At 40.7% G+C, this 144,179-nt stretch overlaps 7 protein-coding genes across 9 annotated transcripts; 1 reads left to right on the top strand and 6 right to left on the bottom strand.

Moving 5' to 3' along the window:
- Positions 1-70,283: 70,283 nt before the first annotated feature.
- Positions 70,284-90,092, bottom strand: hoxd3a (homeobox D3a). Of its 3 annotated transcripts, none has more exons than XM_084361707.1 (4): positions 89,993-90,092; positions 74,618-74,677; positions 72,188-72,740; positions 70,284-72,022 (listed from the first exon to the last, which is right to left on the bottom strand). In XM_084361707.1, exons 3-4 carry the CDS (start codon positions 72,636-72,638, stop codon positions 71,274-71,276), a joined length of 1,200 nt encoding a protein of 399 aa, XP_084217833.1. In that variant the 5' UTR covers positions 72,639-72,740; positions 74,618-74,677; positions 89,993-90,092; the 3' UTR covers positions 70,284-71,273. The 3 variants fall into 3 exon arrangements, with proteins under 3 accessions (XP_084217833.1, XP_084217834.1, XP_084217835.1); XM_084361708.1 differs by lacking the exon at positions 89,993-90,092 and adding an exon at positions 78,399-78,442; XM_084361709.1 differs by lacking the exon at positions 89,993-90,092 and adding an exon at positions 76,463-76,548.
- hoxd4a (homeobox D4a) lies at positions 80,186-84,042 on the bottom strand. Its single transcript, XM_084362534.1, has 2 exons — positions 82,646-84,042; positions 80,186-82,203 (listed from the first exon to the last, which is right to left on the bottom strand). The coding sequence occupies exons 1-2, from the start codon at positions 83,115-83,117 to the stop codon at positions 81,905-81,907; spliced, it is 771 nt and encodes a 256-aa protein (XP_084218660.1). The 5' UTR covers positions 83,118-84,042; the 3' UTR covers positions 80,186-81,904.
- Positions 90,093-96,665: 6,573 nt separating the features above from the next.
- On the bottom strand, positions 96,666-98,604 carry hoxd9a (homeobox D9a). The gene is made up of 2 exons (XM_084361690.1): positions 97,955-98,604; positions 96,666-97,470 (listed from the first exon to the last, which is right to left on the bottom strand). Exons 1-2 carry the CDS (start codon positions 98,529-98,531, stop codon positions 97,226-97,228), a joined length of 822 nt encoding a protein of 273 aa, XP_084217816.1. The 5' UTR covers positions 98,532-98,604; the 3' UTR covers positions 96,666-97,225.
- Positions 98,605-100,260: 1,656 nt separating this feature from the next.
- Positions 100,261-103,296, bottom strand: hoxd10a (homeobox D10a). Its single transcript, XM_084361858.1, has 2 exons — positions 101,827-103,296; positions 100,261-101,007 (listed from the first exon to the last, which is right to left on the bottom strand). Exons 1-2 carry the CDS (start codon positions 102,614-102,616, stop codon positions 100,733-100,735), a joined length of 1,065 nt encoding a protein of 354 aa, XP_084217984.1. The 5' UTR covers positions 102,617-103,296; the 3' UTR covers positions 100,261-100,732.
- Positions 103,297-106,940: 3,644 nt separating this feature from the next.
- On the bottom strand, positions 106,941-108,565 carry hoxd11a (homeobox D11a). Its single transcript, XM_084361835.1, has 2 exons — positions 107,915-108,565; positions 106,941-107,241 (listed from the first exon to the last, which is right to left on the bottom strand). The coding sequence occupies exons 1-2, from the start codon at positions 108,540-108,542 to the stop codon at positions 107,006-107,008; spliced, it is 864 nt and encodes a 287-aa protein (XP_084217961.1). The 5' UTR covers positions 108,543-108,565; the 3' UTR covers positions 106,941-107,005.
- A 4,650-nt stretch (positions 108,566-113,215) lies between these two features.
- On the bottom strand, positions 113,216-115,622 carry hoxd12a (homeobox D12a; the record flags this gene model as incomplete). The annotated part of the gene is made up of 2 exons (XM_084362897.1): positions 113,216-114,483; positions 115,058-115,622. The coding sequence occupies 2 exons, from the start codon at positions 115,620-115,622 to the stop codon at positions 114,245-114,247; spliced, it is 804 nt and encodes a 267-aa protein (XP_084219023.1). The 3' UTR covers positions 113,216-114,244.
- Positions 115,623-132,318: 16,696 nt separating this feature from the next.
- Positions 132,319-136,218, top strand: evx2 (even-skipped homeobox 2; the record flags this gene model as incomplete). Its single annotated transcript, XM_084361537.1, has 3 exons — positions 132,319-132,712; positions 133,139-133,374; positions 133,842-136,218. 3 exons carry the CDS (start codon positions 132,319-132,321, stop codon positions 134,454-134,456), a joined length of 1,245 nt encoding a protein of 414 aa, XP_084217663.1. The 3' UTR covers positions 134,457-136,218.
- Positions 136,219-144,179: the final 7,961 nt, after the last annotated feature.

The following is a 144,179-nucleotide window of genomic DNA, read 5'->3' as shown; positions in this document are numbered from 1 at the left end:
AAAAAAGTTCATATTTTTAAAGTCTGTCTTGAAACAATACTTACATGCCAATATGTACATTAAAAGAGGTTTTTCTTTGTTCATACTGGCTGTTAAAAGGTCCCTTCCTGATGCACTTGTGATGAACAGTCCTCAGTTTGTGCAAAAAACAAAACAGTATCTGAATCAGTTACACAGATCACATGGATATGTTTAAATGTCCCGTTTGTGTCCCTGGACTGCTGTTCCTTGGCGAGCAGAGTGATAGTAACACAAAGAGGGAAAATTCAGTACCAAAATAGTTTGAAATATAAACAATTGAGTTCGAACTCAGAGTGCAGAAGCCTAAGAATATAGTTTTGCACAGGACGAAGACATTGATCTTGTTCTGCATCCCTTACATTGGAAATGCTTAAGAACGAGTGACAGCATTCAAAAACAGTTTCTTATATATTCATATGGGCACCTGACTGTTCTGTCAACACAACACAACAGAAACTATAAACCTATTCTTTAAGAAAACGTATGCATAAATAACTGGGCAATGTGAAGTGAATGAGTTGTATTTATGTTGTCTGTCATTGGCTGTATATGTTGATATTAATTTGCAAATGTATCAGCAGTCTAACTCAGGACCTCTTTCCAAATATATCCAAAGATAAGACAGTAACAGAGGAACGAGGAGCATGGTGAATGGCAACTGTAAAATACAATCTAAATTTGGATCAGCTTTCTCCAGAACATCCTAAAATCAACTTATTACAGATACAAAATCTTTTACAACAAAGGTTAAGCGCTGGATAAAAGCAAATCAGAGCGGTGCCCATTTCAGCTTATTGTACTATGATGGGTTATATCTGCTTTGATGTGCTGTGATGTGTGTGCTGATACAGTGTGGTACAGTATGTGTGTTGTGGTATGTGTATTTTATTGTATTTCCATATATATTGTGTATTGTGGTTTTATGATATTGACCATCAAAAGCTGTATGTTCTGATTAAACTGTATATGTAAAAGCCCAACTAGGGACAAGAGTCGAACATTAGAATAGCTATAAACTCTGTGCAGCACATCAGTTGCATTCTCCCTATGCATCATTGCTATTAGATAAACATTTTCAAAAAATGTGTGTGTTTGGTGCTAGCCGCATACATTGACTGATATAAACTTAACTCAGATATATTGGTATCTGTTAAATTTGTTAAACTAGTTTCAAGGTATTTTAGCAACAGTGTCACCATCACATAGTTTCAGTATTTATCTTGATCAAATAAAAACAAATCTGCAGTATCTGCATCATGACTGTTTGTATTACTTATTTATACTTAAAATAATTATCCTCCACTTTCTGCCACTGCAGCCTATATCCTCAGGCTATAATGTACATGTCTCATTAAAGGCTGTTGAAAGTATTGGCAGATCATCTATGGTCGACCATTTACTGTTTGTTACTTACTCTCAGAAGGAAGCAGTAATGCACGATGTCTCTTCTCCCTGCTCCTTTATCAAATGTGTAATATGTTGTTATAGATTGTGGCTTATATTTTTCTATCAAATTCTGTGAATAAATGAATGAATAAGCGTGTTGCACCAATAAAAAATGAGGTAAATGTGCCCTGATTATCCTCAGAGGTGTCTTACTGTAACGTACGGTGGATGAACACTGATTTAGCGCGGACATCGATGGCTGCTGTGGAAACGACTTGATTATCACCTCGTTTTGACAGGATGAATGTATTATCAAAGGCAATTAAGGTGTCACCAGTGTTTGCACGGCGAGATGGATGACGCTTTGATGATCATGAGGAAAAGCAATATATTGACCCGGAATTAACTGTCATCCCTGTTATCTGACAAATATTCCCTCTAGCTCTTTTATTGTTAAAGGATGATCGTTTTTTCGTTGGTTTTCAGGGAGGAGTAGAAGCAAACAACATACGAGACAGATGTTTATTTGATCTGTAAGAGTCAAGTATGGTTGAGTCATAATTTTTAAATATTCAGTGACATGATGCACACACAAGAATGCTAAAAGAGCAATGAGGCCTTCGTGAGGGGGGGAAAAAGGCATTTTCTTCTTGCATCCTGATTGGCTGCAGACGTACACACCCATACGTTCTTTCAAGGGGGAAGCCATTTCCTCAAGGCTTTCCCCATGTAAGTACAGCATGTCTCCCATGACTTTATTTACAGTCAAAAACTCCTAAGCGTGTGCATTAGTGCCGGAGATTTATCACTCAAGCCTGTTTCATTTGAGAGGCGCTGTAACTCTCTCTCTCCGTGCTCTGTAATAAGAGTGCAGAAAAATGTACGCTAATGTAGCCGTTGGAGGAGTTTCTATGAAATCGGCTCTAATCTGGACGTCTGGTGATGGCTGATGTGGAAGAGAAGTGCAGAGTAATGGCGCTGGTAATTGGGGAAAATAGGTCACATGGGATATGAGGTGTTTGCAGGTGGAGTTAATGGGGGGATTGCGTTGGTTAAGGGCTAATATGAATCACCGATAATGTGTTCGAAATACAGACGGCCATGCTGTCATTTCGGTTCAAACAGCCCGGACTGATAGGTTTACACAACTGACAGATTGAGGTCACGGCTTTAAACTAATACCCCTCATATCCTAATGGAAGTTTGCTTCACATCTAAATCTCATGTAGGAAATGAGATGAATCCAGTTACCTGCTCAATATTTAGTGAGAGGGCCGAGCATTTATCGCCGGCCCTGTGTGCATGTTGTGGTTAATTATTATTTCCACAGGAAATCCCTGAATCTAGCCGAGACCCCCACCTGACACACACCCACACCCACACACACACACACACTGCAGAGACACACATACACGATATTGAATGCAGCTGCATCTCCCAGAGGGGAAAGGGTAATTTGTCCAGCTCAGAAATAAGGGTCTCTCCATTTCTCTCAGCAGGATGATGAAAAACATGAAACCGTGCTGCTAATGAAAAGAACACTCAGGATGTGTATTATTATTCCATCAGTCTCACCTAGTGAGCCCTGGCCCGGGTCCACGCCAGAGGAAGGGCCGCAGCTTTTCCACCCTCTCCTTTCAGAGCGATCTCGTGGTAGAGGCTGCCACTCGCAGATTTCCTCTTCATTCATTCCACAGGAATTTGGCTGCCATTTCCTGAGCAGAGGAGAAGGTTTGACTGGCTTCGTGCAGGGCCAAGCTGGTATTTATCTAACCACACACTGGGCTTGATTCATGTGAAACAAGCACGCCCTGTAAACAGTCTCATTACTGAACTCCAACACTTCATTACTCAACGGCCAAGTCACTGGCTGGAGAGGGAGCCTAAAATGGTGTAAAGCGTGGTTTGAACACATTCGCCTCGATACGTCCGCGAGGGGACTGATGGATTTATCTCTGAGGTAATATGATCCTAACTTGCGACTGATGTGGTTCACTCTGGCTGAATAACCTCTCAGAGAGCAAAGTTAAAAGTGGCTGCTGCATGACTCAGCCACCATGCTGACACCAGGATTTCACTGTGAAGCATTTAACAACTATACTGACCGAAAAGTTAGGATTTAAAGGGACAGTTCACCCCAAATTAAAAATACATATTTGTCATCTAACCTGTAGTGCTATTTATCCATCTACATTGTTTGGGTACGATTTGCTGAGTTTGGGAGATATCATGATATCAGATGTCTGCTTTCTCTTCTCTTCTCTATAATGGAACTCATCTTGTGGTGCTTGAAAAACTCAACAGCAACTCTAGAAATCATGACCTGGTTACCTCAGATAATCCACAGACCTTGCTGGGAGCATGTAGGGACTATTTGCTATCCACAGAAGAGAGCGTATATCTTCTCATGGACAAGAGGCTAGCTAACTAAGCTAGCTAATGTGACAGCTCAGCCGTTTACATCCTGTGCTGACACAACACAGGCCTCTTGTCCACGAGACGATGCACGCATCCTCCTGTGTGGTGATACAGTTAGCAGGTGTAATTCAAAAGAAATAAACTAGCTTCTACATAAAACTGCTCACAACAAGTTATGTGGATTATCTTGAACAATTGGGCCATGAATCTGGAAAAAGACATTAGCTGTGGTTACACAGACAATATTTTCAATTAGAGATTCAAACTTAACTGCGTACATAGACACTAAATAAAGATGTGCAATGCCCAGAGCATTTGATCGGAACAAACTTAATAACTGATCATGAAAATTTATGAAAACGGATTTTTTATTGTTAAAGTGATTCCGTCTGTGGGATTAACACTGAACTGAAGTTTAACTTGATTAGTAAAAGGTTTTACACTGGTATTGTTACATTATACATTACACAAAGAAAGGATCAGATTAAAAGTTTACATGGTTTTTCCTATTTGAAGGTTTACACCATCCCTCCTACTAGCTGTGTTTATATGGAGCCTAATATTCCCATTATAATCGATTTTAAAGCCCAATCAGAAAACCGTTTTAGATCGATAAATATGACTACAGGTCAGAGGATCTATGTATTTTGATTTGGGGTAAAATGTCCCTTTAACCCTCCTTGGCCATCCAGTGTGTCTATGAAGGTGTTCAGACCTGGAGCACTCACACCAGCACAACGCATCCGCCCCTGCAGCAATGCTAACCTTATATCCTCATTTGCCGTCTGCCGGCATCGTCAACATGACAATTTGCAATACAACAAATCAACGTAATGTAATCCAATACTTAATTTGATTTAATTGTGACGAAAACAGACATATTCATTGCCTCCTAACTGCATTACATTCATCACAGTGGGAATCACAAATTATTTCCTAATATCCTCTGTCATTTAATCTCTCGCATTTTGCACAACAGGAATCTGGGAGGGAAATCATTGCCCCTCTAAATCTATTTGTCGCACCTTTCAAACTCACAGCTCTCCTCACTGTGGGTCACCTGTAATTTGTAATGTTAAATAAAGGGCAATTCATTTCCTGCGGGGCTGAGCAGTAACCCAGACTAATACTGAATCAGCCACAGATTCAAATTCATTACACTCAAGGTGCCGGGCTGTTTCTGTTCACACCCATGAATATTACAGCAGTGTGACAGTGGACACAAGAGTTACAGCAAAACTCCTTGTATGAAGGCGGCACACAGTCAATGAGCAGCAGAGAAGAGATAACATCGCTGTCAACAGCTTTAGTGTTATTTACAGCTGTTTTTATTTATTACTGTGATATTTTTGTCTCTGAAACACACAGATGTTCTTGGTGATTGTAACATTTTTCATTATAACAGTAGAACCTTTTATATTGAGGTGAAAACCACAGAAAGACGTGTCTGTAAAGACTGTTTCTGTACTGGTGTTTACATGCAGCAATGGTTTCCACAAGTTGTACTTGTTCCAGTATAATAACTCCAATTAAACTGCACATTTTGAGGTACTTGTACAGTACTTACAGTACATTTGCACTTTAAGCTACTTTATATACTTCTAAAGAACATTTCAGAGGTAAATACTGTATTTGTATCTAAAATACAATCACTTATAAATGATGCATTGTGTAGAGATTATTAAGATCCAACTACAACATTAAAGTGTTGTCTTCACATGACAATGCACTGATATAAATTATCCAATATTACTGTATGACAATATAACAGTGACAGACACCATCCTGCTGCATATTGAATGCTTTTACTTTTGATATTCAAGTGCATTTTTCATATTATTTATACTTTTACCAGTATAGAAACAGACATACAGACAACAACAAATGGTAACAATTGAACAGACAACAACAACAAAAGGTAAAAAAAGGTAAATCTTTATATTTGGAAGCTTTCATAACAATCTCACAAAGGTCTGTTCAGTATTAGTCTGCAGTAAATGCGAATACATAATGCTGAAACACATTTCCAACTCGGATCCCAGTTCGTTCCAGAATTGTGTTTTGGATTGCTGATCATACATTATCAGCTGTTTGTTCCAGACCGAGAAGAACAAAACATTGAAGTAACTGTGTTTCTCCTGAGAAACATTGGACATTTTTGACCTTGGCTGTGCAGCCCTATATCTTTGCAAACAAACCAAAGGACAAGAACAGAGTTTTGTATTTATTTCAAACTGAAATGAACCACATCTGTCCAAAAGGACTTAACAGCAGGGCAGGGCTGCAGCATGTGAGTCAAATTTCCCACTTGTATTCAACCACGGCAGCAGAGATCAGAGGAGCTTCGGTCTATTTTATTGACTCTGGAGGTTTGCTGATGTACTTTTTGAATGCAGAACTTTCACTTTTCATGGCGTATTTTTACATTGTGTAGGTGCTACTCTGTAAGTTAAGAACTTGAAGACGTTTTCTATCACTGGATTTCACGATGCCTATATTACCACATAAATAATCTCCCCCGGCAAACTTTTTATTAGTGGAATTAAGAAATTAAATGTATATCCAATTTAGAAAATCATCCAGTTTGTACAAAATCCTCAGCTTCATTTTTTACGCAAAATGTCTCAACGCCAGACTTCTTTCGATTCCAGTGCATAAGAAACTTTGTGATCTTGCAACACTTTCTTGTAAACTTCAACCAAGAAGACAATTCGGGCACTCCAAAAATGAGAACATGTAATAAACAAGGAAGGAAACAGTGAAAACCCAACAAGTTTTGACCTCTTCAGGTCATTATCAGGGCTTTGAAAACATATAACATGGGTATGGCCTTGCCTATATAGAAGTAGCAACCATGGGGTGCAATCACATGACCCAGATAATAACATGACAGGTGAAGCAAGTTGAAAATAATGAAAAAATGAAATATGAGAGCTGAGAATATGAAGAAATTGTGCATGTACCTATTTGTAGTATAAAATAGATGCCCACCATTCAAAACTCTCTGCTAAACTTAACTATAACTATAAAATATAACCTGCAAATAGAAAAGCCCAGCTGCGTCTTGTTACATATACTACAGTAGCAGTGTATCTGAGCGTCTTTGAGCAATGAGTGTCCAGTAAGATCTGGCCATAGTGCAAGCCCCGCTGCAGAGCAGGGACTGTGTTGCTGTCTGGCTGTATTCACCTGAGCCAAACAAATGGCTGTGTCAAGCTATCTCTGTTCATATACCCCTCTACTCCAGAAAGCTCCATTTTTCAGTTGGAAGCGGCTGGCAAACGACTACGGAGGGAGGTGTGTGACCCTGATGACTTCAGTGGCACTGCAACCAACTGTGAGACAGAAATTGATTTTGAAAATACAGACCATGTGTCTGGAGAGCGTGGGGTGTTTCCCAGGAGCTTTCTGATCGGAACATATAGACTCCAATTAATAGCCTTAGATTTTGATAGACTTGCATGCAATTATATCTACATGTGACTGGACATTACAACGATGTATGAATAATTCCTTTATCCACTGAACAAAAACAGAGAGAGAGAGAGAGAGAGAGAGAGAGAGTCAAAAAGCAGCTCCAAGTGCTCCTGATGTGAAACTTCTCAAACTCAGACAGACATCGACCCTTCACTTCAGCAGGAGTGGAGGTTGGAGTTTGTAAATGCTTGAGGCTGTGCAACAACACGAGCCTGCGCCAAGGCAAACTACAGTGTCGCCTCTGTTAATGTAGCATAGAAATGATTATGACAGGCTTCATCAGTCCTTCTGATCTCAGAGAAAAAGGCTGCATTTAGTGCGGAGCGTACGGCGGTTTTCAGAAGAAAAAAAAAAATGCTCCTGTGTCTCCGGCTTTCTATTTGCAGCTGGGATCACAGAGGCGTTTTCTGAGACGATGTTTACAGTTCTGGTGCCGCCAAGAGGAGACAGACAAGCAGGAGGATTGATAGGTGGAGGTGGTTATCAGATGACCTGGGAATAAATATGTTTGTTTGTGGGGAAACACAGGACATCATTTATGAAGACATCAAGCTTAAAGGTGCACTATGTAGTTTCAGAAGAGAAAGATTGACTGAATTTTATGCCGTGACAAACAAAATAAACAAACTATCTTCGTTTTCATGACTGAATAAACAAGCTGAATAAACAAACTGACCTTAAAGGACAACACAGTTTCATACTGTTTTACTTTGTTTATATTTGGCGGACCCTGCCACCTTTCTAGCTTCAAACAGTGTTCTGGGGACCTTATTTTCCTCTGAGAACAGTTTGTTTATTCAGTTATGGACAAAATAAATATTTCTGAGTTTGCTCATTAATACTGTAAATATTAAAATTGAGTTTGAATTTCTTCCCCAAAATGACATATTGCCCCTTTAATGTGTAAAATGTGACAACTGACCCAGAATTGCAAAAAAGAAAAGAAAAGAAAAGAAAGACAATGTTAAAGGAAACACTTTTTTGCAACATTTTACATCCCTTTCCTCTTTTTTCTCTTTTTCTGAGACTTACCTCATAATGTTAATGCAACAGATGGATGAAACTAGAGTTTCAGTGCTCACATCCCTTCCCCTGGTTATCTTCTTGTGTTTTCAGATCCCCCCTGTGCCCGGCCAGCAGGGGGAGCAATTTCTGCAGGACTTCAGCTTCATTGTCATGTCCAGCCTCCTGTCTGGGCCCTGCTGCCTGCCTGGATTTCCTTGACAGCCTTAAATCACATAAATAGACTGAGAGAGAAGCATGTGCATTCCACAAAAGTTGTACGCTCCCGCTGCGGTCATGTTGAACGCTTCATGGCACGCACAAGAGAAGGGAAATCATTTATGAAACAGAGTCAAGTGAGCAGCTTTTGCACAGTTTAACGGACACAATTTGTGGCAGCAGCGTTATTTAAAAAGTAGGTTGGGATTGAGAATCTTTAGATACAAAGACATTCATTAATTGATCACATTTTATATTATGTTTGTTTGGAAAATACATTTTAAAATGACATCTTTATCAGTATTTATCATATAAGCGAGGTAAAAATGTGAAATGTGTGTATTTTGAATGAATTGCAGTCTCTTTCTGGTGATATATGACACTGCAGCAGTCACTGCTTTCAAAGATGTGCTGAAGGCAGCACAGTCCAGCCACAAGGTGGTGCTGTAAGAGGAGATTTGGATCATCATCCTTGAATTTTCTTTATGTATTTATTATGTTCTCTACACAGTGTAATTCATGCTGCATGCAACCTGATATGTGTCTGATTGGACCCATATGACGCCTGTGTGAAACTTTATAACCACGCTATTTATTTGCCTTTTAGCACAACCTTCTTCCTGCCAACAAGAGTCTTCATGGTAGGAACAAAGGCACGAGATCAGCCTGCAGGATTCGTGTTTGTCTGATGATCAACAACAACATTTATTGCCTCTTAAGGACAGGATACACAGAGCACAGGCAGGGAGAAAACAGTGAAACTGGGCTGGAATGGTGGCGGTGAACAATGCAGGAGGGCGGCTGCCTGCCAGGTTTTATGGTCTGGGGATCCTGCTCCCAACCCCCACCACCACCACCAGGTCCCTCTTCCTTCCTGCGATGTACTGTAGTTTACACTTGAGCCACTATGAAGCACGTTTGCTGAAAGAAGCGAGGCAGAACAATGAAACAATGAGGCCGTGTACTGTAGGGAGAGGTGCCAGTGTGAAGCAGCTGACATGTGGTTTGTAACACCTTCATGATGTTTTTCAATAAAAATCTCTCTCACATTCAGCTTGAGTTAATTCAAACCTTACATCCCTCTGTGTGAGGCATTCGGGTAATGTCATTTTTCTTGAGGATAGATGAGTTTAGAAATGAAGCAGAAAAATTGAATTCAAACCTGCTATCATTTTCTACAACTTATTTAAAAAGTGGCTCTACTAGTATAGTATAATGACACTAGTGGTGAAAAGACTACTGTCTGTACTCGAGTAGGAGTACAGTTACATTACAGAAATATTACTCACTTACAAGTAAATCTACAGGTTTTTAAAAAATACGCAAGTAAAAGTACAAAGTTTCTTCTCAAACTTAACGTATTAGTTACTTTTTAACCACTGATGTTTAATGCATTTATTCAAATCGTACAAGTACATTACATGATTTAATAAATACTTAAGTACGAGTTATATTACAGACTTGAAAGATACTCAAAAATGACAGAAAATGACTTAATAGTACAGTACAGTACAGTAATTTGAGTAGATGTAATTAGTTACTTCCACCCCTGGATGACACATATTGATTTTTCTGCATCATACTCTGCCAGAAACATGGATATACTGAGAATTAACTAAATAAAACAAACAAGCAATAGAGTTTTGTTTAATCTACACATTTCCAGCTGGGATTTGTAGTTTTGACTCTCTTGTCCAGCAAACAGCTCGACCTCAGTTTTTTACTGTCTAAATCCACAGTATGTAATTTTCTGTCACTAGATTTCTTTCAATTAAAACAATTGAATAACAAAGGATGTAGTCCGATTATGTCATGAAGTAGAGTGGAATCATGGGAGTTGTTGTCTTCGTTGTTAAACAACCACCATTCATAATGAAAGTCTATCATATGTGACGTAGGCAGAAATGTTCACACACAGGTTATGTATTAAAGTTTTATTCGTGTTATGTTTAATCGCTGAACTTCTTTCCTCATTGACATATCAACCTGGTCTTTCCCCGGAAGTTATCATGACAGCTGATCAAATAATTGATAACACTTGGTTTGAACATTGGATCAATATTTAACAAAGGTCTAGTCATTTTTATACATTTTAATGCAGAGATACATACTGCAGGCCTATGATACCTTTAAAAGAAACAAAGGAAAATAATGTTTATATAAATGTTTATAAAAACACATATTTGATTTGACTTTTCGGTTTAAAGCCACAGAAAACTGCCTGAGAAAACATGATTGTTACAGATTTGTGCTGTGTGACAGCAGCAGCTCTTGTGGTCACAAACTGAGAAAATCAAGGTTGACCATGGCTTTACATCCCAAGTATAACACACACACACACACACACACACACACACACACACACACACACACACACACACACACACACACACACACACTCACAAACACACAGTGACAGGCTATGGAGGAACCTGTTTGTGACGGTGCCTTAACAGCTGGACCTGTGGTCATCCATCAGCACTGGGTTTGATATTAGGGCCGGCTCCCTGGTGGGTCATTGACACAGATGACAAACCTGTCTGAGGGAGTTATAGAGCTGCCAATCCCTCCACTACGTGCCACTTACTCACCTGACCCTCAACCAATCACAGCCCAGGGGCTAAATTGAACAACTAAAGTCCAAACACTGTCACTGCAAAAAAAAAAGTCTAATGAAGCTATAATTCAAAAATGACACTGCTGTTTGGTTTAAAAAGCACTTCTACCCCAAAACCTTGTTAAGAGGGTTGCATGGGACGTGCATCTGTGACTTGTGCACATTAACGCTTCACGTCGCTGGTGAGAATACTGCATGCTCCCCACAACAGAGGACAATACACAGCCACACAGTCATTTACAACTCCAACTATATGACTGCAATAAAAAGCAAGGCAAATGAGCCATTCTGGGAGCCCCGAGCCAGATGTGAAGTGAGTGGTGTGCGTAATAAGGCTTAATGAAGGGTTGGAGTTACCAAAGTGTCCAGGGAATGAGAGGGAATAAACACAACATAAACAAGTCCTAAAAATTAAACTTGCCAATCTGAAACATGTTGCTTGAAACCGTTCCAGACGAGAAAGAGTTTTACATGAACTTTGTGATCAGTTTATATCACAACCCAGTGGCCAGAATAAATACTAGAAATGTATGTTTCTGCCAATCATGGATATGTTGAAACTTTACATTTCTTTATGTCAAATTCAGGCACAAAAACCAGTTAGTTAGGATTAGTTGTTGCCACAAACATGGCTTGAAACTGTCCCAATGCCTCATTACAAATATCCAGTTGTTTCTTGCTTACAGATGATGAAAGGCTGTCTGAAACAGTGGACTCTAGCTTGGCACTAACACGGCTGGAAAATGTCCCGACATGTCACTAGAAATATCCAATGGTTTCAGGCTTACAAACGTTGAAACGCTATATCTAACAGAGGTCTGACTTGACACTAACATTAACAGAAATTGTCCCAACGTCTCGTCAAAAATATCCAGTGGTTTCATGCTTACAATGTTGAAATGCCGTCTTGAACAGTTGAAGACCGCACACCACCACCACCACCCTGTCCACCGCCTGATATGAAAGCCAGCTCATAAATATGCAATCTGAAAGTGATATGAGACATATTGCGCACATTTTGATTTGACATTTATGACTTGTTTGATTCTGGCAAATGGGCAGGATATCATTATCAATAATCAGTTTTTATAAGCTACAGAGTATCCTGCATGGCATTGTTCTTCGTCTTATACGCGGTGTGTAGGGTCTGTTAAGGACCACCCTGTTTTCAAGGTGACTTTATCCACAATGAAAGGTGGCTTCCTGCACTGGGAGCCTCTCTGGTTTACAACTTCCTTCTTGTGGCGACAATCCCACCAAAATATGTGTCAGGCTGTTGAGCAAGAGTGATGATGTCCTGTACAAGTGGAAAGAGCTGCACTCCTGCGAGAAAAGCACTTGTTTTATAATACTGAGACGAAACCAAATCATGTTCTGTGAATCTGCTCTCAGCACTGGCTCGATTAAAACCACGCAGCAGCGCTCACCATATGCTTATTTTCACCACGAACTCTATGTAACTGTAGTAAATGAGCGACTCCGTGTTTTACTTGGCTCTCAGTGGATGCTGGACAATGCCTGCAAGATATTTTCATGCAACCTCTTACAAGCCAGAGGGGAGGTCACTGCCTCCTTCACACTGAGATAACATTTCCTTATCAGCTCCCTGTTGAAATGAAGTGTTTGATGTTTGTGTGCTGCAGAAAGGTGGTGGCAGTAAATCAAGCAGTGCAGTGAAAGTTGCAGTAACTTTTTCTTTATTAACCTCTCATTTGAGCTAGCTAACGATGGCGCTCTGACAACAGGAAGCAGCGCGCAGGCCAGAGTGTCGGATTCATGCGCCGATGCAGTATTTCTGTGCCTCTTCAAAGACCAAAATGAGAGAGGAAACAGATGCATGGACTCTAGCATGGAGCCATACAACAAACTCTGAGTTTGACCTCGCCTTCGACTCACATTTTTACTCTCTAACATTGACCCGAGCCGTGGTGTGGTCAGCTCTGTGCAGCACTCACAACTATAGTTGTTCCTGAGAGCTCATAACAAGACAAGACAAATTAAGGAAAGGTTAAGAGACACTGGTAGCGGCACAGAGGTCCACTCACTTAAAGTGATGCATTGCAAAATTGCTTTCCTATTGGGCGGAACATTTATTTTGTGTGACGGGTGTAGGCTTACTGTGTCAGCAAACAGGACTGGGCTCTGTGTGTAGGTGTTACCTGAACTTCAAGATATTTGGCTTGCTGGAAGTTGAAATAGTTGCTTGTAGACTTGTGAAATGGCTTGAGCGTAATCACGTATACTTTGTGTTCAGCAGGTAACGTGTTTTCTTGGTTAATCTAAATTTTTGTCACATGAATTAATGCAAACATGAAGATGAAGAAGTTTATGTTTGCTTATCAGTGAGCTGCTGCTGCATGTTGCAATGGCCAAAAGACAAAAAATGTTACTTTTGAATACTCTACTGACACAATTGTGTTTAGTAAGTGGAAGTGATTGAGCAGTTAGCTTATGTGAAGGTGGTACAATGTGTTTATACACATAGAATATAATAGGCTACATCAACAGTTAGGGCATTTTTGGGGGAATCGATGGAAATCATTGTTTTACACCTGATCTATCTATTTTAAGCAATGCAACATTTCACTTTTCACCAACTCATGAACATGCAACTGTTTGCACCTTCATACTTATTACTCGTCTTTGCCACTTTTACTATTTGTGTTTGTAACAATATTTGTATTAATATTTATGTATAGTGTGTTCTTATGTATATATTAGCAGTGTGTATACTTTGTGTATAGTATAATGTGTATACTTTTATAAATAATAATAATAATAATAATGATAATAATAATAACAATAACAATAATTTATCTTTATATTTCATCTCTATATCTTATTACCATTTTCTTTTTTGTATTTCCTTTGTCTCTTTTTCTCTCACCAGCTAAAAGCTTATCTTTGGAGGCATTAAAGTGCATTTCACTGCACATTGTATTATATGATCTATTTATTTGTCAAATAAAGAACCTTGAACCCTGAGCCTTGACGTACTGTTTAATGAGTAGTTTTATCTGTGCTAAAGCAACATTACGTAGAAATTGGCATTTTGATTGATTTGGCGCCCCCTACAGTTTCTGAGTGCAACACCGCTGTCAGACGTAATGTAGGTGCTACTACAAACAAAGCTAATTTCATCATCACAATGTTATGTGTTGAAAACTTGTATGTTGAAGTAAACATGTATGTAATGCTGTGATCCTACCCTCTCACTGAAGTTACATAGTGCAGAAACAAGTGATAGAGACAGAGACACCATTCACCCTATTACAAGACAGACCCAATGCTAGTGATGTAAATGCCAACACTCCCCTGGTTCTGCCAATCAGGACTGCTAGCTGCACGGCTAACTGGGCTAGCTAACAACAGCTAGTTAGCAACTGTTAGTCCTGTTCGACTAATTCTTACATATTGCACCTTTAAAACATTGAAAAACAACCAGACCTTTGTTATATATTTTTTTCAGTTGTGTACTCACATTATCCCAAATGTTCCCACCGATGTTCAAGGTAACAGTGCGTCTCATTTGTTCGCCTGTTGCTATAACTTTTGGGAAAACACCAGATGATATGTCCGATGATCCCACATTACTTCATGATGTCATCAAACTACATCTTTTGTTTTGAATTAGAGACCCCAAGGAGCAGAAATTACATACTGTGCCTTTAGGGGTAATAATACATTAAGCTGGTAATTAAGCATGAATATTTGTAATTGAGTTCATTTGAAAATAGTTCTGTTGAGTGCTGCAAAAATGAACAGAAGTATTTTAACCATATTGACTTTTTTCAAAGGCTCACATACTAATTTATTTATTTAATTTGTAGGGGACCATTTAAAATGTTTAACATAATTGTTACCATTTTAGCTTAAAGCTAAGTCTAAGCTGTCTCGTTGCAGGTCACATGCACAGTGACCTGTGAGATCTTTAAAAACAGGACATACACGAGGACACATAATACAATGTTTCACACAAGTACATCACACACATCCACCATGTCAGCAACAAATGGCAAAATCAATAAAATGCAGTGTCAGTGGTTAACTTCTAGCAGAATTTGGCTTAAAATGCAGATCAGTAGTTTAGGTTCATGTTCCTCTGCGACACCCACGCCCTCTGTCTCAGTCAACCCATGTAAAATGTGGCTGATCAAGCGGCTGGGTGTGAAGTGACCAATGCTGTGCCAGAGAGAAAAGCCAGAGCTGGAAGTCAGGCCTGTCCAGTTGGCCAGGTCAAGACATCTGAGTCAGACATACAGCAAATGGCACGCTGTCTGTCTCGCGTTACCACTGTCAGCGAGGGGGCCGAGGAGCTTTTCACCAACACCAACGCCAATTTCAATGGGGCTCCACACACACACTTACACGCACACACACAGGAAGAGCATGCAGGAAGTACCTCATCACCACACTGTTTCTATTTCCCAGAGCTGCAGCCCAGAGCTGAAACGACCGCAACGTTTTCCCCCTGTGAATGAACTCATCTTTGATAGTGAATAAAATATCTCTCCCTGTCGTCTCTCACACACCCACACACACAGAAAGAAACAAATTAATCGCTGTTCAAACACCACCAAATAGGGGCTGTCTGATTGTGTTTACACTTGTCAGACACCCTGGAGTCCTGTCTGCAGTGAGGCTTCTTCTTCACTCACACATGTACTGTATATCCAAGTTACATAACAAACCATAAAACTGATAAATCAAAGAGCTGCACAGCCAGTTTCTGTAAGCCGCCTCTTTCCCCAACATAAACCACAGTGTGTCACTAATGCGTAGGTCAGAGCCGCAAAGGCCTGCCAGGGTTTTTAGTGGCCTTGTAAATATTAAAGTCGGCTTGTAAAGTTTCATAAAGTGCTGAAATCTCTAACAGCTAATTTCTTTTTACTGTCAGTCTGCGAAAAATTACAAAGCTGTTGATGTGAAATCCCGTGTAGATTGACAAGTCATCTTATTACACGTTCAAAGAGTTTCAGCAGTAGGCTGTGGTTCATGCTCTGGCCTGCCTGGTGGTGGTGTGTTCGGGGGAGGGAGACGGGGGCTACATGATGTCTGTGTGGACTATGACACAGGCAGTTACCACTAGAGGGCAAAGCAGCTCCAAAAATCTCTCCAGACTCACACCACCCTCGATTGTTTGTGACTGCTGAGATATTGGAGATGAAAAAAGGCTATGTTTGGCAGATCATTCATTCAGCAGGGTGTAAATTACTAATTACAACATGTAATATATAACACATAAATCCTCAGTAAAATGAATGTTTGTCACAGGAACGAGTCAATGCATTTTCCTCAATGAGACCTTTACATCAAACTAGCCTGATGGCTCATTTTTTAGGAGGAAGAATCTCTTTTTATCTAAAATTACAAATGACTGCCTGTTTGTAACACATCCTGCTGTTGCATAGTTCACAGGTCAGTGCACCCTCTTGCTTTTAAGCTTGCCGTCTTTGTTGTGGCACGGTTAAAGTTGAATGAAAACAGGACTGCAGACCTATAAATAAGACAAATACTGTATATGCTTCATAGACACAGAAGATGCTGAGATGTATTGTATTAAGTGCTTCCTGTCGTGCGGGGATGTGCCATGGCTGTGGTGTGAAGCTGGATCCACTGGTCTGCAGCTGCTCCCCTTGGCTGTGCTGTGCTCCACAGAGAGCCTCGCTCTGCTCCTGTGAGTCTGGGCCTCAGGCCCCACAGCCACCTGGGCCACAGGGAGAAGGAATGCGCTGACTTAATGATGCACCGTAAATCAGACGAGCCACACAGAGATCCCGGCGCTGCCATTGGACGGCACTGTGCCTCTGAAAGCCCGGCCCACTCTGAACTCGAGCCCCTGTACAAAAGGCATGTGGAAACATAGTATGTGGGTCCACTCACAGTCGCTTTGAACGGGGACGTGTTCTGCACTGCTACGCTCTCTCGGTTGTTCCACTTCTCCAGTCACCTCTGCAGAGGTCGAGGAGGTCTCAGCGAGGCAAGACAGAGAGCAGGAGGGTTGAAACTGAGTGCGAGGAGGAGATCTTACCCCCTCAAGGCTGATGGGAAACTAGTTGGGGGCACGGAGGGGCTGAGCACTGAGGCAGACTGCCATAAGTGATTGCAGCTGCTGCTGAGGCCTTGAAGTTGGCTACAATAACATCCAGCCAAGTCAGGCAGATGACAAGGTGTGAGGGAGCCTGTTTGTTTTAATCCTGCTGTAGGTGCCAACTCTGAAGTGAGACGCCAGGGGTAAATACAACAACAGAGGTGCATCCAGAGTGCATCTTGTTCCGCTTAATAGTGGGTCATCAATGTGTATCAATAGTCTATTGACAAGTTCATGTTCTTATAGGAGGCTCTCAGGAGCCTTCGTTGTTATTCTGGTAGAATTCAGGCAAAATGAGCATGTTTCATGCTTCGCACTGTTAATGATCTGCAGCCGCTGTAAACAGTGTTGTAAAAAGTACCCAAAAGTCTTTCTTGAGTAAAAGTAAAGATATAAACTTAAAATATTACTTTGGTAAAAGTAAAAGTCACCGATACAAATAGTTCTTGAGTAAAAGTCTTGAAGTTTCTGATATTAAATGTACTTAAATATGAAGAGTACAAGTAAAAATAAATCATACTTACAGTATATTTACATGTATGTATATTCTGTACTAACTGTACTGCTGTATTATCATATCCGATACTCAGCATTTTCCTGATCATGGGAATCTTTTTTTTCCCCATCTAGTCGTAGATAAAATAAATGTATTTAATAATGTTTAACTTTAGCTCTGTTACAGCAATCTGCAAAGTAACTAGTCACTAAAGTTATCAAATAAATGTAGCGGAGTCAAAAGTAAAATATTTTCTCCAAAGTTGCACGAAATGGAAATACTCTAGAAGAGTACAAGTGCCTCCTTAAGCAACAATACTTGAGCAAATGTACTTATTTCCCCTCCATCCCTTGTCTCAAAGTCTCATTAAAAACATCCAGTGGTTTCACACTTACAAACATCAAATTGCAGGCAGCCTTCTCGCTTGTAACTCCACCACCATCCAGTCCACCTCCCGATATGACAGTCAGGTCATACATATGTACAGTTAGTGTGATGATACGTTTTGTTGCACATGCATTAAATGTTATATTCAGTAAACTTTGTGTGAAGAATAGCATCCTAATAAACTAAACTAAACTAAGCATCTCTCCAGTTACAGTATATTTCACTGTATTATTATTTATTTTTCAGGCTACTCAGATGGCCTAAACTGCACAGATGATGCATCTCACAAGGAGGTATTTCAATTCACTGTGCAGAGCTCCTGTTTCTTCCTCTCAGGCAGCCTATTCTGCATCGAGTCTGACTTAAAGGAAGCGTTCACAGCGCAGTAGTTGCAGCAGCAGCAGCAGCAGCAGCAGCAGCAGAGATGTTTGTTGGTGGTGAAAGATGCTTCATTTTTCTCCCCAGGACTAACTTCTCCATGCAGTGTGGGACAGGACTAATGACAGTCATGTTAATGATGTTGACACTCCCACCAGCGCCAGCCAGCGTACAGTAATGAGGGGAAGTAAATAGCAGGTAGCTGACAACACGGCTGCTTCCGCTGCCACACAACTAATGATCCTTTTCACACCGCCTGAACATACTTTGTAAAGATGACAGCACACAGTTTAGGAGGGTAAATCCTGCCTTTCTTGCACCTTCACTCCACCTGTCAGCGGAGAACACCTCTGTTAAAACATGATCACGTCTACATCTGTATTGTCCTCCAGAGATCCAACAGGGGGAACAAATGATATTACAAACTGATCTGCAGCTATGTGGAGGCCCGATCTTTCATTGAGGATTAACTGTACTTATCCTGTAAAGCCCAGCGGGCAGAGCATGGCATTAACACTCAAGGGTTACAGATTGTGTTACCACTATATCACCCGTGGTTACAGCAACATCTCTATCGCGAGGGGCTTTTGTGTCGAACAGTGCCAGAACGCTGAACCAGCTGACAATTTTTATGCATATTATATCAAAACACGCCACATCTGCTGCCCAGCATGTCGTTGAACTCTGTCGTACATCTGCATCTGGATCAGAAACACCCCTCCAGATCATGTACAGATATCAGAGAACTGAGGGGGAGAATTAAACAAAGTAATCTGATACAGTGGAGAAAAGAGAGAGAAGAAAAGAAAAATGAGCAGAGTAAGTCTTTTGGTTTACCTGCTGTGCTCCTCTCATATGTGAGGGTATGTGCCTGCGTGACCCCACTCTGAACTCCAAAGTGAAAAATTCATTCACCTCGGGAGCGTCTGTACAGCATGTGAAGATTGATGCGTGTGGCAGAACACATGAGTAATGATGTCAACAGTCATCTCGGCAGTGGCGGCCATTATTATCATCTCTAGCATGAAATGACACGGGGCCTAATCTGATCCCTAAACAACCTATCACAGCAAACCCAGAGTACTCTGCCTCTGCCATGCTCTGGGCTCACACAAAATAATTTACATACTGGAATCAGTGGGACTGTGAGATCCCCGGTATTAATGGCTTTCGCGAACGAAAATGATCTCCATGTTGCAGCGGCATATCTCACATACAGGACATGGTAGATGTTCTGCCTAGCAGCATGTGATATCTCATGTGATGAGCATCAACCCCATTTGCCAGTGGCCGTGCCTGAAGCCACAGAGCATAGGAAAATGCATGAATCTGCCCCAGCAGCTGAGGCCCTGAATACCACACCGTGACACTCGCTATAAGCAGACATCATTGATCATTGTGGAAAAACACAATGGGCCTCATTTTTTACAATGTATAAAGATAATTCACATTCTATTAATTTGACGACATCTAAGATAAATCATCTAATCTGATCATCTCTTTCAGCTGTTGAATACACGATCCCAAATACTGTCAGACCTGAAATATTTCCTCAACCTCATGCTTGCGTCGTGACCAGGTTTTGTTTGTTGGTGTGTGTGTGTGTGTGTGTGTGTGTGTGTGTGTGTCTGACTGAAACAGACAGACAGACATACTGAAGCGGTTGGATGAGATGGGGGGTTGGAGTTTCCATCAACACTGTGTCTATGGAGGCACAAGGACTCTCTGACCCTCCTGTGAACTTTCAGGGGGGTTGCAGAGGCCACCGGAGGGGCCAGAGGTCAGCATTCATGCACATCACAAACAATGCGCTGCTTTTGCCCACAGCACAGAGAGAAGACAGTCACCACAGGCTGCTCATATGAGCCGGCATGTAATTACGCTTTTATCTGTTGAGTATTCATGGCTTCTCATTCAGTTTTTGCTTTTTCCGCAAAAAGAATCATTTAGAGTCCATTTTACATGCATCATACAGGAGTTGTTACAGAAAAGATATGTATAGTACACATCAAGTGAATATTTATATAATGTATATACGATAATAAATAATAACTAGACTCACTATTTCTGCACATTTTTATTTGTTCAGCTATTTGCACAATGCAAAAGTGATGTATATTAGATTAGAAAACAACAAACAAAACAACTATACCACTACCACTATACATATGTGTGTGCATGATGTGGCCTGAGGTATTGTACTGTGTATCATATATATGTTTATTTTACAGTACTTATGTCATTTTTAATACATTTTGTATCATTTTCCATCTACATTAGACGGTGCTGCTGGTACAGTGGTCCTGAAGGTCAAAACACAACGACATTTCAGGAAACAACAGGAAATGGGAAATTGTGTTTACTGCAATGTTGTGTATTGTGAAATGTTGTGTTTTGACCTTCTGGGCCACCATATCAGAGAGAAAAACGCAACATTTCACAAAACACAGCAATATATCAGAGAGCAACAGGAAATAGAAGGTCCTGTTTACCAGATTTTTTTTAAATTTCATAAATCTTTTATGTTTATGTTTTATAAAACATAGTTGTCTTTTGACTCTGAGGGCCACCATACTCTGGAGATCAATAAAATCTTAAAAATGGCACAGTGATTAAACCTGGATGGACTTGACCATCAGATGTGTTAAATGCTTATTGAATTGCTTGAGCACATGTTGAACTACTAAGAATCCTCTGAATTATTCAGTTAAATCAGCTCATGTTTATTGGTGTATGATACAACATGAACAATTCTTTTATAGCAACTTCTTTATCAAATTTATATGAAACAAACCTTATATCTGGATTGTGTGCACATGCATAATTGTAAAATAAAAAACAAAAAGAAAACATATTTGTGCGACACAATGCTAATTCTTCAATAACAAAAAGAAATCTCAAATGTCATTATAGGTCTTCTCCATCTTTTACCAGTTAGAGCAAACATCTTGCATCCCTGTACAAAGAATTCACACGTCACAGCACCAATAAATCACGGCATGGTCATGTAAATGTTAAAGATCCAAACATAGTATGTGCTGGTGGGTGGTAAATTGTTATGTCAGCACAGAGCTTTGCTGAGAAAGGAGTGCAGAAATGTCCATTTTGCCCTTGTGGCAACATGTGCACCTGCTCTGCAGTCTCCGGCTCTGTAATGTGGTGGATCTGAAGCCTGCTAACTAACCGGGAGAGGGAACATCCGGCTCGTCGCCATGTCTGCTGCCGTGCTGAGGAGTGGGCTGACAATGAAGAGACAGAAGGACGCCAAAGGGATGTGTCTGTTGCGGAACGATAGGAGTGACTAGCTCAGCTTTGCATGGCCCAGTCATATGTCCCCCCTGCGTCCCCCCGAGGCCCTGCGAAATGCTGAGCAGCAGGAAACCAGCACACCAGAACAGACAGGCCCAGCGGTGCACCCACTCCACAACAACACAACAACATATCCCACAACCGCAGCCGCTCCTGACACACGCACATAAGAACATCTGCACATACAAGCACATTAGGAAAACTGCAGTACAAACCTCACGATTCATATTGTTTTGCTGATAGTGAACTCAACTCTATGACTCAGAAAGAAACTTAAACTCAGTAAGATGCTGCCAGTTATTTGTGGGTGGGTGTGTGTGGACTCTATTGCAGCAATTAAACACATTTTCCATAATGTGCATTTAAAGCAGCTCTGACTTGTATTCCTCCTCTAAACCACTAGGGGGTAAAGCTCCCCACACTAGATGTCTGCTGATGTATGCAGCAGGTCTAACTGCAACTAACCCTGATCCCCCGGACCAGACCTCCCTCTGCTCTGTTATCCAGCGGTCTAAATGAACCAGTCCACCTCCGCCAGATTATCATGATGTAAGGCTCTCCTAATTGGATTCTCCGCAGAGTAAGGACTTGTTATTGTAATGCGTTATCTATTCTCTAGATTTCTCCTGCAGCATCTGGGAGATGTTGTCATTCCAATGATAAACACCATTTTCACTTGAGCCTTTATTACTAGACACCGTGTGCGAGAAATGGAGATAAATGAGCGCGAATCCCCGAGCTCTGATATGCTACTATAAGCCTTCACCTCCTGTACACCCCAACACTCTGCCAGCGGGCCTCGCCTCCACATGGGAGATGCACCGGCTAACAAATGACCAGCAGGATTACACACTTTGAGCAGGAGGGAAAATTGTTTTGTAACCACACATTGAGGAAACACTCCTTAAGAAAAATACATTCACTGTTTGACTGTCTGGCCTCCCTAATCCTTATCTAAACGGTGGAGAGATTGCTCACTGAAATATTTCTTTACTCATATATTATAATCAGGTTGTGCACTCACTGGTTTGGCTCCATGACATGAAAGAGGATATTCATCTTAAAGTCCAGTAATATGATGAACTGATGCTCCCCCTGCCTTTTTAGGAGCCACGTTTTTGAGCGGACATTGATGCAGTGCGGGAGATATGAGGAAACACAAAGGGACCCTATGTGACCTTCAGTGAGAGTGATTGCATTTGAATAAGCTTCACATCTGTTTTAGTCAGCCCAGTCGCCAGAATAAAATCATGACATTTTATGTTTCTGCAAATCACGGCTGCGTTAGAATTGGTACGCAATTTGCGATTTGACATTTCTTCAATACATGTCACATCAGGATCACATTGTTCACATGTATATGAACTGACTTTCATGTTTTGAGGTAGAGGGGACCGTAATGATGTTGTAAGCAAGAAACCACTCGATATTTTTAACAAGACATTGGGACAATTTCCGGCCGTGTCAGTGGCAACATAACTTGATATTTTTGATCAGACAACTGCGAGGTGTGTCAGTTGCCAAATGAGAGACCGCGGTTTGAGACAGCATTTCACCATTTGTACACATAAGCGTGAAACCACTGGATATTTTTAACAGGATGTTGGGACAATTTTCAGCCATAATAATATTGGTCAGCTGCCTAGCGAGAGACCACTGGTCAAGATGGCGTTCTAACATTTGTAAGTGGGAAACCACTGGACATTTTTAACGAGACGTGGGGTAAATGGCTGCCAAGCAAGAGACCACTGTTCGAGATTGCGTTTCAATATCTGTAAGCGTGAAACCAATGGATATTTTTAACAAGACATTGTCAGGTTTGAGGCAAAACCAGGTATTTTAAGCCAAAACATGATCTTTTCCTAACTGTAACCAATTGGGTTTTTTGGTCTAAACCCAACCAAAACATGAATTGAAACATAGAGGGAGATTCATGTAGGCGTCACTGTTCAAGATGACTTTTCGACAGTGTGTTATATCACTGGGTATTTTTAACAAGACGTCGGGACATTTTTCAGTTGTGTTTGTGACAACAAAACTTGTGACAAGATGTAGTGATGTTTACAGCCATGCATGTGGCAACAAAACTGGGCCTTTAAATGAGAAGTCAGGACAATTTACAGCCATATTTGAGGCTTTAAAACCAGGTATTTTAAGCCAAAAAAAGATCTTTTCCTAACCCTAAGCATGTAGTTTTTGTGCCTAAATTTAACCAGACCACGGTTGTCACAACATAAAATTGACAATTAACCGTAAAGAAATATAAAGTTTCAACATATCTGTGGTTTGCAAAAAAGTACACCGCCAGCATTTATTCTGGCGATGGGGTTGGTTTTTGTAGGCTGGAAAGTCAGAATAACACTTGCTGATGTCCTGGTGTGACTCCTGACCCAGTGCCCTCATGACTCAAACTCTCGTGTTGATGTTTGACAGCAACACAGTGTAGGACACCACCTTGCTGCATGCAAAACGACTGTCCACTGCCACAATGAAAATAATCTTTTTACATCGCAAGTCATCTCGGAATCTAATAAGAGCAGCAATTTTTGGCCCACCTTAACCTGGTGGTGAACTCTATAGTTAATACGCAGCGGTTATTATTTTACCATCAATCAACAGTGAGGCAGGCAGGGCGCTCTCTCACCTCACAGCGCTGCCTTGCAATCTAATTGTGCCCGAGCTTCATCAGTTTCCAGAACAATCAATTCCTCCTCTAGCTGGATGCAGGCAGCCGTGCGCTGGTCCACTACGCAGCCTTTAATATGAGCTCCATCGTCCAGGCCTCCTAACCAGAGAGCCAGGAGGCAAGCTTCGCCGGCCTGACGGGCCCTGGCTGCAAACCTGTGTTCCATCATGGTTTTTTCTGTGGTTATCTCTCCTGACAGGTCGAGTCTCTCCGTGTAAGCTTTGAAAATCAAGATGTGGCGAGAATGTGATGAGACCCTTGAGGAAGTGGCTGAACTTTTGAACCGGCGTGCGGGGACAGTCGGGGCTCCACAGACAATATTAAGTGGCCTACTGCCTCGGAGCTGTCACTAATGGGGTAAACATTGACATACGAGCGCAGTCTCAAACAGCCATTCATCTGAGCAACTTCGCTAACCTTGAGAGGAAGCAACAGCCTCCTGTCTGTGACAATCCAAAACAAATAGAGAATAGATGATTTTCATAAACACATTTTCCAAGAGGAATCACGCTTGACTAAGATGCATGAGCCCCGAAACCACACACTGTGTATCTCTCTCTCTCTCTCACTCTCTGCACTGTAAAAGTTATAAGTGTATTATGATATTGTATTTATCACAGTACAATAAGTGCACACCTGTCTAATAAGACACTCATTTGTATTTCAATAACAAACTTTTCCCTCCTGTTTTTTTTTTTATGGATGTGCTTGTCAGGAAAAAGGTTTATATTCATTTATTTTGCTAATTCATGCGAGAATCTCACTATAATGACACGAGATGTAATGAAGTAACCCTGTGATGTGTATCAGAACCCTAAAATGTCCCCTTTGGGTTTTCGGCTCACACAGTGTGGTAAACTTATTTGTTATACGTGTGTCATTGCAGCAGATGAAGACATATGGCTCTTTTAAAGCTGCTAACAATACCAATCAATAATCATGAATGTCTCAGTATTGTCATATTTCATAAATCAGCTCCATTGTTTCGGGATGACAGTGATCATTCTCTACAGACTCGCAGCGTGAACGCATGCAAATAATCCTCATCTTGATCATGTGAACTGACCACACTGACATCTAATATTTTATGAGGTCTAATAGTCCTGTAAATCTGTGTGTGAGATTTAGGGACCGGCAGACTTTACGTGTGGAATAATCCTTCACTTCATGTGACAGCAGGAGTAAAGAGGCTCACACTGAGTTTGAGACAGATCTCAGATTTACATGCATGTTAGAAACATTTTCAACCTGCTTTGCTCATCTATCTGCTCCCTTATGGTTAACCCAACACCAATCCAACATCCCATAAGTGTTTTTTTTTTATTCAGCCTACTTAGACCAACTTGTCTGCATGTCGAGGAGTTACTATTTAACAGTAGATTTATGTTTAAGAGCACAGCGGGATAACCTGCTTGGCAAACTGTGCTGGTTCCCAGCCAAAGCTATCTGTAACACACACTTTGAATCAGGCTGAGCGGGGAAAACAAGTGATATTGTCACCAAGCGTGTACTTTTTTGTACTAAATGAAGGAAATGCTCACACGGACACAAACTGCGCCCCTGTGCGGAATGAGAGCTTCCTCTCGAATACAGTAGGCGATGATGGACGAAAGCGAAATGAATACACACAACACCTCACGGACACATTCACACCCCAAAAATAACAGAGAGGCTCTTCCTCGTGCTGCTACACAAAGCACAATTGAGAGTGATGTGTGCTGCAGTCAGGCAAAGGTTGAAGTACGTGGGAAAAAGCACAGGCACATAACCGCCGAGAGGCGTTCAGCAGGAGAACTATCAGTCACTGGAGTTTTCGCAGGGCCGTGACAGAGCAGCTAAAAATGACAATCTAATAGCAGGGATGACATTTTGTTTAAAAACGTGATGACAGAATGATCCCATGTCTCTGTAACTGTAGCTGCTGCCTGGCCAGGAGTCAGCCATTATTCTCTACTTAGCCACTGTCTGTCTTGGTGGTCACCGTGAGTGCTGCTTGTAATGGGCTATGATGAGTTTGTATGACTTATGATAGGATCTCCCATGTCAGCCCATGTCATGCAAATATTTATGTCAAGTAGGAGCACTTGAGTATGCGAGCACATGCTCTGATAGATGTGAATTCCCTGTTGGCGCTGGAATGATAGAACGTTTCTGAGGCTGTGGCCTACTTCCTCCAGGCCTGGCCACCAGCGCCGTGCCAGGGCACTGCCCCCCTCTTCCTCTGAGAGATCCTGTGATTGAGAGCGCTGAACATGGTGTTTACTTTGGCCGCACCTCAGAGAGAAGCAGATGGAGGGAGAGAGAGAGAGAGAGACAGATAGAAGACAGAGGAAGAGAGGAGCAGGCACCAATCTCAACATCTCATTTCTCAACAGGCAACAATCACTGTCTTCCCTGGGCTTATTTATGCCTCCGTGTTGCTGCAAAACCCACATTCAAACTGCAGGCAAGTGGCCAAAAACATTTACAGACATAATATGATCTAATGGCATCGAACACAGTGTTGGTTTGTGGTATTGTGAGAGTCAGCTTTATTTATTCACTGTTGTAAGCAGCATTTAAAGGGAGTAATTTGAAGTGTGGGAGCTGATAAATACTAGTTGTGTCCCCCCATTGTGAGGGAGCGGTCTAAGTGGTGAACTCTCTCTTTCATCCTCTTCCATTGCCTGTGGCTTTCTCAAGCGTCAACATTCTTCCACTTATCTTTATAGCCATTAGCGCTGTCAGCCTCCCCGCGTCTCTGCTCAGGCTCACTGCGAAGCCCTCCACGAAAAATTCCATGAATATCTGTTGACAAGCGGGGATGCCTTAAAACGTAAGTCGCAAACAAATTGAGTTATTTGTGTTTCCTGAGGAGGAAACAATGACGGACACGGTCTGGAGAAGGAGCGTGATGGCCTTTGGTTGCCCCTCTGGTCTGGTAGCAAACTCGCAAACAAACAACAGCACAGACTGAGAGTGTGAAGTAAAGTGGCCTCTCAGTGACTCGTCGAGGGCAAGTTGGAGGTGGGAGGATTCTTCGGTGTGATGATACATGTGATAACAAACTGACAATCAGTGTCATCTAAATATAGACCGAGTTGAATGAACGCATTCAACAAAAATGTCACCAGCTGAATTTTTCCTTTTTCAAGATTTTAACATGAAAACAAAATAATGCTACACGTGAACAGGAAATGTTCATTTGGCTTTATTCACAATGAATGAAAATTTCCACATGTGAAAATGAAAATTTCACATGGATGGAAATTTACATTCTTGTAATTTGAATTACGTACATTTTCATGTTTTTGTTTTCACATGTGGGGACAAAATATGGCACATTAAATTATGTGAAATTTTCTCCTTCTATCTTCACATGTGAACAAAAATTTTAACACGTGAATATATAATATTGTCACATGTGAACTGGATATTTTCATAATAGTAATTGGCTTTTTCACATATGATTGAACCCACTATAGATCATATTAATATGTAGCTTTTGATCTATGTATTGTCTTTTTAAGTCATATCCATCATGGCATACTATAAATATACATATTTTGTTTGTTGTAGTTTTCTTTATATGGTCAAGTAAATTGTTAAATTAAGTGCATCTAAACACTGTCACACATTATTATTAAAATGTAATGTATACTATTTATTAGGCACACTGAGATAAAACTAATGCAGTCTAATACAACAGTCCTTTGTAAGAGTTCTAATGTTAAGTTTAAGAGGTGTTGATCAACTGTATGATTAATTTAGAGGCTTCAGTTTGTGGTGGTGTTGAACAGTATCGTGTTACACTGAGAAGTGTTCCTAATATTGTGTCCACTGCATTTATATCAATCAAGGTAGACTGACTGTTATAAATACCTCTCATATTGCACTTAGAGCAACATTTGCACAGATGCCATAGAGGCAACTTGTTTTTGTTATTTTCCCCAGAAGTCTTGATTAGTGGAGCCGTTTCATAATTTATTATATTTGTCTGTCGTCAGCGTTGTTTATAAAATGTATGTCAAGACAGATGCCTTGTCTTCTGTAAACTCAATCCACCTTCGGGCACAAATAAAGTAACCTGAAGTGAGCCTATGCCTACCTTCATCAACACGAACAATGTGGACATAATATTAGAAACACCTCTCAGTGTAATGCAACAAATTGAACAGCACCAGATATAGCCTCCTGAATAATCATGATTGAACACCTCTAAATAAATAACATTATAACTTTCATGAGGGCAGGATTTATTACTTCAAAGTCAAAGTGTTTCAAAGCGTTTACTGTCATATGCACAAACACGTTTCCCTTTACAATGAAACTCTTCCGTTGCCTTCCACTATGAATATGGGGTATTTTAGTTTTAGTTCGGTGTACCTAATAAACTGGCTGCTGAATGTCTGTCCCATGTTACAGTATGCTGCAAAATGTAATCTGAGTGAAACACCAAGAAACTATTTGCTTGACAATGTAATCAATACTGCACCAAAACAACATATAATATCTTCAATATGCCAAAAAAATTGGACAACTAAACAAGACCAAAAGACGATGATAACACAAGCAAATAAATACATAAATAAAAATCAGCAAATTCATGATATTTTCCTTGTTGATATGCTTCATCACTGAGGAGGATGATGGTCTCCACCCCTCACTGACTACTGAAGTACTGGAGGAGTCCTATAGGGGGAGTCTGACATCATCTCTGTTTGTGAGGAGGAGACACACACACACACACACATACATATACACACACACAAACACACAACGGACCACACACTGATGGAATGTGCAATCCTGTCATCAGCTTGTAATTACAGACTTCAGCCAGCAAAATCCAACCTTCAGAGTTAAAAAAGGAAAGAGGAAAAAAACGTTCTTCGCTTTCTGCTGCTGCTGTGACATCATTCACACCTCTGCAGCAGCGCTCTGAGTGGAAAGAGGCAAACAAACCTCTAATTTTACACTCTGTTGTGAATCTTACAAGCCATTTAGGCCCAATTAGAACAAAGGAGAGCCACGCGACTTTTTAAGCATCCTCCTCTTAACCCAGCTGCCTTCAGCTATTGCTGATAGTCTAATCCTTGGGTGTAATAGAATTTCGGGCAGACAACACGAGGATTTGACTAATCCCCTATTAAGGACCTCTGTAATCCTCTTGAAAATCCTTTGTATACACACCGGGTTAAATACTGTAGCAGCAGCAGAGGTCAAAAGGATTAACCTCACAGAAAGTGATCTGATGGTGTTAAAGTAGAGCAAGTTCAAAGGTGATTTTTGGCTCGAGTACATGTGAAACGCTAGATTTCATAACAATTATTAATGTTGTCAATTTAATAACACCAACTGCACACTACAAGTTTGTACACGTGTCATGTAAATATTTCTTAGAGATATAATTGTACTATTTCAACGCAAGTTTTGAACATGAAAACTGAACATAATATAAACAGTGATACAGTTTATTTAAGCACAATTTGCATAATTACATTTTAATGTCTCCTTTTTTTTGTCTAATGTGCACATTTTTCTCCCATAATCTGCTATCATTGAGTAATCATATTATTACGGGTATTATTATTATTTAATTCCCGTGATATAACTCCCTGTGCGATGCTTAAAGTCCCTGAGAATTCCTCTGCGGATGGAAAACGTATATGCTCCATATGCTCGCTGGCTACTGATGTCAAGGCAGAGTGATTAGGTGGAAGTGGAGTTCATGTAAGCAATGGTGAGCGCAAATCGGCCCCAGATCTCCCCACAAGATGCTCGCACTCACTGAGCTCGCAGCACTTTACACGGAGCATTGAGATATGTGATATTAAGTAGACGGCCATAAAGCCTTGTCTGGACCCATGTGGTCGGCTACAAGTAATAGGGAACAGTCAAATATATATTCAAGTTTTCAATGAAAGCCTGTTGAAAGTGTAATGATGTTAAAGTGCTGTCAGGGGAGTCCTGGCCTGATGTTTTATTGGCTGTTTATTTTATTGGAGGACTAGTCATGAATCTAGGTAGCCTTCAGTGATATTGCCACAGTGTGGTTGAGCCCCTCAGCCTGCATGAGAGATTTTATTAGCCAAACATTTGTTTCTCCATACTCAGAGCACCGAGGACTATGTCTTTCCAGTTCAATGGTGAAAATAGCAAACAGATGTGTGTTCGGTCTTTAGCCTCCTCTACACATCAGTGTGTTGCTGTGTCCTTTATGGTGTTTTATTTACAATAAAATGCTACATTTTACAGCCATAACAACAATATATAGGTCTCTATTTTGCTCCAAAGCTGTTTATGATGGAGAAATGGGTAAAATAAAATGTGCAGTTATGGTTAATGCACTGTATGTACTCTGTGTAATTAATTCTGCACTGAAGTCCAACAGAACCTGAGTTAATATCACAGACAACATGAGTTTCTGCTTGCATGGAAAGCCGTGTGATTGTTTATGAGTGTTTCAAAACCCCGGGGATAAAATAATCATTTTCACCACAACGCAGAATGCTCAGTTCCATAAACGTGGATGGGCAATTTCTGTTTCATTTTCTCAGCTGACTAACTGTTGGCTACACTGCAATATGTGATAACTACAGCAGTAATATTTGGTCTACGGGACTAAATCCATTACAATGAGCATTTGCATAATACGGCGGTGTCGTTGAACAAATGAGGAATATGTAATGAACCAATCTGTGTGTGGGACAGAATGAACACTGCAACCAAATATGTAATGATTTCCACATGGCTGCACATCTGACGAGAGCAACAAAAGCCCTCACTGTGCCTTATGAATGACCCTGATCATACAGTTGTCCGTCTGGACAGCACTAAAATGCATCAGTGACCTCACTGGCAGGAAGTGCTGTAAATTTGGTGAGCATCAGGTGTGCGTCTTTAAAGCCAAGTCAGTGCAGAACACGTAATCAGTCCAATAAATACTTACTAGCTGTTTGCACAAACTGACAGGTCGGTGACTGATGTGGTTGCAAGAGAGTGGGCTGAATGGATGGCACAGATCAGCCCGATGAGGTCAGAAAGCAAAGCTCTCGCTGCATTTGGCCCAGCTGATCTCCAATTAAACAGGGCATTGACATAACACAACGGAGCAGACCATGTGAGCCACCTCTGGATCACCAGCCAAGACATGTCACACACACCTTCTCAGCTTTCACCGCAAGCCCACGAAGGGAACAAAAACACATGCAAGCAGCGCAGGAGAAATGCTTGCACCTAATTTTGTCTTTAAATCCAGACAAAGCCACTGGAAGCACAGTGGAGGTTCATCCCAGGAGGACTAAGCTCTGATGTTGGGTACATGATCTAGTTTCTGTGCAGGTCTGTACCGCTCAGGCAGGCCCCCGTGGGGAGGGAACAGCGAAACTCTTTAAAGGCTTCCTTGGCTATCACATTTCTAGCTTCAAAATACGGAGCCCCCGGTCAATATATCTATGACTATTATCTATCAATTAATACATCTGTCTCCATTGTAGGGGTCCGCTGCCCTGCTAGCGGCCTGACCAGGCAGTGAACTCTTGCATTCCTAAAAAACACGGTCATCCAGCCTCTGTAATTTGTCATGTTAGAAGTTGACAGTAAAAGGTCATCCACTCCCATCGCTGGAGGCAAGAAAAAGCACCAGGATGAAAGTGCACGTTCAGACGAAGGCTATTGCTGGGCTCTCCCTATTTGTATAAGACCGGGAAGACACACACACAGCTTTATCTAATCTAGACCACCTATCTGTCTTATACTTCCCAGACTATCTGAAAGCAGAAGCAAGAGCAGGTCCATTAAAAAGCACTCCAGCGACTAATAATCCACCTATTACATACCTTAAACTGAGCTGTGTTAATGTTTGTGAAGCATCAGGTTTGTGACAGCAGTTATAATGTGTGGAAAACGAGGCTTCTCTGTGCTACAAGTTTCGATTGAATTCAATATCTGCAGATTTTAGACACTTTTCCATGACATAAAATTAAGGGTAGTTTGAATTGACGAAGTCTTACCGCAGATATCGTGACATATCAGCAACCCTTCACCCAGCTGTATATTTTTTACGTTTTAGTATAGTTGCACACTTAGTTTCGAAGCCGACAAGCTATCCATTAAATCGGGCCACCTCTGACTCCGCTCCAAAGAGAGGGCAGCTCTGCCAACAGCTCATCCATCATGCACAATATCAATTGATTTCCAAACATAAACAGTGCATCTTTGATATAAGGGACAGCTGGATCAGAGGGGGCACGGCGGAGGAAATGCACTTATAGGGCATCACGGTCCAGCTCCTGTCTGCTGCCCTCTCTCCCCCAGACTGGCATGATTTAGCCGGGTCGCTCGCTTCCTGCAATTATTTTACTTCCGAAGCACAACAGCAACAGAGACGAGAGCGGCGTGACGCTGTGGGGTGGACCCTAATGACTCCTCCAGTTCACCTATAGCTGAGCCTGAACCACCATTAACCCATTACCTTCACTATAATGCAGTAATGTAACTTAAAACTTTTACTCAAGTATACTTAAAGTTATGATATGTAACATTTCTGCTTTAAAATGTCCAAATACTTTGACATTTGTTGTATATTTTGTTGAGTTGTGTTTCCAACAATGTTCAAACACAGAGAAATCCAACATTTTATTTATGGTAACGATGCATTTACCATGCGTCACTATAACTCGGATAGAGTCAAAGACTGAGGAAGGAAGTCTGCAAACTTAATATGAATAAAACTTTTAAAGCTTTATCTCGTCCGTAAACATTTCTGCCTGAGTAACGTAGGTAGATTTTCATCAGCAATCGTGGTTGTTTAACAATTAAGACAAGAACTCCCAAGATTCCATGCTACTTATGTCTTTTGTTTTGTTTTGATTGAGAGACCGGCAGAAATTACATCCTGTGCGTTTAAGTACAAATTTGAGGAAAGTGAACTTTCTTTTCTTTCATGCGACTTTAAACATCTACTCCCCTACAATACAGAGGGAAAAATGGCACAAGTCTTTTTGCACGAAACATAAGAAGAGCTAATAAAATGTGATGTTTTTTTTAATTAGCATTTGAATCAGTGTGTGACTGGTATGTGCTCTTCATGATGAACTTGAACTATGATGAATTTTACGCTGTAACAAAAAAATACAGGCCTCTACTTTTGCTCCAAAGCTGTTTATGATGAAAATAATGAGTAAAATAAAATGTGCAGCTATGGTTAATGCACGGTATGTACTAAGTGTAATTAATTCTTCTGTTGGAGTCCAACAGAATCGGACAGCTTTAGTTACTTGTAACTAAATAAATTTAAATATTTAATGTTTAAATATTTAAATGAAAATATTTCATGGCTCCTGCTTCATAGATTTGATTATTTATTTTAATCATTTAAATTTATTTTTTGACATTTTTGTACAAATATATCAACCGTGAAAATAATTGGCAGATTATTCCATGAAACTAATTATTAAAAGCAGTCCTATTAATACAAAATAGCTGCAAATTAGCTCTACCTCAAACAGGAACAACAGTAAGTCGGGTTTTGTACTAATAATATTCATCTAATGATGTAATATATACATATATAGTATAATATATATAGTATTACAGTCACATGGGTGATTTTCTGCATTGAGTACATTTGCTATAATACTTAAATACTTAAGTACATTTCTTCTGATTATACTTACATACTTAAATACTGCAGGACACTGTATCTTCTTTTGTATCTTTACAGTGGTATCAACACTTCAAGTTTCAAGTACTTTCATTTATATAGCACTTTAAAAGCGAACAGGTTTTTGCTTCACAAAAATAGACGTATGTATACACATACAGGCAAAAAGACACGTGTGTGGTAAGGCATGATTCAAATAGAAGCAGGCAAACATAAAACCACGTAGGTGCACAGCAAATGTTAACGACTTCTAGTTTAAATGCCACGTCTAGTAAATATTTCTTCCACACTGCTATAGTGCACCTATAAAACAGCAAACCTACACACAACTATGCTGCTAATAGCATGGAGGTCAAAAAGGGTGTATGTCTCAGTCACCATGAAAGACACATAGCAGGATATTATATACGTATGAGATACTCAGTTTGTGCTACTGTGAGCACTTAGTGACTGTCGATGAACACGTTAACAAGATGAGAGTCTTCTCACCACAAGCCATTGTAATAATAAGGAAGATGTGGACAAACAGACAGGTTTGGGCAGCTTTTGACATCAGAACTCATTCATAACACTGATACCTATTACTCAAAAAAGCAGCAAATAAAACAAACACATTCTGCCAATGCAGGAGAATAAAACGTGAGTACGTCCTGCTAAAACTGCATATAATTGGAGTATTACTTTTATGGTCAGCATTTGTATTTTTTGTTTTTTATTCAGTCCTTTTGCCGTTACGTCCACACTCTGTGTCCACTACTCGTCTCTTTCAATTATGAAATACGTGTATGTTTTATTAAGTAGCCATTGATAATCCTCTTGAACATGATATGGAGCCATTCCGTTAAGCTACACTGAAATATTATCAATTATCGTGTTTTAATTTTTACCCAAGTGGCTCCCCTATCTCCACTTACATTACCCTCCTCTGCTCTTCCATGCAGCATTAGAGAGGCGTCATTAGTGAGGACCAGTGGGAAGGCTGCCCGCAGTAGAGCAAATGGAAGTCGTAAAGCAGCACTACTCATCGCATGGACATTACACATTGACCCTCCCAATCCCTCAGCCTCTGCAATTGGCTGACAGTGTGCACCAATGACACGGTAAACCACAGGCTTTTCAAACTCAATTTAGACCAACATTAATTATTCCTCTAAGTATTCTATGCCCCCGTTAATATTAGGATTCACAAACGTATAAGGGTTAGGGGCGAGCATGTTGTGGTACACTTACCAATGTGATGATACGATTCCCATTTGATGGTAGCTACCTAATTAAGACTAGCGAGCTGTGTACTGCAAGACTCATATATCTTTGTTATACCAGACAAATGCTCCCTTTGGTTCACGACCAGAGCAAGATCAGAGTTTTGTGATGACTGAAACTTCCAATAACTTTCATATAAAATTCACTCGCTGCTGTATGCGGAACTACCATACCTCCATGTCCATCTACATCTCGTATACCGGACAAAAATGAATTACCCGCAGTGCTAAATTGAATTTGTTGCAGCACAGCCTCAAATCCTCAGAATGTTTGGTGCCATAAGTGGATTAAAATCTCTACGTGATGTAAAAATATTCAATACAACTAGTGGGCGGCTCAGTTACAGGGAAATACTGCACTGCTGATGCACTTTAGGTTTGTCGTCTAAGGTGAGAAGGGTTCAGATTTTCTGCCCGAGGGCTCTGTTGTCCATTTGAACCCTTGGCCTTTGGTCCGGAGTTCAGAGGTGCAGACTCTGCTCCATCTCAGACATCCAATGCATTGCTCTGCAGGACTTGAGACTAATGGCGTCCCGTCTTTTAATGGACGATAGAAAATGTATTTTGCACGAACAGAGATGTTTCTCGTGACGCCTCCAGGAGGAAAAGGAATTTCTCGTATGTCTGTACAGTATATACAGTATGTAACTGCAGGCTTGGGGAGTAACAGAATACATGTAAAGGGATTACGTAATTAGGATACCAAAAATATGCAGCTGTGTTCTGTTTAAGTTACAGGAAAAAAAAGTAATTAGCTTACAGATGCATTTAGTAAAAAAGAGGATTACTAACAGAACTACAATTTTAAAATAAAGAATGATATACCAGTCTGTAACCATGTGCATATGCACACATGGCATCACCTGTTGAGTCTCACACAACATCACTCTGGTCGTGAACAGAATACACACTTGTGTGTTAAGATTAAACAAAAGTCAATTAATTGATTTTATTTTCTCTCGTCTTTATTTGCACACGTTTGGTATTGTGGTAATCCAAAAGTAACAGAAAGTAATCAAGTTATTTTACTTGAATATCATGATACTTGGATTTCGTTACTGATGACATTTTTTAACAGGTAATTAACTGTATTGGATACAATTTTCAAAGTAACTCTCCCATCCCTGTGAAACTATCACTTAGCAAATGACAAAAAACTGAACCGAGCACTGACCACAACAAAGTCTTCTCATGCTGTTACTATAGTTCTTAACATATAAGTAGCTGGCCAGTCAGTGTGAGACCTACACAAAATATGATGCGTCAAAACCCAAAAGACGCAGTAAACACACTACTGATGGCCGATGCACCCTATTTTTCCCCTGATAATGTTACACTGCTAACACTAAATCTGTGTTGAATTTGGCAGGAGGAGAGCTTGTTAGCTGTTAGCTGTAACACGGCAGTGGGCAGCAGAGTCCTGTGGTGTGTTCGGCTAACATAGCTAATAGCTTACATCTGATGGAGCTAACAGCTAATGGAGCTAAGTCACACACAGCAGGACTGAGAGTTTGTGTTCAGAGGAACATGACAGTTGATGAGCAACAGTTTGATGTGACAACACAACAAGTTTACAGTAAATAAATGCACTGAGGTCCTTCAGCTGTGTACAATGTGAAGGTAAAAGTACTTCCGATGCTGATAGTTTTTACTAACAACTACAAATGATAATAAACAACAAATAAGTAAAGTAAAAAGAAAACAACAGTGTGATTTTCAGACAGGTTACATTTACTTTTGGATGTTTACAACATTTTTTCCTGATGGTGGTGAATAAAGTTTGAGTGAAGCTCCATTGCTCAGTAAGCAAAAGCACTGATCACAGCTGTCTGCCTCACTGACACAATAATTAGAATGGATGGCAGGTCACAAGTTTATCGTCCAGGTCCAAATTAAATCTTAAAGTATTTAATGGTTTAAAGCACTATTTTCATTTTGGAAAAAGCTACTGTGGAGAAAACCTAGTCAGCATGTGGTTTGGAAGGAGCCTTGGCCTGTCCCGAACACAGAGCCGTCTCTGCAAAGCTGCTGTTATTTATAGCATAATACAGCTGGTTCTTTTTACATGACCTTTTTCTTTTTTTTAAGGAGGGGTTGAACTTCATGGCCTGTGCCGACTCTGACTTGAGTTCAGAGAGCTTCCACCCATGTCTGTGTACACAACGTGTTTCAGTCTCTCAAACAAGACGACTGTAACATCTGAAATAGCCTATAATTTTCCTTGATTCCTGACCAGATTACACAAATCCTTCACTCTTGAGTCCGTCAATTTGTCAATTCAAAGAGAAGGTCCTCGGTAGGCCAGGGGTGATATTACATGAGGGACTGATGTAATGCATCCTGTTGACATGTTTAGTATCTATGTAGGTCAAACACTGAACGTGAAAGCAGGTTCCAAGCGAGTCCACTGAAGCGATGTGTTTGTAATAATGTTGGAAAATAGTATGTTGGCCACTGTGTTTGCTTTAAAATGTATTGTTTCTACTTTATTTAAAACAGTTCAGAAAATCATAGCTTGCTTGTTAATTCAACTTAACTGAATACTGCCTACTACAAACACAGAACCTGCAAAAACTGCAGAAACTGTGTTGTTTGTACTCTTTGTGTTGTGTTTATGTTTCTATGCTGCACTCTTGTCCAGGTCTTTGCTGTGGTTGAATACAGAAAATGAAAAAAAGATGAATGTTTGACTGTGGAACAAAAGTTTGTTGATGTTTAATTTGTAGGAATGTTTTTCATTTTTTCAAACCTGACATTAAAGTGAACGTCACAGAATCGCAAGGCGTCAGTATGCTCCAGCCAAAGTGCTTGTCGGAAAGTCAAACACTGTCTGAAATCCCCTCCGCCATAACACCTTCCTGACATCGATATTGTGAGGGCCGTATCTGACTATTTCTGTAACTTTCTGAGACTGACAATCCGATCATGACGGAGGTGTACTTCTGCAAACTATGAATGCCTTCCTGGAGAGAATTTAAATGCTTGTTGCAGCTCTCCCATCTCTCGACGACAGGCTTTTCACTTCGCCTTCAAGTTTGGTTGTTGTGAGCAGCTATAAACACTTTTGCCTTCTGATGCAGTCAGACAACCCTTCATACAAACAAGTTCGTGTTTAGCATACCTCTGCTATCCTGAACCAATGTGTTTCACCCATTTTTTGTCCTTAATATGCAGATAGTTTGGGTTATTTCAAGATTCAACTGTAGATGTATCTATAGCATTAAAATCCTGCTCCTGCATTGAATCTTTTTTACTTCCAGTATATGGAGGAATAAGGTGTAACAGTGGTGTTGAATCCCTTTCTCTCCACACAGTCTGTGGGGATCCTATTCTGCAATAATGGTGTAGGGCTGGTGACATTCACTGCTGATAGAGGACATCATTTCACAGGAGACCTCACAGAGCAGCTAGACCAGGAAGAATGTGGCCAGATGGAACTGGGCTGAATTGTCAACATTTCCCTGTTGACTAGCCAGCTAAGCAGGTTCTACGATGCAGGCAGATTTTTACATTCGGGAGGCAACAGACACTACGGACACACACATACACACACCTCCCAAAAAAAGGCACTAAAACCCAAACTAAAGTGAGTACACAGAGCCTCCTGAGTGCCTCGTCTGAGAGAGAGAGGACAAAGGTGAGGACTGGCTGTAATAAAGCCGTATGCCCGCTGTTAAGAAATGAAATGTAAAGCCATCACCGTGATCCATCTTCATTAAACAATTTCCCCTCTCCCTTGCTTGCGAGGATATCAGTTTCAAGGGGTCAGGTGCTATTTCTCCTCCTCTTGGGTGTCGGCATGTGTTTAAATATACTGTAGAGTGCAGCACCAGTGCAGTGCAGCGAAGCAGAGGAATGGGAGGCCATTGGTCCCGTGCCGATTGGCTGCCATTCAAGGTTACTCTTGGAGGGTTTCCCATCACCCCCCTCTAAGTGATACATTGCAATCTGACAAATGCAAACTGTGACATTTAGGAAAGCACTGGGAGAATAACTACTGTTGTGTTGTTAATACGGGCTCCTCACTGCCAAACTAGATTGTTGGGCAGGCGGCTTTACAAGCCTGATGTCCATTACACAGCCGGATCATTTCATAATTATACTGCACGCACTTCCCTTTTTTCAGGCCACTGCCCTCAAATATTTTAATCGTTTATGACTGAGGAATTACTGATTGGAGAAATGTATGTCGGACTAGATAAAAACGTCCCTTTTCACATGTGAAAAAAAACTAAAGTTTGAACAATCTGAAAATAATGTCACATGTGGACTGTGCATTGGGAAATTTACATATGGGAAACAAAACATGTCAGAAGAAATCAGGTGAAATTTGCGTCCTCTTATCTCAATTCCACATTTTCACAAGTCTTTACATGTGATTGGCTATTTTCACATTCAAAATGTCACATGTTAAAATCGAACTGTACATTTGCACATTTGGATTACAAACTATGTTCATGTGGCTTTTGACCACGTGACTGGAAACAAAAAATGACTTCACAATGAATTCATGTGAAATTTGCTACTTTTCATGTGAAAAGAAAGTTTTGTCACACATGATTGGCTTTTATCCACATATGAATGAAAATTTGTTGATTTGAAAATCACATTTTCACATGAGAATTACATATATTCATATATGATTGGCTATTTTTTCACATGTGGATCAGAATTTCCACATATGGGAAACAAAACATTGCACATTGAATCACATGAAATTTGCTTCTTCACATGTGAATTCTACATTTTCAAACATTTTCACCCGTGAACCAAAATGTCAACATGTGAAAATAGAACGATGTCACATATGAACTGTACATTTTCACAAATGATTAGCATTTTTTCACATTTTTTTATTTTATTTTTAACATAAGAAAGTACATTTTTAAACGTGAATTACATATATTCATATGCTTTTAAACACACAAGTAGAATCTCCACATGTGAAAAAACAAAATCGTGGCCCATGAAGTCACATGAAATTAGCTTTTTCACAGCGAATTCCACATTTTCACGTGCAATAGTTTATTTTTACATGCAAACATTTTTTTTTTATGTGAAAATAAAATAATATCACAATTGAATGGGATAAAGTGAATCATCAGGTTTCACACAAACTTGTGGAGTCCATGCTAGCTCGAGTGTATGATGTCATAAAAGCAAAAGGGAGACATACCAAATAAATCTTTTCAACAAAATTCAGCTTTTCACTCAAATTGTTACGCTTATATTATCATTTGTAAAGTGTAAACAGTGCTACATTCAAAACAAATGAAAAAATAAAAGTAGTTTTGACTGGTGGTCTCTCGGACTGAATGTGAATATGTGGCTGGAGCATGTGGATAAGAATTTCCACATTTGGAAATGCTGTGCAAATATCTGGTATTACTGTCATTCATCATCACATCCCATTAAAAACTGTCTGTCACAGCATCAGATTATTTGTTTTGGATGCAAAGTTCATGCTCCGCTTGTTATTCAGGGAGCGAGTGGTGAGTGTGGAAACTGGATTAATTAGGAACATCTAAGCAGAGCATAAAGATGAAAGTTCTGTTTTATAGGTAAACAAAAGTCTGTGTGCAAAGATCAGATGTTGTTTTGACAACGTAATTACATGATTTATGCTCTTTTTTCTAATCTAAGTCAGGGATGGCCTCTCTGTTTTTGCTGATTCATAGGGAAAATACACCAGGACAGATCAGATGAATTGCCTTTTTCTCAAAGTCGAGTTTGTCTAAATAAGACCGCTGTGATCAATCTTCAGTCTTTCAGTTAAGTTTATTGTCGTGACTGGCTCCTCGTTGTCTGAGTAATCGCTTGGCAGTTTTCGAGGAGCTGATTACCTCATCACGCTGGGGCAAATCTGTTATAATTTGAGTGAGCAGGTATACATCTCACTGCCTCATGCAGCCAAAATAAACACAGAAGATAAGACGCGTAAATTCTCAGTGTAATTCTGTATGCAGAAATATGTCAAAACCTAAAAAAACACGGCAGCAAAATCAGATTGTCGTATGCTGGGGAAATCACAGAAAGCAGGAGAGAAGTGGAGGACTCATGGGAGAAATTTCTCTCTTTTGGCTCCCAAATGCACTGAGCTGTTCCCCGTGTATGGTTGCAAGGCATACATTAATTATACCGCTTACAGGAATTGCTCCACTGCCATTGTCACCGAATTACCGCCTTTCGCTACAGATCGGCTTTCTCTTCTTTAATGTGCCATTTAATGCAGTTTCTCCTAATCCAGTTCATAGATAGAGGTGAATGGAAATGGTGCTGTGTGTGTTTTATGCAAATTGCCAGACGAGGTGATTAATTTATAATGGGTTTCAGTGCAATTGAAGGCAGCGGGAACTGATCAAGGGCAAGGACATTATAGAATGGTACAGGCTGCATAGGGGTGGCTCTGCTTGTTCTGCACTGTACCACAGCATGACAGTATCTCATTACATCTAGACAAAACACCTCCCCCATTGATAATGAGCATTTTTCATGAGGAGGGACCGTTTTCGTCTCTTGTTGTATTTTCCTGTACTGAGCTGCACATCATTCTTCATCTAGCTAAATCATGTATTGATCCGGCACTATGTCTCATATCCATGCACCGTAATGTGTTGTGTACTGTGCACGCAAAGGCGCCTGAGCCTTTTTGAAATCAAGCCACTTGGAGATGTTCTTGTTTACTGTGGGTGAGACATTTGAACTGCAATGCATCACCATCCGCAGTTTAATAACAATAGTCTTTACATGAGCTAAATAAAATGTATTTCATACTGATGTTGGCAAGCTCTTAAAAAACACTCATGCACAAAAACTAACATTATTTTCTCTTATAGACTCTCTCTCTCTCTCTCTCTCTCTTGCATGCACGCTGTTAATGGAACTGTATAGACTGCTTAATATAATTTCCTTGCCTGGGGAGATACGCCTGGGAAACTCTGTTCGTATATTTGATGCCATTCATTGCTGATTGCGAACTGTTGAGCAGGCCAGGACAGATTCAGTCGAGATTTCAGCTTCTGTCTGATGGTTTCCAACATGTTCTCTGGCATTACTATTGTCAAATCTTTTGATTAATATTCCACAATTATTCAAATATACAGAATCTGACGCAGCTCCAACCAGCTGCGATGATCTGTCTCACAGTTAGTTGATCATAACACACAGTATGTTAGTATTTAAAACCCTCTGGAGACCGTCTATTCATCTGGGAAGTCACTGAGCATGCTTTATTTATAGTAGCAGAACTTCATGTAGGGACAAACTACTGAACTACTTCGCAGTGTCTCATTTATATCTGTGGACAAAGAAATGCTTAAAAATGATTGTTTATAGTGATTTATCAGCATATATTGGCTTTGAATGAAAAAGGCACAAAAACGAGTTTGGATGAGTCACTTTACATGCGTATTAACTGCATTAAGTGCTGTCCACACCAAAAATTATCAAAACAAACTATAACGATAACTATAAATAGTTATTTTTCCACAGTCCACAGCACAACTACGTATAACGACAGTGACAGTAGGGGACAATATCGTTGAGATCACTTCAGGATCAGTTTGATGAACAACAGGAACACTGACAGTCAATCAGAATACACACAAAAGTACAAGGCCATCTATCAGCTTGATTGTGGGGACATTTTCCTACAAAATAATGTTGCAGGAGTGCTTATAATATTGGTTTCTAGCTGTACAACCTCTTATATGTTAGCTAGTTGATGCCATTTAGGAGACATTTTTAGATGGTCTACTCTAATTACTCTTGGACATTTATCCAACTTATTAAATGCTTATATAACGTATATGAGGCTGGAAAAATAACAGATGAAAAACATCATTTATAGAGAGAGACATATTCGTTCATGGGGTCTCTGAAGTTTGCTTTGATGTCCTTTAAAACAATCGTCAGGAGAACTGATGTTGACACTTCCAAAAGAATGAATAAAGTTTGTCTTCAGGAGATCACAACTCTCCGAACAGAGTGCTGGATCCTCCCAACTTCACATCTTTGAAGAATTTGTAAAACCATATTCTTCTGAAGGTTTTTTTTTTCCGTTTCTCTGTACAACATGCAGCAGTAACAGGTCATTAATATCCATTTTCAAAGCTGCCAACACAGCTGGAGCGCACAGCGCATGCTCAGCACCGCTGTTTACAGAACGGACGCTCACATTATTATTGTTCTAGTTATAGTTCTAGTGATCGATCTTGGTGTGGACAGCTCTTTATAGTTCAGCCTAGTATCAAGGCAGTTCATGTAATAGTGAAGTGTCTATGGTCGATTTTGTCACTATTTCTAGAACTGATTTAAACACATTAACAAAATCACAATATTTCCCGACCTTAACCAAAGTGAATCCTACAGATTAAATGTTGTGACTGTTTCAAAAATTTAAAATATCCTTTACTAACCTCAACCAAAGTGCCTTTGTTGCCTAAACCTAACAACAGACTGGATGCTAATCCTGGATTCCAGTGTCACAATCCTGAACTTGGTACATCCACTGACTTTCTCCTCCCTGTGACACCAGCACAGTTCATAAATGTCGTGTTTCATTCAGTCAAAGAAACATAGAAATATAGTCATGCCGACAGTTACGGCAGTGAACATGAACAGAGATCCTGTAGTGATATTGTGTTGTTTTGTTTAATGTCTTAAATTTTTCTGCAGTATTTGTAGGAATAAATAGTGAAACTATGTTTCTTACAACCTTGAACTGTTCTATAATGATATTTTGAGAAATTCTGCTATCACTATCACAGTTATTTTCATGTATTCTGGACACAGCTTAAAAGTGAGAAGTCACATTAAAGCTGAGTTTGTGCTTAAAAAAATATACCATACATGTGGTGAAAGACAGTTTAAAAGGTGCCAAACAAAGACAAGAATGAATACATAGGAACCAAATGAACCTGGACCTTAGAGGGTTCAAATTGCATTTTATGACTGAAAAACATAATAACTTAACTGGAGGAAAAGACGAGTCCTTGCCCTCCAAAGTGCCATTAAAAGAGTATTATTTTAATATCACCTAAGGCCTGCTGGCTCTCCGTCCCTGCTGCTTCTCATGAGTTCATGGTATTAAATATTTACCACTGCTTTAACAACAGGGAGATGTTGCCATTTCCTAAGCATTCTTCAAAGCAGTGTGACTTGGCTGCTGGTGAGCAAAGTGTGCGCCAGTATAGTTACTATTACTGTTTAATTACACGACTGGACTTGTGATTTTTGCACATATGCAAATGCAAATGCAGAGGCCCGACAATTTAAAACCATGATTGTGATTCATTCCTCCTTGCTTCTTGGAGAAACGTTGCGTCATATACTTTTTAGCAAAGAGAGCAGGAGCCCTGAACAGCCCGCGAGGTTTAGCAGAGAGACACAAAGCAGCAGTGGCACCGCTCATACCTTCAGGTGACAGAGTGCTGATGATTATAGCAAGGACAATGCCCTGCATGTGTCAAACAATTGGCAAATAATTTATGTCATCTTTTCCACTGTTATTTCCGTGGAGGGCACTAACTGTGTTGCCAATATCAAACCTCCTGCAGAGGAGAGGCAAAAAAAACAGGACGTGCTACAAAAGACTGATGGAGGGAGAGAGGAAGAGGGAGCAAGAGGAGTGGATTGGGGGAGGGGAAGAAGTGCCAGGCTCAGCTTTTTCCTGACTGAAGATGCACAGCCATCTGTGAGGAGACTAACACACGTATGGCCATCATTTGTCCAACATCTTACGTGATGTGAAGGCTTTTCACTCGCCATGCCAACCTGTGTGGCAGATGATGTATGTGTTTCTTCAGTCCCGTGATTACTAGCATGGAGCTGCAGAGCAATGCTCTTCACCTCATCAGTTCCACAGGCTGCGCTCCAAGGTGGGTGAGGGATTCGCTGCAAGATGGCTTCTGACACACAGCACAACCAAGGCGTACCAGCATGAATATTATACAGTGCATTTCACCACAGCCACCCACTGTGAACAGATCAATCGAGGTGGATGAGGTGAATTAGAATTTTAATAGAGTGCCTAGGTGCAGTAATTAAAAAGAATGATTATATTTTCCCTAAATGTATGAAAAAGTGGATTGTCCATTGGGGTGGTGCTGGCTGCTTTGAGCTTATATATAGTGTACGCTGCCTATTTGTTTCTAATGTGCTCATTGATGGAAACTTTTAAGTATTATAATAACGTGTATCTGTATTAATTCCTTTTTTCTCCGTCTTTTTTTTTTTGTTCATGGTTAATGTTTGTATTTATATCCAGTATTATTTAAAAAATGCTTTGTTTATCTACCATTAAAAGCAGTTGACCTGTACATACAGAACATTTTTGCCTGGTCTCCTCACAGCCATTAATCACTGCCAGCGTTTAGGCGAGAATTATTAAGTTTCACTTAATTTGGAAAATTAAGCCCATTGCTCCTTTTGGTCTATAATTGTCTTTCATGGCCGGTGGGTGATGCATAACAGGTTTATATATAACTAATACAGCAGGAAGGAAGAAAGGTAAATACAAAGACGAAGGGGATGAGAAACAGAAGCAGAGGCAACAACACGGTGTCGACAGACTGAGCTGAGAGACAAGCAGGTGATAATTGTTGTGGGAGCCATGGGAGCAATAGGCTCTTTGAGAGAAAGGTAACAAACCAGCGAAACAATAGAGATGAATCACACTGGAGGATCTGCTGCTGCAGTCTACCCTCCACTGAGGCCCTATTAGAGTCGGCTCACAAGCTCTGTGTTTCAGCCACAGACTTCTGATTACAACTCTGAAGCCCAAGACTTCAACTAAACCTATTTTTTGAAAGTTTTTGTTGATATTCTGTCTATGTTTTTCAGGGGCAGAGGGGAAAAATGTATTCTTCGATGCATCGCAGTTCTGTCTCGATGCAGAAAAGGCAATAATTAGAAATTTAAAACATAATTCTCAACATAATGGTCACCTGTCAGAATTGTGTAAGACCAGGATGTAGGTTGCTAAGCTGACATGCCAGATGTTTTGTTACACAGAACAATCTGGGAAAAAGCAGAGCCCTTGAGTAGAGAGAGTCGCGCCATCTCTGTTTACACCAATGGACCATTGTTTTTACTGCAATGGCGAACCAAAAAGCCTCTCAAAAGTTTCTGGAACGCAAATACTAGCAGCCCAGTAGAGTTGCTGCAGAGCAAACAGTTTAGTTTGCTTATTTAACCAGAAGAGAATCAAGTTTATTATTACATCTGAATCACATTAATGAACGTCGGGGAACTATCAGAAGTCTCGTGGATCACCTGACAACCAAGCATTTTGAATTTCTGTTGTCGTGACTCTTCTCTACTCGAGTGCTCTGTGGAAAAAAGGCAGGCACTTTCAGAGACTACTTGGCCCGTGATCAAATGAACCATCTGTCTATCACTGTCATCCACAGGCTAACTTCAATCAATCAGATCAACAGTGGAAGCATGATACCACCAGCAGAGCCAGTTGGTAAATCAGACTCTTACCAAAGCCAGTCGGGAAAAGAGCAAATACCATAAAATCTTCAGTGGCATCCATTTTTCAATGAAACATACTCTCTATAGCAACTATGCTAACCACCTGAGGGGCCACCATTGTTGACTTTCAAACGAACAGTCGACTCTCTCGTTCATCATCAAATCCAAACAATGCCAGTAGCGGCCAGTAGTTCCTTAAAGGACGCTGATCTTCTGAACCACTGTGGTTTAGCCACAGGCACATATTTTGAAGCTTGGCAAGATGTATTCTCGAGTTCATGCGATCACGGCAAGGTAAGTATGTTCCTTACGGCCGAACCAACTGGATGGTCAAAGGTAATGGACGTAGACGTGTTGCGTTGGCGTTCTAAGCTAGGCTAGTTCTTCAGTTTTGGTGACAATAGCTGTGTGTGTGCAAAGAAGTTGGAAGTAAATTCTAACCTGTTTATTTTCATTATGGATCATTACAAATGCACTATGTTTTAAGATCAAAACATTTAAGCATCAAAATGAATTGATAATCATTTAATAATCCCATCGTAGCCCTTTGAATCAGAATCGTGAGGCGCCTAGAGCTTCACACCCCGACAATTTCCTATCAAATAGAATAACTGAGCTCTAGAGATGAGACAATGTGTCTCTTGCTAAGTTGAACAGCAGGACAGGGAGGATGTTATTACTTTAAAGTTCACCACCACATCTTCCCCTGTGATGCAAGTGAGCTTAGTCTCAATAAGAGCACCATGGGCTGTCTGTCAACCAAAATATCTCTATTGTTTGGTTGCTTCATCCAGAGAGAGAGGCATGTTTTTGTAGGGTGACCTGGGCAACTATGCTGTGTCAACTGGTGTCAGGCTACAAGTGCAATATACCAGCTTGCCCGCAGGCTAAACCCTGAACGAGGCCCCTTGTGTCCCAAACAACACGACAAAAGATACGGTTCCAAGCCTCCTCCTTGACAAATATCTCTGGTTGAAGAGGTGACACAGCCACGGTGACTAGACAGGAAACCGGTCAGCCAACCTCTGTTTGGTATGTCAGCAGATCGCCATTGAACTGGAGAGCGTGCATGAACATGGGTGCAGAAAAGACACTCGAACAGGTCTCCTTTTTAGGCGGCGGGACTATATCCACAAAAATGATCATCTTCTAATGACGCTTAAGATTTGTTCCTTTGTTCCTCCAGGGCAGAAGTCGAGGGTTCTCCTCTAATGGGACCCTGCACCACAGAGGAAGCTTTGTCTCTCATCAAAGAAGAGGAAGTCCTCTGCTGCTGCTGCTGCTGTAACTACGCCGTGCCTCTCAAGAGTGCACGTTACAGACGACGCAACATCTTTCATGTTCCAGTTAAGGGGAAGAGGAACAAGTGAACAACCCAACCTTTAACCCTCACTTGACTTTTTCAGAGCATGTGGTGATTTGTCTAAAGTTTGAGCCCTCGGAAACAATGACCAATCATTCACTGACCATAATGAATCCTTTTATTTGAATCTGGGATCGGGTTTGATTTTCTGAGGGTCTAATTAATTTCCCATGAAGTTCTTTATTTTTTTTATGCCTCTTGGATACAAACCAGGCCATCCAGTTCAGTGGTTCCCAAAATGGGACGCAGGAAAAACTCATTAGGTTTCCCCTCACCTCCCTCAGCTGTGGTTGAGCTACAGCAGGTTAAGTGTCACTCAGAAATTAGCGTTCTCCTGGTAGAGCAGTGGACGCCACATCAGCTGCTACCATTTTTGTAACTACATTAAACAAACCCTCTGAAGGCCTCAATGATGCATGCAATCTTAATTTTTATTACAGCAATTTATTATACACTCCCCGAGCTTATGACAGCCCCGACTGTCATTAACAGATTAATTATAATTTCCCCCTGCGCTCAGAGTTAAAGAGAAACGTGAACACATACAGGCGCCCCCTAAAAACAATGAGAGTTGGGTAACCGTGTTTCATCATTCCGGTGGCTTTACCCTTCACCCTGCCTGAAAGTAAATGAAATGAGGGAGCCAGGGGTCTGCTCCTGGGGTCCTTCCTGCAGCTACTGTGCATAACAAAGTGCTCAGACACAAACTGATGCAGTTCAAAGAGGAGAATCTCCTCCCAGTTCATCTGGTGCCAGGAAACTCAAACAGGACCAACGTGAAAGCTGCCTTTTGGTGCCACCTCTTTTGTGTCATTGTCCAAAGAATAAGGTGGCGATCATGTACAGTGACAGTAAGGGATGTTCATCAAGACTAATTTCTCCGCTGTTTGAACAGAACTTAAAGCTAAGACTAGTTTACTAGTCTAAGGAAACACTCAGAAAACAGTCAAAATTGACCACATTTTAATTGTAAGACATGAAATTTCATTGAAAATTAAGTAAATATGTGATTTAAACTGACACTTGCTGTACAAACACATTTGTACATGACACCATCCATGTATAGATCTGTTTTCTATTAGCCTTTTACTATGTCTTCTCGTTTTCCCCGGTCACTATCCCCAGGTAACAGTGGAAACCCTATTACAACCAGGTGTTTTACACTGCCCTTTCACAGCACTGACATTGAGGTCTCTTGGTGAAATTGTTTTATGCTTCGGACAGTAGCCAGGCTGCTGATCGTGCACATCCCTGGGGCTAGTTAGATTTCCATCAAAGAAAGTTACGATTGCCTCTAGAGAAGGTGACAGCACACATGCTCATAAACCTACAGCTGCTATACATTCCCAACGCAAACTTCTCAGCAGCCACAGTGACTTGAGATGCTTCTTATTTACACATACAAAGATTACTGCACTTAAAAAACTCTCTTGTCATAGTACCAAATTAATGGTAAAAGAATGCACAGCTCTTTAACAGGTTAGAAAAACTCAGTGGTGGACCGAGTTTTGTTAGATTGGGGCAGGGAATCGAAATTTTAAGCATCATTTCCTGTCATTGTAGGCCTCTGCTGTGGTATGGCAACACCACTTGGACAAACTACACACAGAACAGCAGTACACCGAAATATGGTAGTAGTAATAATAATGGCTATTTGGGATGGTGATGCATGATTACACGTCGTAGCGTAGCATTTTATTTGTTTGCCTTTTATTTAAACTAATATATCAACACATCTGAAACATATTTTAATGTTAGGGAGACATTAGGATTTTGGCCCTGCATGTGAGAAGCACATAAAGGTGCTGCAACCAGCAGCTAGCCATTCATCGAAGGTCTGTCCCCTGCAAATTAAAGCAAGCACAGCGAGATATTGAGGTCAGGGTAAGTTTAGCTAATTTGTGTTAAAGGCTGTAAGGCAAGACCATTAAAAAGCTAGTTGGGAGGAAGGTAATAGCCCAATATTAGACAAAGGTGGGGATTAAACTCATTAGATCACCCTTAATCATCTCTAATGACCCTCACCTGTAATTTGCACCTCATAAAAGTTCCTCCATCTCAGAATTCATCATCCTGCGTTAGACTGATGAATTTTAAAACACAGTAAGAATGAGAGAGAGTAAGTGTTGGTCTATGACATATACAACATGTAACATGTAATTAAGCTTAAATGGTTCTTGGAAACATTAAATTGTTATGTGGCGATCATGAAAAATAGTGTCTGATACACCTCAAAGACAGGTCTGCTCACAGTTTAGCCCTAAATCAACAGGAAGGCTACATAGACGAACATCAGTAGGTATATAGACAAAACAAACAATCAAGGATGGAAAACAAATTGTCACAATGTCATGATAGTTAATATATGGACAAGATTTTAGAGGTGAATTTGTATGTTGCACGCCATTGATAGACATCTGCCGTCTCTCGCTAACATTGCAAGTGCAGTTTCAGTGATAAATGGCAACTATAATAGCAGCAGCTATCACACTTACTGAGACTAGACAGAGTGGGCTCGATGGGCAGTGAGAAATAGTCTGTGTAAGTCCCAGACCATCAATAGGCAGCACAGAAAGGACTGAAGCACACACGAGTACCGTTAGCACAAAAAGGTAACATTAGCATGTGGAGAGTCCTGTTGTTTACAATCAAAATATACCAGACATTAGAGAGCTCTTATGGATATGTCTTACTTTAGTTCAAGACCTGCTGCTGCCTGTGTGTGTGTGTGTGTGTGTGTGTGTGTGTGTGTGTGTGTGTGTTAAACAACAAAAAACACAGAACAGTTTAAGCTGTCTTACACTAAAAGTAAGGAGTTTCTTCATCATTGCATGTGCCACACGTAACATGTAACAAAGATGGGGGGTTGGTCGTGTATTTGACACGCTGGGAGGGAGAACACGCTGGTATTCATGTATGTTGCTAGCTAGCTACAGCGAATGTTACAGTTGGTAAATTGATTGGTCGCAATTAACTCGTCTGTACCCAAAAACGAAGGATCCCGCTTTGGAGCATAGCTTTACTCAACAGCATGTTGTGTGGTTCATCGATACGCTTATAGGGCTAGTAAATGTTTTGAAAAACAATCATTGTTTCTCACATTTACCTTTGCAGAAAAAATTAATTCTCAAAGGGAGTTTTCATTGAGCCACGGAGGCTGGTCGAGCATTGGCTCGGCTGGAGGTCAGGACTTTGGCACAGTGTTGAATGAATTGAGTTAGTCTGTTCTGGTCTGTTTCAGGCTCCTTCTACACGAATTATATCAATTGGTCTTTAAACATCAGCTGCACATTTGAGGCAACAAGAATAGCTCTTAAAGTCACATACAGTATTTTCAAAATTCATTACATCTATAATGCAACAACTTTTCCCTACTTCAACAACTTCATTACATGCGTCAGCAGTAGTTTCAGGTACTCATATAACCCTTACACTACTTTACTATTTATGGCACCAGGCTTATATAAACAATGTATGGAGCTCTTTTTTGACTAATGCTCCAAAGTACAATGTTTCATTTATGAGCTGCAAGACACAATAGTAAAGAGAGCCACATTTCATTAAATTTTAATTAAGACAAATGATCTGAGAAGGAACACCATCTCTTCGGTGGCTCTCCCACATCATGTGACAACCAGCTGGACACGACCGCTGGAGAGGAGCAGAGGGAGGCGCTGAGAAGAGGAAACCATGGCGGCCAGCTAATGGATGACGATAAATTTGTTATGAGTTACACATACATACACCTCAAACCAAAACGGCAAAACAAGGGTGGTTGTAGTAGTTTTGTGTGATGCAACATCCCACTGGCAGCTGGGGTGATTTACGATGGGATGACTGTAATGAGAAAAGGTTAGCAACATGTCATTAATGAGATTTCAGAGTGCCACAGTAGAAAGGCATGCTGTGTTTCTGTTGTGTAGCTACTGTAGTTATGTCTTTATATCGATCATCAAATGGCTTGAATTATAACTATGACAGGTTTACGGTTGTCTCACTTTTTAAATGTATACTGTAATGTCATAGGTTGTTGTTTGTCAGGTTGCCAAACTTCAACAGGTGTTATCTAATACCAACCTCTCTGAGGACTATCTGTGACGATATTCAAAGTTGTTAGCAAATGCTGTTTTTTACACGGTCAGCTGGTACAGAGCAAAAGTATCATTCATTTGCAGTCGTGTTTCTGGCCACGTTTTACGTAAAGTCCAATATTCACTCTCTTAAGAACTCTACTTTGGTCTCCACCACCTCCATAGGGAAATATTTGGGCATGAGCAGCTAAATGTTTCACTATATTCAGCAGCTAGTTGCTGACTGTGGCTGCATTCACATATACACTACTACCCTGAACTTGTCGACAAAATCCCGGACAAGATGTGTAAACGCAAATGTCTGAATCAGTTGTACCAGACATTATCTGGACTTTACTCTGCCAGCTGTCTAGTACAAAGTGCATGTAATGTCCGACTGAATGTGTGAATAGAGCTGGTCATTGTCTGGAGAATTCACTGCAAGCGAGATTGAGAAATTTTGCAGTGTAGCTGCTTTGCATTCTGCTTGCCTGTATATTGCTTTCCACACTTTTCTTGATATTACAATACGTCCAAATTCATGTGGTATTGATATCAGTGCAAAAATAGACATAAGTCATCCTTCTTATTCTGCATGTTCTACCCAGGTGCAGGAGGAGTATTTCAAGTAGGAGTCTGACATGGACAATATCCTGTTTTGTGCTACCTCAAGCTTCAAACTATGACGTTCTACCTATGGGTCAATTTTGCACCTGAAGCGCTCCGAGGTCAAGTTAGCAAGGATACATAATATGCAACATCTGGTAAGACATTAACGGATTAACGGATTGCAAAGTATGACACATTACGACTTTAGGAATGTGGAATTCAATCTCATAACTAAAGTTACGTAAGTAACTTTATACATGTCACGTAACGTAAGTGACGTTACTTATGTTAACTTATTTACGCTACATAAACGTAAAACAAATCACTCCTGACTCTTTGTCACAAACTGGACACAAAGTCCTTCTATGACCCATCCAACACCCCCTGCTTTCGTCTTGTTTGTTTGTCATTAAGAACAACAACGGTCACATTACAGGCATGACTGTAGCTACTAATGATGACACTGAGGTCATGTCCTCAGAAATTCTTTCTAGGAATTTGAGTGTTTTAGAAACCCGGAGGCAGTTCACATTATACACTGATATACTGATAGGTATTTTCTAAGGTGATTATGGCATTTTCTTTTTTAGACAAATTCTAAAAAAAAAATCTCCTATGTCCTTGTCTGAATAATAAGGATAGTGGACTTGCAGTCCAGACCTCAGTATTTCAAAAATCCTGGCTACAGCCTTGATCACAAGTAGTCTTTTGATCCTCTGTTCACATAAAAATTACATCAGCTTTAAGTAAGAGACACTAATGAAGTTACTGATAATATTTTTGCATCACTTTTTGCTGATTTGGCTTTTTCCCTGGTATATAAGAAGCAGAAAGACACTCAGTTGGCCTCTCTGGGAGTTTAGGCAGGTCAGATTCTGAGTACATGGAGCGTGATATAGTTATGCTCAATGAGACAAAATATTATGCAGCGTCGCTCTGTGCACAGATTCAGTATGAAGAGACAGCTCCGAATGTGAGACACATTAGTAGAAAATCACATCCTTCCAACCCTTTACTAAAGAAGTCTAATGTCAGCACTTCCCAAGAAGAAAATCATGTCATTTATTTTCCTGTCAGTCAGACCTGACTCGAGCGCTGTCAGTCACCATAAGAGGAAGAGCCATGAACACACTGCTCTGCTACATACCATTAGGGTTGGAAACAGTCACATTTTCAAGAGTTACTTCACGCAGGTTGTCAGCAACACATTTTTCACGAAGGAGCTTTACTCGCAGCCTTTTGGACGTAATCCAGTCGTGCTGCTTCAGGAGGAGAGGTCTGTAGCACAGCGTGGGATGATTCAGAAAACGCAGCTGGAACAATAAAGAGTTAGAAGGTTGATTTACTTATTTCTGTAAATGCAACCTAGAGTTTAAAAGGATATCCGCATTTTTTTTAAAGAAACGGCACATTTCATTTCAGCAAAATGAAAAAAGGATGGTTATGTTATGTATGCAGTCATTAGAGGCACTGCAGACCAGAAGGAGATTGATGGATTTTTGCAGCCCTGTGCGGTCTGTGCTGCCTGGTCATACTAAGGCGAGCTCCTTACAGTGCTTTCCCCTGGGCGAGCGAGACTATTGGTCGAAGTTCAGATATAACTTCATTTTCCATGTGGATGAAATGCACCTTAAGGGCAGAGGCAGCGGGTGGAGGGGGGGAAGGGGCCGGCAGACGCTGTGTTTCCCGCTCACACAGATGCTCGGTGAGAGTCAGAGGCTAGGGCATAAAAGAAATCCATTGTGGCTGTGGAGCCTGACTGCTGACAGAAATTAAATTGCGTCCACGGACTTTTCATATAACAACCCAGGGTCTATGTCAATAGTGCCAGAGTCTCAGTACCGTTACCGAGCAGGCTAAAAGCCTTTTGGTTTGTACTCTGAATGTCAACCTTTTACTTTCTTTTATCTCTCTCTCACAATAAAGCAAGAGCGTCATAATGTCTGAAGATAAATATCACTTCGACGATCAACATTGTGTTTACATCAGGTTATTATTTCAAAAACCTGCCTGTGTATGATTTTTGTTTTCTGCTGTTTGAACAGCATAGCATGCTAATTAAATCGACAAAAATAATGATGTATGATGATGAATGCTGAAAATATGTCATGCATTTTCATCCTGATGATAAGATGCCAATGATAAATGTAATATTAAGTAAGAAAGTAAAAATCAAATCTGTTGTTATATTATCATTGCTAAAAAAAACAGCGTTTACAGTTGTGTCTCATTCTGTCTCTAGAATGAGGTCTACTTACATTTAAGTTCACACTTCTCGTGAATTTCCATTAAAAAATATAATATGTAACATTTCCACAAAAACATGTTTAAAATTGACTAGACATTTGTTATATATTTTGTTGAGTTGTGTACTTACATTATCCCAGATGTTTCCAACAATGTTCAAACACAGAGACATGCATAATTTTATTTGGTGCGTTTAGAGTGTGTCAGAGGGTGAGGAAGGAAGGAAGGAAGGAAGTTGGTGGACATGACTAAATGTAGCGTGAATTACAATTTCATACATTACATCATCCGGGAGCCACGTTGGCAGACTTTCATCAGCAACGGTGGTTGCTTATCAATGAAGGCAACAACTCCCATGATCCCACGTTACGTCACAACATCATCAAAGTACTTATTTTGTTTGTATTGTTTTGATTGAGACGGCCACAATTCCTGATTAAAAATGAAAAAACAGCTTGTCATTAAAGCTAACTTTCAAAGGTGGTGCTGTACCTGTTTCTGTACATGTATCAGAATCCTACAACAATATAACATGTTAGCGTATTAAGTGGTAGCTAGGTCTCGATATCTAACCTAGCTAACTCACTACTCATGTAAACTACCATAAAACATGCTAGTCTTACTTTGAGGGCAAATAACACAATAACAATAAAGACTTGAATCTTGAAATGATGGTCCTTTTTTTGTCTTCATAAAAATAAGATGCATTCCAATCCTCCCAGATCACAGTTCATTTGGGTGAACCCTGATGAGACACATAAGCTTCTCCTTTTTTGTTGCATTTTTGACAGTGTAGCGGCTCAATGTTTATTAGCCCTAACAGTAACGTGTCTTTCATAACAGTTTTTTAAAAGGCACTAGTTACCAGCAGTAATGAAATCAACCAGGAGAAACCTTGGAGGTTTGGAGTCATCTAATGAGGTTGTGGTTGGTGTACAAACTGACATCTCTGTCTCTTCTGTCAAAGATTTCCCATTTACGCAGATAGTGAGACACCAAAGCCATGCATTCAGAGAAATAGTTGTAGTATGTTAGTAATATACGCAAAATGTTTTCTTTTAATTTTTCTTGCTGAATGTTAGATAAGAAGATCAATACCACTCTCATCTCTGTCTCGTACCCTCTAAGCCATTAAGTGTCTTAGCTTAGCACAAAGACTGGAAACCGCTAACTTGGCCCTATTGTAAGGTAACAGCAAATTATATCTTGTTTGTTTATCTGAATAAACGTATTTATTAATAAGCTGTAAGGGTATTGGTAAGTGGGAGTGCCTACTGCCTACCATTGTACTGCTACTACTATTCTCCTATTCTACTAGTATTAATCATAATTAATTAGTATTAATTTAAAATGTAAATGTAAGATTGGTCCCAAAAGATGTCAGTACAGCTGCACTAGAAACAGTGTTGTTAAATGCAACTATCAGAAAAATAAACCACTGGAAACCCCCCTTTTTTGTCAATATGCTTTATGACCATGTAGAACAACAGCAAATCACCTCAAGTGCAAAAACAAAACTTTATTTTCATTCAGAACTGACTATGATTGAATGGCCGATGATCCTGTTTGACTATGTTTGAGTCTATTCCTGAAAAAAAGTGTGGCTTCGGATTGATATATAAACGTAACACATGGCTTTCTTTTACATCATACCTTTATCCCTGTACCCACTGTGTTACCATTGTATGTAAATCTCTTGAATATATCTTTTTTACGGACTGCGCAGTAAAATCTTGATCCAAGAAGACAAGCTATCACAAAATTCCCAGCTCTTTCTTAGTCTTGAGACCCGATTGAATCTTTGGAGACAGATACAGTGCTCAGACGAATATCAGATTGACAGATTGATACATGAGGATGCTCGACGTGTTGATAGTAGCAATCTGTATGAAACACAGGCCAGAGCAGCGAGGAGAAATTATTTTTTTGATGCATGGGTCCTGCTGTTGAGCCTAGTTCATGGAAAGTTCAGTTGAGCAGCAGGCTCTGCGGTGATCCTTTTGAATGGATTCACTCTCCGCTATCTCTCTGGCAGGCCGAGGGTAATGGATGAGGTGCAAGGTTCTAACAAAAAGCACATCTGCATCCACACGATAAAGTGTTTCACAAAGGAGAGGCAGGCTTCTTTGAACGAGGACCCTCTTGGAGTTTCCCACACATGGTCCTCATAACCAGTCGAAGTCCAGAAGAAACCAAAATGTTCCTCTGATAAGGTAAACTGTTGAAAATAAAGGCAACCACAATGTTAAAAAAAACTAGTTTATCTTGGTGTTAAAACGTGATATAAAATCTCACACTTCTCCCAAACCTGTCTCCTAGAAATTGTTTTTCATATACAAAATCATTTTTCTTTTTTTGGGATTATGTTCACAAGAAATGTGTAGTTTTTTGAGTGAATGACACCCTCAGTCATGGGTGGGATGGTGGGCTGCCTGACTACAGGGGCTGCCGCTTGAGTCTTAGGTTAAGGAAACAAAAGCACTGAAATGTTATCATATCATGTTATGTCTAAAAACAGCAATTGTGGCACAGCCCCTTAGAATTACGATGAACAACGATCACCACCGGTTTGTTCTCTCCTGCTTGTCCGAAACTCATAAAATGCAGACGGTATTAAATGACACGCGAAAGGCTTTAAAATGCATGACACGACACGCTTAAAAGTGCCGGGCTATTTATACGCCATCCAGTGAGATTGCATTGTACTTAACAACAATTCCTCATTGTATTAAAGCTTGTGTTGGTAAGACAGTTCATTTTTTAATCTCAATTCCAACTCATCAAATACCAACGCTTTCGGAAGGTGGACGACCTGACCTACAATCCCCACACGTCAGTATTACTATCTTGCCAACAGGAGCTTTAATATAAAACTTCATCCAGGCAGCATTTTGTTTCCTTTACAACGTCTATGCTGTTGCAAAGTGGTTGTATATAATCATTACTCCGGGAGACAGGATTACTACTGCAACCACAGACACATTCATTCATTTTCACAACTGACTACAGCACCTTATGACACAATGATGATATCCGAGCAAAACTATTCTAATAATGGCGTGGCCACTGTTATAAACTGTTCTGAAATGTGTTTCCTCTTTGCCTTTGGTCCATTATTGAGCACATGTCATTGTTCAGGGTAGACAGTATTGTGTAATTGACTGGCTGGCCCTGAGGCAACTGGAGATGTTAGGCATCTCTGTGGTCACACCTCAGTGCCTCACAGTTGGCAAGGCTGGGCTTGCAACAAATCACACTCCACTGACAGCCGCGCTCGTCTTTCGCTGCTCGCATCCTGTGGAACTGCAGCAACAGCAACAAAAAGGCCTGGAAGCCAAGGACAGCAAATTTAAATATTACTCAGCATCAAAAATCTAGCCCAAGTCTATCTGCAAATAAGGACCAACGAGTTCCGATCAGATCAGAGAACTGTGAGCACATGGTGGAGGCATTTACCCCGCTTGTAACCTTAGAAATGGCTTGGAAACCTCTGCTCCGGCAAATGGGGAGGTCTGGCGGGGGAAATGTATTGTCTGGGCACTCTGGAGAGAGGGAACAGATGGGGACGTGCTCCTGTTGTTGGGCCAACAGGACACTCGAACAGACAGATTGCACATTTACATTTACGCCTCGGAACTGGAGACATTACGAGCCGTTGCTTTATATCGAGTAACATGGATCGTTTCATCCAACATAAAGCGGGCGCAGCAGATATACACAGCTGTCAGTGCGTGAATGTACAGGTTTACAAATTCAATGCAGACGTTAAATAAAAAGTATCTATATGTAATCAGTTTTATCTGGAGGCTGGTAGGAAACAAGCAGAAACAATTGCCAGCGTTGTTCCTGGGGACACAAATGTATTCAGATTATGCCTGGTGGTCAGAGTGCATCCCAAAATCCTCTAGTTTGATTTTATCCCATCTATCATTATTCTCTTTGGCAAACACAATGCCATTTATTCCCAGAAGAATTATAGGGCAGCACTGCAGAAGACAAACAATTTACTGGCACTTTGCCTCACTGAACAGCACTGTCAGCCTGCCAGGAGCCATCCATTTTAAACAATACATGTTTTGCTGCTGCACATTTCTTGGACACAATAACTCACAGCATCCATGGAAGCATTCAGGTTAAGCCAGCTACTTATAATAATAGAAGCGATTTAGACGCTGGGAATCCGAGCGCTCATTACACAGATTCCATTTTATGCTTAATGAAGTTAGATAAACAAACGTAGATCTGATGAGCAGACAGGATGTGCTGGAAATATACCATCACCTCTATTCGATATATGGCGCTCTAAACTAGCTCACCTTTAAAGAGGGAGAGCAGATAAGATCCTTCTTGGCAGGCTCCTCTGCATTAACTCCCTCTCCTACCGGAGTGTAAATTAAGAGGGGAGCCAATGCAGTGTGCCGAGGCAGGAATGTGGGCCTGAGGCAGAGTGGAGCGGAGCAGCGGGATGCTCCACGGGAGCTGGAGGCCACATTATGCTGCAGCAGGGCTGGGGAGCTCGGTGTCTGACAGCAGCGCGCCCTCAGTGGACACACCAGGACCACTGCCACCGTATTCTCAGGACATTTACATTATTCAAAGATAAATGCATTGTCAATTTTGTGTCTCCCAACACTAGATATGTGTGCCGCTTCACTCCTCCCACAGCCAAAGGTGGGCTCACCTCCGCCCGCCGCAAGACACAGTACAAATGAAATCAAATGTCTTTCTCAGTGGTGCAGAATTACTTAACCCTGCACGCTGCCACTGTGCTCTTGGATTTTAGATTGTTATGCAGAGGCCTGTAGGTAAGGTGAACAATGGAGGGAAGAAATATGTCTTTGCATTTGGGTAGTTTGAAAATGTGCGATTCACATTGTGGCTGAGATTTAACACAGAATGAGGATTGTAGCAACAATAATAGATATAATACGTTAACATTTCTGCAATAGAACGTCTAAAACCAATTAGACCTTTGATATATATTAGGTTTTGAGTTGTGTAGTTACCAGATATTTCCAACAAGGTACGTTTGGTCGCCTGTCTCTGTGACTTCTGGGTAAATACCAGATGATACATCAGAGAAGGGAAGTCAATGACCGTGACACAACGTAATGTGAACAAAACTTGAATAATTACCTTGTCTATGAACATTTCTCCCGGAGAAGTCCAATAGATTTTCACCGGTAATGGTATTTCTTTTAACAATAAAGACAACAACTCCTATGATCCCACAGTACTTCACAACATCATAAAACTACGTTTTAGTATTCATTGTTTTGACTGAGAGACCCCTAGCAGTTAATCAGATTACCAAAAGGTTTGTCTGTTAAAGCTTGTCATTGTTTTACGTTACTTCAGATCCATTTTGCAGTTAGCAATCCATCCCTCCTCTCTACATTACCACACTTGCACAACACCTTTCCTTTTTTCGAGGCAGCTGTCTTAGCCTTACTCTTTTCTTAAAGCGTTTTTCGTTGTTTGGCCTTTTTGGTAATATAAGCGCTCACTGGGATCGCTGATATTAGTAGCTCTCCCTGTTCCACCATTGCCAGTAAACAGGAGGGTCCTACTCTCTATAGCCCCATTCACACTGCCCTTTCAGTGTGGGAATCATGCGGCGATTCTCCACATCGGCGTCTGTGTGAAGGTTTCAGATGCAGAGAGGGTGGGCAGTTTTGCTGCGGCTCTGATGCGGAGGTAGTATCAGAGCCACAGCAGAGGCGAGACGGCGTCTGTGTGAATGGAAAAGCCGGAGGCGCAGATCAGGGTTGTGTCGGTCTGATGGTGTTCACAGTCTGACAACTAAACAGATCCTTCACTCATCAAATAAAAGAGAAATGTCCCACACTTCAACTCACAAAGCAACGTTACAGGACCAAACAACAGTAATGTGGTAACTGGTCGTGTCTTTGGCAACTTATTTGAGGAAAGAAATACCACATCCATACATGAAAAAGCCTCTGTCGTCCTGCCTGTCCTACTGACTCTTTGTCACATTTCTGCCCAAAAAACAGCGTCTGTCCCGGCAGAGAGCCAGGTGGCTCCCGCAGTGGACTGGCGGTGAATATGAACTAACCATGTGTTTACCTCCTTCCACTATTGTGTTGTTGTAGTTACTGTCTCTGGCAACTTGTATTGAAAAAATCACTGTGGTGGTCAGCCCTCCCAACGGAAACTTCAGTGAACATTCCCCCAGAAAAAAGCATCCATCCCTGGATGAGAGAGTCAGACAGCGTCTGCTGCTTACTGATGGTGATTATGTAATTATGTAATTTAGGGCGAAAAACTTCTCTTTGACACTTTCCACGATGCATGGTGGGTCAGGATCTCAATCACAACACATAATAACTGCATCCATATGATTATAAATAGTCAGCCAATACATGTTTAGATTAACAGGAGGACAACAGGGAAAAAAACATGGATCTCAACGTCATGATGTGTACTGTCACGCCTCTTTTGGATCCACAGCACCGGCGTGCTGTATGAATTGACACACTGGTGCAGCTTTACGCTGGAGCTGCTTGGTTCAGTGTGAACGAACAAAGGTGGAGAAAGAGTCTTTGTGTGAAAAGGGCTAATGTGTTCATGAGCAGACAGGAGCGCATCTTGATGACATTCTCTGTACTGATTGGATAAAATGGACAGGGATACCAGAAAAGCAGGTTGAGAAATACTTGGGTTACTGATCAAAAACTACAACAATGATTACTTTTGGAATATAGAGCTATTAAACATTCATTTTAAGATAAACTAATGCTTACAGCAGCTTTAAGTCACATCAGCTTTGGTAAAAGTTCACTTCATAAATAATACAATATAAATTAAAATATTGTGGCTAAATAGTAAAGTACCAATTCTTACCAAGATATATACATTAAAGAAATATTCTCTTTCTTATCTGTACTGAACTGTCTATTACTTGAAATGTGAAACTCAGGGAAGACTTTTTTATAAAGACTGAATTGTTTCAGGGAAAGTAAAATATTTGTAGCAAGTTGTACATTACGTTAAAGCTGTCAAACTTGGTCTAGATGTCAAAAAGTAAATGATAAAATGCAGTACAACTTTACATTTTAAGATTGTGATAAATACAGCATCACACTTTGTAGGGTACTGTAATACACAGAATATTTATAATGTGTGACCCAAAACATAGTCCTTCCCATTTAGTTCTGTGGAAAACAGATGCATCCAAATACCACACGTAAAAAATGTCAGTCGACATGGTATAAAGAGCTAGAAAGTTCAAGCAGGGTGATGGTTGGGGTTGATGTAAGGGTCAAAAAAACACAGGAACCCAGAGTTTGTGCCAGATGTAAAACCAAAAGTCAATGTTGAACTGTTTTAACTTGTATCTGTAAGTAAACAGATGTAACGTATGCAACTTGCATCATTTGTAATATCCTATCTTCTTGAACTTAACCACGTAGTTTAGTCATCTATTTCAACTTGTTAAACATGCAAACATTAAAACAATTGTTTTTCTTATCACATCAAATCTATATTCAATTATATTTAGATTTTATTATTTAGATTTATTGTGAAGATTGTAGTTACTGCACTTTGCTGCTGCACTACCTATATATCTTTTCAGGTAATACAACGACAGAGTGAGGAATTTGTATTTTTAGTGTCATAGGTCAAATAACTGGTTATGATTTTTAAGACATTAAAATTACTTGAAGAATATGTATTTATAAAGAAGATAATTGCTGTTCTACCTGTAATGCATTTGGCTAGATAGTCAAAAAACTCAAACGCCATTTTTCTCAGTTTCCTGGTTAGCATAGCTGCGGTTAGTCTTCATAGGGCCGTGTGGATGACGATAAAGGCCACCTGACTATAGATCTGCTTTCCACATATGTTAACCGTAAAGATTGCCGTACTCACTGCATGCAGTTTGAAAATGTAAAGTCTGGTCATTTGTCCACAGATTAATGACACCAGCTGTCCTATATATCTTATTCCTCTGTGTCATAAACTTCCATTATTGTCCTGAACTATTAACGAAACACATCAGTGAGCCACACCGTTACACTGCATCATAGGTTTCTTCATGGCCATGACCATGAACACTGTAGTTTATTTTAAGTCAACCACATACACTTTCTGCTGCTATGAATACTTGCTAGAGCATCAAACGTGTATTAATCCACCCCTGAAAATAGTCCCTAACAAATTTGCTGTTTACTCCTGTTTGAATAACATTTGTTAAAAACGACAGTGGCCAGGTGTTTGAGGAAATCGTCTAGCCTTTTATAAAAAACGAAATTGTGTATTTGTCATAGGTATAGACATTTACATCTTCAGTTGGAAGAAATGCAGTGGGTGCTGCGTGCCCAGGCTTTGAGAGAGAGACTAAGTCATTGTAGATTTGATCTTTTCAGGAGATTTGTCAAGAGGTAGAAAAATAGCCTCCTATAAATGTGCATTTCTATTGATTTTAATGCCACACACTCCAAGTCAGTCTTTATATTTCAGATATTGTTTCTCTACAGTAAATTTTCCATCACTGTGATATTGTTTCTGCCCTGTGAGGATCCTGCGTGTCAGACTGATAGAGATCTACCTCACATCCCCAGCAGACCTCCGACGAAGCAGGATCCAGTTTCCACGCTGCCGTCGGCTGTGAAGGGAAAAGTTACGCGGGGCAGACTGAGGGATCAATGTTGAAACTTCCTTCCATGGATGAATTGTTAACTTTAATACTGAAACTTATGAATATAGTTATTCATTCAACAATCCATCTCTCATATCTAAAAGTCACAGACTATTTTACTGAAATAATGTGTCTGGGATTACAAATGAAAACCACACAGGATCATTCTTTATCCAGCAGACAGATTAAATTCCAAACCCTGTTACTGTAATAGGCACACTTGTAGCTTGCCATGAATTAGAGCTCTAATTATATTAGGTACTATTTTAAACAAAATAACACATTTCTTATGATCCATAGGTGTAATTTATAGCAAAGCCAGGTTCATTTTCCTGGGCAATCAATTTCGTGGCGTAGCAGAAGACTAATATAATTATGTAAAGCGCTGAGAGCTGAGTATCGCAGTCAGCACAGAAGGGCTTTTCGAAGATAAATGAAGATGCAATTTATTCACTCATAATTTCATACAGAAAATGCCGTGAAAGAAATCCATATGAGCATCAGAAAAGGGTAGAGGCACTAATACTTTTTGATATAGTCTACCAGAGCATTGTAGTCAAGGCTTGGGTAATGTATGAGTTACTTCAGGTTTCCTCACATCAGTGAGCTATCTTTCACACGACGAAGGAGGAGAAGAGCCTTTTGGCCAAGCCCTCTAAATCATACCCGCAGGAGGGAGTCATTTATTATAGTTACAATTATATCAATATCACTAACACATAAGAGCTGCCATAAATCCACGCACATCAGTTTCTGCGACAACATGCATGATCAATGTAGGGGGAGGTCTTCAGCTGCTGTTACTCTGAGCAGTTTGGTTGCAGTTTTGTCACAGTTTTATGAATCAGCAAGCCTCCACACACATCAGAGAAAGTGTGTGTTAAAGGTTAAGATCTGTAATTTAAGTCTTTATTCATTTGTCATCTTTCTTCACGGCTCCTCTGTATATCTGCATGATCTTCATGGAAACACTAACCCATAACCCTGCTGTTGTGGCATACTGTGTGCGCAAAACAAAGGACCACCTACACGTCACTGGAAGTCCATTTTAGTCAGCTGCAGGGGCCAGTTGGAGGAGAGGAGGAGCTGAAGAAGGGGCTTGAAATGTAAATGGGGAGAAAATCTACATCAGTCGGTTGTTTCTCAGTTGTTTGCATCCAGCACTGCAGTCTTATTTCAGGCTCTCCGCCTTAAACAGTTTACATCAAACGCTAAATAACAGTATTTTATTGTAATAAATAAAGCAGTGTATACTTTTGTTTATACAGCAGCACTGTCATTTAAATTACAGCCAGGCTCGGGGAGTAATGGAATACATGTAACGTGATTATGTATTTAGGATACAAAAAAGATAACTTTATTCCATTATACAGAAAAAAAAATTAATTGGATAACAGATACATTTACTAAAAAGGGGATTACTAACAGGATTACAATTTTAAAATAAGGCATGATATACTAGTAAAATGTGATTTACTTATTGATATTTCTTTTCACTTATCTTAATTTGCATGTTGATTTTGAAGTTATCCAAAAGTGATGGAAAGTGATCAAATTACTTAAATTACTTTAATATTGTGATACTTGGATTAGGTTACTGACTACATTTTAACTAGTAGCTGTATCTGAATGCATGTTTTAATTAACCCTCCTTACCCTGAACCACATGTCCATGACAGTGTAATACTTCGTTATACGGTATGCCAGTAAACGGTATAATACTGTACATAGGCATTGTAAAACATTACACTGTAATAGTGTACTTCATTATACAATATGCCAAAAACTACTGTAGTTAGTTTTACTGTATTTTACGCTGGTATGAAATACAGCAACTACTCAATAACTGTAGCCATTAAAGGTGCAATATGTAAGAATTGACCACCTGTCAAATTCAAAACAGAAAGGGGCAGCATATCGCTAGAGTAACTGCTAACTGTTGCTAACAAGCTGCTTATTAGCTCATTTAGCCGTGCATCTAGCAGTCCAGACAGAGATTTCAGAAAGCCGTGGGAGTGTTGGCGTATACACCACTAGCACACGAGCTAGCTGGTTAGCATGCTAACTTCAGTATATATCTTTGCAACACAATAGACGTCACATGATTTGCATTCTGTTGATGATTTTAATTTTTTGTCATATTGCACCTTTAAGTTACTGTTATTTTGACAAGCATTTTTTAAGATTAAACTGTTTATTTGGTCATTAAATGATGATTTTTCCTTTGGTAAGTGTGTATGTGGACATTTATTTCCCATGCAATATCCCCTCTCTAATAATATACCATGAACAAAACAGATGGAGACCTCTGCACCCTATAAAACAAGTAATGATTACTCACATGGCTGTGATGTAACCCTGCAGTGGTTGTTTAGTCTGTTTCCTTTCAGAAGGAACAGGCTTTATGAGTTGCCAAACAACACAGATGCCCCCTCCACTCCAGCAGAGCTTCTGCCTCCTCTGCTCATACACCTCCACACTGTGTGGGGAATCCTTAATGACAGCCGAGGCCAGAGAACAGGAAGGACTTGTGACAATGGCGTCCTCTAACATTCACATCCTCTGTCAGTATTTACAGACGGTCAGGGTGTGTGAGACAGATCAGTTTTCCAGACTGCTTGTGGTGTCTGATAGCACAGAATTACTGAACATCGACACAAATGAGGCTCTGTGTGGAGACAGAAATGAAATGCTGACTGTCAGTTTAATGCACTGGAACAGAAATGAGGATATAAAACCACCTGCCCTCTAGGTAATATCTGCACTGTGCAGGTGAGAGTATGAATAGTTTATATGAGAAAACTGATGAGTAAATGAGCATCAGATGGGGGAAAAAAACACAATTTTGAGGCAAATTGATTCCTTTATTTGACAAAATATGACTCTTTCATATATTAACACATTCTCTTTGTATCAATAAACATTAAAAATTCAACAACGTAATTTTATTTAGCAACTATTACATCACATAATGGCATAATAACAGCAGCCAGTACATTTATAATAGCATCGTGTTATCTCTGGAAACATCTATACACACACAATTAGTATTAAACTTCATATTTAAATGGTTTTGTTGTTCAGACAGAAAGAGACATAAAAGTATGTAAATTAACAAGTAAAAATCAATCTAATCTAGAACCTTTACCTTGATTTAAAGGACATTTCCATCAGCATACACATTAGGCTAAGTTAAAGCATATTACTCTGAAACTGTATCCTGCAATATGAGACATATGAGCCATTTGTTGTGCATTAGCTGCCCTGATTTGATTTAACTTTTGCAAACATTAAAGTCACAAATCAACAACAATAACAGAGCATGCACTTTACAGGAAGAAAAGAAACAACAGCTATTGCTCGATTAGAGGAAATGAATGAGTCGAGGGCTGCTGTGATACAAACCAAAGCAGACCTCCAGGCCCCCTTTTCATTTCACGTCTCCTGCTCCTCGCCACATCAAACTGCGGCTTTATGTCAGCTTCTGCTGAGCTGAAAATCCTCTCTGGTTGTGAAATTCAGTCCTGATCCGATCATAATCCACAGTGTCTTCATTCGGTGCCAATGAAAGCCCTGATGCGAAAATGCGAAAATCAGAGACATGTTCTCACTCGTCTTAATTTCTTCTGCAACGTTTTCACAACTCGTGCTCTCCTCCTCTTGTCTCTCGAGCCAGCGCGTGTAAAAAAAAATAAATAAATAAATAACAGCCCTCTTGGGATGGAGATGAATGCTGCTCACTTGCACACAGAGGAATCATCGCGATATGTTCTGCCAGAGCCGACGCAACTTTCTCAGAGGCTGATTAAAGGATTGTGTTGTGCAGTGGAAAGAGATATTTCTGTGGTCATAAATAAATCTAAGACGCTTCTCTGACTCTCCCTCTTTTTTTCCCTCTCTACTTCACTTTGAATGAAAGGCTGGCTCTCTCCCGGTGGTCCAACATCTAGGCTCTCTGTCCATCACCTCAACAACAACAAACAAACAAACAAAAAAATAACCAAATGTTTTAATTGAATAAACCGGTCTTCTTCTGCTCTTCTGTTGTTGGGATGTCCTGAGAAGAGGTGGCTGTTAGCACCTCTTGTTCTCATTAATAGTTAGCCTACAGTAGGGCTACAGCTACTTCCCCATATGTAAATATTAGCCTCCACTGAGCAGGCGTGGTCTGCTCTGCTTTTATCCAATCAGGAGGACAAAATGAGCTCCCAGCTGCACTGACTGCTCCAACAAAGCTCCTCTAGGTCTACACAGGCATGGGTAACATTTATTTGTTATTTATGCAGTTGAATGGATGATCTAAAGTCCAAATCCTAATTCAAGAAGAACATAAAACAAGTGCATACAGTCATTTTTTGTTTTGTCCATGGCAGCTCATTAACAGCAGTGATAAGACTGAAGTAAAGTGAGAGGTGTCTGATAGTTTTCTAACCAGAATGTCTTTGTTTTGCAAATTAAAGGAACTGTGCTGCTGCTATTTCCAATTGGGTTGAAACTTCCTGTTCGCATGCAAGATTGTTGAATTTGATCCCAGCTACACCCATGTTCAATTACAGAGTCAGATGGTGAGGATAAAAATCTGAAACTCCATTTGCTCCATTTGGTGCTGCAGCAGCGAGAGTCTGACTTTTATTTATCCCCATTTGATCACATCAAAATTAAGAGTTTATCATGATGATCGAATGAATGAACTATTTATGTGAAAGGTCCGCTGTGTAGTTTTATGCCCAAACAAACTGAATAAACAAACTATCTTTGTTTTGTTGACTGAATAAACAAACTGACTTTTACTTTGTTTATGTGGCGGACCCTGCCACCTTTTCAGCTTCAAACAGTGTTCTGGGGACCTTATTTTCCTCTGAGAACAGCTTGTTTATTCACTTATGGAAAAAAATATATATTTGTTTGTATTATTACCTCATTAATATTATAAATATTACAATTCTGGGTTTGAATTTCTTCTCCAAAAACTACATAGTGCCCCTTTAGAATTACAAATGTGATCCTCTCAAAGCATGAAGATGTTTTATTCTACACTGAATAATTGAACTCTTCAATGCATTTTCATTCAAATCAGCTCATTTTCATACAGAATTATGCAGATCACATAAAATATTTATATGATTTTATTAAAAGTCAGCATGTTTTAGGGAGGGAAACACTTTTTGTTCATATTTTCCAAATGTTATTTCATGAAAACTATTTTAAAGGCTTGGTACATGAATGGGCTGTGCGGTGCAGGGAGCTGCAGTGGGGGAGATGAAAGAAAGAAAGAGCTCACCCAGGGTTAAAATGGCCGCCATCCACTGACTACTGAGGTGATTTGTAGCCCATTGTAGTAGCTCATAGCCAAAATCCATGAATGAAACAGGATGAAATCAACTTAAAAGCGGCGCTATTGGAGGATTTAGGGTAATACTCGCGTGCTGAGTCACATTCAGTTAATTGTCTGAAACTTTTCTGTGTGACCGAGAGACCTGCACGGGTTTAAAGTCACTGATGATTTCTGATGCGCTCTCAAATCCGAGGATGTATCATCTCAGAAAATGTGAACACAGGAGGGTTTTTTTTTCTTTCTTTCTTTTTCTTTAAACTCTCCCCCACCATTACAGATTGGGGCTGCTCGGTTTGAAATGTGTTACTTGGATTTGGAATGCAAATGCTTTGTTCACAAGGAGGAGGGATCAGCGAGGAGCCTGAAAGCGACGAGTTTTTGATTAATGAGCTTTGAAATGGCTCTCCAGGAGCAATAAAGGATGAACTGCTCTCTCTCTCTCTCTCTCTCTCTCTCTCTCTCTCTCTCTCTCTCTCTCACACACACACACACACACACACACACACACACACACACACACACACACACATATATATATACACACGCACATCCATCGTTGCATCATTCCCAAAGTCAAAGCATTTATTTTCTTTCTTTCTTTTTGTTTTGTTTTTTTGTTTGTTTTATTGTCACCACTCTGCTCTGCCATCAGTGATTGGACACATTTCTCCACTTCCAATTTATAAAAAAATGATTTTTGAAGATGAGTCTCAGTGTGCACCAATCAATTAGACAGCCAGTGATTAGGTTTATAGGAAAATGGAGCTTATATTCTCTTGTCCCGGCTCATGGGGAGGTAATCATGTGGCCGAGACTAAAAAAAAAAAAAAGATAAGTGACATGTGAAGATGCAAAAGGCCCTCATCCCAACTGAACATCAATAACCTGCAGAGGCTTTCCTACCGCTGAAATGCACTTTGCATTGGAAGCATAGAGCCGTCTGATGAGTTTTAGATATCCTGGTGTCTAATTATTGATCGGCTCTCCCTGTTTGGACCGTACAGTACAGCTGTGCAGTCAATAAGAGTCCTCTGTATTGTTGCCTGACAGTTTCAAAAGGAATGAAAACAATCAGAAACAAACAGACAAAAAAAGAAAAGATCAATAAAATGCAATAAAAAATACAAGTTTGAGCACTTTATTTACAAAATGTTAAACACAATAAAATATAACATTTCAATATCATTAGGGTTTCATAAATTTATGGATATCCAACTGAATGGAATAACAATGGAAGACGAAATAAAGGATAGCAATGGACTACACGAAATGACATGCTGGTGTGTATAATATTTCATACTTCGATAGTCTACGTTTTGTTTAAGGTTTGACACAAGATTAACCATGGACATATAGTGGTGTTTATACACTATAAAATGCCCCATTTATCCCAGATTTACAATTAGAAATGCTCTTTATCAACAATACACTGCGAGTCATAGCATTTTCCAAACCCTGTTTTGCCAACACTTTCCAAGTGCACTGATCTGTCCAATCTTACAAAAAACTCCACACTTATAAATACTCGCAATAGAAACGATAAATAATGTGCAATACAAAAGTTATTAAATAATAAATATGCTATATGCTAGTACGAAAAGATTATGCCAAGAAATAATAATAATAATACAAAATAAATAAATAGGAGGATGCCCGTGAGGAGAGTGAGATCCTGACAAACAGACGAGAACATTTCCCCTAAAAGTCCTTCTTCTCTAAAGATGAGCTTCTACTTTTCGCGATCTACAAGACTTACCTTCAAGTAACGGCATGAAATATTCAGTCAAAACAAAAAATTGCGCATTGCACTTAAGAAAAACCAACAAAAAAAAAGTAACACCAGGCTAGTCTGCCTCTGCGCATCCTCAAATATTCAAGAGAAATGGACAAAGCTGTATTATTTAGAAAATAATTACACAATAGCATTAATAGTAATATCAATAATACTGTAATAATACACACGACTCGCTTGGAGTGTAGTTATTAGACTAGTGAGGTAATAAAAAGAGCGCAACATAATTTTGGCACACATACACACGCGCGCGCGCACCCACACGCACACACATACACACACACACACACACACACACACACACACACACCGGAACCACATATTACAAATGCGTGAGTTTAGGCGCTTCCTGAATCCTTCCCTGAGACGCTTGGTGAGAGGTGAGGTCTGTGTATGTGGGATGGGGATCACAGGGTCCATGATGGTGGTTTCCTGGGATCTGAGCGGCACAGCTGTAGTCCACGCTGGTGGATGAGGGGTGGGGAAGATGGCCGAGGTTGAACATGGGGCCCGAGGCTGGCATGGAATCAACAAAATTCCCACCCACGTAAACGGGGCTGCCTTGCAAATTGGCGTTGGCAAAGCCGCCGTTGCTCTGCATGCCGTGGTGTTCGTACTCGGCGCCCGGGTACCTCTTCTGTTGCGGGATGCAGCCACCCAAGGGCGCCGTGTACGCGGCCAAGCCGTACATGTTCTGCTGGGGTTTGGCGAAGGACGGGGGCGAGGGCGCGTCATAGCTGAGGCCGTTCTGGAGCTGGCCCGAGTATCCAATGTGATTCGGGCCACTCAGCGGCGGGCTCCTGTCCGGGGAGTGTCCCAGGGGAGAGTGCGCGAGTCCTTTAGACTTCTGGTCCTTTTTGTATTTCATCCTCCTGTTTTGAAACCAGATCTTTATTTGGCGCTCGGTGAGGTTCAACAGATTCGCCATCTCCACTCTCCGAGGGCGACAAAGGTAGCGGTTAAAGTGAAACTCCTTCTCCAGCTCCACAAGTTGCGCGCTCGTGTAGGCAGTTCTGACCCGCTTGGAGGCTGGTCCCGGCGGGCTCTTCTCATCACTCACCTCTCCACCACCTGTGAAGGAACACACAGAGCCATTTTATTACCAAAGCAATCATAAACTGTAAGCACAACAAGGCCCAGTCCACCCCCACCCTCCTCCTCCTCCCTCTCATATCCACACACACACACACACACACACACACACACACGCACACACGTCTCCATCCTGATCTCTACCTGAGGTGGTGCAGTTGTTGCCCTTCTGCTTGGCGTTCTGCCGGGTCTCCTTCATCCAGGGGAAGATCTGCTTGGTGAGGGCAGGTGTGGCGCTGTTGGAGGCGCCGCCGGATGGAGATTTCTTCTTCTGGGTTGCAGAGCTGTTGGAGCTGGGAGAGGATGCGGACAGCGGAGGAGCCTGCTGCTCCACGATGCTCGTTGCCTGGCTGCTGCTGCTGCTGCTGCTCTGGCTGCTGCTCTGCCGCATGCAGTCCCCGTTCAGGTCACTGTCTTTGAGGGTCGGTGGCCGGACAGAGGAGGTCTGGATGGGACACACCGAGCCCTGGTAGTCACTGTCGATGTTAGCAGTAGGGTAGGACTGGTGAGCGGGGCCATAGTTGTAGGAGTCAGGTTTGGGGTAGGTGTAGCCTCCAAAAAGTCCAGAGTTATCGTAGTATGTTGCTTTCTGCATTTTGTGGATTCAAAGCCAATAAGGAAGTGCAACTCTGTCCAATGGCATGGATGTTGTTTATTCACGTGATTGGTGTTTCCCACCGTTGCTCCAGTCTGTGACCTATAAAGAGAAATACATCAGAGTCGTCTGGGCACACGTGAATAAGGCCCACACTCATTATAGCTGCAGCTTCCTCAACATCAATCCACCGACTGGCTGAGATTCATGCTTTAAATAATTCACAATAAACCAGGAGAATCACTCTACTTGGCCCTCTAGATTATCTATTAAATTATAAATCACCAGCTGCCTCTACAGTGTCTGGAGCAGTGACACATCTCCCAGCTCCAGATCTGAGCCCGTCCGACTCATTTCTTTCTTGGCACAAAACAGTTAAAGTTTAACTTGCGCTAAAAGCGACCCTCTGGGAGGCTTTAGGAGTCCCTCACAAAATGAGCTGAATCAGCATTTGACACACACATACACACAATACCCTTTTCACTAATCACAAGGCCTGACAAAGCCCGTCATGCATTGTTCCCTGTAGCAAGAAATATATAGCCCACCAACCAAGGCCGCGCGCATGCGTTTGGATCACATGTTTACGCAGAGAGAGAGGCTCGATATTAATCCTCCTCCTCTGGTGTTTGTTATTAATGTTAATATCAAAGGAGAGAGATAGAGAGGGGAAGTAAATATGATGTTTCATTAGTCTCAACACGGATATTTCAGCTGCTTGTTCATGCAAAATTAATTTTTAAAGGTGCACTCTGTAGTTTTGGGGAAGAAATTTAAACCAGAAGAGACTGATTTAAAAAAATAAATAAATAAACAAACTCTTTGTTTTCATGGCTGAATGAACTGCATAAACAAACTGTTTTTTAAAGGACAACACAGTTGCATACTGTTTCACTTTGTTTATATTTGGCGGACCCTGCCACCTTTCTATCTACAAACCTTATTTTCCTCTGAGAACAGCTCCTTTATTCAGTTATGAAGAAAATAAATATGTATGAGTTTCTATCATTACCTCATTAATATTGCAAATATTTGAATTTTGAGTTTGAATCTCTTCCCCAAAACTATATATTGCCCCTTTAATTCTAAACAAGGAACATTTAATTATTGTGATTCTGGTGGATATTTCCTATATCAGCCACGTTTGTTTTAAGAATATAAATAAGTAACGTTTGCTTTGTAACTAAGCTGAAACAGAAATATCAAAGGGCCCTGCTCGCTCGCTCGCTTGCTTGTACTGTATGTTGGTGGCTTGAGGAGGTGCAGCCCGCGCCGTGCATAACAATTGCACCTGTCAGTGTGGACCGCGGCGAAATTTATGACCGCAAATGTTATGGTTGTAAACGGCCTCAGAGAGGAATGAAAAGCAAAACACTCCTCGAGACTCGCAGCCCCTCAGAAGTGTAAAACTAAGCGTAGGAGGAAGGCAAGGGAAAGAATTTCATACTCGGCGACTTCTCCCGTGCAGAGGCTCGGTTTATAAATGATGCCTCCATTCTGGCTCAGCGCGAGTCTGCAGCCAAACGAGCCGGGGCGAGGTGAAGCGCTGGAGATGTTTCAGGCAGGGGATGTTTGGTGAGGACGCGTTAAAATGTAGAGAAACCCAGGGATGAAGCGGTGAAACTGTGCCTGATTTTATTACTTTTATAATGTGCATGTTTTTCAGTTAATGTGTGAGAACAATGCAAACATGATCCATGTTTTTGTTTTGTTTGTTTGTTTGTTTTTACAGTTGTTTTTCTTGTGGATAAATAGTTTTAGGTTTCTTTTTTTTTTTTTGAATGGGACTCTGGCCTGCGCAAATAATTACCCGCACAGGCTGTGTTAAAGTCATCCCTCATGTCTGTTTTGGTGATTTAAGCCTCCTGTGCCACACTGTGAGCGTTAATATGTAGCCTAATAACAAATCACCCCTTCACCTTGTTAGCAGTTGGCCGCGCTGCCTTGTCCACTCCCTTCATTAAAGAAATGTTACTCACCGAAATCTGCGCAAATCTGTTTTATATCCCTCACGCATTCATCACTGCTGCCACCTCGACCTGCAAGAGAAATAAAATAAGTGTTTTTTTCCCCCTTTTTAATTCACATTCAAACACGGGCCTCCGATTCGACGCATACAAGCAGAATTTATACAAAAAAAATAAAGATCAGGACAATTATTCTCCATCATTTAAAAAAATAAAACAAATAAAAAATATATATATTAATTCAAATTATTCCTGAGCTAATAAGATGTATTTTCTCATTTAATCTGATGTTTTTGCCTTTTTTTCATTTTGCTAAATTGGACCACGTATGACACTTTTTTTAAAAGTGAAGACAGAGAGAGAAAAGTCTTACATGTGCACTTTTTTTTTCAGCACAAAGAGCCAGCCCAAATATTTAGCAGTCATAAGCTTTTTTAGGTGACCTTTGGGTCATTCAGCATTAAGTCAAAGTTTAATGAACAACGAGCAGTTTGGCTTCAAGTAGCCTCAAGTCTCAAACTAAATTCAAAGCAGCTTTTCAGCGCTGACTGAAACACAGGACCCGGCGGCCAGAGAGCAGAAATTAAACCCCTGAAAATCATTTTTTTTCTTAAATGTGTGAGTGAGAAAGCTCCTCTGTTTTATCATCTCATCTGAGGATATTTGCTTGAAATCTCAGATTCCTTCGATGTGGGAATATTTGTTAGCGCTGGTCGATAATCTGCGCCTGAAGTGCTTTTTAAACACACTGGGCTACTAGTAGCAGACATGGTCCTCTTTTCAGACAGCAGTGTTTTTCGCCTACGCGTTGTTACGGTAAGTTTGGTTCACACAATGGGCCGGACTCAGTGTCGAGTGTTTATTATCCCTGTTTTTCTGCTGCTTAGCCCTCCAAAATCTGCTCATATTAACAGCTAAAACCGGCGAGAGAGGCTGAGAGTTATTGTTGGAAAAATGTTTGCTGCGTCCAGCTGATCGTAGTGACATTATAAGCGTCGATTTTATTGTAATAACATGTGTCCAAGGTCTGCAGATAAATACGAGCTGCTCACATAATACGAAGCAGGTTTCTGCTTTTTGTAAAAAAAAAAAATCGGTAGAAATTCAGCACAGACGCCCCATCGCGAGTGTAATGTTTATAAAGATGTGGTGCACGTAAATTAAACGTTTATCCATTAAAGTGTCAGCAGGTTGTTAGTAAAATGTAGAATAATCAACTTAAACATGAGCTTTTATTGTCTTTGCGACTCAGGCCTGCAGAAAAATATTCACATTCAACTAAATACAAAATAAAAAAATAATAAAAATAAAAAAAACGTCTCCAAATAGAAGGAAAATCTGAACTATTTGCCTTTATCCGTGGTCACTATCCAGCCGGGCGATCCTCTCAAACATCAAATATGAATTCATGTATAAATATAACGTTGCAGCTTAACAAAGCCGTACAGCTGAAACCAGATAAATCACCGCAAACGCCACTGTGACGATAAGACAACAAATTAATGTGATTTACGATCCAAGAGCCAAAAAGAAAAGTTCCTCTCCTCTCTCTTCTTCTCCTTCTCCTTCTTCTTCTTCTTCCTCCTCCTCGGAGCCGCTTCTCATCGAAACGTGAATTCAGCTGAAAAAAGCGCAGGACTCAATCTGTCGATAATATTTGAACGCGCTTTCTCAGCCCCCCTCTCAAAAAAAAAATATGAATGTGCAGTAGAGGAGCCGGCTGTGGGGACTCCATATCCACCGCACGGTCTCCGACATTAACAAGCATCGCCTCCTTGAGTGGAATAAATCACATATATTTCCTTGCATTATATTAACCCGTGGTTAAAGGTTGCTTTCCGCCATGCAGTTGCTTACCTGCGAATCAATTCATCATAAAGCAGTCCCCCTCTCAGCATCAGTTCCTTTCCACGCAGTCTCTAGAATAAATCCTTCACCCTTTGTCTGTAGACAATGCTGTCCTAAACCTGATCTTGCTGTTTTTCAGACATTTCCATATACCAGTGGAGACAGTATTCCCGAAAGAATGGAAGGACTCGCATTCAACTACCAATAAAAAGCGAACAAGGTATCCTTATTCCAGAAAAAAAAAAAAATTCCCTGGCAATCAATCACCCATTGAAATATACAGGGATTCAGAGCAGGATAGGCCTGAGCACATTTGGAGCTTTAACATTAGGAGATTTTGGGGTGTTTCGGAAGCTTTGTGATGACAAATAAAGGCGCTGCCTTAAGATACAGGCATATTTGTTCACGTGATTGTTCTCTTCTTCAACCGAGCCTTACCTCACCAATCCATTTTGATAAAGGGTGGCGTTTATTTCCTCATCTGAGCTGTGTGAAAATGTTGCACTGCCTATTTCTTTTCATCTCCTTCTGAATTTTGGGGACGATTGGAGCTCGCCTGCACTTAAACACAAGCGTTGCGTGCTATTTGTTGGGGTACTGAGGATGAGAGACGCTGTCTCAGAGAGGGGGCTTCAGCGTGTGTGCCTATATTTTCACCCATTTATGTGCAATTTCAGTGTGATTGCAGCTTTTAAATTTTTTTTTTTTTGCATTTTCTCCTCGCAATTTCACAATAAAACGCGTAAAGTGGGCCTTAAACGCACCACACTGAAGTATTTATGGGTAATATTCCCAAACGCTACTAATTACACTTTCTGTCTGTGTCCTATTAAGTCGCCCAGTGATTTTTCATGTGCACTTCTTTTGTTTTAAAAATGATTCATGAAATAAACGACATGTGGTGGGTTTTTTTTCTTCTTCTTCTTCCAGCTGGGACTGGATTGTATTCAAATAAACCACATTATCATCTTTTGTTTGTTGTGTCTGTCCTCACTCAAACGCTGCAGAAACACAAAGGGATGGAGAGAAACGTCCTCTCCTGCATTGTTTTTTCAATATTAACAATAGCACGGTTTGATATCCAATAAATAAATATATTGGTTAAAGCCCAGGATGGATTGGAAGAGGAAGAATTTGGAGCCGCAGAGAGCGTCGGCTGTGTTCAGCGGTGGCTTATCTAAGAAGAAGAAGAAGCAGAAGAAGGATGCAGGACTGGTAGCGACGCAGCATATGTTCAGAGGGGTAATAAAAGTGAAAGATTTACAGTTTTCGCCCGGCCCCCCAACAGCCTCGCACCCTTTCAGGAATTACTGGGAATGATTTACAAGGAGGCAGAACTGTCAGCCTGCCCCGAAAACTTCAGAGACTTCTTCTTCTTCTTCTTCTTCTTCTTCTTCTTCTTCGACTTGGAAAATCAGAATCAAATCTGCACCCGCGAACAATAAAAACAGCAGAAATCGACTCTCACGCAAAGAAGCAAAATAAAAACAAGCTGCTGTTTATCTCGTGTTGAAAACTTGCACTATATAAAAGGCACGTCCACTTAGACTTTGCGAGCAGGATACAAGAATGTTGAATTTTACTTGTCTTTAAAAAAAATAAAATAAAAATAGTTAAAATGATTGTGAATAAAGACAGAGTGGGCCCAGAGCACCCATAAATACATGTCACTGCCCTTTAGCTTTTACCATTCATCCCATCAGTCCCTTTCAACATATACAAGCGAGCTCAAAGGAGGGAAAAAACCTACCATTTGTGATATATTAAATCAAAAAGAAGAAGAAGAGGAAGCAGGAGAAGCAGGAGAAGAAGACATGCACACAGCGACTGAGCACAGCCTCAGAGCGCACACACACCAAAGGCAGCAATTTATCAAATATCACGACATTTGATATCGTCATTTACCAGCTCGGCCAACATGGAAAATGCTGAAATATTTACCTACCCAAGCATCCATCGGTTCGGATGTGTCGCTAAAGTGCGGGGCTGTACCGCTTGAAGCCGGGTATCGGATATTATTTTCTTGGGGGATCTCTTCAGTTTTCAAGTCTGATAGAGTCCTTGCGATTAATGACGACGCCGTGTTTCTAGGGGGACGTGCTGCATTAATTATTTAGACAATCACGTGGTCGAGAATAGAGAGCGGAGTGGTATAGTCTCTGGATTATATCTCCGAATGCAGACAGCGCACTTTAATATATCTTAGGGGGGTTGTCTGGCTTCGGAGAGGCTTCTGCGAGAAAACAGCTGGAAATCAAATATGGCCGGATGGAGAGCGACGACGCTGTATTCCTGCACTGGGTGCAGTGTCATTGAAAATGGCACTGCCTTTGGCTCCCATTTATTGCTGTTCAGACATGTAGGTCAGTGTGGCTACACACTGTACGTTGTAGTAGGCTGCTCTGACCTGATAACTGCTGGAGGAAGCGGGGATGTGTATTCGTTTGATTTCACGTTTGAATAAAGGAGAATACAACAGCTGGTGTGTTGATGTGAGATGGATTCAAAATAAAAACCTTATATTAAATATATGTATATTAGTTAGATTAGTTGTCCAATTGTGCCAATAGCACCCCCCCTCCCCTCCCCCACCCCTCTCCTCTCACTCATCCCCCCCTCTCCCTCCCTCCTTCCCCCCCCCCCTCCCCCCTCTCATCCTCCCCTCAGCATCTATGTGCAGATCATTTATGGCAGGATGGTGGATTGGAAGCATCACTTTGTCTCAGCTTCTCTCTGAATCTATACATGACACGAGCCTCCACTTTTTTTTACACGCACACAGGCACATAAGAGCCCGTGCACGCCGCACGGGCCCGCGCGTGCTCAGTGGGGATCAGACAGTGGTCACTGGGGATGAGAACAGCGCTGAGAGGCTCGAGATTGTCTTTCCACATGTCTGTTTATGGCCACTGTTGTTTGTGTCACAAGTGATTGTGTAGCGCGGAGGGTCGGAGGTCAGAGCTGCAGTGGGTCGTGTTCAATAAAGGTGCAAGTCGTGGAGCAGGAGGGGGGTTTGATATCAGATTGATATAGTTTTATAGTTGTTTGTTTAGTGTGTGAAACAGTTTGTGATGAATGTGGCGTAATCTGGTTTCGGAGCAGGAGCAGCGCCTCTGACAGAGTTTCTGTTTGTCAGTCTGAACATGTGTGTTTCTATATAATAAAGACGTATGTGATTCTTATGTGACTCAAGTCAAAGTCTCAGTTTTCATTGAATAAAATCACCTTGAGAAGCTCCACTGAGAGCTCGTGAGGAGGTTTTTTGTCGCGCAACCAAGCCGCTCGTCTCCACATAAGAGCTAATGAATGAAAATTAAGACAAAGAATAGTATAAACTCATTCTTTAATGGGGTTTTAAAAAAGACTTGCTACACTTATGGTGGAGGAATAATATTTTTGCTCGTAAATGTCACCCTTGACGCAGGAGAAGAGGCTGAATTTGCCCATGCAGCGCACATTTGGTGCATTTGTGGATGTTTGGCTCAAATGGCTCCACGTGCTTAGAAGAAAAACCCCTTTCCCATCAAACGTGATCCTTTTGTAAATGGCGCAAAACGAATGACGAAGTAACCCCATAAAAATGAAAATATAATACGTTTTTGAGCAATTTGGAGGAATTATAAAATACCACAGTGGCGCCGGGAAAACACATTTCCTCACAAGCAAAATATTTCTGAGAGGAGGAATTAAAAAAGAAATCTCGACAAAGTGCCCACTGCAACCAGATAAATGCATAATCAGTAGAAATCTTTATTTTTTTCCAATATACTTCTCGCATCTCAATGCACAATACAAGGTAGAAAGCATGTACAAAAATAAAACCAAAAAGATTGCATATTGACGTGAGGAGACAAATGCACAAATCAGAACCTTCTGGGGGCTTCGACCTGATATAAATACTGTTAAAACTGCGGGGTTCACGCACTGACTCTTTGCTCTGAATGCTTTGGCTTTCTTCTTCTTTTTTTTTTTGTTTTCTTGAAGTGTGGAAAAAAAGCGCTCCGAACCAAAGCGAGCAGCGCCTGGGAGAGAAAATGCTGCTTGTCCGGCGGGTCAGGGGGTGTCGGGGTCAGTCCTTGCGGCTGAAATGTGTCCCCTGGATGAACCTGCCACTGCTGCTTTGTCGACCTTCGGCTGAAATACCTTTTCAAGCTTCTCCTCGTGAAGACTTCAGAAAGAAGACCTCCTCGGACTGGGAGAGCTTTGGGGCTTTTTGTGTTTTGTGTGTGTGTGTCCGAAGACAATGACGGTAGAAAACCAGAAATATCTGCCTTGAAAGGTGACGTGAAAGCCCCCCTCGGTTTTAGCTCGGTGTAAATGAAAAACTCGGAAGATTCCCACATTTTAACTAAGACTAAAACTTTGCATAAAGCCATGCTAATAATGCACATATTTTTTTTTTTTAGATTAATAAAAGTTTAACGAATACTTTTAATTAGAAGTGTGTGTGTGTGTCTGTGTGTGTGTGTGCTATACGAAAATGTACACGTTTCTTTTTAAACAAATAAATAATGACGTAAAAAAATCATATTATGGAAAAATAGACACTTCTACTCCTAAGTAACCTGGATTTCCGATGAGAAACGTCCAATATCAACCCGATGCCATGCAGGAACAAATGATCTTTCATATCAGAGTTTCGAGAGAGCCTCTGAAAATGTACACTGTTTACACAGATGTCAGGAGAGATTTATAAGGGCACTCAGAATAGTATGCACACAGGAATGTCTTGCTTTTTGGGAATAATATTTAGGCTCCGAAAATTTCAAAGCTTTATTGTACAAAATAAGTTAAAAAACATAAAGGAGTCACAAAGATCTGAGGGATTCACGGGCTGTTGGGTTTTTTTGTCTTTGTTTTTTTTTTTTGCTGCAGCTGAACGAAAGTAGGTTGTGTTAGGCGTGCTGTGTGGAAATAATGCTTCCTTCAAGTATATATGTATATATATATAAATATATATTGTGCGTTTTAATGTGAAGATTCAATCGGAGAAAACAAAAAAAGGTGAAATAACGAACGAAGGACTTCCCTGTTCATGGAGAAGTAATTAAATGTTTCGACCAGCGTGAATCCACGTGAGAGGAGCAGAAACACTTTGTTTTAAACCCATGAAATCAGCCGAGGGTTGCTCGTTAAACGTCCACAGAGGGGAGGGAAGCGTCCAAAACAAATTAAATACCCACAAAAAATAAAAAATACAAAAAAAATCAAAGGCTTGTTTCGATGTTTTTGAGTCTCTCAAGAAAAAGAGGCTCAACTTTCAAACTCAAGGCTGATTGATTTTTTTTTTTTCTGACTCTGTCTTGAGTCAAAAAAAAAACACTGCTGGGGTCATTTTTGTTAAATAAAAAAAAGGCTAAAAACGACATCAGTCCATGCAAAAGTCAGATGCAACCCAAGTCTCTTTTTTTTATGTACAGTTCATTTCTGAAAGCCACCTCTCTCCTCGTCTTATAATGACGTGATATCAGTCTGGCTGTCCTTCTGAATGCTCTGCAGATGGCTGGAGGCTGGTGCAGATCTGCCCTTGGTGTTGGGCAGTTTGTGATCTTTCTTCCATTTCATCCGTCTGTTCTGAAACCAGATTTTGATCTGCCTCTCGGAGAGACAAAGAGTGTGGGCAATCTCAATCCGCCGCCGCCTGGTCAGGTACCTGTTAAAATGAAACTCCTTCTCAAGCTCCAGAACCTGCTGCCGGGTGTAAGCTGTTCTGGACCGTTTGGGCTCGGGTCCTGTGTAGTCCGGGTTCACTGGGAGACAGAAATACAGAAGAGGAGGAAGGAAAAAAAAAAGACAGTCACCAAATGTGGCCAAAGCAGCATGCAGGCAAAAAACAATACAACGTGAGGAGTCTCTCTCTCTGCACCCGGGGCGCTCAAACTTTAAGGAAACGCACAAGGAAGAGAGGCGAGGAAATAACGAAGGATTTCAGCTGAATTTAAGCAGATCTGCTGCAGATTTAAGCTCCATTACGAGCGGTCAATATGTGTTTTCAGGAGCTTGCAGGCGCTCACCTAGCGGCCTATTTCCTGAGCTATAAAAATTTATGACTTGTGTAATTGGCGAGGCCTTTCAAAGACTCTCGTAAATATTACACTGAATGATTCCTGAAGTACAGGTCTCAGCTGCTCCATAAGAGAAGTAGCCTAGTAGTAGTAGTAGTAGTAGTAGTAGTAGTAGTAGAAATCTTACCGGTAGTTACGTGGACTTTCTTCATCCAGGGGTAAACTACTGCAGGCTGCTTGGCTTGTATCCCATTTTGGCTCTTTGTGTTTTGTTGCTGTCCACAAGTCCGAGGTCCGGACACTTGGACCGGGGGCCCTGGCTCAGTCTGTGCGTTAAAAGGGCTCGACTGGCCGGATCTCTCTTGCACATGACCCCGTGGCTGCACTGTGCTGGAGTCCTGCACAGTGTTGCAGCTGAAGGGCTGCTCCGTGTAGTTTGACCGTGGGTAGATCCCTGCATGGTGAAAGTCTGTGTCCTGCGTTGGACTGAAGTAGTCCGAGCCCTGCTCAGGTATATAGTTATTTTGTGAATATTCCTCGCACGGAGGAAATTTGGGATCCACATACTTGGAGTTCACCATATACGAACTCATGGCCATTAATTTCTGAAGGTAGAAAATACTAATTTTTCTCGAGTTGTCTTTTTTTCCTCCCTCCATAAAGCCCTCCTACTTGGTGTCAACTGAATAAAGTTAGCGAACCATGTGACCAGATCGGCCAATCGAGGTGATGCTGGTCCATAAACGGGTAAACATACAACTAAAAGCAATTCCGTCTAACTTAGGAGGAACCAGAATTAGACCCCGGTGGAAAAAAACAAACAAATATCGACCCGAAGCGTCTGCGTGCGCATTTTGGATCATAAAAATCGCGTCCTGGAAAAATAATTAAAAACACACGTAGCTCCGATTCACTTTAATATTTAACTTTAAAAATGATAAAAACAAATAAACATGGGGAATAAGAAGCAGAAGGTGTTTTTATCCGAGCGGAGAGAAAAAAAAGAAACATATCTCAGTTTCTCAGCTCTAACTTGAAGGCATGGAGTTGAACAGAGACAGCAACAAAAGCTACAAAAAGCCCCGTGGCATAAAAGCAGCGAATAATGACTGAGGACAATTGATGGACACTGTCTTTGTCAAGAAGGGGTCATCCAAAAGTTACACGAATCTCATCACTTCATCTGCTCCCATCCCTTTGAAAAAAAAAAGAGTGTCTCAGGAGCCTATTGGCCAGCAGCAGCAGCAGCCTCTGGGAATCAATAATGTAGAGACACAAACGACTCACAGGAGGGAGAAGCTACAGCTGGAGTGTTGTTGTGGCTTTCTTTTTTTACCAAATACCACTCTGGTATTTCATCCAAACACAGAGAAATAAACAGGAAATAAAAGCCCCCTCTTGATTATGTTTGTTTCACGTGAAGCACTCTGCAGATTTAAGAGTTTAAACACGCCCCTGAGCTCTTATTCTGAAACATGTGCTGCTGTCAGATTTACGCCCTCATTCATAAACTGTCACTGTAGCTTTCTGACAGCACATGCGCACCAGGCACCTGATAAATGGCAATAAAAGTCAATAAATCGAAGTTTTTTCATCGACCATATACTCCCCTAGGATCGAATCTGTGACTGTGGTTTCATCACACAAATTCGGTTCTACAGGGTATATATAGACGACGGCAAGCGACACCGGCCACTCTTTGGCAACACGACCGCAGGAGCTTTATTTGTGGGCCGGGCAACATTCACAAAGTGGCTCAGAGTCAGGATAAACAGACACATCAGAGGAGCAAGGTTACATGAGGAAAGGAGAGGGCGAAAAGGCGCTCTGGGGAAGTCTTATTACAGGCTGTAATAATGTCTTTTAACACTTTTTGATGGTTTCCTGTCTCTGACACAAGCATCTCCTTGAGTTTAGAGGCTTTTGTGATCTTTATGTTGTTGGTTTGAACCAAAGTTGGCTGCACAGTAGCTTTAAAAGTCATGTCAGTGGGCCACAGGCTCCGTTTGCGATCCTCTGCAAATTTAAAGGGGCACTATGTTGTTTTGGAGAAGAGATTCAAACTCAGAAGTGTAATATTTACAATATTAATAAGGCAGTGATACAAACTCAGAAAGGTTTATCTTTTCCATAAGTGATTAAACGAGCTGTTCTCGGAGGAAAATAAGGTTTGGAGCTAGAAAGGTGGCAGGGTCCGCCAAATATAAACAAAGTCAAACAGTGCTGTCATTTAAGATCAGTTTGTTAATACAGTCATGGATAATGGAAATAAAGAGAGTTTGTTTAGGCATAATAAAATCAGTCTATCAGTCTCTTTCCTCTCCAGAGCTACATGAGGCACCTTCAAGCAGAAAAATGAGAAAAAGAAGACAGAAACCATCAGCCAGTGTCTCAGGTCAGCCGAGGTTTCACTCCAGTGGGTCATCTTCCCTCCATCAAGTTCACAAGAGGAAGAAAAACACCTTCTTTAAATGATCAAAACAACTTTCCACTGGTGTGAGCTGTCACCTCATAATCAAAGATAGCCTCCAATAACGAAATGAACCCAGAGAACTGATACTTGCTGCTAATTCAGAGGAGCTTATCACCACTGCCCTCCTCGAGAGATGAGGCTGGAGGCCGCCGAGGTCAAACTAAATCATTTACAAACTTATCCAGAAGTTCAATTATTTCGGGGCCTGGTGACAGCTCAAAGGGTGCAAAAGTTTACCAGTTCCCCGTCAGCCATTAACTTAAGCTCCATGACGGCCACTGCAGCTCCCTCTGACACATCCTCACGAGTTAAATCAAGCTGGGACGAGTTCAGATATTTTACAAAATAACCAGGACGAGTAGATTTTTTTAATATAATAATGTAATTTCGTTCATGTTGTATATCAGCCTCAGTGGGAGAGTTTACAGTCTGATATGTTACATTTTCATGGCAGCTACATGGCGCTTTGACTCAGCCACTGTTCAAATTAAATGATTTAATTGTGATGTCAGGTTTGAATTTAGCTCCTTTTGATTTGAGGCACTGGGTTTCCATCACTGTGGGAAAAGCTTTAATAAAGGTTGAGTCAGACGTGTTTTCTTCCTCTTCTAATGAGAAATAAAGATCTTAACCAGCTGATTATATTCAGGATGACGCACCAAGTCGCTTAATTTAACGTGACGTTTTGGCTCCAGTTATATTTGAGCGTGATTCATCTGGTCAAGTTGAAAGTTATAAATAAAAAAATACAATAAATTGATAAATAAAACAGAAGTGGTCGATGTGAGCGCGGTCAGGACGCGTGCGTGTCTTTTTTTTCTGCTTTACGCACAAGTTTGAACAAAAAAACGTAAAATATTCGTTTCCCCCACAGTCAAAACACAAATGAGAGAATGCGTAAAAACTCGCTCTTGATCTTCACATTTCAATATTTGTGAGACAGCCTGACCTGTCGTTCACCTTCCCCTGCCAGCCCTTCAGACGGGTCAAAGCCGAGAAACACAACAAAAGAATGATAAAGTCAGCGTTTCCTGGCAGCTTGTGTTCAACCAAAGACCAGCTAGTCCAGCTCGAGTCTTTTTTCACTACGACTCCTGGATTTTACCGTGAAAAAAGCTGCAAATTGAGAGTTTGGGAGCGACAGAAAACACGAGGCCTATTTAATCTAATTTGCGGGCGAAGTGAGGGAGCGTTTCTGACTCACAGGAATGGAAAATAGGGCGTAAACTCTCCCTCTACTTTGAATTAAATATTATTTACCCATTATTAGACGTGTTTTCCATCAGTGTGTGGTGGAATAAATGTTTTAAAAGCCCTGCAGAAGAAATGCGCCAGGCCTGCAGCGAGCAACAGCCACACAACGCGACAAATACAAATAAAATATTCTTGTAACCTCGGTGCTGTTTTTAGCTGCTTATTAATTTCGATGTAATTAAAGCTGAAGCTCAGATTGTCACAAAAACGAATTGTGAGCTAGGAAAATTGCAACAGAAGCAGAATTGGCACGTGTTTTATATGCACACACATAATCAGGCCTTCCAGATATTTCAACAAATCCTTCAGAAAATCTCAAACAGCAGCAGTCTGGGGGACAACAGGTTGATTTCTCCGCCTCCAAGCGAACAAGAACCACAAAGCTATGATCTAACGACATCATGTAGCAGAGGAGCAGAGCAACAACTTGAACAACACACATCCAACGAAGCATCGATTGAGTCTTAAAAGGTTCAAACCCAAACCGAGCGCCGTAATGAGATTAAACACCATTTCCTTACAGCGGCGCATCATCTAAAGCATCTCTCTTCGTCCTGGACACGCACTGTGGCCGCTTTTAGAGGCAGGAAACAGTGCAGTGTGACATCACACGCCCATAGCACGAGCATAATGATAAAACGCAGCTTACCGCCGAGCCCGCAACACATGGCACAGCACCGAGGAGCGAGCCCGTCGCGGGGAGAGTCCGCCCGGTCCGGTCCGCTGCCAATTGACGCTCTATTCCAACCCATCTGGACCGTCTTACTAATACACAATGAGAATTATATTTTGGCTTGTCAAGTCCCGGGCCATAAAACAAACTTTAATGGCATCACGTGTTTCCTCGCAGCCACTCACAACACCGCGCAGGCCCATAAATAACCCTCAAAGTTGCACTTACTCAATAACGCCGATTACACTGATGTGCACTGAGGAAAAGTCGTGGAGAGGAAGAGAGGAAGCTGGGAGTGTGTAGGAAGGTCGTATCTGTCAGGATGTTAGTGCACTTGGATGAAAAAGAAAGTATTTTATTTTGGTAGTCTGTTTATTTGCACGTTATACTTATATACAACTAATAAAATGCTTTAACTCAAAACAAAGTCTCCTACTTAGACAGCTGTGTCTCTGACTGGTAATATTTATCATTTTATGACCTGTTGTCCATTTATTTATGTCGAGGATTTCTTTTTTTTTTAATAAATTTTTTCGCTCCAGATCTGATTCTATCATCTCACTGAAGCCTGTTGACCTCTAACGGTGCGAACACAAACACGCATGCATGATCTGTGCTCAAATACATTATTTCTCTCCCCAGTGAACCTGACACAATAAGACTGATGTCATTCATTCATCCGGGCCAATCCCAGAGCGCACAGCACCGCTGCCCCTCCCCTCCTCTCCTCTCCTCTCCTCTCCTCTCCTACTGCAGAGCTGATGTGATGATGTGGGGCAGGTATGATAAATGGAAAGGCATCAGATCAGAGGCCTGTCACTTTTTACATGCATGTACTCGTAAAAAGAAGAGATTTCCCTTGCAGGTAATTAGTGGCCTCCTGGGTGTTTTATAAGTAGCTGAGCTCACATTGCTCCCGCTCTATAACAGAGGCCTGTGCAGGTTTAAATGCAGTCATTTTGCTTTCAGCCTCAGCAGCGTTCATAAAAACCATCTCCTTTGACACCAGCACGAGGAGGATGTCATGCAAACTCTGTGTGAAGATGTTCAAACAGCTGAAGTCGGTGAAGCTACAGCTTGTTTGGCATCTTTAACTGAAGTGGTCTCTGCTAATAAAGTCTCCTCTGATTAATTAATGCCAATAAACAGCTGTTTGCTTCTAGCTGCAGAACAACTAATGAGGTTTGTGGAGCACGAGAACACTTAAAGATCCCACAAAACACCAAATGCGGCAATAAAAAGGCAGATGGATCACACGCAAATGCTGAACTTGGTGATCTTTCTTACACACACATCTCCAAAAACCACTTTCAAAAGTGAAGCACGTCACGTGACCACGTGTCTCAGCCAATCACCGTGCTCAGGAAAAGCCTGCTGGACGTGTCCAGAGAGGCAGACTGTTGGGCAACAGCGCCTTCTGCTGGCACTTTAACGACCTCCCCTCTGTGCCGCTGCAAAAAATGTCCAACAACACTGACAAATACTTTCACTTCATCACGGGTTTGATGGAAATATGGAAAAAATGTGCAGGAAGGAAGAAGAAACTGCAAATTCTGCATGCGAGTTAGTTCATTTTAATATTATTAGGTGTCTTAATTCAAGAGGGCTGATGAGTCTGGATGAGACTGGGTTTGATTAAACTCTTTAGATGGATAGATCAATAACTTTATTAATCCCCGAAGGCAAATTGGGTTCATTTAAACGAATGAAACTGCACGTGACTCAAGAGAAATCATCTCAGCCTTTTCGCAAAATTATTTTCCTTGTTTTTTCTTTTTGTAATATGTCGAAAAAACAGAATTCAACAGTGTCGTGCAAATGTTTTGCAGTGTAGATGTTTTTATTGCTTGTGATTGTGCCGATGAAGCGAAATAAACTCGTGTCTCGTGATGATTTTGATGTGAACACAGAAACTTGTCAATGACCGAGTCATTTCGTCTCACTGCAAAACGAAAAAAAGGAAGAAATAACGCAAATAGCAGCTTTGTAAAAACACCTTTGAGGTTTAATGTAAGCTAACAGGAAGAAATGTTTGTTTACTCTGTTTCACAATAATCCAAAAGAGTCTAATTCTGGACTACAACAAGTCTGCAGGGGGTTAAAGAGGGTGGAGAGGGGAAACCACGTCCATTCATGCAAACTATCTGTTCTAATGTGAGCAGGGCCTGCGGTCAGACATTGTTCTACATAATAAGAAGTTAGAAAAACACGCAGATATCGTGCGGGATATCCACATTGTCAGATTACACAACAGTGTAAAGCCATGTCTAATTTGCTCAGGCTCCTTCTTGCGCCTCTCTCCTCTCTCAGGGTCCATTTTGCCGCATTGCAGTAAGGCTGTAAATACTTTCGCAGCTGCCTGTCAGGCCACAGTGAAATACTGTCTTTGTCTAGTTGGCCCCATCTCCAGGCAGCTGAACACTGCTATGAAAACTCAACTTCTTCTGCCAGACTCGCATATGTGGAATAAAGCGAGGCAAACATTCTTCTGTGTGAAATTCTGTGCAGCATTTTAGCAAGTGAGCAAGTGTGTGGGGGGAATACAGTGTCTTCATGAGACCAGGGCAGGTTTTCTGGAAGCTAAAGAAATGCTAAAAGATAAAGATAAAAAAAAAAAGTGGGATCACTGCCATCTTAGAAGCTAGAGGATAATAAAAGGTTTGTCGACGTGCAATGAGGAGCTTCAAAGTGGAAACGAAAGGGGAACTATTTGGTTCAATACATGGAGCTCTCTTCTAAATAACTGCATCAGAAAAATACAGCTCAGACACCATCACAGAGTCCAAACACAAGAAACATCTCTGCAGAATAATCTAGAAACAGAAGGTGAGAGCCACAGGGAAGAAACATGAAAACATGTCATAATAAAGTTGATTATTACTAAAAAATATATATATTTCTCTTTGATTCTTGCCACATAAAGGCACATTTTCACTAATACCAACATAATTTTTAGCCTTTTCTGCGTTTAAACTACAAAAGCTTTGTATTTCAACACATCCAGCAACGTGTGAAATTACCCGAAAGCCCTTACCCTGCTGCTAATTTACATGACTAATGAAACAGGAAGCTGTCAAACTTCACATGCAGACACACGCGCGTAAATAAAGTCCATTATGACACAGAAAGCTTACCTATAGCCGGGAGGTAATCCATGTTCATTCTCTGAGGTTTACCTCTGCGGAACAGTTTTGATAAAGCTGTGAAGAGCCAGATCTGCCTCTGTTTCAGCTGCTGCTGCTGCTGCTACTTGCATGAAGATGTCAGATCTGTAGAAAAGTTGAAACGCTCCTCTTGTCATCCAGCAGAACGAGCATCTCAGTGCCGCAAATATGCGCCGATCGCTTTATGAGACGAATGCGATTTTTAAGAAAGCCGACCGTGGCGCATCGGTTTGAACGCCATAGACTCAGAATGCAGTGGGAAAAAAATCGCCTGGGAAATCAGGAAAAGAGCCATGAAGACGTTTGCCTCTCACACATGACCAGTGGCATCCAATGACAGGCGATGGAGGCACATAAAAAGGTCTATTACCAAGTTGTAAATTGTCCCCGCACAAAAAGGAATTTCGACTGCAGCAGTTCTCCCCATCTTTGCTGCATAATGGCAGAAGCCCCTCCATGTCCTCTGGAGGAAAACAAGAGGGGCTTTCCCCCCTGTTTTTTTTTGTTTTGTTTCTGTCACACAACTATGAAATGTTAAATCTTAGAGCCCTTAGATTTTAGCCTTGAAATGTTCCAGCTTCATTATAACGCACATTCTTTAGCAGAACAGAAAATAGAAGATTTTAAAATGTAAAATGTGCCACTTTTTCTTCAACATATGGCACAATCACGATGACGCAACGTTTTTGCTTCGCTCAGAATGAAAGTCGACATATTTTATTTAATAAAAAATAAGAATTCATTAGATTTCTTTTTATCTGAGCGGTTTTTGCGTCGAATTGAAGCTTTTAGGGCGACGAAATGAATTACTTTCTTTTATTTTTCTTGTTTTTCAGGGAGCGGCCCTTACACCGACTGTTAACAAAACGCCACATGACACAACCAGCTATTTTATTCGGATTTATTACGACTAAAACTGGTGCGTAAAAATGTGCGTAAAAAGCGTATAATCAAAAACAGCCTAAAACTGTGACATTGGCCTTCTCCGAGCTGTTGCTCCACTGTTGCTCGAGACGACAAAATATGTTTTTAAATCGATCTGAGTGTTTCCTGCTCCTGTGTATGAACGCATGACCGCTACAGGCCTGCTGTTATTCATACACGTGAGGACGAAATTAGAGAGAAATAAATGATGATATATGAAAACGTTTCACACTATTGACCCTCGAGATTTAAAGGCTAAATATTGCAGCTGCAGCTCTCCTCCGTGTGTACACTTCTGCAGCAGCACAAAAGGAATTTCTTTCATTTCATTCTCGTTCATCTGGTTGCATGCCAGAGTCAGCACTGGGCGATTTATAGTCAGGCTATGGCTCGCTCTCTGGTTTCCTGTCTTATAGCTTTGTGCATGTGTGTGTGTGTGTGTGTGTGTGTGTGTGTGTGTGTGTGTGTTGCAGGAGATCAGGATTTGTTGCATTGCTGTGACATTGTTGTAAGTAACTCTAGTCCACTTTCGTCCAGTGGGGAGAGGCCATTCTTCTGTTGGAGGGGTTAGAAAAAAAATCTGGATTAACGTCGCTTTAGTCGCGGTGTAAAGAGATGAAGATAGAGGACCATTTGTCCGCGCATTCTTCTTACATGATGCTCTCGTCCGATGTTTGAGGTCACTGATGGTCAGAGAGCAGCCACGTTGCACTGGTCGGTCGGTAGTAGCTCCAGTGTGTGATGTGGTGGAGGAGTAGTGCACAGTATGAGTGATGGAGAGGCAAAGGCAAATCTATGAAGCTCGCACTGGTCATTTCCTTTGATTAGGGGGAACAAATGGCGTCTGCTACAGGTCCGCTGGTGCGAATCAAATATTTACACTGTGCACTTTTAACAAACCTGACTCATAAATTAGTTGGATAGTCTTGATATCGGCATATTGGCCGATACATGCATATAGGCTACACACATGCACATTTTATTTCTTTATTTTTAATTTATTTGTTGCAGTGATCCTTCAAATGGTTATCAAACACTCGTGATAAAGATATGTAATGGACGCAGACTATGTTATTGTCTAAAATGATATCAGTGCGCTAAAACAGTAAACTTAAACTTTTTTTTTTTTGCTTATAATACGATATATTATTAAAAAAAATATCAGAGGCCGATAAAGATGTATCTGCGATAGGCCAGTATTGCTCCATAATATCTGCAAATATCTCAATATATCTGTCAAGGGCTAATAGATAGTTAGCTTGGTAGCTAAATAGCCAAATAGATAGATGTCCTTGGTTTGTGATAACAAAAGGAAACTAGACTTTGCCAGCATCAGCTCACAGTGTTTGAGTCCAGAATTCCTGACTGATATTGGGATAAAAAAAGACACAGGCCTATAAAAAAGACATGGCACTGGTGGGTGGGGTTGGTAGGCTACACACACAGCTGCACCACTGTTAGACACCTAGAAGACCAATAAAAAATGGTGGCAACAACCAGTACACCACGTCTCATCGTGAGTCTGGTGGGCTTTTCTGTCTGTCTTCCTGTTCTCTCCAACTACCTCGGTTTAAAAACAGGCCATAAAGCCAATTTGGCTTACTTTCAATCCCGGCGAAAGGAATAAAGCCACACATCCAAATTAACGGCTCAGCACAGTAAATTAGTTGCAGTTGTAGCCTGTGTGCGCTTGCGTCGCTTTGAGTTGACTGCTGACATCTAGACGTGATTTAAAAAAATAAAAAAACATCATTATTTTTAGTGGAGAAAATTCAAATAAGCTTAAATTTTGACTTTAAAACCTTAAGTCCAACAGGAAAGTAGGCCTATGCATTGTGGTAATGTGATATTATCATCTTAGGCTCAAATGGTGTGGTTCACTTTGATCACAGAGCTCTGATTGTGGTTTCCGCACCGCCTGATTCTCCTGAAATTAGGCCTAACCCAAACACGCAGAGGCCGTTATATAGCCTGGCTGCGCGATAGAAGAAGGCCAGTTGGTGGATTTCATAATTATAATAATTATTATTGTTGTTTTTGTTTTGTTTTTACACCATGTTGGTCGCACTGACTATTTGGATTTTACCTGAATCAGAACTTGGAGCCATCATTTCAAAAGTCTGTTGCCATGGAAGTAGCCAACGACTGATTCAAGTTTGCACGTGATTGTGATGATGTCATAACACAACATCCAGTTAATAAACACACACACACACACACACACACACACACACACAAACAATCAATCAATCAATCAATAATCAACTCACAAAAATAAAAGTTTCATGGTGGAGTGGTGCGTTCAGGAGCCTCACAAGCCTGAGGAATAAAGAGTGCCATTATGGCCAAGATCATGAACTGACTGATCAGTTATGATGATTTAATTAGCCTACTACAAATCCGTTGTTATAGCAACGGCCCCAGATCCAGTGTAGACATCCACCTCATCATTTCACATGTGCACCATATTACTTCACAACTTCGTTGGAGTGACGCCATTTCATTCTGGGTTCCTCAGTCTCGCGCATAGGACCACACTGTAGAACCTCCGGGGTTCTGCAGAACGTGAGACGTCACAGTTCACTCTGGACTCTGCTTGTCAAATTGCGTCATAGAGCTCAAGTATTTCAGAGCTGCTGTGGTTTTGGTTGTGAACAAAAAAAAAAACGACGAGCAGGAAAACACCGCGAGATTTTAAAATGTCACAATAAGGCGAGGTTGGTTTAACGTCTAGAGAGCCTATAGGCTGGACAAAAGGGTTTACTGAAGCAAGGTTTCCAGTCATAGGTTCAACTCAACACAGAGAGAGAGAGAGAGAGAGAGGGAGGGAGAGAGAGAGAGCGCAATTCTCCTGAAACCAGCCCAAGTTGTTCCAAAACCGGTGACGTAAACTGTTATGTTGGCGTGCGTAATGTGACTGCAGCTAATGGCCAGAGTGAAATAGTTGACCCCATGGCCTCTGAAGAAAGAGGCACATGACTGCCCATAACTGTACATCGATTATGACTGCGTGGACATATTGACAGAAATCCCCTCGTTATCAAAGAAAATGTTTCATCTGGTTATTGCGCGCGTGTAATCGTCATACATGTCGAGCTGAACACTGTCACTCTGAGGCCTGAAGTTATTCGGCCCTGATCGTCTCCGTCTCCTCTGCAGTCTACTGTCTTTAACACGTACACAGCTCGAGACATCAGGACGTCGCATCTCTTAAGATGCAAATAATCAATCCAGCATTTTCTCTAATTGCTTCAATATTTTCGCATCCATCTTGTGCTCTCTGCGCGCCGCCATTGGCTGCACAGTGTTTGGATGCTTCACACAACTGCAAACCTCATGACAATCATAATTTTAATGGCGATGAGTGAAGTAATGTTCACACCAACTCCTCAGGACGCAGCGAGGGAGGCGCCTCTTACTCTTCCTCTGCAGACTGAATTAAGAAAAACACACTGCTGCTTGCTATGTGTCAAACTGGAGTCCTGCGGTGTTTAAAGCTCCGAGAATCTGCTTTCAACTGCAAGTTAACGACTGTGAGGGTTTATCAGATGCCTCAGGCCCTGAGCTGGATGGTCAGAGGGGTTTGGCATCAGATAATGGAAATTAGGGGCCTATTTTAATTGTTCTAATTCGTCTTATCGTAACTTTTCAAATTGTTTCTGTGCTGTGTTGTGTTATTTTAATTGTTTGTTTCACTGACCTGGCTTTTAAAGAGGGGAAACATATAGCTATTTTCTTCCACAGGCCCAGTGTAGCACTGCTGATGTAAGTCACTTAAACATAAACATTTGAATTTGAAGTATTTTTAGCATTGTGGGGGGAAAAAAACAAAAATAACACAAGGCATGTTCAGAAGCTCCAGAGCCAAAACAGAGCTCACATGTAAATATTAGTCTTCCATCAAAGGACACAAGTACAGGGACAATAAAATACATTTAGAATAAATCGATTTAATAAAGTTTTGAAGAAAATTGATGGTGTTTTAAGGGGAGATTTAGAGAAATACATTTTCTGAAGTTGACTACAATTGTCTCAGTTGTTTCCATGTGTGCAGGATGATGAGGTGAGGCTGAGGACTTCTTTACTTTTCTGTGTCGATGAAAAGAGGCTGCTCTTCTGTGAACGTGTATATTACTGGATTGTTGTTTGAAGGATGTAAATGAGCAATTATGTTTACATCGTGTATTTAATAACGTGCTCTGTGCCTATCCCATAAACAAATAACATTATTATTTATTTTTTGATTGCTCAGATTTGGGGTTTTAACAACATTAATGGATCGTTAATTTTATTTGAAAATAAAACATCTTTTTTAAAACTGCAATGGGCGATTAAAAAACATAAATTTGGACTTTTAATTGTTTAAATCAACGTGATATTCTTGTTTTTTTTCCTCTCCCACAAAACAACAGCTGTCGACTCAGGACGTAAAATTGTACCATAATTGTTTACAATGCTGTAAAATCGACCCCCACTCTCCTCACTCCTCACACTCTGGACTTTTGAGACGTTCACGATCCAAAAACCTCGACTATTACAAAGGATGTTCAGAGATACAGCCCACAGTATGTTTCCTACACTTTCTTCTCTGATTTACATACAACCCAGTGAATCCATGAGTGCATGCTGAAGGGTTTGCTGCATGTGTTGCCTTCAGGTTCCAGCTGTGAATGAACTGCAGTAGCTGAGACTAAAAGGACAACATCGCCCTCTAGCGCTCTCGTCACTTCCCCCCTGAAGCTCCAGCAGAGATAAAGCGATTGTATCTGTTTTGGCACGATTCAGGGTTTTCCCCATTTTGATCTGACTCTTGACTTTAAAATTGTTTAACTGATTTATAGGCAATAGATCAATAAAAAAAAAGATTGACGTCTGCTTCAGTAAAAAACACTTGGTTTCCTCTCATTTTGCCTTCACGGGGTCAAAACCAGCACACACGGCCTGGTTTAACATTTCAAAATAAAATAAAAGCATCTGACTGCAGGGCTGCATCGGACACCAGTCAACGTGAAGGTTTTTTTTTCCCATCAGTGGGAAGTGCAGTTGATGAATAAACCTGACCATTAAGGTCGGGGGGTGATTTCCTCTGAAACAATTCATCGACCAGACACCCTGTGGAAAAGTGTCTACATTCTGTTTGTCAGCAACAGACGCAAACGCCCGAGAAAAAGGGGGTTTCAAAGGAGAGTGTAATTACTGGCCAGGGCCATAAAGTCATTTAGGCCAGACGTCTAGCCATTTCTATAGCTTTATTGGACCGCGTTTCTTCCTGCTTTAAAGTAATCATTCGTACAAGTTGGACAATAAATTGGAAATCCGCCGCAACACCTCTCCCAATCGTAAACACTTTATTACTCGTTTCTTCTGCGTTTACAAAATCCAGCGTTGGAAACGAGTGAAATCAGCCAATAATGTAACTTCTACTTCTACTACTCCGATTTAAAGGGGATTTTAAATTCATATATTTTGTGCAGATGCATTTGTAGTCTGCATTAAGAAAATGTAGGCGTCCAACGCTCAAAAAACAAAACAAAAGAAAACTGTTGTGTTACATTTTGTGTTGTATTTTTCTGGTAGTCGTCACGTTTAAAAAACCAAACAGGCCTCCAGGAGGATTTCCTGATTTTTTTAAAAATTAAAAACTCAAATAAAAAAGGCTAAAGCCGGCCGGAACATGCAGAGAAATGTATTATATTTATCAACGTCGACGTGAAGTGGATCATTTCCAATTCTCCAAGCAAAACGCACCACTATTTTTCAGTCCATGTTTTTTTTTTTAACTAATAAAGAAAATAGGGGTTGAACGCACGCTTTCCTGACGCAGTGTGTATACTGACAGAGACAGAAGTCAAAGTAGTTCAAGCTGTGAAAATGTTTTTATATACAACTCCACATTCTTAACAACTATAAAAGCAATACACATAGGCACGTTTACTGTGGGACTCGTCTGAGAGGCTGCTTGAACACCCCAGTGTGTGTTTGTGAAATCAGACAGATCATTTCAGATGAACTGAAACTGTGTTTTTTTGTTTTTTTTTAAAGAATCCGTGTCTGTATATCCGGACAAACTCCTGCACGTTTTGATGCATATTCGGCCAAACACGTTTTGACACCGACACGCTAGAAAAATAACAATAATAATATTAATAATAATAAAATGGCTACCGGGGCTCCTACCAAAATAAATGTAAATAGTTCAGATGGCTTCCTTGGTACAAACATGAAACTGTGTGAGTCGGCAGCAGCAGCAGCAGCAGCAGCAGCAGCAGCGGGGGTGGTTCATAGGTGATCCTTTCCGCTCCTCTCTCTGTTCATCTTCTTCATTTTCATCCTCCTGTTCTGGAACCAGATCTTCACTTGTCTCTCGGTTAAACTGAGTATGCGGGCCACCTCGTAGCGTCGGTCTCTTGTCAAATACATGTTGTAGAGGAACTCCTTCTCCAGCTCCAAAGTCTGATATTTTGTGTACGGGCACCGCTTCTTTCTCGTCGAGCGGGCGTGAATCCAGTTTGCCGCAGGGTTGCCTGCAAAAAAACAAACAAACAACAACAGAGGGGGGGAAAGATATATAATAAGATACATGTGATGAGGGGGTTTTGGATTTGAAACTTTAATGGCTTCAGTAAATGGTTGCCAGATTGGGGCTCGGGGACCTGTGAGGACACTGGTGTGGTTACAGGGAATCCAAAAAAAAAAGGAGGAAATAGTTTAATTTGAAGGAGTGTTTAGGTGAAATGTGTCCTTGTTTTTTACGCACACATCAAAATAAATCACATCAGGTAAAATCTCATCGACTCTGAGCGTTGTGTGTCTGTTTTGGGTGTCCTGTGACATGCAGAGCCTCCGGATCCCCCTGTAACAACCCGTGCAGGGCGGGTTTTTTCCCCTGCCCGAGCCGCGGTATAGTACGAGACACTTTTATAGGTTAGTAAAACCTCCAGTTTTACACACCCAGCTCGTACAGTTCTTCAGGGTTGTAAATCAGCACCGGCTATTTCGTTTACTTACTTGGGTCAAGTTGTTGTTGTTTCTCCTCTTTGGGCTCGCTGTGGCTCGAAAGCTCACTTCCACTGAGCTCCCTGCTCGCCTTCTCTGGACACTCCGACGCTCCACACGCGAACTCACCGGCGAGCGGCCGAGCCTCTGCCTCCAAGGCGTCGCACTCCGCAGCTTTCGGCGGCAAAACCTCCGGCTTGGTCCCGTACGGCCGACCGCCGGAGTGAAATCCGGCGAACGAAACGTGGTTGGAGATGGGGTCCATCCAGGAGCGGACGCCGACATATCTGCCGTCCGAGGCGGGGAGATGGGACTGGTGGTGGTGGTGGTGGTGCACGTACGGATGATAAATCCCCTGCGGGTGAACCGAGGACCAAGACGACGAGAAAACGGCGGACTTTGGTGCAAAATTGCAAGAGGAGAAGTCTGCGTTGTCCGCCCCAGCACCTGCCGGCCTCGGGGTCACCATGTGTGGAGCCTGAATAAAGCGAGCACCGTACACATCCTCCGGCTCCTGCCCCATTATAGCGTCCACATAGCAGTTACTGAGAGTGCCACTGGAAGACATTTTTGATCCCTTCCTACTCATATAATAAGGGTTGCACTGTTACGGGAAGCTTCCCTCTATGAACAATCATAGTATTTTTGCTGGCCTGCATCTACAGGGATTGGTTACATGGATCACGTGGTCATATTTACCAATACAGCGAGTAAATCAATCCTGCCCTGCTGCTCTCTCCTTTTTTTTTTTTTTTTTTTTCTTTTTTCTTTTGGTCGTCAGCTTTAATTTAGCTTTTCATTTCACAAATAATAAAAAGCCCCATCAGATGTGACTGGGGGGAGAAAACATTCGCTCAAATTGGATTCAAATGTTTTTTGTTGTTTTTCGTGCGGGACGCTGCAACAATACAAGCAACTTCAACAAAAAAAAAGAAAAGAAAAGAAAGAAAAAAAGGAAAAGTCACACATAATCCAGATCAAAACGGATTCACTGCATCTTAATGTTTGAGAACAACTCTTATAATATCGTCCTGATACCCTCAATGCTAGTAAAATGGTTTATAGACTTACGGAGTCCTCGTAAAATAGATGTAATAACATGTTGTAAAATAACAGACGCCATTTCCGCTCACAATGCGGCGTACGGGCTTTATCCATTGTTAATATTCGGCGAGGAAACATATTTTCTGGGCTGGGTTTTAATTTTTAAAGCTAAGCCGGAAACGGCAGTTGTGAAATGATTGTGCTCATTCAAAGGAGGGCAATAATGTCTTTATGTATCAATAAATGTTTTATGAGGTGCGTGTGATTATACATGCCGTCAATAAAATAAAAAGAAAAGACTTGGAGGAGCAGGAGTCCATCTGCGTGTTGCCATCTGAAAGGCGCACTTTAAACCTAATATAGATGTTATATTTTTATTTTTTAAGAAGTGCACTTTAAGGTGTTTGTTTTTATAGTTTCTTGACCTTCAGTCCAGAATTAAAGGAAGAATTTCCAGGAAGATATTCTCAATATTTAGGTCGGACCTCCACACAGGATCACACTGACAGCTGCGCGTCATTTGTCGCATATAATCCCATCACATGAAGTTATTCTGGACTGTGAGGAGAGACGCGACGTGGCTGCTGAGGCCTCGGAAGGAAGGAAGAGCTGATTCTCGCCCGTGAATTTGTGCGTGGACGTATAATCCGGCCCCGTCCTGATAGTCCTGACTGAGAATTAGTTTAGACACAAACAAGAGCGTCTTTATTTGATGAAAGCGTCGCGCGTCTTTGCGCACGCACAGAAGTAGACCTTTGGCAGACAGCAGAGGAGGCTGCGGCATTTTTTTTTTGTTTGCTTTGGACTATTTTTAGGGCTTAATTTCACAAATGTAACTTAATTTTTCTTCAGCGAGCTGGATCATCTTTAATAGCAGGTTAGGTGTCGTATGAAACCCGCGTACGTCTAAACTGCGGCAGCCCGCAAACAAAATATTTTCACATTTTTAAGGCTCATCGCGTGATGACTTTAGAGCATAATTGTAGATTTAGTTCAATTAGAAACACATGTCAGGATCCACTTTGGAGCAGCGTTCCTTCTCTTGCAGCAAAGTGCGACAGGCGCTTTGAAAACACGTCTTTTTCTCGCGTTTTCCCTCCTGATTTTACACATTTTTAAGCAAAATAGTTCCTGCGTCAGAGCGCCTGGTACCGCAGATCTGATGAGGCTGGTCTGGCACTGACCCAGGTATTTGCAGACCACAGGCTTTGATAGCCACAAACAAATGCAAGAGCGAAGATTATTTGACAATTTATTGCAAGATAACATGCCACAAACATGCAGTAAATTCACAGATTAACATCGTTTCTTGTCACTTTAAAGGCTCATACATTTCACTATTGAGCAAATGGCTTGCACTTACTGGAAGAAAACAAACAAAACAAACGTTGCACTATTACACCACAATAAAATGTGCTTTCATGACTGAAATAGAGTAACTTTTCTTCTCTTTTTTTTCTTTTTTTTTCAAACAGCGAGACCCAACAGAGGATCAGTGTCTACTGGCAATAATTTAAGACCAAAAAGTGAGTTACCCTGTGATGAGACAAAACAAACAACACGACGTCACACAAAGTACTAAATTGGCATATACATATATTTATATTTATATATATATATAGTCACAGTTTCGTTGAAATTGAAGATAAACGTCCAATGCCGCTGAAGCATCAAACTGAGTATGAGAGGAGGAGGAAGAAGAAGAAAAATAATAAAAGACAGCTTTAACCACAAATACATGCGAGCTCACGAAAAGGTGAGATTTGAGGTCAGTTCACGGATGCGGTTTTCTCTGCTCATTTTCTTCAGCTTCATCCTGCGGTTCTGAAACCAGATCTTGACCTGCCTGTCGGTCAGGTTGACGCACCGGCTGATCTCTAGGCGGCGCTCTCGGGTCAGGTACATATTGAACAGAAACTCCTTCTCCAACTCCAAGGTCTGGTGCTTCGTGTAGGGGCATCTTTTCTTTCTGCCACTTTTTGCTGTTAACCAGTTGCTCGTCGGCGGGTCACTCTTGCAGCCTGTAACAGATGACACACACACACACACACACACACACACACACACACACACACACACACACACACAGTGTTTTAACGCTGCTGCTGCAAACTCCTCACCTGCTGATTTGGATTTCACCTCTGGGAAATAACACACAATTATAAATGTTTTCCCAGAATAGATCAAATAAAAAAGCAGGGGATGTTATTAGTCACGTACATGCCAACACTAATGAAGTAGAAATGAAATTAAAACCCAGCTGATCAGACCGCACCCTACGATCTTTGTACAGCTGGAAACATTAGCCAGAAAAATAATAAATAAATAATAATAAAAAAATCTATTAATTTCATAAAAGCTTCAAATGAATTAGCAGGTGACGATTGATTAAATTGTTAAATTCGTCAGCTTTTAATTTAACTTGTAACTTCTGATTTAGTTAAAGATGCAAAACTATTTATCCTGGAGATGTTGGAGCGATTACATTTTTTTGCAGTTGTACAACAAATATGGCTCTCATTACAGCGCCTCGCGTTACACTTCCAGTGTCTGCAGACCGTGGCATGTGCCCCAAAATATCACACAACACGTTGAGAAAATATTTTTTTTAAAAACTGCAGCTTATTTGACTTTAAATGTGCGAGCAGAGAGCGACACACAGTGTGCGTGCTGCATGGTAAAACCGTTCTCCGTTGCCTGTTACTGCAACCTGAGAAAGACTCTCATTAAACATTACGACTTTAGGGTTGTTTGTGTTTTATACTTGGTTTTATGATGCTGGAGCCTTCTCAGCACCGCAGCGCCGCGAGATAAAAGCTTTCATTGTGTAGCCAACCCACCTTTCCCTTCCTCGTGGAGCAGCTCAGGACTGGACACAGGCGCCTCCATGGGGCAGCTCTTCTCCCCGGAGCTGCTGCTGGACTTCGGGCTTTCCGCTGCGGGGACCGGCGTCCTCGAGGTGTCGGGTTTTTGCGGGACGTCCTCGCTTTTCTTTTCCACCTCTGCGAAATTCGAAGACGCCGAAGAGGAAGAAGAAGAAGAGGAGGAGGAGGAGGAGGAGGGTTGCGGTTTCGGAGTGACCCGGCTGAGTTGCATCAGTGTTGGGTTTGGACTCGGCGGATCATGGCAGTAGTTTTCCTGATGTTTCCCGTTCGCGTACGTTTGGCTCAGTCTGAAATAGCCCGGAACCGGGATCTCTGGACCGCCATCGGCCGGACACGACTCGGGAATAACGTCAGAATATGCGGGGACGTCTGACGAGCTGACTTTTTGCACTCTCTTATCCGAGTACATGCAGCAGTTACTCTCTTCCTTTATGCTCTGTGAAAATGTGCAGTTTGACATCTGACTGGACGACTCTATCCTGCAGGGTCTGCTCGGATCAGTCCAGTTATCTATTTGAGGTATGTAAGAGTGGACATTCATGCCCATATTTTGGTGGTTGACCTCCCCTCTTTTGCCGAAAGACGGCAGGAGTCCACAGGTTTGCATTCCGTAAGTTCCCATTTCAGAGCCGGCGGACGGCATGTACATGTTGCTGCTGGAGTAAAAGCTGTCCGTCCTGCACGCCCCAATTAAAGAGTCCACTAAAAATGTGTTGGCCGCAGGAGAGCTACTGGGGAAGGACATTTTGGGGGGGTAACGTTTTTTAAAGAGGAGAGAGATGTCCTCTGGAAGCTGACATATCTAGGAAAAACAATCTCCGTGTAAGTCAGGATGCCTCCCGACCACATGACGAGCCCACCAATGAGATTTGAAAATGGCCTTGAGACGCAGCCTCCTCTCCCCCCCGTCACCCCCCTCCACCCACCCTCACCCCTGCACGCGCTCGCACTGCGGATGCAGACGTGGTCAACAGCGACACCTACGACGCGGACTTGAAATTGGTTTTTGCTCGTGACTCGTGCAGGCGAGAGGCAACCCAACTGAAACAATGACATGTTTTAAAAAATAAAAAAAGACGGTTTGGACTGACACCAGGACATAGTCCAACTTTGTTTGGATGTTAGCTGCTCAGCAACAGAAGCTCTATGATTGTTATTATTTGGGTTTTTTTTTTCAATGTGCAAAATGATTCAGAGGATGTGTGTGTTTTTGTGTGTGTGTGTGAGAGAGAGTGTGTGTGTGTGCGTGTGTGTGTGTGTGTGTGTGTGTGTGTGTGTGTGAGTGTGTGTGCGTAAAATGTTGCCTACATGACGCACAGGCGACAACTGCAGACTATTTGAAAGAATGTAAGCACCTCTGCTGAATCCAACGTGTTTCTGTTCATATTAACCATTTCCACGACTCCCAGGACCACCAACGACAGAGTCAGCACCCACTGTGTTTGCACTTACTTTAAATACCTCGTGTAGGATCTGTGAAGTAAAATAAAAATGGAAAGCAAAAGAATAAAGATGAATAATTGTAAATATGCTGTCTGCTCTGATATTGTCTTTCTTTTCAATCCAGGGTTTGAGGTTTATTTTGAAAGGATTTTGTCCCCTTTTTGATGTTTTGTATTTAAAACAGGACCAAATCATTCAATGGATGAGTGTCGGCCATTTGGATTTCTCGCATTTCAGCATCAGAATAAGGAATCTATGAGGTGAAACGTGGCTCCAAGAAGCCCCACACACCTGAAGGTCAACGATAAGGCTGCACTTTTCAAATAAATCCCACTTCAGACGGATAGAAAACTGTTCTTTATTATTTGCACATATTATTAAGCACGAATTTCTTCATTTGCATTTCGTCACATGTTTATCTGATGGTCAAAAGTTGTAAATAAAAATCCTGCGGGAGGTGACGGTGTTCACAGGCTGGGGATTATTTTGCTCAGGGCTCCATTGTTTTTGTCTGCAAGGGAGGCGAATGTGTGCGAGATAAACAGTGCGCCTGTTAAAAGTAAAAGGGTAAAGGAGGGGGAAGAGAAACTGAAAATATCCATCCACAAAATAAAAAAAACCAGAAGCCAGGCCAGAATAACTGCAACGATCCTGCAGATGTTCACAAGTCAACAGAACACGATAAATGCAGCTTGAAATAATTAAATCTTTGGTATTTATGCACCAAGCTCGAAATAATCACACAACGCACGTGTCTAGATATTTACAGTTTGTGGTATGCAAATCATCTCAACATCACAGACAACAGAATACAGGCTGATCTCGTCGCGGAGCACACACGTGTAGAAAATACATTCCTCATCTTCGGTTATTGTTAAAGAAAAAGAAAGAAGAGAACAAAACATTTGACTGAGACATCAGCTCTGTTTGAAGAGTCAGGTTCCTAATAATGACACTGGGATTATTTCACGTATATCCTGTGACGCACACAAACAAAAACAAAAGTCTTTCATGTCGGAATAGTTGGAGCTATTCTTCAGGTATGATCAGTCAATATATGCACAACATATACACAAGTACCGTAAGAGTGGGAAACACATTGGACCTCGGGTTATGAAGCATAATAATAATAATAATAATAATTATAATAATAATAATAATAATTTAATGCAATTACAAGGAAATCCGCTGATGCTGAATATAAAATATAAAATATAAAACTGTTGTAGCTTCAAGCAGCCGAAAGCTTCTTGAAACCACAACAACACTTGTGTCATGCAGTAATTGTACATGTGCTCATATGTGTGTAAGCATGGCTGTGTGTATATATGTGTACAAGTACGTGCGGATCTGCGTCATCTGGTTTGTACCTTTAATGCTCTCCATTTATTTTCGTCTCTCTGTATTTTTCTCTTCTTCTGCCTGATTTAAATAAATCAAAATATAAAATAAAATACAATGAAATGAAATATGAAAAAAAAAAAAACTCTTGCGTCCTTTCTTTTGGAGTAATTGTCAACTTTATATTATTTTTTAAAATCAGATATCCAGACGCAGTTAAACAGCTGCAAATGAATTTAAATGAAAGGAAATGTTGAGGTTTTATTTTATATATACATACATATATATATATATATATATATATATATATATATATTTATATATATATATATATATATATATATATATACCCATCATTAATTCTCCACAATGCTTTAATACTTGAGTCTGTGCAGACAGGTTTCTGCTGCCTTCAGGTGAAGATCGACGTCTGTATTTTAAAGCTTCGGATGACAAAAGACACAAAAAAAAAGACGCAGCAGAATTATTTGAATTGTGTTTGACTTCACAAAACACTTGAACGTGACTCGTAAATGTAATTGCCTTCTGGAAGACACATCAACTAAAAATCACATTTTAGCATATTTATTGTTTTATTTTATTTTATTTGTTTATTTTAAAGCGGAAAAACTCGTTAACCAACCCAGATTTAGCCAGATAGCTACATTTTATTTATCAGCAGCCTCCAGGCAGGAAAATCCTCCCAAAAAAAGAAGAATTATGGCATCAATTTATTTAGGATTCACTATGTTTTTATTTCCTTCAGAGAAACTGCAGCCAACATGTTGAATCGTTTGATATACAGACAAAAAAAAAAGGTGGTTTGGGACATTTACTTGAGAGAATAATGTGTTTAAATGTTTAAATCCTGTTAAAAACACGACATAAATCAGGCTTGGATTAAAATAAGAATCCAAACAAACCCTGTGGTAGACGGATTTTCCTCCTCTGAAGGATCTCCATGCATCTTAGATGTTAAATTTGGCTCAACCCTGCGTTTCCTCTGGCAGCCAAAAGCTGCAAGTGTGCCCTCATGTGGATACACGGAGAAGCAAAGCGAGGCGAAGCACCCCACACAGTTGGTAATGTAATTTCACTGTAGGACGCGATGACAACCCAATTAAACGCTTAATGAAACCTCGCTTTTCTAATAGCCTTTCTGGGAAATAACTGGAGACGTCATACAAATGAAATAAACGTTAAACTTCTCTCTCCGTCATAAAGGAGGCTGAAACAATGGCTCTTACTGTTGCTGCAGTGTGAAAAATTCACCTACTGGTATCACATGAATTATCAATGAAGCGACTGTTTGTGTGGTGGGATCAATGCATTTATTTACTCTGCCCTCAAAAATAGCACAGAGATAAACCCAGCGTGAGGTGAGGCTGGCACCCACAAGGATGGAAACCTGCGTTAATTAAAGACGTAAACGCGCGTTTTGTCGCCAACAAATTGGACAGTCTCTCTCATTTGCAGCAGATTTAGATGCGTCACATTTACACGTTTGGCTTTAAAAAAACGTAGATAAACTTGAAAAATCGCTTCATACCCTTCCCATGGCGTTCCTTGTCAGATTATTCCTCCATTGTTCCCCCCGTGAAGTGCCACGAGATGTGATGTGGCGTCAAAACGGAGCTACATGTGGACTGGATGCGCAGAAATCTCCAAACATTTGTAGCCTGGAGTGAAACTATGAGGCAGGAAGGAGAGTCAGTCCTCTTGTGGTCTGGGGGTTGGGACACCAAAGTCCAATAGCCCCCTATTTAGACATTTACAGCTGCGTTTATTATACTGTCTAGACGGTTCAAGGTTTAGTAAACAACCCGGCGTTTGAAAGCAAAGGAAATAAAAAAAGACTACAGAGGCCTGCGAGCGCCACATTTCTCCAACGATGAATTTTCCAGGAAATAAAAAAGAAAAGAGGAAAAAAAAGAAAGAAAATAACAGTTTTCCTGGGTTATTTTTGTACGACTTGGTTAAGTTCATGTGACAAGTTTCGCAATCGTGACTATGATACGACATTTGTCTCACACCAACAACGTGCATTAGGTCTATACATGCGTCTCATACATGGACATCACACAAAGAGGAAGCCTACACACATTTTATATAAATAATTTCAAAGCACGGCGCGCGCTCTGCGGAAATATCGGCTGCCGGTAAAGCGAAAAATATGTGAACACAAATAAATAAATGCAGGAGTCGTTCACAGAAATATGAGTTATTCTGTGAATTAATCTGTTAACACAGGATGGTGAGGGGGGACCAGTCTTTAAAACATATGTGTGTGTAGCTGATATTTCACTCCCGTGTGTGTGTGTGTGTGTGTGTGTGTGTGTGTGTGTGTGTATCAGAATAAAGGATTCCCAGTGAAGTACTGTAGGCGGTCGCGGTTCAGCTTTTTCTCTTTCATTCTTCTGTTCTGAAACCAGATCTTCACCTGCCGATCGGACAGGTTCAACATCCTGGAGAGCTGGAGCCGCTTCTCTTTGTTAATGTACACGTTGAAGAAAAACTCTCGTTCAAGTTCTCGGATCTGGTATTTGGAGTAAGGGCACCTCTTCTTCCTGGACTTGGTTGATGAACCTGCGAGAGAGAAAAAAAACAAAACAAAAAGGGAGAAAGAAAACGTAGAAAAATGACGAATGTGAAGATAATATAATACAAATCTGGAGTGTAGTAGTGTTAACAGGTTGGCAAATACAGTTATTTATTTATTTATCTCTGGACAAAGGCCCTCTCTGTCTGACACACACACACACACACACACACACACACACACACACACACACACACACACACACACACTGAGAGACAACAACAACAGTGTAAATGTGCATTAAAATGAACTTTAACTCTGATTTTACGCTTGAATTGATCTACAGAAGCGGATCGTGACATTACACCACACACTCCTCTAACACTAGCGTCACAACTGCACAATATTGCTTATAAAGGGATAAAATAAACTTTAATCTTTAACTTTCTTGCATCCCCTATCAGGACAAATCAGCTCCGGCAGCGCAGCATTGTTATTAGACACAAGGTAACCTTTAAAGTACGCTTACTTAACCGTTTCCCATTGTAAATACCTTTACAACCGTAAAGCAGATCTTATAGGGATATAAAAGCTTTTGCATGCTTATAAAGAGACACATAACCCTGGACGGCCACGCCGGTGGACACAGAGCGGTCCAGACGCTCTATTGTCTAAATTGCACACCTTATATCCAGAACAAAGAGGAAAACAGGGACTTACTCTGTTGGTTGCTCTTGTCGCCGCAGTTGGAGGACTCATCCTCGTCGGCGCTCCCGCTCGGGTCAGCTTTGTGCTGCTCCAGTTTGGTTAAAGCCTGATTGTTATTCGCAGCATCTCCGGGAGCAGCAGCAGCAGCAGCAGCAGCAGCAGAGTCTGTCTTTTGTTTGGGGGGCTCCGCGCCGGGCTTGTCCGAGTTGGGAGTGTCAAGAAACTGGTCGAAGCCCTGGGGAAGAACCCCGTTTCGGCCGACGCCGGCGAAGAAGCCGCACGGCGAGCTCGTCCCTCCGTGGTGCCCGTACAGGGACTCGTTTTTGAATATCACGTCCGCCCTGCTGCCGGAGGACTGGATCAAGTCCCGGTGCATTATCTCCGTGTCCGTGGAGTAGTAAGACGCGTAATTGCCCCTGTAGTGCCATTTGCTGGGATGGTCCAGTCCATAATCCCTGAAAGCGACCTCTCGAACAGGTTGGACTTGGGCTATGTTGGGAGAATAGGGGAAATTAATCTGACACGAAGTAGTCTGCGGTAAAAAGGAGGAGACTGATGTAAAATCAGGCGTCGAAACGTAATAAGTGCAGCTCGGTAAATACATATTTGACGCACAGCTGCGATCCTCGTATTCCGTCATATCTCTTCTTCCCTTTTCCTCTTTGCAACAGAGGAAAGGAATTGGCAGCTTGGCTGTGTTAAACTTTGTCCATCTATAGCACCACAGGCGTGTGGAAAGACCCCGCCAGGGAGAAAAAATCGGAAACGTAGGCAGACCTGCAATACATCTTGATCGATTCTTGAGGTAATTGTGTCATGTGATCCGGCCAAGAAATTACCATACATCAATATCAGTCATTAAAAACTGTCCGGAGAAACTCATGTGAGCGCATGCAAGAGACTTCATTGGCTGCCTGGCTGCAGAGGAAACTCCTCTCCAGCCTTCTTGCCCTATAGCTCACAGAAAGAAAAAAAAAAGAGAAGACATTTGTGAACCACCGCTGGAATATTTAATTGAAAGCTTTACAGCAGCATCATCTTCGCCGCGTATTGACGCGTAATGACAGCCGCACACGCGCGTACCCGTCGATAAATCTGCGCGCTTTGGAGCAATCATCGCGGCGGCTGTAGCAACAGTTAGGTGGGGGAACATTGAAGTTGACCTCGGCGTTTAACGCAAAGCTCCAGGAGAATGGCACCGAGGCCACCGCGGCTGCTGCACTTCCGCTGCACCGTTGAGCACGAGAAGGCCGCACAGTTATTATATTCACAAGCGGCTCATTAAATTAGTTTTTACGCAGATAAATTTGAGGGTTCACTGCGCGCGATCAGTGCGCGGGGTGTCGGATGGAGGAGGTTTAAACACACACAAACAAACGCAGCGGGGGAAATGTGAGAATTCATTATGAGATACAGTCATCCTCCTCCACCCTGCAGCACGTGGAAGATAGAAAATCACAAAACTACTCTGCTATAACTCATTGAATTATACATCCCATTACAAACAGAGCCCATGTGTGCGTCAGCGCCACAATCAGAATATTCAAACATGTTCTGCTGCTGTTTATTTAATAATAATAATAATAATAAATGCAGATGCACACGGCCAGATAAAGCAGCCCACGGTGTTTGCTATAAGTTGATTTTGGATGCCACAAAAAAACCAAGCAGTCCATCACTGAGCACATTCAAGCATGGCCAAGTCCAAAACAACTGGCTTTGACCGTCTGTGGTCTAGGTGATGTCCACCAAGCATTCACCAACAAGCCTCTGCGCCCAAATCATTTTATTGCACGAAGGCTGCAGCAGCCGTGCCTGCAGCGTTCAGGGCCTCCTCTCGGTGCTCCAAACGCGGAGTTAAAACACTGGTGAGCGGATATTTCTTCAAGCCTCCATCAATATTTTTGTTTGCCTTCTGTGAGTATGATGTTTTATGTTTTTTGTGCAGCTCGCGGGGAAGTAGAGGAGGCGAAGTTAAATATTTAGAGAAAATCCGGATCACAGTATTATCAGTCAAACTGTGCAGCCAAAGTAGGAATGCAGCTCAGACTTGAAGGCCAGTGTTGCGTTCAGAGGACACACAGTGGATTCTTCACAGCTTTAAAAGCCTGAAGGTCACACGCAATGTGGAAGTAGCTTAAAAGCGACTGGGTTTATTGTTATTGGGGGTAAAATCACCTCTGTGGTCGGGCTCTCTGTGCTCAGCTCTTTCCCACACTTCACGTTTAAACCCCCTCCTCGGGCAGCCGACAACATGTGCAACGTTTAGAACAAAAATGTGGATTTATTCACAAATTTAAGAAGGAAAAGTGGATATTTCTTTGAAACGCAACAACCCACAGAACACAAAAACGCATATTTACGCATCACCCACAGTCAGCAGTGTTGTGGTGAAATGTTAGAGTGTGAGGCTCGTACGAGACGTTATTAGTTTGTTATCAAACAGACAAGAAGGAAAAGTTGAAGCGACCTGTTGCTGTGACTTCTTTTATCGTCTCGACTGAACTTTTGGTGTGAGGCGTTTTTAAAGTTGGAATTCTTTATTATGATTGTCCTTGTTATTTTATTTTTACTGCACTTTTCCATTAAAATATTGTGTAATGTTTAATTTTAACACTCATAATAATAATAATAAACAATAATGCATTTTATTTTTGCGGCACTATTCAAAACATAAAACAAAACAAGAGTTGCTTTGCGTAGTTGAGCCAGGAACACAAAAAAATGTCAGTAAAGCAATGAAATAAAATCAGACGTTTAAAATACAACAAGAATAAAATGGATATAAAATGGAAATAAAATAATCTCCCGAGCTTTAACTGTAACAATCACTAATTCATGCGCTCGGCAGACGCACTTTAACTCACTCGCGTTTTACATTTCGATATTTCACATTTCAAATGGCACTGAAGTCCTGAGTCACCAAACTTGAATTTAACTTTAACTGTCGCTGCTGCTGTGCCAATTTTTTTTTTTTTTTTCGTGCGCAATAATAGATGGACACGCACTTTATCCATCCTGAGGGAAATCTGGGCATCCAGTAGCTTAACACGATGCACGCAAGGATGTAAGGATAAAAATAGAAATAGGAATATAAGACTAGAAACATGAATACGAGGAATAAAACACAGTGATGAAGTCCAGCCACAACTCCAGACAAAGAATCGTCCTTATAATGTCACAGTTTTAATAATTATATAAGAGAAAACACCTCTAAATTCCACTTATTGGTTATATAATTAGACATTAAGTCAAACCAATTCCTATATGCTGAAATAGAAGTAGCTTTTGTGGGGCAAGTAGCAAATGCACAGCCTACTAACTTGACCTTAACTTTGTTTTGGCGCCCCCACTTTTTTTAAGTAGGCTGAGCTGTATGACGCTGTCTGGCTGCGTTTGGCAGTAAAGCAATAAAGCAACAAAAAGTGGAAGAAAACGTCTCAGAAAAACTCGCTGCAACCATTCAAAATAGTCCGAGTAATAAAATCTAACAGCTAGTGGGTGAAACTTGTTGTGTGGGGAGGATTGGAAACTGAGAAGGACAGGCACACCTCGAGTTGGGAGCACAACAGGCCCGCGGCGCGTTATATGAGCGACATGTGTGTAGATTGTGTGCAAAGTGATACGCAGAAAACGCAGCAGAGTTGCGCCAATAAAAAAAGGGACACATTTAGCCTAAACTGCTCCACAAAATAAAAGAGCAAAAGTGGAATTTTAAAAAAACAACGGAGACCTGCAGCAGCCACTGATGGAAGAAACATCTCTTCACGTTTCATTACGAATTACTGGGTTTGAAATGTATCTCTGACTTTCATGAACCTTTAATATGGCTGCAGTGTTATGTGCTGCAGACAGTTGCAGTGGTGATGACGCGATGATGACGTAATGGGAGGGCCCATTATTAGATCCACTCTCTTGATGTTTCACGTGTGCTGCTCTGTCTGTGGTCGGTAGGTCCATCTCCGGAACCACTTGTGACCTGCAGCCTTCGACTCAAATAACAACCACAATGTGAAATCAATATGATGATAATAATGTTTAAAGAATGACGCAGGTAGATGTGCGCAGAACACATGCACCAACAGATCCAGCCTCCTGACTAATCCGACGCTATTTCCAGGATTGTTTATCGATTTGAACTGTTCCTGAGAAATAAACTGAATAACGCGCACAGCTGATTCTGTTTCTGTCTTATACACTGCTTTAAATATCACTGATGGAATTAAAAAGGATGCATACATGACTTTTGAATTACACCAGATCCATTTGGCCACAGTAACCTCCCACTGACGAGTGGAGGCTTTGCCTGTTGGTAGGAGCTGCTGCTGTGTTGTATAGTCACCATAAGAAGGAATTACGCATCTGCGCCGGGTAGGGAAAATCTTAAAAAGTAGGCACACTAGAACATGTAAAGAATAGAAAGTACGCACTCAACACTTAAAAACAATGTGTCAATGTGGCACCAATGCAATACAGGGTTTATTTTACGCAGTAGTAACGTGTTGTTTTGTTCCAGTAACCAAACAACAACGTCTTTACATGAAACCAACACTGTGTCGTTCCATCCCACTGGTAATGGGTCAAGTTAACCCAGTACTGCGCCGGTGTTATATTAACCTCACACTGGGTGAATTTTTAACCAGCTGTTTGTTGGTGCGTAAATGTGATGATAAAGTCCACTCATCGCGCTTTGGCTGAATATTTATCATGTATTTTGTACAAATGTACAACTAAAAGTAAAAATGGATGTTTGTGACGTGAATCTGTTAAATTGTGCGATAATTTAGGTGATTTTTATTTTTCTGATTGTGAAAATATTAGGATGATGTAGTTTTGAAGCTGCTCGACAGAGATAAATACAGATGTTAACTACAGATGTTGCTGAACGACTGCAGCACATTTCATCTCACAATTAGGCGAGGATCGCTCCCTCAGACAGAGTGTGCATAAAGGCAACAAATATTCTCCTTCCATGCATTGATCGATTTAAAAAATGGCGAATTTTCTGTTCTACCTCAAGTGAAAGGTAACAACACTACGAAGAATAAAAACAGGTATTTTCAGTAAACCCTCTCGACTTGTATTTTTAAATCATTCCCTAAATTTAGTAGAAAAGATGCAGAGTTCTGACGCCTTCACATATTCCAACAATTCATGATCGATTTGTGAGCGACGGACTGAACAATCGTGATAATACAACCGCAGTGTACTTCAAACTTGGTGCCTGTATACGACCAAAAGACACAAAATGAGTGAAATGATGCGCATGTCATTTAAAAATGATCTTTATTTACACATGTATTAATCTGGAGGTTGCATTTACATTTACAAAAAACTCTTATCCGTGCGTAAAAGTGAGGCTGGTGGTCCATGGTCCGATTCCGTCCATCATGCGTTCTGGAAATTTTTATAAATCAGTTCCATCCAAAGTATAAAGTGGAATATTCTTTAATGAATTATGTATTTATAAAGACTGGATCCGCAGAGCAGGACTGATTCTGACGCATCAGATCTGTGACTGTTCAGTATTACATTCACGTTTGCATGGCAACACAAACCCACAGCTGACAACAACATTTAATACAATTAGAATGTAGTTTGAACCAACGCCAGATGAATATTTAACATCGCAAACTCTTGTCCTGCAGACATCTGAAGTCAAAGCCTCCGACAATAAATGCGGCGCGGTTGGTTTTCCTCGGCACGACGCGGCCGCACCGAACAAAAGAAACGCCACTTTTCGTATTTAACTGGATTCACAATCAATTTGGGGGAAATCAGGCATTTATTGAACGACAGTAATTAGGAAATAGACATGCAGTTAGAATATATTTTTGCGATACTGACTTCTGTTCGTCCGTAAACATGAACTTGACTGTTTGCCTCCACATTAGGCCTGCACCACATGCGCAGGCCATCATACAGAATACACAAAAAACATATAGAATCACATTCCTGTTTAAATAGGCCTGAAATCTGAGCTGCATATGAAATAGTAAGGTTTAAAGGTTTGTCTTTATCCGGCGGCTGCAGGCCAACAAGGAGCCAGGGCCTGCTGCGCATTTGGAGACCAGATAAGTAGAATTTACTGCATCTCGACCTGCAGACATTCCTTTATTAATATGAATATGACTGAAGGTTTGTCTCTGGATAAAAATGTAGCCTATTATCTGACAGGAATATAAACATTTTACACATATTCATAAATACAAGTCCGAGCCACAAACCGAAAGGGGCGTGTGGAGTGTGTGCTGCAACATTCATAGTATAGCTACAACATATCATCTGTGCGCTGCTGCTGCTGCTGCTGCTGCTGCTGGTCACGATCAAGTCCAAAGGTCATCAGTACGTAGAGAAGGCCTGGTCGCGCATCATCAGTCGCTTCTTCTTCATCCTGCGGTTCTGAAACCAGATTTTCACCTGTTGGTCGCTCAGGTCCAGTCTGTCCGACAGCTCCTTTCGTTTCTGTCTGTTGATGAATTCATTCATCAGGAATTCATTCTCAAGTTCAGCCAGCTGTGACTTCGAGTAGGGCTTTCTCTTCTTTCTGGTTTTGGCTTGTGACGAGCACCACGGGGCACCTGGAGGGAGCGGAGGGAGAAGCAGGTTTTATACTTTAAATTAACACCGACTTCAGCCACAGTGGTGGAAAGCAGAAGGCAAAGAGCTGCTCCCTTTACCAAGAATCGCTGCTCATATTTTACAAAGCTAGAAACGGTTTAATGCTGCATTTATAGAAGCTCAAAGCGCTCGAATAAGAGAGAAGTAGGGCAGATATGACCATGAACCCCACACACAGTAGCCTCTGTTAGGACATTATGGGAATGTTAAAATAGTAATGACACCACAGGAGATATAAACTGATCATAAAATAGTCCGACAGTCATAAGAACTCACATGATGTCACACACAAACTGCCAGCTCTCCATTCAACTCCAATATAATAATATTCGCTTGTGGAAACTGGTTAGTCTTTTATAACGACGTGATAAAAAGAGACTCAGCGTGAAATTAGATGAAAACAAGAAATAAAATATGTGTATATGCCTGGTAGATGATAAATATTCAGTGTTAGAGTGGGTTTGTAAAAGCAATACAAACAGGGAATCACTGAAGTGACACAGAGGAGTTGTTGTGTAAAATAAGATACATAACCTTCTGCAAAACTCGTCCTGGAGCATGTGTGACTCGATGATGGGTGCTCCTGTTTGGTGGCGTTCACACTCAGCGATCCTGCCGAATCCGGATCGAGCTGCTGGGCCGCAGAACCGTGAGACCGGCTCCCCAAATCTGAGTAACCACCGCGCTCACTGGCGGCCCCGTGCTCCCCGGCGTAAACTTCATCCTGCCTGCTGCTAGACTCCTCCGCCTTCGCGCTCTGGAAGCACCGAGCTGACTCCTCCAAATGCGCCTTGGCGTGGCCGCCGGGGGAGTTGGAGTTTATAGACAGCGAGTTGGACAGAAACGGCGGACAGTAGCCTCCGAAGGCGCGGCTCTGTGGTGGCGGCGGCGCTGCTGCCGCCGGTCCAGACGTGCACGAACTTGAGGAAGTCCACGGGAGCGTGCACACCTCTCTCCTGTTGTAGGGGAGCTGATGCAGCCCGGGTATGTGGGCTCCATTACCCCGCAAGTTGGAGAAATAGAGCGAGTCAGGGGGCGCAAAATTCAAGAGAGAACCAACATAGCCGGGATTTAAAGGATTCCGCTCACACATTTCCATGGAGCTTTCCTCAAGCGCTTCTTGCAAGCCCTTTAGCAACTCCTGAAGAATAAAGGGTAGGTAATTGTTGATTTGTTAATACACCGTCACGTGATATGCAAAATATGTTGTTCCGCCCCACCCTTGCTCTCAATACTGCAAAGCAAAAAATACTCCATGAGGAAATATTTTGTTATTGGGTGGGGTGAGGGGGGCGAGGGTATACATTCTACACATCTGTCCGTAGACAGGAATACCTCAGGAAGATTTGGCTTTCGTGCAGGCTTTTTTTTCTTTTTGGTGTCATTGTGCTGTGGCAAGAAGAACAGCAAGGTGACACCGCTGAGGACCGGCCCACACAGTCTATGAGGGTAAATGAAGGGCCTTAAACGCACCACAGGAGACACGAGGCAAAGCACGGCCGCGTTCATGGGCTTCATTAAACACTTTGGGTGGACAAATCTAATAATTATACAGAATAATTTGGAGATATAACGTTAGTAAAAGAAAATACACACTTGATAGATACATAGACAGACAGACAGACAGACAGACAGATAGATAGATAGATAGATAGATAGATAGATAGATAGATAGATAGATAGATAGATAGATAGATGGATATCCATGACATCAATAAATCAAACGAAAAATCCCCTTATCTCACATGCAATCTCAAAAACAATGCAGCATTATAACCCTCACACAAATACCATTCATTGTATTCAATATATTATTGGTGCCCTGGAGGTGTTGCCTCTCGTGTTGTCACTCCGTTGTAAACAGTGCAGCCTTTATTTGTGCAGCCTCGGAGCTATGGGCTGGAAACAACATATGAGCAGCACATACTGAAACATACAGTTTGTCTCCTCTTCTTGTTTCTTTGAAGTAACTCCATAACCCGCTTAAAAATAGCCCATAACTCGCCTTTATTTAGTTTGAAAACTGGCTGTTTACCACCTGCAGCTTTCTTTATAGACATCATTGTCTTGTACTTCTAAGGCCATATCTAAAATCAGCTAAACCTACCAGAGCGTTTTAGGTTGATAATAGCTTATATATTAAAAAAAACAGGAACTTTACTATTATCCGGAGTGAAGAAAGGGACCTTTAGGCAATAAAAGCTTCTGTATTGCTCCCCTACTGTACAGTAACGACCGTGAATCTCTCAAGTGAGATGTTAGAAACCTCGAAATGATTAGACTATCGTTTTTATTTAAAACACAATCAAATTTGAAGGATTCAAATGCTTTACTGTCATATGCAAGAAATAAACCAATACATCAATACAATATAATTCTTACTTCACTGTCTCTAAACAGTGGCGTCAATTAACTTGTTTTAAATATGGCCTACTCGAGACGAATAAAAGGATACAAATTACGCACATCCATATCTAACCAACGCGCAGCACAATCTGATATCGCTTTGTTGGGGCTGTCAGTACATCATAGTTAATGTTGCTCCAGGTCCGTCATTGAATCTGACGAACCACGTTTTTGTGATTGTAAGTTTTGAGACTCGCAGGGAGGAAAGAGCGGAAAAAATACGCACACGGGAGAAGTTATTCTCTCAAACACGTGCGTAAAGTGGTGAAATGATCTATTTTAACCCAAACCATGTTTACCTAAAAATAACCAAGTACTTTTCTTGCCCCAAACAAAGTATTCTAGTTCTGTAAATACATACAGAGGCGGGATTTTGAATTTTTAAAGTACTGCGTAAATGTATCCAAGTCCAAGTGCACTTTACCAACAGCGATTACTACCACATGTCGTCAGTGCTGTCTTCAGGAAATATATTCACATATATCCACATAATCAGCCTGTATCTGATCAACTGGGTATCGCGATAATATACAATAATACATCTCAGAGCCTACCGAGAATAAACCTAAGCAAACCTACATTTTGACATTTTGTTGTCGTACTGGAGTTTTTTTTTCTTTTTTCCATTTGTGTATCTGTCTCTCTCTCTCTTTCTCAGTGTGTGTGTGTGTGTGTGTGTGTGTGTGTGTGTGTGTGTGTGTGTGTGTGTGTGTGTGCGCGTGTGTGTTCAAATACATTGACAGGGGGTCCCTGATCACTTCAGAGACACTAAAATACAGACAGTTTGGATTCCTTATGATAAAAGTGTGTCCATGTTTATTTATATTTATCAGAGTCATCACCCCAAACAGACTCAAGTGATGTTAGACTGGTTGAAACAGGCCAACAGTCTCAAAGTCGCATTATTAGGTAATCCTTAAAATATGAGCAATTGCAGCTGCAGTCCAATAGGTGGCACTACAAGTTCATATATGGCCTCCATCCTGCAGTGCTGTCTGTGCTCCTTTCATTGTTTGTCAGTGGCTTAATTCTGCAATTAAACATCAGCAGCCTTCTCAGTCATCAGTGGAGCTGTGGGGATTTACTGCTACGTGATAAAACCACCGCAGGAAAATAACCGTCAAGGGTGAAACAAAGTATGAAAATTACATCTGCTGCAAATCAGTCCTCTAAATATGCCTGTTGAGAATGAATGCGCCGAGTACGTTTAAATAAAGAAAACAAGAAACGTGTGCAGTAATATCGACACTTATATTAGAGATGAAAAAGAAACTAATGAAAAGGTTTTTAAAAAATGAAATAATACCAATACAACAAGTGTTTAAAACGGAAATATTTGAATAGAACAGACAGGCTGAGTCTACTTATGCTACTTAAACACGAGAGGGGGAAAAGAAACACACATAACTGCAACTAGGAGCAAATACAAGCAAATCATTTAAAAGCTTTTTTGAATCTGCTGCGTCCGATTTGTTTAGAAAACTGAGCTTTTAAATATTCAGTCTGTATGCAAAAGTTAATATAATGTTTTATAATATTTAAGTTTAACTAACTGACGTATAAAACGTGTCTGAATCGCTTGTGACCCTTCAAAATAAAAGAAAATCAACAGCGATATGAATTGAATAAAAGAAGTGTATCACATCAGAATACCTGTGAACAGACTCATTCATAATTAAGTAAATGCAGATAAAATAATGGTTAATCTTAACAGAAACTTACTGTTAGTCACAACTGGCCGGTGTGCGTCACTTTAATCTGTATCTTCTTCTCAAAACGTGACGTTTGATCACACACTGTGCAGATCTCCTGGAGGCCGAGCGGACATTTAATTATGAGCGAGAGATGTTTAAAGACAAAATCATTTCTATTCACATACATCAAAATCAGAAGAAGTTTGTATTTGGGACGTGCAGGCTTAAAGTGTCGCTGCGTAAAGTTGAGCCTGCACGCTGTATGAAGCCTGATGTCACAGAGGTAGACGGGTTCACACAATTAGAAAATTAGGAGAAGTTTTAGTGTTCAGTTTTAGTGTCATTTACTGCTCTTCGTCCTTCATGTTTAGGGTGTCAGGAGCCAAATTGCGGAGCTTCGGTCTGGTTGTTTTCCAGGCCCTTTGAAGGAAGCTATCCGCCGTCTATTGTCCTTGGTAATAAACTTGCTGCTTCCCTCGTTCAAGTTCTCTGGGCTGAGAAATGTTGCCTTGAATCTCCCAAGTGTTGAAATCTCAACAGCGTTTGGAGTCAGCAGAAGTCAAAGTGGGCTCATAGTGAAATTTCATTCGATATAATTGACACAGAGGGTAGGCTCATCTTATTTCCTGTCTCCTAAAAATGTTAAATACAAACGATCGGGTGATAACAAGCATGAAAACACAGTCTGGCAAATTATTTTATGTCATAATTTTGTCCTTTTGTAAGAGAAATCTGAAAGGTCTCTTCGTCTTTCAGGTACAAACTTATCAAAAAGTAACAGACCGGAGGCTGCAGGCCCTCAGAGGGTTTTACAGAGCAGGTTTACAGATGTGTGTAACATTTTCGGATTTACCTGTTTGTCGAGTATATTCAGTTCTTTCAGGTCTACTTTTCGAAACGAACATTTTTTTGTTGTTTGGTTGAGGATACGAGAAATGTGCCATAGAAATGACAGCATCGAAACGACATCACTCTTTACAAAAATTTAGAAAAAGCGACGAGTGATGATTTCACCTGGAGGCATCTGAACTGTGACATATTAATTAAATCCCTCGGTTTAAATATTTCACACGAGCTTCAGGAGTCTGCGCAACTTTCAGAGTGAAGATCCGAAATTAAACTGTGAAGCCGACTCATCACACTTTGGGACGAAGTTATTCTCCTCGGCACTTGCATGGAAAGTGTCGGTGAAATAGTCTGAATTTATTATAGAAATTCAAAGCAAAGTAACCATCGGTTACACTTTTAACATGTTTGCACCAGCGAAAAACCACAACACAACATGTCGTGTTTAATTAAGGAAGTATTTCTTAAAAATAACCACGATTTTAAGATTTAAAATTAGTGGAGAGAAGTTGTTTTTTTAAGGGACCAGGAAATAAAGACAACTTGAATGAATCAACAACAAGTCGCTCCACAATAAGTCTGACTCCAGGACTAAAGATACTAATACGAGGCACAGGGTCATTTATTAAATAACACGGGGCTTACATAACGAAATGAGACTTCTTAACGTCATTCCAGCTACACAAACACATACATGCACTTATTAATAAAGAAATATCGGCCTGTCGACATAAACATTTAGTACTTCTTTTGCGTTGTATGTGAAACAGCAGCAAAAACACGGTGATGATAGTGTGCTCGACATCTGGAGACACTGTCACTGTAATAAATCGAGATTAAACGCTAAAATAGTCAAAATCTGTACTAAGAGAACTTTATAATGAACTGCACACAACTCAATTATCCACATTTATTTATAATTATTTACACACAATAAAGATTATTCTGTATCTCTAGCTATTGTTGAGCTTGCTCAAGTGTACACACAGGCTTACTGAGTAGTTAGTTACTTTGTCGTCACTTACCCATCAGTGTCTCACAAAGCAGAAAGTAAGGTCCAGGTACACGTTTTTTAAATAGCGTTTAAAAAAGTAACGAGTAGCGTTTTTACACCGAATGGATCCACATTTGGTTTCTTGATAGCAAAACTGAGGAAACAGGAAAACGATCGGCGACATTTCGTCAGTGAATGTTCACTGTAAAGAAACATGAGTTAATGTTCAAACACTTGAACACACCTGACTATCGTTTATCACTATGCAGCAGTCAAATGTGTTGAACAGCTATCCCGAGAATAATGACACTCAGCGACTCATTAGTGAACTATGTGCAGCTCATTTTACCGAAAATGGGGAAATGTAGCCCACTGAAGTCTACCTGAGATCAAATATAAAGCAGTTAGATTACAGATGCAAACACTGACTACTTATTTCCACTGTTATGGCAATCACACTAATAATACATACAATTTATTCACACAATATACAACTTAAAAGGCGCATTGCCACTCAAGGTCACCTTACATCATAAAGATAGTCAGCCAAACAACAAAGCACCAATAACTGAACATGTAAGACGAAAATATACAATAAGCAACGACATCAGTCCAGATAACTGCTAACTGAGATGTTGTAAATCTAACTCTATATTGTAATTATCAGATGTAATACTGCATCGTGCCCAGGGCAGCAATTAGTTTGGTCCCTGTCCTTTTATTTGGTTTGTGTGCATTCACAACGTGACGCCACTAGATGGCCCTCTCACTCAAGGAAAGAAGTCTGCAGGCCAGCAGAGCCAGAAGTGTCTTAACGAAGCAGCAGCTTCATTTAGCACTCAGCACTGAAACATGTGGTGAGTGAGCAGGTTCACTGTCTGTGGGGGCTGACAAGCCAAAGCAAGGGGAACCTTCTCTTCTGCACAGACACAATATGCTTTCATGTCCCTTATTACTAATACAGCCTTGTGCCAATGTGCTTTAATGACAGTTGTTTTTTTATATAAAAACTGTATCAACATCATTCAATGAGCTCTCAAGGCTGACTGGCAGCTCAAGTGTTATTAATAAGTGGTATTAAGAATCTCAGAAATGTTTCTACCAGATGTACATTTGCACATTTTTATTTTATTTATTTATTTATTCTTATCAGGGTCAGTTGGAGAAAAAACAAACAGTGTAACAAGTTACAATAACAAGTAACCTGTTGAAACCTCTGTCCCAGATGTGTTGCATTTAGGATTTGTAGCCTGCGACCCCTGTCCACGGTCGGGCTTTTCTACTCAGAGTTGACATTGTGTTGAAGATATCGTGTTGAAATATTACTTAAGTAAAAGTATGTCACTCATACAAATAGTACCTGAGTAAAAGTAAGTATCTGATATGAAATGTACATTATTTGCCTTCAAAATGTAAAATAACAAGCATTGAATGGTGACTTATATACCATTTTAATATGCAAATATAACATGTATTAAATTCTGCCAGGTCTGCAGGTGATGAATGTGTCACATGTGGCTCGCCTGATGGCTCAATGGGACTAACAATCAATAACGAAAAATCCAGCCCAGTGGCAGACCGAAAAGCATAGTGAAAGTGAGGTTTATAGAGAACCAATCTATATGCGGATACATTTTTTCTACAGCCATTACACTGTGCAACCAGTATTTACTCCAGAATTATAAGTTAAAACAAAAAAGTTGTATATTGGCAGTTGAAATTATTGTCATTTGAATTTATAGACCAATTTGATACTTAAATGCGGCATTTTACTGACAGTATGATTTAAAGTAACATTTCTTTCCCCCTTTCTTCTTCTTCTACAGTGTAGTGTAATATAACCATATGTAAGTAGTTAGTGGTTAATGACAGCTGGTAATAAGTACTGAGATGTTGAAGACTCTAATCAAAATGTGAAGGAATCATACATGAATGGTTAAAACATATACTGCTCTGCACTAGTTGATTAAACATGCACCTATTGATCGATTGATGATTAAACTACCGTATTGCGTTAACTTGGAATAAAATGTAGCCACAAATGTAAGAGTGAAATCATGTAACCAGATACACCACACTTTTATTATTTTTTTAAATGCAGTACAAAGAGTGATCAAAGCTAATGGGATATATTCAGAGGGAAACTTGTATAAAAAGCTAAGGCCAGAGTCACTAACAACTAATGGTGTATTCTGAGGAAAGTGCCTTTCTGCCTTTCTGAGGAAAGTTATTTCTAATAATCAATGGCAGGACATGGGCAGGTCCATTGCAAAACTCAGGACTTTCCAAGGGAAAATACCCGCGTCAGCAGCTTTGGCTCTGAAGCCACATGTAATCTGCAAAGTAACCAGTGACTTAATTCTGACACTAATTCTGATTTGCCTTCAAAATGTAAAATAACAAGCATTGTATGGTGACTGATAACCAAACAATAACCAACGGCAGGACATGGGCAGGTTCATTGGAAAGCTCAGGACTTTCCCAGGGAAAATACCCACATTAGCAGGAAGAGTAAAGAGTGGTTGAGACCAAAAGACGTTGCCCAGTTTTAAGGCTTAAAGGAAGACATCAAATGTATTAGATCAGATCAGTTGTTTATGGACATTGTCTGTGTATGATCTCAGCTTACTGCTGGCAATAAAAGCTCAACTGCACTCAGCTTTTGAGGACTCCCGTTGAGTACTTCCTTTTTTATTTTTTTATTGGACCTTTTTTGAAACTGAAAAACCTTTTCGAACAAACAAAGAAGAAGAAGTCGAGACACGACAACAGACAAGACATGACTTACCCAGAACATGTCCGCTTGAGGTAATGTAATCAGGAGTGTTTATACAATTCATAGATATTGTTTCTTATTTAAAAATGTGGCTGGAGGAAGAAAAAATATTGACCAACCACATAAGTATGTCATGTAGAGTTAGGTTAGCGAGTTAAGAGTTTCTATTTAAAATTGTACACAGGTATTATTACCCCTGTTAAAGCTAATATCTAATTCATTTCCAACTGTAAACAACAGATGCACTTTTTGTGTTTGTGAGGGGAAACTATTAAGCATAAGCCTTTTTTTGTCATAGTTTTGTAGGTGAAACTGCCTCAGAAGCTGTCACAGAAGATGAGACACAACACAACTGCATGAAGAGACTGCGATCCAGCTGGCATGCCATTCTGATCGGGGTTCTGATGACGCTCCTCTGTGTTGTGACCAGCTACCTCTTCATTCAAGAGCTTCAAATAAAGAACAGCCACCTGAAGCCACTCCTGAACTCCACTAATCAAAACTCCAGCGAGTGTGGCCATATGACACTGCTCATTGACGCAATGCTGTACAACTTCACCTCGTTGTCTGCTGAAAAGACCAAGCTGAGCCTGCTCCTGAAGAACATATCGCAAGAAAAAGCTCAGTTGAGCCTGGACCTGAAGAACACGTTGCAAGACAAGACACAGTTGGAAGAGGAGAGCAGAGAACTGTTTCTCAATGCAACAATTGAACAAGAAGTCAATAAACGGCAGCAATCAATCCTGTTCTCCAGCAAGCTGTCCTTCCTCTGGCGACTCTGCGACAGGAACACACTGCAGTGTTCACGCTGCCTGCCTGGCTGGGTCGAGCACGCTTCACGCTGCTTCTTGCTTTCCAAAGACACAAAGAAGTGGGAAAAGGCTCGCAGGGATTGTCTCAACATGGGGGCTGACATGGCCGTGGTTCTGAATGCCGATGACCAGGCATTCTTGACCAACATGACATTTCAGTTTGTACAGCAGCACCCTGGAAAGCGGTTCCATTCAGCGTGGATTGGGTTGCAGGACATGGTGATGGAGAACGACTTCTTCTGGGTCAATGGGCAAAGAATCCATCCAAATATGACTTATTGGATGAGTGGTGAGCCAAACAATATCGTGGCCTCCTGGGACAACAGCGGAATGGGACAGGACTGTGTTGCAATTGTCCCACCAACAAGCACCGAGACGCAGGATTGGTTGAACTCCTGGGATGATATCATTTGTGCTGGCGAACGGCACTACCTGTGTGAAACCACAGCTCTCAGTGTGGCCTGAGTGACTGGGATGATGTGCTTTTGTGTTGTTTTCTGTTTTGAATTTGTAACCAATTCTTATTTTTTTATTATTTTTTTTAAGTGTAGCTTGCTTAAACAACTGAACTATATGGGGACTTGTTTTAAAACGTTGAAATATTACCGGAGAAAAAACATAAGTGGCTCATTACAGCTCGTCCGGTGTAATCCAAGTCTTCAAAAGCCCAGAGACCCACAGTTGATTTGAAAGTACGTTTTTTAAACTCTTTTTAAAGCCAAAATCGTCACTGAAGCTGCTAAGCTAAAAGCATTTGCGCACACCAAGTGGATACATGGACCGTGTGTTGAGGTTGTCAATATTGTCTTTTGATGAGCTACATGGAGCTATTTTGTGATGATGAGAGGCCAAATTGATTTGAAAAGCTAATATTAACAACCTCATCATAAGTTCAAAATAGTGTAGTGCACCCACATGGTGTGCGTTAATGCTTTTAGCATAGCAGCTACAGTGAAGATTTTGGCTTTAAACGGGGGGAAATAACGTCTTTTCAAATCAATTTGGGACCTCGGGGCTCCTGGAGACAAGGATTAAGATACTTTTAATTACTTTTAAGGCACTGCATATCTTAACTCTACTCTACATAGCTACTCACCGCTTACACCACCTCTTAGATCATCCAACCAGAATCTCTTGGCTATACCACATACAGAACTGCTCTTCTGAAGTCTTAGCACCCAGACTATGAACAATTAGATCAGCTGAATCCCTTGTTTGTTTCAAAAAACTCTTAAAAACACACTTTTTAAATCTGGCTTTTAAAGGATCTTAACCCTGTGGTTATGTTTTCCTCTGTGACTCCATTTTCCAAACACAGACAGACACACAAACACTATCTGCACTGATAAAGAGGCACAGTAGTCGCAAGCTGAAACTAGATGACTGGGTGGTTTCAGCTGTTAAGACATGTACAGTCTGCTGAGGGTTTGTGGAGTGGTGTTAACTGGCATCCAACCCAACATGGTGCAATGTTGTTGCAGAAGTAGAGTGGAAGTAGCTGAAAAAGGAAATACTCAAGTAAAGTACAAGCACCTCAAAATTGTACTTAAGTATAGTACTCAAGTAGCTGTACTTAGTTAAATTACATCGCCGTTTCTACTTTAAAAAAAGGTCATAACATATCATCATTACCCAGAATACATTAGTGTAAGGTCATTCTCACATATGTGAAGGGGTCAATACTTACATCACATTACAATCATTTCACGTGTTGTGTTTGTGTATGTGTGTACGTTACCTAATTCATCCCAATATGTGTGTATGTGCATAATATATGTGTGTGTTTATGTGTGTGTCGTTTATCTGTGTATCTGTTCTTTTATCTGTTTGTACTCGTCCACGTGCGAGATCAGTGATCACAGGTTTGTTTTTGTTTCAGCCGCTGTGTTGAAACTAAAATATTCAGCATGTATATAATGATGTGCCCTTACTTCAGCAGTTGTCCACACATACATAGCACATATCTCTCACTGGCTGACAGCAGTAGACAGATATGTTATGCATCCTGTAATGAGTAGGACTGTATGGGGATGAATGCAGAACGTGGAATTATTTTGCAGCCACATACTGTGTATTCAACAGTTGCACATAGTTTTACATACTGATATGAACCACAGCTTATTAGACACACATGTAAAGAGAGATGCAAATTGTGGTTCAGTAGTTATTTGACTCTAATTTTGAAGGAGTTCATGAAGTTGTTTGTGAAGTGACTGATCTCCATATCTACCCTACACATTTAATGTCCTCTTGACAGGTAGACTGTAATTGCTCATCTATAGTCCAAACAGAAGTCATCAAGAGACTAGTGGCCACTGTTTAGAGTAAAGACATGCAAACGGACAGCGTGGCACACAGACTCCAGTGATACACAACTCCAGTGCGGGAAATTATGTGGAAACATGTGGTAATAATAAGTATGTTTTATTTAGTAAAATGTCACAAAACTTGCAAAAAGCACAATGAATTGCTGCTTGTTTACATATTCCTGCTCAAAATAAACATTACTTTATCATTGGAAAGACAGTTGTGTGTCTATACTAACAAATAAGTATACAAATACTGTTGAAGAATATCACCTCTCTAAGTAGTTGTTACACTCAATGCAAATACATATCAGGGAGCTGGTATGGTTTTGAGGCTGAAAGGAGCCCCTCACAGAGATAAGAAGCCTTGAACTCACCCCTGAACAGACAAAGTGGCAGCCACCATGCTTCAAAGTTGAACCAAGTGCCATCAGTTGCAGTCCCTCTAATGGCCACTAGATGCTGCGTCCAACCACCCTGACTGTGTTGAAGTGGCTGAGAAACCATACAGTAGATGTGTGAATAATGAAATTAAAGATGGTTGCATTCAATTTAGCTCCTTCAGCTGCAGGGTCCTGGTGATGTGCAGATTGGATCACTGTCACACTGTCATTAATGGGCAACTTGAATAGAAAAGAGCCATCTTTAATATTTTTAGTAACACCTTGTGCTTTTCCTACTATGACAAGTCAAAATGTCTGTAGTAAAAAGGCTTATTGATCCGCTTTAAAGGGTTTTGTTGTAAATATTAAAATGGCCGTACACAGCCTTTTCTACACACACAGTCATGAGTTTAATTATTGTGTATACGTGTTCAGACTGAGCTCGACTGACATCCCCATTATTTCTCCTGTTAGCTTTGTTGCACCTTCATCATTCTCACAGGTAGATCGAAATATGACATCAGCTCGCCCACCTTCAATCTGAGCAGAGGTCCAATCAGCAGAGTAACAGAGAACATCTGCGTGGGTGTGCGGTGCCTTTCAGCCTTAAAGGGTAACTCCACCAATTTCGCATATGTGGAAAAAGTAGTATAAACCCTTTTGTGGCTCCAGAGGAAGCTGCATGTCATCTGATAAACTGCCTCCAGTGATGTCACTCAGTGGCTAAGTTGCGTTGTGGGTAATGTAGGCGGCAGGTTTTGAAAAGGAAGAAGAACGCATGGAATAAAAGAGGCGATATCTCTGATTCTGCTGTATCGATTGTGATCATTTGTTTTGAAACTGTCCAACAGTGTTACAGGAGTGCAATGCTAGACCAGTGGACTGCTTTTTAACATCTGGTGCCTACATTACCCACAATGCAAAGATGTTCATTTAAGAAAATGTTATTTTGTGTTATAGCTTTTATACTTTAATTTGTAACAACAGCTTCTTTAAGCTCAGCTGTGTGCCTTGCTGCAGCATTTATCTGCTTGAGGGCTTGGCTAGCTCACTATCATGCTGATTTCTATGGATTTACAGTAGCCGTCTAGTAGTTAGTCAGTCAAAGACTGCTGCTTTTTACTTTAATTCAATGTAACTGTTGCTAACTGCTGTAAGCTACTGTGTGCAACATTAACAGTAGCCTACTGTTCATTGTTGACAAATATAATGAATAGTGGATAGTATCAACATATTATTGCATCCATGTTTTCTGCTTCCTGTCTTGAAGATACTGCTTTTGTTGTTTACGTCTTAATGTGCTTTGTTTGTGTTTCTGAGCCCGTCACTTCGTCAGGTTTAGAACATCTTACCAAAGGATCGCAATCGAAAAATGAGACACTGCTACAGTTTTAGAAATGCTGATTAATGTGCATTGTCTTTATGATCAATTGGAATAAAATAATTAAATGTATGACTATCTTTTATGATCTCACCTCCTTGTGAAATCTGGCCAACTTTATAGATTTATACCTCTAGTAAAGAATAAGTGTATTTTCTATACACATTTTCCACTAGTGTTGATCATTTTTCACATGACACGTACATTACATTTCTTCATGGTTATTTAATTCCAAACATGGACAAATCAGAGTTGTTACCACAGAAAACAGGCTAAATGTAATAGTGAGATTTAACAAATTCTGCCCCAAAATGTTTCACTTCTGCTCTTTCCTCCCAGCCTGCTCCAGCATGGAGGCTGAAATGTGTGATCACCTACAGTGTGAGTGAAGAGAGAAAACCCTGCTGCTCCTATCATGAATCTACTCCCTATAAACCCAAATTCTCAGCATGTCATTAAAGTTTAATATGAAGCTTTTCATACTTTTGACTCCATGTGGCAGATGGGAGGTAACTGAAGTACAAGAACTGAAAACTGCTAAGTTAGAAACTGAGCGACCCAAACTTTTTCACTATTCAATATTTCTGCTCATTTTGTGATTCAGGCTGATTCTGTATGAATTCTCAAACTTTAAGGGTAACTCCACCAGTTTTACACATTGAAATGTGTTTACAGGTCTACAGGACCTAGTACAGGAGTACTACTGCAAATGTGATTTAAAAAAGTAGTATAAAGCCTTTTGCGGCTCCAGAGGAAGCTGCATGCAGTCTGATAAATTGCCTCTTGTGATGTCGCCCAGTCGCCAAGTTGCGATGTGAGTAATGCAGAGGCCAGGTTTCTGGTCTAGCATTGCACTCCTGTAACACTGCTGGCCTCATTATGGACAGTTTAAAAATAAATGATCAAAATCGATAAAGCAGAACCAGAGATGTCACCTTTTTTTCCCCTTTCTTTTCAAAACCAGGCGCCTATATTACCCACAATTCAACTCAGCCAGAGAGTGACATCACTGGAGGCGATTTATCAGGTTACATGCAGCTTCCTCTGGAGCCACAAAAGGCTTTATTCTACTTTTTTCACGAATGCAGTAGTACTCCCCAAGACCTGTGAACACACGTTAATGCATAAAATTAGTGGAGTTGCCCTTTAAGTTTAATATCCATAGACACCAACTGTTCCTGTTTAGACAAAGGCACATTGAGCTACTGTTGTGCTACTGTTCATCAATGAGACCCCTTCACTGAAATCTGTAAATATGCACTTTCACTGTTACACTGTTAAATGTTGATAAGTGAATATTTAGTATACTGTAGCTTAAGGAACTTAGTTATCTGTATATTTTGAACCAATATTCAGAAAATATGATGCTAATACTGGCGAGATGACTTTGCCACGTGAATGCAAACAATGTGCAATAAAAGGCATGATTTACAATAGAGCCTGACCAATTTGGGGCTGATACCGATATTAGGGAGTTTTTTTAGAAAAAAATCAGATTTTGATATAAAATGGCTGACATATGATCCCTCAGATGTGGTTATCGATCAAATATTTAATGGAGTCAGGATATTTTACAGTTAAACAATAAAAATTATCATCCAAAATGACATCTGTGAACTAAATCAGTAAACTCCAATCAAAACGTAATAATTTTAAATCACCCCAAGCATCGTTTTCTGCACTGTGTTCTTAAAAACATAAATGTTTTCATATCAGCCGATATCAACAACATATACTCCAATACTGATATATCTGGATAGGCCAATATCGGCTGGAAATATGGGCCAACCCATATATCTGTCGGGCTCTAATTTACAATTTTTTTTGTTTTTTTGTTGACCAATAGAAAAGCTGAGCAGAAGAATTTAATTTGATCTATCCTACTCAAAAATGTCAACTAAAGTAAAGTTTAGTCTATAGCTTAACTCAAGTACATTTTAAAAGTCTGAGACTATAAGATTATACAGTTGTCTGAGATGTGCAAATATCTCTTAAGGTGAAACTAACGTCATAGAAAGATTCATCAACTGCACAATTAATCCAGTACATGTATGCAAATTACCTCATTATATTTAATGTAAACTCTGGAAGCTTTAAGAGGAGACTGCACACCAGTGCCTTCACATGAAGTCATTTTATTCACTCAAACGACAATATTGTATTCATTGAACTTCGGTATCAGTCAGTAAACATTGCATTAATTGGTCTTATTATCCTGCAAGGTGTAAAACACGAGTCCCCAAAATAAGATTAGACGATCACTTTACATAAACACAGATTTTTGAACAAACGACTAAGTGGGCTGAAATATATTTAAATTAGCTGCATGCAGAGAGAGAAATTCAAGCTTCAGTAGGTCCTTATCCTGGTTCTGAAGCTTCATATTTGTCAATATTCAGTCTCATATTCTGTGTTTTCCCAGAGGGAAAGGCAGACAGCAGATTTTGTTCTGATTTGAATCTTATTATATTTCTCACCACTATTATAAAAATGTGGGGAGAAAGTGTTAGGGATACAAATCTCTGGTGCTGCAGCCGCTTCCAGCTCCTCCAAAATGGCTTTGCAGATGCCCAATTAAAATAAATATTTATATTATCTATCTATTCATTGCCTTATACACTAATATTAGCTGGACAGACACAAGTCAGGTGAACTGCAGCCCACACCTTCCACTCAACACCTCACATCAGCGACAGCAATTAATATTAACGCCTGCAGGAGGCGCCAGAGGACGCGCAGAGTATAATCTGATGGTGCCTTTATAGTCATTTCACATCGAGGAACCAGGAGTCCATGCATGGGTGTTATGTCTTTACATATCGAGTCTCCGTTGGAGTTGATATGATGCATGCATGTGCCAGTTATTTTCCTAGAAACACCCGAACCACCAGGCAGCAGAGGGGCGGAAAGTGGGAGGAAATGACTCCAAACAGACGAAAGACTGTTTAAAAAAACGAAAACATTCAAGTATCAGCTCTAAAATCTGCGCATTTCGTTTAAATTCGACATAAGAGACGATCAAAATGAACAAATAAGAGTGTAAACAATCAGCTGTAACGAACTTGTAGTTAAAATAAGTGACTACTGGTCGTTTAATTATAAAAGATTACAAGCACGTTTTAGTTACTTTAAAAGTAGCTCATCTGAACATAAATATATAACACTCCTGAGTGCATTAATGAGCATGTAAGTGTGTGGTGTTGTGGGTAAATGCGTAATAATGCGCGCATTATCACCACATCACAATGTGTCTTTGACGAATACAGAAAGAGCTGTGTGGAGGAGCAAATCCGGGGAAAAGAGAGAAAAATAGAAACAGCACGAAAAGAAAAAGAAAAACTGGAGAGGAAAAAAAATAACATTGTTAATGTGGTAGCACAAACTCGCACCTTAATCCTGTAACGCACCTCACATACTGATTAAGTCGCAGATATGGTAACAACAACAAAAAAAAAAGAAAGAAAGAAACAAGTAGAATAAATAAAAAGAATTAGAGAGAGAGAGAGGGAGGGCGGACGGAGAGGAGGGGAAACAATAGAGAATCAAAGCATAATAATATTCCTAAATGAAGAGGGAAATGTTGCACCGCTCATTTTATTAATCAGACTGTCAATTTCACCCAAGAGGCCAAACCCAAGAGCAATCTAAAACAGACTCAGAGATCAACCCAGGGACAAGCACCTCGCTCCTCACTCCTCTCCTCCTCTCCACTTGGATATTATTCGTCTGACCGAAGGCCGCCTCCATCATCAAGTGACAGCCCTCTCCTATTTATTTGCTTATAAACCTGTTACAATAAATGATCATTGGAGCAACGTCAGCCGAGCATTTTAACAACGAACAGCGACCACTTTTTGATGAATGACATTTTTTTTGCCGCTGCTGCCGCGGGGAGGATGCACGGCTCGTTTTGAAGCAGCAGTCGCTCGTCGATTGCATTCAGATTCTTTCATTTTTTTGCGTCTCGCTTATAAAAAGGTTTAGAGACAGTTATTTAGAGACAGTTGCTGAGTTGCATGCGGATTTAGCTCCCGACACAACTCATTGGTGCTCCAGCCCCCTGGACAAGTGCTGCGTGGGGTGTGAGTGAGCGTGTGTGTGTGTGCGTGCGTGTGTGTGTGAGTGAGTGTGAGTGTGTTTTTTTTTTTTTTTCTTTTTTTTTTTCTCCTCTTCCTCGTCGTCGTCCTGCACGGCTTAATGATGGAGAGGATAAGAAAAGAGATGATATTGATGGAGAGAGGTCTGCACAGTCCCGTCGCAGGGAAGAGGCTCGCAGACACGCCTGGAAATTCAGTGCTGGAGGCCCTGGAAAACTCTCAGCACAGCGGACGGCTCAGCCCGAGAATAACTTCGGCTTCCCTCCATGGAAATCTTGGGGACATCCCGACGAAAGGCAAATTTGAGATTGACAGTCTTTTCGGCACGCACCACAACAGCGAAAATACCTCTTCGGCGGAGATTTCCTCGTCAGAAAGCAGGAAGAAAATGAGCCTTTACTCCGAAGTTTCGCCAGATTCAGACATTAACAGTGATGTGGAGGTGGGGTGCCCTTCGCATCGCTCCCCGAGCCAGCACAAGGAAAACAACAAAGGTGAGGTTTTATTTTGCATTCTTCATTTTTATCTCGTTTCTAAATTCTGCTGCTGTAGATTAATGCTGATGTGGCTGGTGTTGACCTGCTTGTATCATTATTATTCTCTCCCTTTTCCCAAAAAACGAAATAAAAATAAATTAAATTGTTATTTCTATTATTATTATTTCTATCATTATGAATATTTATATGATTATTATTATCACCGTAGCCTTACTACAACGGATAAATGTATTATTATAAAGAAATATGAACAAAAAAAAAATGTTTAGCATTTTGCCTCGACACAAATCTTGAGGCTACATCATCCAGTTTTATTGTTATTATCCTCCAGCTGTCACGCACATTGTAGGCCCACACTCTCTGTGGATAATCTGAATATTGTTGATATTAATAAAAAAACGTGCCTCTTTTTATTTTTCATAGGTTTCTCGGACAGTAATTCTGGCTCCTCGGGCTCAAACTCCCTCGCGAATATGAACGGCAATGGCTCGGGAGGATCAAACAATTCAAACAGCGACCAAGTGAGGAGGTACCGGACCGCCTTCACCAGGGAGCAGATCGGCCGGCTGGAGAAGGAGTTTTACAGGGAAAATTACGTTTCCAGGCCGAGAAGATGTGAACTAGCCGCAGCGCTCAATCTGCCCGAAACTACGATTAAGGTACCGATTAATCTTCATTATTCCTGTGCACTGTGTGTGTGTGAGTACATGTGCGTAAAGGAGGGAAAAAAAGAATAATTATTAAGATGCTCTGCAGTGACATTATTTCTCCTCTCCCTTTAAGCTGCACGCAAAATAACGCTTTTATTTACCGACTCACTGGATGCTAACAGATTCAGCCTTCATGTGTTGCTACAATGAATTTATACCGCTTTAAATAAAATACTTTAAGTGATATATTTTAGTTAATTGGTTAGATTTTAACTCCTTCAACGTGCGATAATTGATCGCTTTCACGTTCAATGACAGGAGCTTTGTAGGAAATTGTAATCTCAGTGCAGAGATGAGTGTCTGTGCTGAGCGCACACACACACACACAAACACACACACTCCTCACAGGTGTAAATTTAGCGCTTGGAAACAACATGGCAGCTTCAATATGGGCCTTGTTTTGACTCTGTGTGCAGGTGTGGTTCCAGAACAGGCGGATGAAGGATAAAAGGCAGCGCTTGGCGATGTCCTGGCCCCATCCAGCAGACCCCAGCTTCTACACTTACATGATGACGCATGCGGCAGCTACAGGAAGTCTACCTTACCCTTTCCACTCGCACATGCCTCTACACTACTACCCGCACGTCGGTGTCACGGCAGCAGCAGCGGCCGCCGCCGCCACCGGCGCCGCCTCGTCACCTTTCGCCACTTCCATCCGGCCCCTCGACACCTTCCGGGCGCTCTCACACCCCTACTCGCGGCCGGAGCTCCTGTGCAGCTTCAGGCACCCGGGACTCTACCAGTCACCCGCAGGCCTGAATCCTTCAGCGGCGGCGTCGGCGGCCGCGGCGGCTGCGGCAGCGGCGGCGGCGGTCAGCGCCCCGTCAACCACCGGGCCTTGTTCGTGTCTGAGCTGCCACAGCAGCCAGGCGGCCAGCGCGCTGGGCTCCAGGAGCGCCAGCGCTGACTTTACCTGCACAGCCTCGGGGCAAAGATCCGAGAGTGGATTTCTGCCGTATTCTGCTGCTGTTCTCAGCAAGACCTCAGTCCCGTCACCAGACCAACGAGAAGAAACCTCACTTAACAGATAACTCGTCATTCAGACCACATTTCCTATTTTGCTCTAGTCCTACTTTAGGGGATAGGCCTACTTTAAAAGAAAAAGAAAAAAAAATCACACCTGGGTTAAAGCAGTCGTTTGTTAGGCAGCATTGTAAACACACATACACGGAGATTAATTTCTTAAAGTCCAAAAGACTCTTTATAACAAAAAAAAACACACGAACAGCTAAGCACCGAAAATTTTGCAGCTCACAAAAAAAAAACTTTTTTCTAAAAGCTTGTGCCCTTGTGTTGTGCAAGTAGACCGATTTTTATGGACTGTGCTGGATTATACATATTGGGGGAAAAATAACAGATCACGCAGACTATCCACTCTCTCCCATTCAGATTATTATTACCTACAAACCCCACAAATTTGCAATACTCATATTCCTGCGGCTCAAATGTCCAACACCCCAGCCTGGCTACCTTGACTCCTTTGGTTTTTTAAAGATCCAAAGCTAATTATGCTATCTAAATTTAGATAGCACAAGGTCCTGCTTCTCAAGCCCAGCAGCATATCTTTCTTCACTATAGGCCTAATAGACTCAGATTTTGGCAGGAGCAGCTTCTCCAGCACCCAGCCTCTGCTCTGTGGGGACACCCCTAATCAGCTTAGAAGGTGCATATAATTTTTGCAGCGCGTCTTTCGTGTCAATTTTTATGTTAATAATGAGAGGATCATGACAAAAATTGCCAATCATGTACCTAGATGGAGCTCCTTTGAATACATGGCTGTAAGAAAGTTCCTCGTTTTGAGACCCGCTGTCAAGTGCTAACAACCCGCGGAGGGAAGTCATTAGACATACAAAAGAGCTGGAACAAAGCGACAGTGCTGGTACACAGGATGCACTGCAGAAGGATGGTGATATTTGACAGATGTAGGGTTTAAAATATCGCATTAAGAGCAGCATACAAAGACTTCCTCGTTGTTATTATTATTTTTTTTAGCTGATCATGGGAAATACCTCGAGCATCTCCTTTTATTTACCTACATTTGCTGAACCTCATTATATCAAATCCAGTATTTTCATAAGTGTGTAATCCCTTCAGGACCTCCTCACTCAACACACACACACATACTGTACACACAGTGACGGGACTGAGCAAGGTTCAGACAAAATAGCCTGGCTTTTACAATCTGTCTGCGCCTGTAAAAATGGCTATGTGCTATTTTATTCGTTCCTGTTGGGACATCACCGATATGTTAATTATAAAACATGTGAAACTGTAAATCGTGAAATATTTTGCAAATATTATTATGGATAGTCCTACTGATAGTTGAGAACTGAATTATTGATCGCCCTGGAAAAAAAATTGCTTCACGAAATTTGTTGGGTTGTAGGCTATTTTTCAAACTTTTTTGTTTGTTTTGTTTTTGTTATTTATTTTGTGTGACTTGCTGAATGTTTTTTTATTTTCTATGATTTAAATTTTTTAATGTCAAAACACTGGATGTACAACGCCAATGGGAGCATCACGTAGCCTGACAAAATTGGCCTGTAAAGCTCGACCCAGTAGTCCAAAATTCACGATTTGTACTTCGTGCGAAAATTAAATGATGGAGATGGAGATGGAGAACATTTCAGTCAAAGGAAAGAGGCTTTAAAAAAAAGGGCTGACAAAAACGAGCACTGAAATTAAACAATGGAAAAAAAAAATCGTCCCTGGGGTCTCTGTTATAACTCTATATCTCTGTATTTAAAATATCAATGACTGTATGAATTTAAATATTTTAACTTGAAAAAAAATTGTGCAATATGAAATGTAAATCATGTTATTTATTGATCGTGTTTGTTCTTGGAAAATAAAATAAAAAAAAACATCTTTACACATTTCTGCTTCTTCACATTAATGACACGAGAGGTTGACTTTTAAAATTGGATTTCGTTACAGCAGCTTCAACTCTCATTTCTCAACAGAATCTGAACGCTACACATTGGGAACATGTGTATATTATGTTATATGATATATTCCGAGAATGAAGACATCTCTTTATTTAGGTGCTGTGACACCATTCTTATAGGAAACACGGTGTAATATTAATTAAAAGGACGCGTAAAGCTACAGGGAATATGAGGCCTGCCATCACGGGTCATTCCGGCCCTATAATTTACCATTATTTTTACATTACCTCTAAATGATACAAGCTGATACTGTCGTTAATTGCACTTGGTTAAAATATAGCCTCCACCAGAATGGCCCCGAGGGACTTTAAGATAGGTTGCTTTTTTGAACGTCCCCATTAAAAGAAATAGGATTAGAGCAGCAAATATGGGCGTGATATATCACCATGTTTCCTTGCTCTTTACTAAAGCGAGGGGTTGCAACCCATACAACAAAAGCATTGAGATAGATGGAGGTGTAAAAGGGAAAAGACAAGAGGCCAGAAAAACACTGGCCACAATAACACGATTAGTTTTGTATCCAATGTGCAGGACTGAAAAAAGAATTCATCATAATGCAGAGAGGACTGTCTGTCACCTTCGCTGAATGGTTTTTGACAAGAAAATAAATCTTTGGGTTGTTTAATATATTTTATATTTTCTTTATTTCGGTGCTAATAGAAAAACCAAATTAAATGTCCAGCAGCGAGATAGAAATGCAAAGATCGATGATCCTGCCCCTACTGTCCAATCACCCCTATTTAATTGACTGTATTTTCAGGGTAATTGAACTGCTTGTTGTAAATTGAGGATTTTATAGAAACGACATGAAAACTACATTTACTGACATTCATCGCATCTTTGACATTGATTATCTGATCAGCGCCGTGTCATGCTAACCTCCAATTCTTCATTACACACTGTTTATGAGCTGTTACAGAACAACTTGCTTGTTCCAGAGTGATTGATTGCCTTATTAACGCGTGTTCTTGTAAGTGTGACCGGACTGATTACGATGCATATGTTTAGAATAATGTTTCATTTAGCTGACTGCGAGTAATGCAGGGTGACAGCTGCTGCGGGAGGACAAAAAACCTAAACTACAGGGAGCAAGCGGGGCCAAAACGCATTTAAGGTGGAACTAGAAGACAGCGCAGACCCCTAATGGTCAAATGCAGTCACTCAGCGCCAGATGAAGGGCTGGCAGCTCAGTGGGGCCTTCAGTGAGCCAAGTGAGAGCTAAAATACAACATTATTGTGACTAAAATCACAATATGTAAGTCCTTTTGTTCCTCCTAATGGTTTAAAGCAGGAACTTAAAGCCACAACTGTGAGATTACGCTCCAACACAGCCCAGGCTTGTTCTTAAAACATATTGTCCCCACATTTAAATCTGGTGCAGCTCAGTATTTACAACTGACATACCAGCTGTTACATCAAAACATTCATATCAATCAAATCTCATCAAATAAGAAAACATACCAGCACTCCACATCTTCAAATCCTCCTCATTGTAGGATTTTTGTTATCTGTTCAGCGAGTGTTTTTCTTGTCCGAAATGTAAGACATGAACTGCAGCCTGATGAGATTTATGCCACCATTATGCTTCTAAAGCAGGCTCTGCTCTGTTTGTCTCAAATCATTGCCTCTGTTCAAATGTTACTTTCATATATTACATGACATTAATTCAACTATAGCTCATTAAGACAGAATGAAATGGTTAAATTAACTTATCAACCCATAATGATGATGAATGAGGTATTAATTCAGATACAAGCTGGGCAATTTGCAATTTTGCGCGTTTTGATGGTTCTCAAATAACATTTAATAGAACGGGTCATCCCCTCAATCAATTACATGAGCGTATGAGTCGGTCGTATGGAAAATCCTTTTTTCATGCATATGTATTGAAATGTGTTACCAATTATCCTTGGAAATTGCTTTTATTGGTGTAAAGACTAATTCTTTCCAGCAGTCCTAAGCTCTGGATGCGGTTAAGGTGGTACAATAAACTGCTATTCTTCTGACTTGTTCTTGAAACACAGCCTGAGACACCTTTATTATAAACAAAAGCTATTGTTTCACATCATGTTTGAGAAATCTTGAGAGTAAAATATATTTGAGAGAAGTACATTTGAAATATAATATTATTTTAGCTCATTTTAACTGTTTCTAGTTACATCTCACGTCAACATTACATACAGTTTGTTATTTTTTGTGAATAATGCGTTTGAACTGGGAAAATGTGCAGTCACTGGGGCAACTGGAGTGTCACTTAAAGGGCGGCTACACTTGAACGTACAAAAAAAAGCTGAAAGAGCAGCTGTAAAAAAAATAAAATCATCAAGTTGTCATCAAGTTTCAAATGGCAGTAAAACTGTACACATACAGAATCTGTGCTTAATGTAAAAATCACAATAATATGGTTTTACATGCCGCTTTGATACATGTGTATTTTACGGATGGACCCATTTTCGGCTTGGCTGATTATCGGGACCAATATTTAGTATTTTTCCGATTATCGGTATCAGGGATTTTTCTGTTAGATTGTCAATAAAGTACACTAATTTAAAAATGTGCTGCTTTGGCTCTGATGCAACATCCTCTCACACAACACTATCTGATTGTTGATGAACACATCACAATGAACAGCCTATAAACAATAAGATAATATGAATCTGCAAAGTAACTAGTAACTAAATGTATCAATCAATGTAGTGGAGAGGAAGTATAAAGTAGCAGAAAAAGGAAAGTACATCAAAATTGTACTAAAGAATAATACTTGACATACATTTTTACTGCAAGTGAATATCGTTTCCTAATATTAGTTACCTGTTTCCTTGATTTGACTTTATCAGCCCTGGAAAAGATGTATCGGTCGACCCCTAATTATACTTTATTTTTTACATAATTACATTGGAAGATACACACAGGAGATGTTAGTCATACAGTGTTACACTTTCCATGACATCCATTCCTGTTTCACAATTACACTTACCATATCAGTTGTCAGACTCTTCGTTAGCCAGGTTTGTAACCCATTAAGACCAATACTCTTCTCCCTTTTCTGTCTGTAATCTTAATTTGGATGTCATATCTTCCATACTGTATATGTTGTTTCACATGCCTGATCAATTGTAAAACCATATTTTCCAGGTCCCAGGTTTATTTTTAGTGTCATTGATATTCACTGTGCCCTATTGTCATTGGAATTAAAGGCGCACTATGTAGTTTTGGAAAAGAAATTCAGACACTCAGAAAGGTAATATTTACAATATCGATAAGGTAATAATACCAACTTAGAAATATCTATTATTTCCACAACTGAATAAACAAGCTGTGTTCAGAGGAAAATAAGGTCAACAGAACACTGTTTGAAGCTAGATTGGTGGCAGGGTCCGCCACATATAAACAAAGTAAAACAGTATGAAACTGTGTTGTCCTTTAAGGTCAGTTTGTTTATTCAGTTTATTCATTCATGAAAACAAAGACAGTTTATGTATCTAGTTTGTTTAAGCGTGAAAATCAGTCAATGAAGATCTTTCTCTTCTGATAAAAATGTCTACCCAAAAACTACATAATGCACCTTTAAATGACACGGTGCTCTATGGGAATTCCTGACAAAATCCCAAATCCCACTGGAAATTCCTAAAATCTAAACATACCATTATTGGTTGCCTCAGAGTGATTTTTGGTTTTAATTCATTTTAATTTCAGAATCATCATCACTGTTTTTCCACTATACTCTTATTTTCAGACAGCGTTTGCCAGTACAAATAAATGTCACTTCTATGGTTCGTTTCATTACAGTCATTATGTTGTGGACCCGTCTCTGGTGTAATTCTTTAATGAGTCTGGCTCCCAAGAGGTTTCTTATTTTACATTTTTTAGTTTGACACAATATGTAGAAGTGAAGCCTTGAATTATTTAAGGCTCATGTAAAAGACAAGTAAGATTATTTCTCCAGACTAAAATAAGAAGGGATCCTGACCTCGTTGAAGTGCGTGGCTAGACGTTTGTCTAAATCAATGTTCTCAACAGTGAACACATTTATAGAGGCGGATAGGCTCAAACAAGTGTGCAGTTACTCTTTTTTTTTTCACAAGATGCTGTAAGGATACCTCTCCCCAGTGACCACTTCACTTCAACGTTTCGACTTCCCTGTTATCTGAAGATTTTGAAGTTAAAATGGAGAGAGTGCTTCAAAGTGACAAACAGTTACAAAGTGATCTCCTGTTGCATGTCTAATATCATTTCTTACGTTTTGACTGTAACTGATCTGTCCCTACAACTACCGTGAGTACAGAACCACAAAGCAAACAAGCAACAAAAAAAAAGTTTTAATAATTAAACATTAAAAAAGTGTTTTGAGGTGAGCAGAGAAGGGCTTTGACTGTCAAGTTTGTATATCATATGATGAATACAAAAAATGACCATTGTGTATAATTACTTTGTATCAGCTTCACTGTTTCCATGTATTGAACCTTTCATAAGTTTAAGTGTATCATAAATATCTTAAAATCCTATTTATATCATTGGTCCCTATCAAGAGTTTCCTAAAACCAGTCACACAGGATCATACTGTAGTACATGACCACAATATGTGCACAGAGTAGGGGCCATCCTATTTCGTTTTCTACGGAAGCCCTAAACGGTCATGTGTCAAACAAATTATTGATAACCAGTTAAATCTTATTTATTATCCTCGAAAATCACAAGTTATCTATGTCATTATCTCGGACTAACAAATCTGACATTTTCAGCTTAAGTCAGCGGCTACACTTGTCAGGACACCATCTACAGTATGCATGCTGGCATGTCCCTGTTGATCTAAAAAGCATTAAGGTATAAGCATTAAGAGGGAATGACCTTTTGTTTTTTCATGATAACGGGTTATTTATCTCTTTATATCGGGAAATCAAAGAAAATTTTGCTTGTCATCACGGGAAAATGTAGGAAATAATATGTTTGATCCATGACCATTTATGCCTTCCCCATGAAGGATTAATATACTAAGTAAAAAAGATTTGAGTGATGATGAAAGATTGCCATGCTGTCATCTCCTAAATATCATCACTGGTTGTTAGTACAAACAGACTGAAATGATCGAAGTTGTGTTCAGTGGCAAAGCAGAAAGTTAAAGTGTCATTTGAATAAAGCCAAAGAGAAGAACCGGTTGGGATGGAGGGAGATCAGAGATAGTGCTCTTATGTGACACTCAGCTAAAGTTTTTAACTGTCAAATCATTCCCATATGTTTGAAAGGTAGCTCTTAAAAATTGGTTGTTCTCCCCTTCATAACAGACAGTGACTGTATTCAAGTTTCACTGTCTGATATCATTGCGTTGTTTGTTTTTCCTGGAGCATCAAATTAATGTTGCTCCAGGACCATCATTGAAACTGACCAATCATGTGTTTGTAATGTCATAGCTTAGAAACTTGCAGAAAAAAAGACATGGAAAATAAAAACATGGGAGAAGTTATCCATTCAAACACCTGTTTAACATAAACCATGTTAACTAAACCTTACTGAGTATTTTAGTTGCCTAAACCTGACCAAACAGCGACAGAAAACTTTAAGGACCCCTTGAAGCCACATGGGCTCATGGAGCATACATAGCCATTGGCTGTAAAAAGTCAATGTATTTAACCCACCCCATATTAGATAAATGATTGTGATTGGCCTGAAAGAAACCAGGCCAGCTGGAATTTTGTATGAATGAGATGGGGGATCAAATACATTTGCCAGAACAGATTTGTTCCCAGGCTATCTAGTGCCATCAACAAGTAAAAAATGTAATGTAGTTTAGGACCAAATGGTTGCAAAACATCCGACTTTCACATCAATCTCAGCGGTACATTGTGTGTAGTGCTAATTGATAAATGTTAGCATGCTAACATGCTATACTAATGAACATGCCTTCAATTAGGAAATCAGAAAATTGTGTCTTGCACTTTGCACACTGTTAAAAAATCTAAATGAGCATAACATCCTGATGTACTTGTAGCCATCCCTCTGTCTGTGATGTCTTTGGTCAGATAAATTATGTCAATGCCTAAACAAGTGAGGCTAAACAGTGATCAAGGCCACACATTGATGTCTGTCCTGAACAGGTTTTGTTAAATAAAAATGTCAATTGCCCAATTCTTGCATTGTTATTTTTTGTGATGATATGAGTCAACAAATTAGCTTTATCTGGGCAAGTTTATACAATTATACACATGTAGTGTTATATTGCCAGATATATTGTTGAATAAAATATAACCATATTGGAATAAATATTTGAATGAAATACTGAAAACTAAAAAGAAAATCACTGTAACTGATCACACTGTTAAACATCACATAGTCCAATTTGCAACATTGCTCACAATGGCCCACTACAAGTAGAAAAAATGTGATTTAATATAATATTCATGAACTGGACTTCATTATTGAACTTTGTTGAACCAGTATAGCAACATATCTGAAGAATGAGTTAGGTCATTTATTTATTTCAATAAAGCTCAACAGGCTGACCCGAATCAAGAACACTGTGGCTATGTTATATATAAACCAGATGTCCTGCAAGCAGTATTTGAAGTACGTTGTAATCATTTTCAGCAATAAACTATAAAGGTTTTGACCAACACACCACCCATATTCACAAACACTGCCAGACTCTGTCATTGGTAAACTCAAAGCTCTCTCTGTTGCTTTCCAACATCTATTTCTGCTCAATAAAACCATCATTCAGCCCCTAATACTCTACTGTTCACCATGTATCCTTAACATTTAATCCATCTTCATCGGGGACACACTGCTTTGTCTTTTACACACTACCTCGAAAATCACTGGCCTGCTTACCTCCGACCTCTCAGATCTCAACAACAGAGCCATCGCATGCAGAAGTACATTTAGGTTTGAGTCATGTCTCTCCTGTTTAAGCAGCTCTTAATACTCTACAACACTGATGACAAGGACACACAGCTTTTTGCTTATTTATGTTGTATATGTGCGTGTATGTGTAGATGGGTTAGGTGTGTGGATGCATCTACACCATGTTGACTAAGTTCCATAGTTGGCATATTCAGCTTTAACAGATGATGAACAATAATGTACCATGTTTATGAAGAATGAATCCACCTACCTGTAACACCCCGAGTTTATGCCTCGCTGTCATTACTCACCACTTGTTGTGACTTCCTCATTAGTCCTGTTCATTTGATGGATTTACATACCGGTGAATGATAACCACCTGAACACAAATACCTGGCAAGTAATTTCTTCTGAATTCACAAGGTAATGAGGACTACACAAATGCACAAATGAATACTAAGAATATATCAGTTGGGTTTTTTAAGCTTAGGCAAAAGAAAGCTGTATTTCACAGGACTCATAGGAAAAAGACACCTTTGTTGACCAGTTATGACCCATCTTGAAATGCATAGTTCAAAGGTAACGGCACCTAAACCAGGACACTGCTGGTTCTCTTTGTGTACTCACCTTTATGCTGCCATTTCAGACGTGGGTGCATTTGGTTCCACATCAGCACATCGTCCTTCCTTGACATCCACTCTTCAGTGAGTGCCCGAGTGATGAACTTCACATAGTAGAAGTAGTGAACCCTTTCTTGTCCTCGGCAAGGAAACCAGGGCAAGGGGTCGACCAACGACAAAATCAACCAGCCTGCACAGCCAATGAAAGGAAGTACCTTCAGTTTGAGCAGATGAAAGCATGGATTCCTTAAAGCAAACACACAAAAATGTGTATTAAAAGGACTGACAGTGTAGTTAGCAATGGAGGTCCAATAAGTTAATAGTGTTTAGCTACAGCTACTTGCTATGA

This window comes from Pagrus pagrus (genome assembly GCF_965226575.1).
Source record: "Pagrus pagrus genome assembly, chromosome: 9".
Classification (NCBI taxonomy): Eukaryota; Metazoa; Chordata; class Actinopteri; order Spariformes; family Sparidae; genus Pagrus; species Pagrus pagrus.
Note: the sequence above shows the minus strand (reverse complement) of the source record. Positions and strands in the feature narration are given on the sequence as shown.

What these genes read in the sequence shown, in the direction of transcription:
- hoxd4a (XM_084362534.1), bottom strand. Translation starts at nt 83,117, where the DNA reads ATGGAGGGAGGAAAAAAAGACAACTCGAGAAAAATTAGTATTTTCTAC. An exon ending in GAAAGTCCACGTAACTACCG is followed by an intron (nt 82,204 to 82,645) that starts GTAAGATTTCTA and finishes TCTGTCTCCCAG; the next exon opens with TGAACCCGGACTACACAGGA.
- hoxd9a (XM_084361690.1), bottom strand. Translation starts at nt 98,531, where the DNA reads ATGAGTAGGAAGGGATCAAAAATGTCTTCCAGTGGCACTCTCAGTAAC. An exon ending in ACAACAACAACTTGACCCAA is followed by an intron (nt 97,471 to 97,954) that starts GTAAGTAAACGA and finishes GTTTTTTTGCAG; the next exon opens with GCAACCCTGCGGCAAACTGG.
- hoxd10a (XM_084361858.1), bottom strand. Translation starts at nt 102,616, where the DNA reads ATGTCCTTCCCCAGTAGCTCTCCTGCGGCCAACACATTTTTAGTGGAC. An exon ending in GCTCCACGAGGAAGGGAAAG is followed by an intron (nt 101,008 to 101,826) that starts GTGGGTTGGCTA and finishes CATCTGTTACAG; the next exon opens with GCTGCAAGAGTGACCCGCCG.
- hoxd11a (XM_084361835.1), bottom strand. Translation starts at nt 108,542, where the DNA reads ATGACGGAATACGAGGATCGCAGCTGTGCGTCAAATATGTATTTACCG. An exon ending in CGACAAGAGCAACCAACAGA is followed by an intron (nt 107,242 to 107,914) that starts GTAAGTCCCTGT and finishes TCTCTCTCGCAG; the next exon opens with GTTCATCAACCAAGTCCAGG.
- hoxd3a (XM_084361707.1), bottom strand. Translation starts at nt 72,638, where the DNA reads ATGCAGAAAGCAACATACTACGATAACTCTGGACTTTTTGGAGGCTAC. An exon ending in CAACAACTGCACCACCTCAG is followed by an intron (nt 72,023 to 72,187) that starts GTAGAGATCAGG and finishes GTTCCTTCACAG; the next exon opens with GTGGTGGAGAGGTGAGTGAT.